The sequence below is a fragment of the Equus caballus genome, chromosome 18 (assembly GCF_041296265.1).
Source record: "Equus caballus isolate H_3958 breed thoroughbred chromosome 18, TB-T2T, whole genome shotgun sequence".
Taxonomy (NCBI): domain Eukaryota; kingdom Metazoa; phylum Chordata; class Mammalia; order Perissodactyla; family Equidae; genus Equus; species Equus caballus.
In genome coordinates, this window is record NC_091701.1 from 631,092 (window position 1) to 745,477 (window position 114,386).

The following is a 114,386-nucleotide window of genomic DNA, read 5'->3' on the forward strand; positions in this document are numbered from 1 at the left end:
AATCTCAAAGCCAGAAGTATTAAGTTCATTTGGTTCCTGAGACTAGAAGGGGAAAAGCAGCAGTGTCTCAGAGGAAAAGGGGCCATGGCAGAAGGAAGAGGTGTGTCTCCTCCTGGGGGAAGGTAAACCACACCCAGCTAGAACATGGGTCTCCTGGGGTCTGTGCTGAGGCTGGGGCCCACTCAGCTTAGTTTCCCGTCAGAAAACATGACTGGGGGGCTGCAGTAGGCAGACCCAGGTAAGATTCTTTAGTGATTAGATTTGAGGCCAAGCTATTTGCAGTTCTTAGCTGTGCATTCCAGTCAGAATGAAGAGAACAGCGCCCCTGTGACTAGCAGGAAGACGCCCAGCAGCACAGAGAAATCCACAGGCTTGCAAGAGCACGCAGGAGAGCACTGGGCCACGCTCTTACATGTTTTATCTCGTTTAATTGGTAAAACAATATTTGTAAGTAGGTACTGACACTGCACCCATTTTACAGATGAAAAAGAGGCTCAGAGAAAACAGCTGTTAGTTTGAGATTCAAACCCAGAGCTAGGTCTCAGTGTTCAGTGGTACAGAATATATGGCTCTGAGCGAGAGGCCCTAAATCATTAAGTGATTACAAGCAGCTATCACTGACCAGGTGCTTGGTGCACACGTGGCCTGAGCCATCAGTCTTCAGAGCAACCCCGCGGTAGAGGTGACTTTGTTGTCCCCACTTTGCAGAGGCCAGTGATAACTGTAATGAGCGCAGCGTCATTTAGTGTTTCTTTGAACTAAGTTGGTCTGTATCATGGTGGGTAACAGCTTGGACTCAGTCGCTTACTAGTTTTGTGATCTTGAGCAAGTTTCTTAATTTCCCTCTGGTTCAGATTCCTAGTCTGTCAAATGGGGACAGTAAAGTTGCCTTTATTATAGGATTGCCACGTATATGGTTATTCAGAGCAAGAGTGAATCTGGATTTTTACAATAGACATAGAAAGGAAGATTTCTCATTTTTTCAGGGATTATCTCCAGAATAACAGATGTCTATTGAGTTGGAATGATAACATCAAAAGCTCTGCCTAAAACATAAATAAATGAAAGTAAGTTTGATTGTCCATTCTGCTGCGTAAAGCCCAATGGCCCTAGTCTTTGATAACGGTTGCATTTTAAATCAATGGACAGAAAAATGATTTGTTCAATATAGGTTATTAGGATAATTAAGTAGTCATTTAGGAAAAAAGAAGTTTGAGCCATACATCAGAGCTTCCAGCAGGATGAATTCCAAATGCATCAAAGATTTAAGTGTAAAATAGTAAACCATAAAAGTATTAGAAGAAGTTATGGGAAAATTTCTTCATAATCTTGGACTACAGCAGTCCTTGCTAACTATGGAAAGACAAGTCGGAAACCCAAAGAAATACTGATTCATTTTAATGCATAAAAATATTTCAACCTCACAAAAATCACTGTAAGCATAGTCAGAAAATTAATGACAAACTTTAAAAAATTTACAACTGAGATCAAACAAAAGGCTAATTTTCTGAGATGTAAAAAGTTCCTTGGAATCAATAAGTAAAGGCCGAAAACTCAAAAAAAAAAAAAAAAGTGCAAAGATGCCCTATCTCATGTGTAATAAAAAACATGAAAATTAGAATTATACTGAGAGCGCCATTTCACTTACATTAGCAAAGATCAAAAAGTTTAATGACAGTGTGTTGGCTAAGATGTGAGGCAACAAATATAAAGAGTCAGTGGGTGTATAAATTCATACAACGTCTGTGGCGAGCAGTTTAACAATATCTATTAAAGTTAAAAAAGTACATATTCGCTGAGCTACAAAGTTCATTTCTAGGCATTTATCATACATGGGTACTCACAGAACTCCAGATGACTCTTCCAACAGGTTATTCATTCACTGTGGCGCTGTCTGTAGTAGCGGAAGAGTGGGAATACTTCAATAAAATGTTCTCAGTAGGGTCCTGAGTAAATAAATGCTGTGGTGGACTATTAGACAGCTATTAAAAAAAAGGGAGGGTGAGGGGAACACCTCTATGCACTGGTGTGGACCAGTCTCCAAATCATGTTGTAAAATGAAAAAAATAAAACAGTATATTAACTTAGGCTAGAAAAAGAAAAATATTTTTATATGAACATACATAAACATGTTTTTTCCTTGGATACCTGTAAAGTATTTTTGAAAAGAAGCACAAGAAATTTGGCAGAGGACGGAAGGTCTGGGGACCCTGTTCTCTGCAGCCCGTGAACTGCTCCAGCCACCCTGCGTTTGTTTCACTTCCTCAGGCCTTCCATGCTCAGGCGTTTGTTTGTTGTCCCATCTCCAGAGCCTCGAGTGACCATCTCTGGCCCTTGTGTGCACCCAGGTCCTTGCCAGCACTGCTGTGGTGCCCTGGGGTCCCACATCCAGCACTGTCCCGCCCTATTCTGAGTGAGGGCTGGCCTTCTGCTTCCACCTGGCCATGGCCACAATCTTCTTCGACTGGAAGTGCCTTGAAGTGAACTGCCCCCACTTCTGCCCTGGGAGCCTTCGGTCAGCAAATGACAGGGTGATCTGTAAATACCTAGCCGCTGCCCCTCAGCAGGACAACTCTGAGGTGTGTATTTCTCACAGGCTCCCAAAGCTTTCCCTGGGGGAGTGAGCTTCAGCTGTCCACAGTGGGGGCTGGCATCTTATCACACCCTTGACTGGCTGTCTTCTTTTCTCTGTCTCACTTCCCCCTGAACCTGCTGGATAAGCAACTTGCACTCAAACCCTTGTCTCAGTCTGCATCTGGGATCCCACCTCCTGTTCTAGCCACTGCCCTGCCCCATTTCTCTGCTCCCTCAAAAGGGCTGACTCTGTTGTGTCCCGCTCTCTCCTCTTTCCCTTCTTCCCACTGCTCCTGTGCAACTGCTGCTAGTAGGGTCCACAATGTCCTCTGCAGTGCTGAATCCCAGGCCTGTCATACTCATCATTCAGCAGCATTTGACTCTCTCCCTCTCGAAACACTTGATCCTTCGCGTGTTTGGACCCCCCAATCACCTCCTTCCTTGCCTCCCCTGTTACGTTTTCTTCATCTCTTGCGGCTTGCTCTCCGCCTCCCTAACTGAGGGCCTGGCCCTTGGCCCTCTTCTCTTTTCTATTCAAACACACACCCTTAGTGTTGGCCCTGCTGTAGGCTCTGAATTCCTTCTGAACACAACTCCAAATTCTTGATCTCTATCGCAGATATAAACCACAGAACTCTAAATCTCAACATCACCACTTGAACATCCCACACTTAATATTTCCAAAACTGAAGTCCTGATTCCTGCTCTAACTGGCTCCACCGAGATGAGAAAGAAGCTCATGGCAGCTGCCTTCATCCACATCCCATCCAAACCTTGGAGCCATTCTCCTTTGATTCTTTTCTCTCGTATAAGCTGTTGGCAGATCCTATCAGTTCTACCTTCACAATATGCCCAGAATCTGACCACCTCTCTTGACCTCCTCTCCTGCCGCCTGCTCTAACCAGCCCCATCTCCTGCCTGGATGATGCAGTCGCCTTCCTGAACTGATTTCCTGCTCCAAGCCGTGCTTCCCTGAAGTCTGTTCTCACACAGAAGCCGCACTGATTCCTTAATAACTGGAGTCAGGTCACGGGGCTCATCTGCTCAGAACCTTTCTGTGGTCCCTCTTCCCTCAAAATCAACACAGAGCTGATGACCGTGGTCTCCACACACAGAAGGGCTCACATCACCTCTCTAGGCTCGCCCTGTGATGCTCTTGCTCCCTGGCATCACTCCACCCACTTTTGGGAGACAATTCTCCTGGCTCTCTTATGTTCCTGCATGTCATGGCAGACGACAGTGGCTAGCTTTCCAAGGCTTACTGAACAGCAAACAGAAGATAATGTCCAGGATGGTAAAGTCCTCTCTCCCTGGAGAGTAGCCTGCATTCCAGCGTAATGTGCCTAGAGACCCTTTTACCTCTCTCCCAGAGATACTGGACTACGAGTAATTTCTCTCTGGAGGAGAGAATGGGCAGGCCATCAGCAGCTCTGATAAAATCTCAAAGCCTCCTAATTTTGAGGTTCCTCTCCTGTGAGGCAAAGCCACTGCATGCACAAGCGACACTCACATCCTTTGTTGTGGTAGGGGCATGGGAAACCAACTCAAGATGCTATTCTGGCTGCTGCTTTCACCCTGGCTCCGTCTCTCTGACTTAGAGGTCTGAGGTTGTGTGTGCCTATTTATATGAAGCTGGGCCAGGCTGACCGTTGGCTTGCTGGGAGGGTCAAACCTCAGAGGCTTCCCAGCTTCTGACTGTACACTGGCCAGCTTCCTTCCTTGTCTAATCACAAGCCCGCTGCTGTCTCAGGCATTGGCACTGGCTATTCTCTTTGCCTGGGAAGCTTTTCTCCCAGATTCCACTTTTAATATGTTAGAAATTTTACCTCTTAATGCTGTTTACTATCTGTCTCTCCTGACTAGAATGTAAGCCCCGTGAGGACAGGAATGTTGTTTTGTTAACACATTCCCAGCACCTAGAACAGTGTCTGGCACTTAGATGTGCAAGGTAATTTATCTCACAATAGTTATTCCTAGGCTCCCTAATTTCTAGTAAAATATGATGCCTTGTCTCAACTGTGCCCTTAACTTTTCCATACTTGTTCTTTGCTCATGTTAATCATTGCCTCAGGCTGACACAACAGCTGTCTTCTTGTTAAGAAGACACTCAGTGTTGGGAGAGCTGTCCTCTATGGATCTTTTCCTTTCCTACACAGTTTGCCAGGTGTAGTGAGCTGAATATTGGCCTCCCCCAAACATATGTCTAAATCCTAACTCTGGGAACCTGTGAAGGTGACCTTATTTGGGAAAACAGTTTTTGCAGATATAATTAAGTTAAGCACCTTGAGATCATCCTGGATTTACGATGCACCCTAAATCCAATGACTGATGTCCTTTGAAGAGAAAGGAGAGGGAGATTCGAGACACAGACACAGAGAGGGGAAGGCCATTGAAGATGGAAGCAGAGATTGGATTGATGTATGTACAAGTCAAGGAACACCAAACATCGCCAGCAAACCACCTGCAGCTAACAGAGGCGAGGAACAGATTCTCCCTCAGAGCCTCTAAAGGAGCCAACGCCAATGGCACCTTGATTTAAGACCTCTGGACCCCAGACCTATTCTTTCAAACCACCCAGTTCATGGGCATTTGTTATGGCAGCCACAGGAAACTCACACACTGGGCATGCCAAGAATGCAAGGCCTGACCACTCCTTACCTGGGCCATTCTCAGAGCTGTGTGTGCAGCAGGAAACTTTCAGGGAGATGATGTCTCCTTCTGGAATGTTCCCTGAGCTCGGTGTTCCTCAGCTGTGATGCAGCTCATTGTGTGAAAGTCCTCCATCTCTCACGTGCTCCTTTGCTTCTGACCTGGGAGCCTTGCATCTTCTGCTAGCATCCATGAAACTGGAACACACTGAGTTGTCAGTTTCTAAACAGAGTGGTATCGGGTGACACCTCCTCCACACAATTCTTGCTCATTTCTGTGAGCAGGAATTACTCCTCCCTCCTTTCTGTTTTCAACATCTTCTGACTTGACTTCTCTTCTATATTTGGTGTTTGTTGTTTTGGATTATGAAGTCTCTGAGAGAAAACTAGCCCCTTTCTGTGTGTAGGTTTGTTCTTTTTAATCCCAGTGGTACAGAGGTGTTTTACACAGTGATGAAAACTTTGTTTCAGTTTCCTAGCTCTTAATTCAATGCTCTTTTCACATACCCCCAAGCATATATACCCCATTAACTTCAGAAACAAAAACTTGGTACTGAAAGATGCTGCTGGATGTGGGGCAGTGGATATCTGATCTTGTGCAGCAGAAGGAAAGAGAGTGAAGAACTTCCATTCCAAGGGCATTCCAAGGGCTGCTTGGATCCTCAAGGATCTTCTCAAATGTTAACATGCATGAAGTCCCTGAGGTCTGGGGCTGCTGAGAGTCTATCAGCCTTTCATAACTGGGTCTGCCTGGCTCCCTTTCCCACCTTCTCTTCCCACCTTCCACCCACTGCCACACACAAAGCCAGGGCTCCCAGAAAAATGCACTGACTCCCAGAGGGCTCCATACCCTTCTCCTTCAGTCACAGTCTCCCTCATCCCACAAGACCCAGCTCCCATCTCACCTGCTCTGTGGTGTGGAGCATTCTCTCACCTGCACTACTACACCTCTCCTCTACTCCCCAGAGCACCTGGTGTCAGCCTTTGTCACACTCCTTCCTAGGCTGGCATGATTTGGGGGCTGGAGGAGAGTTCTGTCGGTCAGGGATGTGTCTTGCTCCTTTTTGCTGCCTGTCTGGAACACACCCTGCACAGAGCAGTGCTTGGTGAAAGTTCATGGATTTCAATTGGAAAGCCTACATAATGCCAATTGCAGCCTCAGTGAAGGTCATAGAACTCACTAAGCAACTATTCTTCAAGAGTCAATGTTTGATAATAGCTAAATTTAGCCAAAACATCAGGTCAATATATGACTAAATTATCCAATAAGTGGGAATTATTTTATTTACATATTTTAAGGCACATTTCTTTTAGAACATACAAATCAGTCCAGAGAACGTGAATCCTTAAGAAAATATGAGATATGCAAGTGTTTGCAAAGCCACATCAGCATTCTAATCAATTTCAGAAGCTTTAAGAGCTGAGAACTGTGTCCAAACATAAACACAGAATGCACTTGAGAAGTGACTTCAATGGGATTCCATAGATCTCAAGCAAATGTATGGCCCTGCAGCCTTCCCTTTGAGGATGACTTCTCCAAGAGGTCTGTCTGTCTGTCTGTCTGGGAATTGATGACTGACAAGGTCAAGAGGCTGACTGTTGTGAAATCTCCAGCCCCCAGCACTTTTTTAAGTACCAGAAATAGAAATTTTCCCATTATCATGTTATCTTGTTGACCTTAAACAAATGGACAGCCGTTCTTTAAGGACAGTTATTTCTCCAGCAAAAATAGGTTTATTTGGGATCAGCAAAGAATTGCAATTCGGAATCTGCAACCACGGTGAACCATGTGCATGTCCCCAGTGCAAAGGGTGGAGAAACTCTTTTAGAGAGTGGAAGAGGAAGTTGTGAGGGCTACTGAAAACAAAGAGTCCATTGGAGGAATTAAGAGTTTGATGTGTGGTGGCTTTTCACTGGCTAAGTTGTGACAGTCACTCATTGGCTGAGATTCTTGACAGTCAAAAAGAGGAAGTCTTTCTTCTTCCTATTGGGCTCTGCTATCCACATAGGGCATGAGAGTTCCCTTCCGCCTCCCAATTACACTTTCAATGAGGTTTCTGTTTACTAATTTTTACATTTTCCTCCTTTGATCAAGATCTTTCTCTGAAAGCATCACTGATAAAGAGTTAGGTTTTTCCAGTTTCATTAGCCTTTTGTTCCTGAATGCCAGGAAGGACCTTTCCTGGGTGTCATGTCCCACGTTGGAGGGAAAGTACAAAGATTGGAAACCTATTGAGGCCACATTTGAGTAACAAGGAAGGGTATGAGGGAGAACTCTAAGGCATTTTTCTTTCCTAAAATCCATATGTTATGAGGATCATAGACATTGGAGATCATCTGAGGCAGTCTGTCATCACTAAAGTTTGGCAGAAAAACTTCCAAGGGGCCTGGTCTGGAGATCTTGGGACAGCTACTTCATCAGATGTCATTGGCTTCAATTCTGGGAAATCTTTACTTTCAGATCACCTGAAGGTGTGCAGGTCCACTCAGAGTTCAGTCCTTTCTTTAAGTGTGTCACATGAATCCAAGAGTCTCTTCCCTGGATTTTGGCAGCACAAGGGTTTGTTAACAGTACCTGATGGGGCCCTTTCCAGCAAGGTTGAAAAGAGCCCTTCAGGAAGAGTCTTTTCCAACAGACGAAACCTCCATATTACAAGGTGTGATGCTTAAGGTCTTTGTCTCCCTGGAGCACACTGTGAAAAGATTGCTCCACCAAAACAAGGTTATTTTTAATAGAAGCAATTAGATATTTCCAATATTGGAGTATATCTTCTTTTATCAGCTGTGGGTCAAAAGAGACAGGAGCCAAGTGCACTGGGCATCTGGTGATTATCTCAAAGTTGAGCATTTATGAGTTACAAGCAGGGTGGATCTGAGATTTAGAAGGGCAAATGGCAATGCATTTGGCCAAGGTATTTGGAAGGTCTCTACAGATTTTGCCAGTCGAGTCTTAATAACGCCATTAGTCCATTTGACTAAACCAGAGGACTGAGGGTGGTAAGCACAGAGAAAGTGTAAAACAGGCCAAACAGCACAGACCTGTTGAAGTCCCTGACCAGTAAAATGGGTTCCTCGATCACTGTGAAGCTCGAGAGGAGTTCCCCAGGGGGGGATAATCTTTTCTGAAAGGACTTTAGCCACAGGAGAGGCAGGAGCCTGTCTGCAAGGGAAGCTTCAGTCCAGTGAGAAAACGTGCAGACCAGGACTAAAGCATATTTATCCCCATGAAATGGGGGAAGCTGTATGAAATCCACTTGCCAAACCTCAGATGGTCCATAGGGCAGTTTAAAATGTCCGGGGGCAGGACGAACAGGCTTCCCTGGATTGTATTTTGGACAAATGGGATAAGTGAGGTGGGCACCTTTTGCTGCCGTGTTAGCATTTCCCCACCACTATTGATTCGTGAATATTTTCATGAATATTATCATTTTATTAGTAGACCAGTGGTTAAATGCATGCACAATGGTTAGAAGTGGGGATTTTGGAGACTCTGGTAGGACTGGGTTGTTATTTGGTTCGAACCAGAGCTTTCTTCTTTTATAAAATGAATAATTGTTGAGTTTCTACTTTTGGTGTTCCTTTTCTGGGGCCAATTGTTAGGCTTCTCTAGTCAGTTTTCTAAGTTATCATTTGGGGAAATATTCCTTTGGACCACAGGGGCTCCCGTACAGGGTTCTTTTGCAACTGTGCCCTACTTTTATGGGCAAAGTTGTGAGCATAAAAAGGACACCAAATGAGCTGGCAAAATGACAGGGAAATGGGCATTTGAAATATGATTATAGTCCCTCATTTATTTACACTATCTGCGTTTCCACCCAAAGACTGTGAGGCTGTTTCCTAGAACACCTGACTTCCCAAAAAATGTGCCCACTGTATATAAACCATCCCCAGTGTTGACATTTGGAAAATGGGGGAAACTCTTGCTCTCTGTCCTGAAGCTGGGACAGGTGTTTGGGACCCTTCTCACTGAGGTTGAGCAGAGCCCACTCCAACCTTGCCATACATAAATGTAGCCCACAGTAGTGAATGAGCAGCGGCAGAGAAATCTGGGTAAGAAGAGTAAGCCTGGCAGCCATCTGTTCAGAAGTGTGTGTGTGTTTTGTGAAGGTGATCCTAACCACATAAGCACAGTCATTCCATCAAATTATATACCTTATACTCAGGCCACACATATCAGCTACAGAATAAGATACCAAGAAATGTTCTCTAGGGGACTCTGAGTCGTCCTGCTTTTCATAGTTTGATGATTGGTGGGGATCTAACCAAGAGTTATTTTACTTGAGGGAGATTTTGATTGCACTAATATAATCACACTTCACGAAGTTTAGAATTAACACCAACTGTGTACACAGCTCTCATCATTAGTATGTCTGTCTTCACATACGAGATTATCGTTAAATTATTTTTTTTCTGGAAAGACAAGTTTAGATGTCTAGAGAATTTCATGTCTGAAAAATGCTTCATTTGAGGGTGCATTACAAAGAAATTTAGATTCCCCCAGACTGAGTGTCCCCTTGGGGATAATGAGTACATTTATAGAATGGCTTCACCATTTATTGGAAGAAGACAAAATACGCTTCACATCTTTCTCTACCAATTTTTGTCTCCTTCCTTCTCCCGTTCCCCCAACCCTTCCCACAGACACTTATTTGCATTGTTCCCAAATCCTAAGTTTCTTGATACATTCAGTTTTTCAGAGACCCACATTACTGTTTTCCTTCAAGCAATTGAGTTCTGTGGTTCCTAAGATGAATAGGTATTTTCAGTTATAATGTAGAAGTGAAGACACAGTGTTTTGGGTAAAGGAGAGAGAAAAATCATGGTATGTTAGAACTAGAAAGCACCATGATTTCTGGATGAGGGAAAACAGAGAGAAGGAGGCAGGTAGAGGTGACAAAGAGATAATTTAGGAGACAGGCATTAGTGGATGTGAATGACGATGAGGCAACAGAAATGGAGGTGCAAATACAAGTGTGTAAAAGAACATGGATCACTTGCCCAGGACTGATCACTTGTAGGCAAGCAGGTTCAAAATTTGAGTTCCTGGAAGCTGACCTTTATGCAGAGCTAGAATGTTTTTATTGCAGTGTCCTCAGCACAGCAAGAACAGGAAGCATTGTAAAGTGGGTCCAGGACTCTAGCAGGAATGACTAATTATGTCTTATTCACACTCCGCAATTCTTCTAAGTTTTGAGGTTGACCAGGGAAGATGTTCCCAGCATGTGAGTAGGAGATAAGCCATATCCTGTATGGCCTCTTGCTATATGCCCAGTGAGGCTGCTCCTGGGTCCTAGCTGTGGGGACCAGAGCCACAGGAGAGCCAGCGGGGCAGGGAGGCTCAAGTGTCAGAGCTGTCAGCCTTGTTTCTGGTTCTACTGGGTGTGCTCTGGTTTAAGAGACAGAATTTATTTCAGTGCCTTTGGCCACTTGAGGTCTTGTTGCCGCATTCATACCCACAGGGGCGACACTTCAAATGTGTGGAAGGAAGAACAAGGGGCACCATGTGATGGTGTGCAGCAGTGGGGGGGCCATCGTGGGCCCAGTGAACATGCAGAGGTGGCACATTGCATTCAGCCTGCCCCTAGTCTGGTCTCCAGTCTGTAAGACAGAATTCTTGCTGCTAAAGGATATAAGGCATCAAGTACTAGGCACACTCCAGGAGCGAGGCCCTCCATGTGTCAGGGAAGAGTGGGACACTGCACAGGGTGGTGGTGGGGAGCACACTTCAACCCACGCACACGGACACCACTGGACAGATTGTGGCTAGAGCACTAACCTGCCGCCCTCTTGGTCAGATCAAATGAAATCCGGTGGTCCAGTCAGGAGTTATTTGAATACTCAGACTTTAAAAACTACAAGTGAAACTTCCTCTGTTTAGGTGTCTAGTCATAGAAATGCCTTGCTGGAAATAAGCATAAAAAATAATATATACATTGTAAATGATGCATGGACACAGACTCGGGGTGGTGCTGCAGCCTGAGCCACTCTGACCACTGCCCTGGAGAACCCAGCAAAGCTACGCCCAGATTCCTGACTCAGGGAAGCTGAAATAAGTGCTATTGTTTAAGCTTCTAAGTTTGAGGATAATTGGTTTTACATTGTAGACATAAAACACAAAATGTGTTATCTGAAAGGACACAGCCTGTTTGGAGTCCCCAACAGTGGGTCCTTTACATCAGGAACCCAGCCAGGGGGCTTCATTTCCCTCCCACTGGGGCCTGGGTGACTCTCTTCCAAGACACTCTTACCTGGCTCCAATTCCAGGTTCAGCCAAGTCTCTCCCATGGCTGAATTGGTCTTTCTGGGACCAGAAAGCTCTTGAAGGATCACTGAGTTCTCCTCTCACTGGAGAAGTCTGTCCTCATTGGCATTTAAGAAAGTGGGATTATAATGGTATGCAAGCCATCTTAGCAATTATTGAATTATTAATTTATTGTCACGATTTGGTCTTCAGAAGCCTCATCAATTTCGATTATCTGGGGAAAAGTCCAGTTTCTGGGCATGAACAGCTGGCAGTGACACGTCATGCAGCCTGGCCCCGGGCTGAGCCAACCTCCCTCTAAGGACATTTTGTGCCATCTTCCTTTAACATTACCGTGAGTCACAGAGAAAAAAGATGGACTAAGAGTGGGTCCCTCCCCCAGTGAGTCAACACTCAAGAAGTAATATTGTTGAATGAATTATTGAACAAATAATTTTTTGCATTATTGCAATGCTATATATATTTGTATATTTATACTTAAGGTTGTATCTCTTACTTCTCATTTATCATTATCCTTGAAGTGTCTCCAGGCCATTTGCAGTCTTTGTAGACATCACTATGAGGGCAGCATCATGCTCTACCTGATGGTGACCACTCACCAGCCTTGTCTGCACATTGCCCTGCCCAGCATGGCTCATGGCATATATTTATTTCACAGAACTTCTTTCCTGTGCCTATGTTTAGAAGATAGTTTCTCTATTAATAATAACGTTGAGATGTACATACATTTTCATTTGCATGTGTATCTATTTGCATATTACTGATTCCCAAAAGTGGACTCTTTGGGTTAAAAGGCAGCAAGAAAGACAACAGTAGCCACGACATGCAGGAGCTGGCCTGGCCTCACAGCTGAGCCCTCGTGTTCTCCTGTGGAAAACGAGCAACATCACAGAACATCACCGTCAGGAAAGGCCATTCTAGGACCACTCTATCTGGGATAGAGCAAGACAAGAACAAGCCCCCTCCATATTCATGGCTGGACAGAGACAGAAACACACACTGTCCAGGCCACAAGGCCAAACAGCCCCATGCTGGTTACTCTGAGCGACAGCAGCTGCTTTACCAATCACAGCTTTAGCCTCAGTTCCTTCCTCCTGCCTTCTAGATAAAGATACATAATTATAGAATTGCCCCCACTTCCTGACAACATCCAAAGCTAAGCCTTAGACCCTCTCCTCCATGTTACCCAACACAAGCCCTAATCTTATTGTAAGTTCTTCCTAATACTCTCTTACTGAGTGAAACACCCATGAATCCCCATGGTGCGCATTCTCCCTCAATGCAATGAGTAATAAACTCAAGTTGTTTACCCACAGATGTTTTCTGGTGGTCTCTGGAGAGAAGGAACATGATTAAGACTACATGTTGTAGATAACTGCATTCCCAAAAGCTTGTACCAATTTGCATTCCCATCAGCAGTTGAACCTGCTTTGTCTTCCTCCCAGAACTGGTGAGAAGATCAAATGAAAGGAAATGATGTGTTGCTGACCAAAGAAAGGCCTTTCTACATCTGGACAGTTGCTCCCACAGTAGAGAGCACCTTTCAAGGATCTCCCACATTGGGGAGAGTCAGCCCTAATTACCAAGGTTGGCATTCAAATGAGGTGGCAAATTTCACATCCCACACACCATCACTCCGAATTCATTCACTCATTCTACAAACATTGAGTGCCTTGGGGATAGAGCTGTGAATAAAACGATGAAGTCTCTGCTCTTTTGAAGTAAGTTTTTATTACAGTGAGAGGGGACAGACAACAATCAATCCAAAATATACATAAATAATGTTGACATATTATTTGGTGTGGATAGGTGCTATGAAGAGAACCAGAGAAGAGAGAGGAGGGCCCCTGGAATGAGAAGAGGGAGGGTGTGCTCTGTCTGAGTGCCCAGACATGTGGTGTGGGTGAGGCGGGTCAAGTGGGAGCAGCTGTTGGTATGGGCAGTGGAGAGGTATGGCTCATTAAGGATAACCTCCACTTGCTGACCATATTGTTTTCCTTGTAGGCTTAGAAAATACTACATAACCAATCAAATTCCTGAAAGCATTTTAAAATTAAACTTGTTAAACTGATTCTAATATTCATCTGAGAGAGAAAATGTACAACAGCTAAGAAGAATATGAAGAATTTTGAAAACTATAGTAATTAAAATGGAAGAGAGAGATGGAGCAATGGAACAAAAATCTTAGATCTAGAAAAAGCCCATGTACATCTGGGAATATGGTAAATGTTAAAGGAGGTGTTTTAAATAGGTGGGAAAAAAGGAATAAATCAGTGTTTGGAGAACTGATTACAAATTTGGAAAAAAATTTGACATCTCTTTTTTTCCACCATTAACAAATATGAATTTCACAAGGATTAAAAAACTAAATATTTAAAACAATATAAAGATACATTACAAAATATATAGGAATATTATATACTCTTAGGATAGAAAATGTCTATCTATATATCTATCTTATGACTATATTTGTAAGTTACAAACCTGACCAAGACGAATGAAAAAGAAGGGATGAATTTTTTAAAGGTTAAAAATATATACATAAACTGAAATTGGCTTACAATTCCAAATTTCTAATAAATTGGAAAAGGCTCAGCTCAAAAGGGGTCCCTAGATGAATTCTCAGGTGTTTTCAAGAGTACTTCCCTTGAAAAGGGTCCCATTCATTGCTCATTTTGGGAAATATTGATGCATACCTCAAACGGCACAGGAACCCCAGAGAGAAATAAGAGCAGATTGGCAGAGTGAGTCACTCCTCTACTGCCCACTATGATTATCACAAACATCATCCCCACTCTACACCAGACTGGACTAACTCATGCTTCATTTTGTGCAAATCCATTCTATGAACATCCAGATTTATAAACCATCATGTAGGAGGTGATGACTCCTTTTACAAAACTATCCGATAACATTTTCAGTTGTATATCTAGGTGCCAGAGAGCATTGGTTAGGTCGATCCTGTTGCAAGGAACAGACACTTTCTCCGGTTCTGATAGGTACTGATGGCTATGCTGAGAGGCTGGCAGTGGCAAAGACCCTTTCCAGTAGCTGCACAGCCAGACTTCACGCAGGCCTAGGGCGCTGTCCAGGGCCATTCAGATACAGCCACAAACCCTGGAGGCCCCGTCATTTTGCTACACTTCAAAAACAGGCACCTTCTCCTTCCTCTCTTCTGTTTCTCCCACTACGTATTTCTTTCTTTTCTACTCTTCCTTCTTGTATTGCACACAAAATTCCCTGAGAAATGATTTACTTGGTCCAGCTAGCCACAATCCAAGATGGTGTGCTCAGAGAGTTCTCAACGCAGACCCCACCAAGGCTGCTAGTCTTTCTTATATTCCACAGGAGCCCTGGACCCAGTGATGGCCTGCATTCTCTTGACTGCAGTCCCCAAGCCTGCAGGCAGTCACTCACACGCTTTGCGCTTCAATTTTTCTCATCCATAAATGATAAGATTTTTGATTTCCCACTTAGCTTCTAGCACAGCATGGAGAAGTCTTACCAGCAACTTGTTCAGTAAGAGCAGCAAAATGATAATTTTCTAATACTAGAAGATTTTGGTCACTAGAGGATTCACTGGGAGAAAAAGAATGTACTCACTGGCAAGTTCTAATGAGAAAGAAAATACTATGGCCCATTTGTCAATAATTTTCTGAGTGACTCCTTCTGAATACATTTTTTAAAAAATGTTATTGATTGTTCTTAAGTAAGAAGTCCTTTTTTTAATGTTTTACATTTCAAAAGTAATGTCTTCTTTTCATACAAAATTCAAATAGCATAAAGGATATTAAGCAAAGAATCACATCCTCCCACTCGGCATGTTAGTACACGGGACTCAAGCATGCTCACATTATGTGCCAGCTGCGTACCCTGGGCGTGAACCTCAGCAGATGTCCATACTGTATGAGCAGACCTACCTCCTCTTGTGGATGACAGTGCTTCAGTGTACATGTATCATCATTTATTCGACCAGGTCTCCCCTGGGTGGAGATTTAAAATCCTTCCAATTTTCACAATATTGATATGAATACAGTTGTTCAGCTATCTTTGTGTACTTTTGTAAGTGAGTCTGCAAGATCTAGTCTTAGAAGCAGAATTGCTGGATCAGAAGGCATATATATTTTAAGTTTGGGCAGCAATTGCTAAATTATCCTCCCCTAAAACCTTATCAATCGACATGTCTGCAAAGATGAAGTTAAAGTGGCTGTTTCCCCCGAACTTACCTCCAGGGAGTGTTACCCAGCTTTTCAGACCTTGCTTGTAAGATAGGTATCTTTTTTTGCTTGAATTTACAAATTTTTAATTATCAGTGAGGTTGAGCATTTATCATATGCTTGTGGCCAAGTGTATTTCTTTTTCTCTGAGATAACATTCATATCCTTTGCCATTTTTCCACTGGGTTTTTCACCCGTTTCTTTAAAAATGTTCTTTGCATATTAAGAACAAAGATGACCATCATTTTTATGGGTTAAGAGCCCTCAAGCGTAATGGGCGTAGACAGTTAAGAAGTGATGAAAATTTATATGCTTTGACCCATTTATCCCACTTATATGAATTTATTCTCCAAAAATAACTAAAAGTTCAGTGGAAGGCAAGAGCTAAGTGTCCAGTGGTGTTCATGTTTTTAAAAGATGAAAACGACACGGAACATGGAAAATGCTTCTGATATAGTATTGAATGAAATAAGCCAAATGCAAACTATCTGTGTGACAACCACCACCATGGAAAATATGCAAAGACCTTATGCAAATAGCCTGTCACTGGAATAGAATGTGGAAAAGGGAAAACTGTGGTGTTTAAGAAATGTGAAGTTACAGGAGACTCTCCAAAGGGCTGCTCTCACGACTAACTGTTGGGAAGAAAACACTTTGGGAACTATTGAGACAGACCCAGGGCACCCCGGCTTTTCAATAAGGCATTTGATAAGGTCCCTTGTGATAGCTTTGTGTATGAGAGGGAGAAACGTTATGGATGATCTTGTCATTAAATGGATTTCTAACTATTTGAGAGCCAGTTAGAGGAATGATATTAACCTGGGGGCAGGGTCTACAGTAGGGTGCTGTGGGGCTCCCTTTTTGTTCAATAGTGGAATGAGGACATCCTCAGTCACTTACATATTTTCAGTTAGTGCAAAGCTGTAGGCTGCGAATGTTCTGGGTAACCAAGATCTTGACAAGTTTGCAAGATGCCAGGGATTGCTCCAGGACAGCAGCTTCACTGAAAATAGTGTAACTCATCTGCCTCCAAAAGCCATTTCCCCTTTGATGGGGCCCTTGCAAGCAGCACTTCCAGCAAGGGGGTTGAACTTGAGCTTGGCTCTATGTGGGTGAATCGACTCCCTCTCTGAGGGCTCAAGTACTGTTGAGAATCCTAAATTTTTGATGCTTTTAAAGCTGTACTGGGGATGGCCCCGTGGCCGAGTGGTTAAGTTCACGTGCTCTGCTTCAGTGGCCCAGGGTTTCACCAGTTCGGATCCTGGGCATGGACCTAATACCACTCATCAGACCATGCTGAGGCGGTGTCCCACATAGCACAACCAGAAGGACCTACAACCAGAATATACAAATATGTACCGGGGAGCTTTGGGGAGAAGAAGAAGAAGAAGAAAAAAAAGAAGATTGGCAACTGATGTTAGCTCAGGTGCCAAGCTTTAAAACAAAAATGAAAACAAAAAACAAAAAAACCCAACTTAAAAAAAAAGCTGTACTATTTAGGGGGGAAATGCTATAAGATGAGCTAAGATCATTTTTAGAATCTCTTCAGTTATAACTAGGATTGTTCTCCAAGCCCAAAATTTCAGTGTTCTCATTTGCATCCTCATTTCCTAACTCCAGTAGTGGACTGAATAGTATCAGCCCAAATGACAATCTCCTACACTGAGGTGGTCATCACTCATTTAACCTATATATAAACTGTATTATTTGCCAGGTATCCTATTGGCACAGAAAGATTGTGAAGATGGGAGATGTAGGGTGCACAGCCTCTACCCAGAACTCGTTACAGTCTCTGGGATCATTGGCTGCCTGCACAGACCCTCCTAATTGTCTCCTCAGCATCCTTCCACCCTCTCCTTTGCTAACATGGCTCCTGTTGTGTCCAGGGCCACAATCATGCCAGCCCTAGTGGTGAGTTATGATGAGGTGCCCAGCAGGGCTGCCCACTCTTCTTGTTTGCTGAGAGTAGTCAAGTGGCTCAGTTCTGGTGTCTCGGGAGTGATTTCTGGCCAAGAACTGCTGGTGCAAATAATCAATAATCAATCTACAGATAAGAAAGATATTTCATGAGCTAATGTGAGGACTAGTCTGGAAGTGCTCCCTTCCCCAGGGAAGAAAGCACTCAAGGGAAGCATAGCGCTTCCTTCCAAACAAGACAGAGTCTTGCAGGGAGAAAGCCTTTGCCCCTGGTCCTTCCTTCTTCATTGGAGGGCAGTCTCAGGACAAAACAGCTTTACACTGCTGATAGCCAGGCAGAAGGACTGAAACACTTAGGTGCTACTGCTTACCTTCTGGCAGCTGCACTCACCCTGGACACAACTGCCTCCAGCTTTCTTGTTCAGGGAGGCTGACAAGCTGAGAGCTCAATGCCCACGTGCTCTGGTTTACTATCACTGCAGCCAACGCACCCTGGCTGGAGTCATGGGTCAGATCCACACCTACCCTCACCACCTGCCTGAAACCTACGAGGCAACCTGCATGCCACAGGTAAAAGCTCCCTGGCAAGGTGGCTAGAGAGAAGCAGCCCTGGGGGGCAGAGGGAAGAGTTGCTGCTCCCACTGTCTCCAGGTCCTGGCCCACTGGCCCTGTCCCTCAGGCCCAGGGTTGGGAGCACACTGAAGCAGCCTGCCTTGCTGACCTGCAGCCTGCCCCTCTGTGCCAACATCCTGTTAGAAACTCTCTTCATCCCCATTTTCTGGTGCACACAGTGTCCCCTCATGCTGACAGAAGACTCCATATGTGTCCCCAGACCTGCTCTGTGAAACCCACACCACTATAGGCACTGATGCTTTCTGAACAGTGGCCGTTGATCCACTAAATACATAAGCATTGTCATATTACCGTCCCCACACCCTGAATGAGACTTCAGGTAATGAGATAGTGGATACAAGGACAGAAGTGACAGCAACGTGAGGACCTAGCTAGCGTGGAGGACAGGGCTGGTGGGGAGAGAAGAAGAGTACAGAGCCTGAGGAGGGCAGGCCCAGGCGGGGCTGGAGGGGCCAGACCGGTCATCTGTGTCCCTTCAGGGTCAGGAGTGTGGCTAGGTGGGGCAGCTCCCGACCTTGCACTTTGCCATCTTACGGGACAGGGTCCCAGCCTGCCCAGTGCCCTCCCCACAGCCCTTGTACTCCTGCACCCACAAGCCCCTCTCCTGGTTCTCCACCCACCTTCCTGGCAGCCCTTCTTTAGTCTCCTCTCTGTGTTGCTCCTCTGCCGGACCCTTGAAGCGTTTATGTCATATGAGTTCCAGGGGCTTCGAAATGATGTGCTCCATTCTCCACACTAAGAAACAGTTTTCAGATCTCAGCTCATTACTACACTTACACACACACACGTACACACAAAGTTAAAATTTCCTCAGAACAGTTCTTCCCCTTAGCTAGAGAAGTGCCGTAACACTTTCTAATACTTTTCTTTTTTTACACTGGTCGCATCCCAATAACTTGATTTCACAGTCCACTTACATGTTGCCAGCAGTTTGGAGAGCACATAAGTATAGCCAAGGGCTGTACCACTTGGCCTGTGGTGGTGAGCTGTCTGCTCTGAGTGCTGTTCAGAAGAGAGCGTGTCCTGCAGTCTGGCAGTGCAGCCTTCCATCAGTGCCTGCTCTGTCGCTGCCTCCACTCATGGGTCCCTCCCTGTGTATCTGTTATCACCCTCAGTGCTTGCAGCTTCTCTGTGCTGTGGATATTCCCTCTCCCATTTTTCAGATTAGGAGATTGAGTCTCAGGCATATAAAGTGCCTTATCCCGAAGTTACCTGGGGATGAAGCCAAGTGGCACAGAGATGCCAGCATCCTCCACACTGAACACCATGTGGGGGTAGGAGGGCAGGATCCAGACCAGCACTGTCCACTAGGAATAAAATTCTACACACATTTTTAGATTTTCTAGTATCCATATTTAAAAAGCAAAAAGAAACACCTGGGATTGCTTTTAATAGTATATTTTATGTAACCCAATGTGTCAAACATATTATTTAGGGGCCAGCCCTGGAGCGTAGTGGTTAAGTTCAGCGCTCTCTGCTTCTGCAGCCCTGTTTCATGGGTTCGGATCCCGGGCATGGACTTACACCATTTGTCAACCATCCTATGGTGGTGACCCACATAAAAAATAGAGGAAGATTGGCACTGATGTTAGCTCAGGGCTAATCTTCCTCAACAACATCAACAATATATCATTTAAACATGTAATCAATATAAAAAATATTAATTATACATTTTACTTATATTTAATACTAAGTCTTCAAAATTTCGTGAGAATTTTACACTTACAGCACATTTCAAAGCCCTCTGTGGGTGGCAGCTGTCTCCAGAGCCACACTCTCTGGGCTCACTCTTGACTATGTGTTATTGGGCATGTTATTTAACATCTCAATGTCTCTGTTTTTCTCATCCAGAAAACATCAATTTCATATAGTTGCAGCGAAGATAAAATGAGAGAACCCATGTAAGGAAGTAAGGGCACACGTGGCGCATCGCTGCCTCACAATTTTTAAGGCTATTTGTGTGATTGTTAGATTCAGGAAGACTTTTGGAGTCAGACCCACTTAGTTTCAACCACTACTCAGCCGCTCACTGGTCATCTGTCCTTAAGCTGGTCACTTCCTCAAGTCTGACCCCCGCCTACACAGCCTCTGACCTATGGATGGTGAGCACCTGGTCTCCTTTTCTCTTTCCTCTCCCAGTCTCCTCCCAGACCCAGGTGCACCCTCTTAGACTATCAGAGACAAGTCAGCCCTGAACATTTCCCAGATTAAAAATGATGTTTGGTCTGCACTACCTCACAAAGGAGTGCCTTCTGATTCAGGGAACCCACTGGGAAGGGAGGGTAGAGGTTGCTTAGCAACAAGACGTCGGCCCTGGCTGCAGATTAAAATGATTTAGAGAGGTTTAAAAAACACCCATGGGAGAGGAGCACCACACACCAATTAATCAAGCTCTCTGGAGGCGGGGCCAGTGCCATACAGGTGATGCTAATGTGAGCCACAGTCGAGAAGCCTAGCTTTACGGCCATTCTCAGGAAGGCATGCAATGTAGTTTTACTTAGAAATTGCTGGATGGTGATGAAAATATGTTTTTAACCAGATATAAACATCCTCTCCAAATAGACACACTTAGTGGCTTTTCAAAATAAGGTTACTGGCCTAAAATCAGCTTTAAAATTAAAGAGACTGGAGTTTCCTTGGCTATCTCCAGCCTCGTCTTGTTATAACTGATCACAGGAAGGGCATCTCCTCTAACCCAGCATCTTCCCGTCCAGCCCCTGTCAGGCCCCTTCTCCATGCTTCCCACGGCAGTTGGATTCTATTTCCCCTTTTACAGGACAGCCAGGTCATGTGACAACCTGGAGCCCTCAGCTGTCCATGGAAGGAGGAAGGGGTGACAGGAGAAAGACCCCTGCTCATCCTAGCTTTCATTCGTCAAATCTTAAACACATGGCCTGAGGTGACACCTTTCTTGGTATTTCTTGCCTCTTAAATCTTTGAGTCTCTTCTGGGGAGAAACTGTCCAGTAAGTGCCCCTTTCTTACCTTCTACTTTCCACCCATAAACTGTGCATATTTGATTCCAGCTTCCTTTGTCACAGCCTACAGAACCATCAAGGCATTGATTCTGCCCATTTGCATCTGGTCGCTGGAAAGATCACAAAAGGATCCTTTGATGGTATTAATGCCAGAAACTCAATTAATTCACTTAAAAAAATGTAGCCCTTTTAAATTAAATGGGAAAAGTCAAGGAGCTACAGCTTCACATTTAAGACTTAAAAAAATGAAGTGATAAGCAAAGACCATTTTAAACACAGAGGGATGCTGTTCTTCCTATTGAAATCACAAAGCAGTTTGCAAATACCGACCACATCATGTTCTGTTTAGCTCAGATAAATAGGAAGGTGACAAAGGTCAGATTCCTTTTTGACAACTAGAGAAGTTTAGACCTAGAACGCCCCATGGGGTCCCCAAATCCTCAACTGTGAATTTGAAACTGAGTGAGAAACCGTGTGTCCCACATCAGCTGTGTGGGGAACTCACAAGTCTTCTTTTCCTGTCTCTGTTCTTCTCACTGCCTCCAAAGTTCTGACAACGGTGCCCCCCAAGGAGAGTCAAGAGGCCTGGGACCTCTAATATAGTGCTGGTCAGTTGTGAAAGAATTTGGCCATTTTTTCAGATTAAAAAACTGGAGTTCAGCTAAACTTAGTAGATTACCTAAAAGAAAACTTAATTTCACATTAGTTTGATTTTATTACGAATCATTAAATTACAAATATTACAAATCGTTAAATAAAATCATTACATTGATTTTATTGTCAGTGACCAGGCTAGGCCCTCCATCCTCCAGGAAGCATCTCGTATGTAAGGTAAGGGGGTTTTCAGAGTCTGTAATGTTCACCTAATGCCCCACATGAGAAGAAGGCCTAATGCTTTTGCAGGACTCCACGATTTACAAAACACCTTTGCCAGAGGCTTTCTCCAATTCAGATCTTCTCAGATTAAGTCACAGGAGCCCCAAATATTGCTGCCATTGTGACCAGCAAGGGTGTCTGAAAGCCCTGGGGTGGACTACAATTCAAGAAGGTGGTTGAACTCCGACTCTCGCTAGTCTGCTCGCCTCTTCCCCCCTCATCCAGGTTTCCTCGTCTGTAAAATGAGGACAGTAAGAGTGGTTCCTCCACAGGACTCTAATGAGGACTGTTGGGGAAGTAAATTCCTACCGAAACAGAATCCCACCCACCAAACAGGAAAGAAAGGAAGCAGTTTTATTAGGGAATAAGCATATCAGAGTACAATGCAGTGCAGGTCACTGCGACGATGTTACCGAAAGTTCCATCTCTGATCCCAAAGCCAATGCAAATAACGAGAACACAATCTTGGGGGGAAAATGGAGAGCTTTCCTTCAGCAGGCAGAGGCAGCAAAGCAAGGGCCAGGGCCCCCCAAATTGCTAGCTCCCCGTTAAGAAATGGGTGGGGCTTTTTATTTGGGGCTTTAGGTAGGGGAGGGTGCCGTGGCCTTCCTGGTCAGTGTTTTCCCATGGGCCTGTGTCTGGGGCTGCTTCCAGCCGAGGAAACAGAGGGTTTCTCAGATGAGCGTCCTCGGCTGTTTGTCTCCACGGGGGAAGGTGCACTCTGACGTCAGGGAGCCGAGGAGCTGGGCCTGGGAAGCCTCGGTTTCTGGATATTGTCTGGACGCTAGTTTCTCTGTAAAAGGACTTCAAGTTCCTGAGATCAGCACGACTTTAGTGGGAGCCCAGCATGAGCCCATCTGGACTTTAACAATTTGTAACTTCTCTTTGGCTCTATAGCTCAGGGGGTCAGAGGTTAAAGAAACAAGCATTTTCCTATGAGTGTAACTAAGGACCCAGGGATCTGGGGATGTGGGCCTTTAGTTTTAGCCCATCTCTGCTGGGTTCTCTAAAGGGGAACCGATATCAGGGCTGATATTAACTAAGAGCCGGTCACAAAGAGATAGGGCAAAGACAGAAATTCCACCACTTATACAGCCAGGCCACCAACCCTTCTACAACACCCTATTTTTAACCACGACATCCCCAAATTCTCAGATTAACACACCTCATCTTCCTGTAGAGGACTTGGCAGCATCTAAACTCACTTGGGAGTTAAGGAGCCATTTGCTCTAGTTAATTGCCTTTATCCAAGGGAGTAATAAAACTTCTCTTATATTCTTGCCTGCTAGCAGACGGTTGCAGCTCTAAGAGAGGCATTGCAGTTAGGCCCCACAGTGACAGGGAGAGTGGGGCTGTGCCTTCTCAGATGTGTGATTTCAAAAGGGCTGAATCCCAGACACTTGGGAAACGTTACTGGGTTGTAGAATTGGCAAGTCACTTCTCCTTACAAAGATTTATACACAAATCAAGAGATTAGAGAAAAGATTCGCAACCACTCAGTTTCTCACCTAAATGGCCTAAGAAGGGTGGGGGAAAGGTCTGTTTCCCTCTTGACAACAGGAATAATTTATTTTTTAAATTTATCCTTACAGTATTAAATGAGATAATATGTGGGAAGTGTCTGGCCCATAGAAAATACTCAGCATGTGCTGAAATCGTTTTCCTTGTATTTGTGTTTATTGTGCAGGATTCCTTGGATGTTGGGAAAGCACAGCCTGATCGCGGAGGCAGAAGTCCCTTGGGCTCTCAGGGGTCTAAGCTGGAACACTCGGGACAGAAGCACCAGCCTTTCCTTTTGGTCTCTGCCCTGGTGTGGTGATTGGTGAGTCTGGGCCAGGAGGCAGAGGACCCTGTGGGAGTTAAGAGGAGACACACCCTGCAGTCCCCAAGGGGCACATGACCTGCGGAGGCCTGCTGTGGGCAGCAGCCCCAGCCTCTCTCCATAGGCCCCTGTCCAGGCAGAGGTACTGAGGCTGGGAGGAGAGGAGCCCCTGACTGCTGAAGCTTGGTCACTCTGCCATCTCGTCCTGAGGAGACACCGGCCCTGGAGATAGGAGGAGGGAGGAAGGGAGGAGGCTTGGAGATGGCTTTGACTAAGGTGCCGAGGCCCTATGTCTAGCATTTTTCTCGTCTCATTTAATCCTGCCAGAAACTCTGAGAGGTAAATATTATCACCTCTGTGTAGAGCAGATGCAACACGAGCCCTTCAAGGAGCAGCTATGTTTCCACTGGGAAGGAAGCGGCTGCACGGCCCCAGACACAGGCTCCCCCACCGAACCTGTGGGCTTCCCTGGCAACTGGGCTGAAGCCTTGGGGGTTCGTGATAAAGATCTGAAAATTACTTCAGACTCTTCCAGAAATTTTACAAAACGCTTCAGTTTAGTAAATACTCATTTTGCACATACAGACTATGTTCTGTCATCAGAGATATAAATGATGATGTTTGGGGGTAAATTCTCAAAACAATTTTGTAATTTTTTATCTTAAAATACTGAACGGTGTTTGTTATTCTGCCTCAGCAACCACACCCTCGGGGATGGAGGGCAGCATCCTTTCCTCTGGGTGGGCTGCGTGCCCTGGGGGCAATGGGCCTCCTCGCTCCTCCAGCAAGAACACTCAGCACTGATGGGGCGGTTTTCTCGTCAGAGAGTTGAGGGCAGGTGCTGCGACCCCATGTTACCTACAAGGCTCACGGGGCAGGAGGCAGATCGGAGGCCAGCACAGGTGTCATCAGAGATGGGGATGCTGGACATTAATTGGGGGATTTTTTTTAAGTGGTAGAATTTTATCACAGTCATCTAATTTTAGAGATCGCTGTCCTGTTTGCTGGATCTTGGGCAGAAGCCCAACCTTCCCGAATAGGGGACGCCTGCTTTGCCTCAGCAGGCATGGGGAGGGCCTCCTCTGCTCCCGGTGGGGATTCTCCCTGGCTGTCTCAGCATGCCGGGAAATGGCTGCACGGCCGTGCCTCCGTTTCTTCCCCAACCTCTAGTGGGCTCCACATCGAGGGCTCAGCACAGTCCCCACTGCCGCAGGGCTCATTCTGGTGATTCATCACTGGTGCTATTATTACAGTTGGTCACTAAGAGAGGGGGGAACAAAAGGATGGTGCTGAGTTCAGACACAGCTGCCCTCTCTCCAGAGGCCCTTGGGTTGAAGCCAGGCTCTACTGCTTTCCAAGAGCAGGGCAGATTATTCTTGTTGGAGCCTCAGGTTTCCTAGGTGCCAAATAAAAATAGTGGCCCACTCCAAAGGCTATGATGGGGATGCCTGGCACTGCGTGAGTCCAGTGACCCGCCTGTGACCCACATGCAGAGACGCTGAACGCAGAGCGCGGTGGGCTCCTCTCACAAGCAAGTCCACACCGGAGCCCTGGCCCCGCGCAGGCCCGGACCGCATCACACATGGAGCAAGGGAAGGTGGAGACGCGGCAGAGGGAGGCTGAGGAAGCCAGGCGGAGCGGGCTGCCGGCCTGCCTCGGCTGTCGTGTGACAGCGTAAGTGGCACAGTGACAGGCTGAGACTTGTCAGCACCTGCAGCCGGTAATCACTCGCCCCAGGCTCCAGGCTGCTCTGAGTGCAGGGCGGCGGCAGCTCACGGGCACTGTTTTCAGCGGTTGCTCATCTTCCCTTGTGTTTCCATTCTTTGACCTTTCTCTCACGTGTTATCTGTGGCATCTTCAGATACAGTAGGTTCCCTCCTACCTCCACTGAAATGAAGAATGAAAGACCCACAGTACCTTTTACTGTCACTTTTCCTTCACCGGTAGGGTTAGGTATTGCCCCTTTCTTCCACCTGAAGAAAGGGGCAATACCTAATCCCTTCTGCCGTGGGCTGCCTGCACTGCACGTGGAGGCAGGCTCCGGGGCAGGCTGGGAGCCGGTGTCTGCATCTCCTGGCTCCTCCCACGCTGGGGACTTCTTTTTTTAATTGCAGTATTAACATACAATATTGTATTAGTTTCAAGTGTATAACATAGTGATATGACGTTTATTTACATTACGAAATAATCATCCTAGTAAGACTAGTCACCATACAAAGTTACGACAATATTGTTGACTATATTCCCCATGCTGTATGTTACACCCCCATGACTTATTTATTTATAACTGGGAGTTTGTACCTTTCAATCCCCTTCTCCTATTTTGCCCTTACCCCCACCCAACTCCCCTCTGGCAACTGTCAATTTGCTCATTTTATCTGAGTCTATTTCTGTTTTGTTCACCCGGAAAACTTCTGACACAAGTAGGCTGAGAAGAGAGAATCCTGGCCGATAGTGGCTTGGGGACATGCTCTAGGGTGCCACCCACAGAGAGCATGGAGGGCAGTCACACCTGATGTGTAAGGATCAATGGCAGCTCTTTTGTGAATGTTCCTTCTAAGGAAAGTCTTCCTGCTTTGTCTCATTGATAAGTTTTCCTAAGACATTGAGGACAACTACCTGAGACAACTGTTAATCAAAATCCACAAGTGATGAACATGAATCCAAATTATGATCCACTTATTTTAAATGTTTTTCAAATACAAGTTTTATGCTTATATAAAGCTGCTGCTTATACACTTCTTTCATGTGCTAATCTTCAGCTATTAAAATAATAAAAACTTAAAAAAATATGTTTTAGGCTTCTGTTAATGATTAGTTTGGCATTATTTGTAGTTTCCTGGTTTTTTATTATATATTCTTATAATATTGTTTCTCAGTCATTATCAGTCTATTTTCAATAATTTTTTAAAGCTATTGAAAGTTGAAATACAAAGTCGATGAGGGAGAAATCAGCAAAGCCTGTGCCAGAGGCCGTGGGAGGGACCTGCGTGGGCCGTGCCTCCCTGGGGGCCCAGCCCTGCACCGTGCTGGGGGCACAAGTCCAGAGCAGCGAGGTCAGCCGCCAGAGGCCCAGCTCACTTTCCAGGTAGGGGAAATTTGGAAATATTTAGGGATTTTGACAGTTTAAAAACTGATTTAAAAAATTAGAAACCATGCAGATGGCATTTTCAAATGGGCATGAACTATAAAGAAAACATTTTCTAATAAATTTGGAAAAATAAGGTTTACATTTTATTTGTTTCTTAATGGATATTTTCTGAGCCCAGTTAGTATGAAGATTAAATGTAGTTAAAACAGAGAGCCAGAATGGAGGTGACAGCGACACCTCCCCCAGGGATCTGGCCCTTTAGGCACACCAGTGGCCTTGCCAGGAGAGCTTTGTCAAAGAGTTGGTGTTGAAATTGACACCACAGCTTGAACTTTAAATAGAAGAAAGAAGAAAAACGTGTTTGAAGATGGAATTTCGGAAACGGCCTGCAGATTCATCATGGCCACTTACTTTTAACCCTAAAGAAACAAGGGAGCTTAACTGAGTCACCACTCCTAACAAGTTGCTGATGGTATTGACCCAGGTGGACATAGATCCTCTCCTGGAGGAGAGGGCTGGCCTGGGAGTGCGGACCTGCTGCCTGTCCTGCTGCCCCAGGGCCCAAGCTTGCACCCCAGGGTGCAGGGCAGGGCTGGTCCTTCTTGGGAACTGGAGGTCCAGGAGCTCCATGACCAGATCATAGGGCCTGCAGACCCTAACCTCCCACCCTGGCCAGACCCACGGCTGCTGTCAGAACGCTCCGGAGCCGCCTCAGGGCGATTTATTTTTTATTCACTCAATACATGTCTATTGAGAATCTGTGAGGCAGCTGGGCTAAGGAATGGTGGCTAAAAAGCAGAGGGAGTCCCTACTACCTGGGACATACATGCCGGAGTGAACTTTTTTCTTCTTTCTTCTTTTCACGGTAGTTGGCGTTGATGTTTCCTAAGTTCAGAGTGCTGGACACATGTAAATGATGGACTACATGTCACTCAGGCAGAAGCAGAGTTCCAAGAGCGCATCCAACCTGTGAAAGCCAAGCAGAGGCCCAGAGAAGGGGCTCTGCCCTGCTCGCCCCCTTGAGCACAGCTTTGGTGGCTAGAGGCTGCCTCAAAGCTGTGGGGAGAGACCCTCAGAGGACATGCTCAGACTCATCCCAGCCCCCAGGGCTGGTGTCTTGAAGGGCTGTTTCACCCTTGGCTTCCGTGACCCTATGGAATGTGTGGCAGCCACAGTGGCAAAGGTAGCCAAGACCCGGAGCAGCCACCTCATCTCATACTAGGCCCCACCCGTTGTCACCCAGAGAAGAAGAGACATTTCTTAAGTTTGGAGACCTCATCCAGGACCAAGAATAAAGTGCAACATGCTGAATGAAGAATGAACTTGAGATGTTTCGCAACAAAAGGCCGGAAAGCGTGCCCTCCCACCCTCGGCCCTTTCCACCTGAATCAGGCAGGAGCAGGGGTAGCAAGGCTGGTCAGTGAAAGAGAAACCAGACCCCAGCACAGTGGTGGCTGCTTGGAAAGCAAACTGGTTTTGTGCATGGAGGCTGGTGGTGTACTTGGGTACGATCCACTGCAAAGCGTGTTGGTGGGTGCATGAGAGCAGTCATGCCCTGTGCCCTTTGACTGAGGGTCTGCTTCAGAGTGCTAACGCTGATGGCCACAAGCATGAGGCTGACTGCACGTCATATGCTGGGTTCAGTTTCACAGGGTATGCAAAGCAGGGAGGCTCTAAATAGCGAAAAATATGCTTATTGGGCTATATTTAAAGCAATTAGACAATAAGAATTTAAGTTTGGTGCCAGTGGGCTTTGGGCTAGTGGTCCTAGTCTACTGTTAAGAAGTAAACAATCTAGGGCCAAGATACGGGGGCCATTTTTCCTCCACTTATATCACACTGCTGAGCCAAGCAGTTTTGAGAAAATTCAGAAGTCTGTTTGACATAAATTCAGAGGTCTGCTTACAAGGTAAATTTTCTTGGGAAAATGTAGGTGACCCACAATGCTCAATCTCTCAACAGTCGGGGAAAAGTGCACCAGAGACCAGATAAACTGAAAGAGAAGCATTAAATATATAAGGGGTGTAGGGGATCAGAATTGGCCACCCCAAAATGTGTCTCTTTGGCTGGATTATTTTTAAGAACAAAAGACTCTGAAAGAAACTTTGACCTTCCCCCAACTGCCTAAAAGAATTTAAGATAGAAGTCTTGTTTCAGGAAGGAGCTAATACCATATGATAACTATAGTATAATATGGACTAGATGTGGCAGACAGGAAGGCACTAATAAGCCCATTTCTATCAAAGTTCTATGTCTCAGAGTCACATTGTCTGTAGATGGCCCAGAAAACTTTTGTTTATCAAACATTTGCTTTTCCATCTCCATGTAAATTGTCTTCCTCCCCTTTGAAGTCCCAAACCACTACCCTCAGCAGCCTCCTTTGTCTTTAACTGAAGATGATATTTAAGGTGGTGGTTTCCATCATTTTGGTGAGTTACTCAGATTTCCTGGGTTTCTCCCATGTATACATGTTGTTAAACTTTGTTCAACTTTCTCTTGTTATTCTGCCTCATGTCAATTTAATTCTTAGACCAGCCAGAGGGACCTAGAGGGTAGAGGAATTGTTTTCCTTCCCTACAGGAGCATAAAGGGAAAAATGGTTAATTCCAGTTAGGGGCAGAGGAATTGCAAAATTATCACTTTCTTGTTTTTGGTATTTGTGATTTGCTATATAAAGATTGTGCTTAATAAGACAGTGAGTTTTAACTTGACAATGTGCTTCACCTCTAGTCCTATATGCTTATAGGGCTGTTTCTACCCCAAAATACTATAAGGTAGGTAAGAGAGAAAGGGGCAGTAAGGGAGGAAATATGACCCTCATATATGGGAAGGAAAAACTAAGACACAGCAATTTGAATACATTGCTTAGCAGTACACTGCTTACTGCCTTCCCAGGAACACAACCTAGCAAAGCCACTTGATCTCCTGTCCTGTATTGGCCACAAATGAAACCCACACTGAACGTGGGGGTTGCCTCTTGGGAGCCAAGACGAGATAAAGAGCAGAGGTATTAGCATAAATGACCCTTCATCCAAGCTCATTATGCAAACCTATTGTAGGTACAAGTTATAGCTACAACTAACACATGCCTCATCTCGTTTCACTCTTACAATCATGCAAGAGAGGCTTTATTATCCCAACTTTAAAGATGAGCCCAGCTCCTCCAGCCAACAAGGCAGAATAGGGGTTGGAAGGCAGTTCTGTCTGTTTCCCCTTCACTGCATCACCCGAGTGCGGAAGCCCGAAACCTTCCTTCTGGGAAGAGCAGAGGTGCTCAGGGAGAGAAGTGGAACCATTCAGACCAGTTAGAAAAACGTGACCCTGCTTCCTTGAAGGGGTTGATGCATTGTGGGATGGTGTCTGCGTGAATACTTCCACTCCTTGAAATGCTGCGTTTACTTTGGAGGGGATTCAATACAATGGTTACCTGTGAAGACACGAGATCAAGTCAAAGCCTTAATTTTTATTTAATGCTAGAATCATGAAATATAGGTGATAAAGGAAAGATTATATGGTCCTAAGGGAAAACATGTAAGCTTAGGCCTAGATGCTCAACAGTCTCACAGTTGTTCAGCCTGAGAATAACTCTACAGGAGGTTTCTCCTTATGAATAAATTTGTGTTGTTTTGAGGTGGATCATTTCGTTCTGTGCTCCATTTTCCCAGTGTGATTCATCTTGAATATTTGTCAGTTTATGACAGCTTATTTTACAAATGCCTTGAGGCTGAAATGAGAAGAAATCTTTCCAACTGCCTAGAGATTGTTTTATGTGCTTTACGGCTTCTGCACCAAACAACAATAATGGTAAAAATAGTAATAATAATAAGTTTTGCTTTCAAAACTCTCCCTTTTCTCACCTCCTTCATCTTCTCTTAATCCTTCACTTTTTATCTGCCTTTGCTTTACTGTTCTTTTTATTTATGATTTATTTATGATTAAGAAGATACAAAAGCCACGAACTTGTTTACAGAGTGGAAAACTATGCAAGGTCTTATTTCATCCAGATAGATTTTAAATAACTATTTCCATATATAGATGCACAGTTTAAGAGAAGAGAGATCAAGGAGAGCACAGGGACAAACACTAAGTCCTCAGAAGCCTGGAAGCTAAAATCTTAGTACAGGAGAGAGCCTATAACCTCTTCACATCTGGAAAGGCCAGCTGTCTTTCTCATCTGTTTCTCTTTCTGTCACCACACACGTCTTCCCCTCTCAGTGGGCTTTTCCATCTTAGGCCTCTGCCCATGTGTGCTGTCAGAATAGTGCCCCCCCACCAAAATATGTCCATGTCCTAAGCCCTACAGCCTGTGAATGTTATCTTATATGGCAAAATGGACTTTGCAGGCGTGATTAAGTTAAGGACCTTGAGATGGGGAGATTATTATGGATTTTCCAGGTGGACCCAATCTGATCATATAAGCCATTAAAAAAGGGAAAGAGGGTCAGAAGTATTGGTCAGAGAGATGAGATGGAAGAAGAAGGAGGAGAGATTCAAAGCATGAGGGACTTCACCTGCTGTTGCTGACTTTGAAGATGGAAGGAGGAGGCCATGAACTGAGGAATGCAGGCTGCCCTAGAAGGTGGGAATGTCAGGCTTCAGCTGACAGCCAGCAAGGAAACGAGGACCTTAGGCCTACAACCACAAGGAACTGAATTCTTCCAACAACCCAATGAGACAGGAAATGGATCCTCCTCCAGAGCCTCCAGAAAGGAACGCAGCCCTGCCGACACCCTGACGTTAGCCCAGGGAGACCGGTGGAACGTAAGACCCACAGAGCTGTAAGAGAAAAAATTTGTGTTATTTTGAGTTGCTAAGTTCGTGGTAGTTTATTACAACAGCAAGAGGGAACTGATATGCTGTGCATTGAAAGGCCAGGCATGCCTAACAGGGTGTCTCCCTAAACATAACTTTCCCATCATTCTTTCATTTTTTTCCTATAATCTTTTGTCCAGCTGATGAAGTGAGTAGGACGCTGATAAAGTCCTCCATGATGCTTACTTTTTTAATATATCAGGTCTACGTTTTTCAGGAGTTAGCTAATGGAACATTTTCAATCAACTGTTAATTTTTGAGATGCTCTGGCTCAACCTTGGCACAAGTTAGCAGGATCCTGTGTTCAGGGTCTCACCAGGGATCAACTGGAACCTCAGGAGGAGAGGTCATTTGTCCAACTTTCCACTCAAATAACTTGGAAAACCAAAGTTTCTGAGAAAATACATATTTAATACATATTAAAAATATATATTGAAATGTACCTTAAACGTAAGTGCAGAGCGTTGATGACAGACAGACTTTGCTTTGAATTCTCTCTCTTCATCTTGTTTCCTTTGTGACCTCCAAGTGGAAAACCATTTTCATGGAGATTCAGTTTCCCCATCAACTATGGGTTGCAAAGTTATCTTGAAGATTAAAGAAAATGAACAAAAAGTCCCTAGAACTGAGACTTGGTAAATGGTGATGAAGTTTTATAAAAAGATAATAGAAAGAGAAGTGCCAAAGCCCTTCAGCCAAATGCCACCGGGACTGCCCCTGTGGTCGAACAAGTTGGTTTATTGCATCTTGCGGTGAGGGAGAGCTCACACCATAAAGAACCACGAGGTTCTCAGTTACAGCCTGTTCAAGCTTATTTACAGGGTTTGGGCTTTGGTTGAGTGATTTGGGGGAAGGTCTAAGAAAGTGAGGCTTTTCTCTAGTTTGGATACCATTAGAAAGTGAGGAAAATTCTGTGATGTAACTCACTGAATCTTATCTATAGGGAGGAGAAACTAGAATGAAGACGAGGTTGTAAACTAGTAAAGAAGTAGCTGACAATCATCTTGGTATTGACAGGGAGAGTTTGGGATTTTGAGGACAGCTCATTGACTTTGTTTTTCTCCGTGCTTGGACAAAATCATGAAGTGGACTTGTTTTGTCTTATCATGATGTCAGAGTAGTCCTGTCTGAGGTTGGTGTTCTGTGAGATTGTTTATAGCCAACAGGAGAATAACATGGAACAGCTATGAGTGTCAGGCCAGCTTCTGAATTCCAGGGGCTGTTCTTTTATTTTCTTTCTCAGAGGTATTAGTCTATTTACATTTTAAAATACTGGTTGACAAAAATGCTGCTTATTGAACCCCACTTCATATTGAACAACCAAATACTGCCAAAGCCAATCAAATTTATAACTATTCTAAAAATTAAAACGTTGTCTTTCCTTTCTGCACACTTCTAGTAAACCTAAACATGTCCTCTAACAAAATTTTGATCAAGACAAAACTGAATAAATGAACCAATAAATATTAACTAATATCAAACACATCGTGGGCATATGCATACAGCGAGCCAATAAATTTGCAAAGTGGTGCATTTGGAGGTGATGTTTGAGAGTGGAATTATGAGGACTGAACATTTAGTCATCGTTTAATTCATTACTCAAGAAAACTGCTGCTGAATCATCTCAGGAAACTGATTTAAAAACAACCACAATAATGTTTTACCAGTGAAAGCATCTGAACTTGGGCACTCAAAGCAAGCAGAGTTGAGTACGAAGAGAAAATAGTCTAATAAACAAGTTGTGCCCAAGTGGTTTTCTCACTGAGTCACAAATGGCAATGAGAAGATTGACAGGAACAAAGTTCAACCCGACATAGGAAGAGTGCTCTCCAGGGTGCTGATTCAAACAGCACTAAGACCCGTGTACAGTCAGCTGTTTTCAGAGTAGGAGGGTCCTTTCTTTTTGTAGCATCTTGTGCCCAGAACAGTGTGGCATTTCCCCTTTGTGTGAATTTCATCATTAGAAAGATATTTACATTTCCACCTCAAGGGTATAAAGTTACACAGCAAAGGGAGCAGGTGAATCAATATAGGTTGGGGGAAATTTCCTGTGAAGCTTGTTTTCCGAATGCAGGTTAGAACTGTGTTGGAGAGAGGTAATTTGGGGATTCAACATTTCAAAGCAAGTATGATTTTTATCTTTGTGACAAAGTTGAATGATAAAATAAGATTCAAAATGTTAGGCTCATTAGGTTTCATGGACATCAAAGAGAATTTAGAAAATTCCTCTTTGGAGAGGAATAAGAATAAGAATGCATAATATGCAAACAACCTAAAAATAAACTGGAGTTTAAAAAATATTAAGTATAAAAACATGATTCATGATTTAGAAGAAGGAAAAGAAAATTTAGATGTTCTGACATTCCTAAATTGCCACTGGAGAAAACTGTCATTGCCTGAAGGAAAACAGACCCATTTCTTGGCATAAAGACAATGGGCTCTTCAGAGACTGAGCCCTGTAGCATTTTTATTTCAGGTTGGAATATTTCTTGATGGACTGATTCACTGGGGAAGAATTAAAGTTCCCTCCCCCATACACACATTCTCTGTGAGATTATGGGGACAGCATCATAAATGGAGCAGCCCTAATCACAAGACATAATCACAGGTAAGTACAAGGTGGTTCCGTGTCTCAGTTGATGAATCTACTGAAGGAAGAAGAAACTCTAGGGAAAAAGCTAATACTTTCACCTGCAGAACATTGAAAGTCATTGCTAAGTCCAAAATATTTAACTCAAGAGAGATGCTTGATTGAAAAGTTAACACGTGGCGGTCTTTCCTGGTTTTGGTGGAGTTTAATCATTCAATATTCACCACAGATTTTAATGCTCATAAATTTAGTTATTTGTTGATAATAATTTCTACAAACCCAGAAAATGAATTGGTTGTAGTGATTATAGGAATATGAAGAAAATGTGGCAAAGTGATAGCTTGAGAGCATGTTCCATGCCTGAGTCTTACTTGGTAAAATCTATATTCTTTAATTCTTAGTGATAGAGAAACATCTTTTGTTGGTAGTAGTGATTCCTAGTTGCAATAGCCCAGTGATGTTCGAGCTTTAGTGGGCGTTAGAGTGACCTAGAGGGCTTGATAAAGTACACATTGCCAGGCTCCACCCCCAGAATTTGTGGTTTAGGTGGTCTAGGGTGGGGCTCGAAACTGTGCTTTTCAAGCAAGTGCCCAGGTGATGCTGATGCTGCCGGTTTGGGGAACAGGATTTGAGAACTATTGCAGAGCCTTTAGGTCAGTGTTTGTAAACTTACCCACACATTGGAACCACCTGGGAAATGTTATAAACTACTGAGGCCTGGGTCCCCCACCCAAAAGATTGTAATTTAGTTGCTCTGGGGTGTACCTAGGATTCAGTGGGTTTTTTTCAAAGTTTGCTAGGTGATCATAGCATGCAACCAAAGTTGAGAACCTCTGTTTAGTAGCTCCCATCTTCTCTGAAATCAGCTAAATTCAGTTAACACGTGTTCCTCTGGCTCACTCAGTCACAAAACCCTTAACAACTCTTTCTGGAGCTCAGGAAGTGTCTCACAGGGCCAGCCCCGGTGGCCTATGGTTAAGTTCAGCACGCTCCACTTCAGCAGCCCAGGTTCAGCTCCCAGGCGCAGACCTATACCACTTGTCTGTCAGTGGCCATGCTGTGGTGGCAGCTCAAGTAGAAAAAAGAGGAAGATTGGCAGCAGATGTTATCTCAAAGCAAATATTCCTCAGCAGAAAAACAAACAAGCAAAAAAATTAAGGAGGTGTCTCACAAATGTGCACAAATTGGTCCCCTCAATTCCCACAGAAGGACAGCCACATCTCACCCCTTGCTTCAGTGGTGTCACTGAAGTCATGTGAAGGTGGTGGGCCAGTGTCACTGGGAGCCCTTTCATCTCCCTCCTGGGGGCAGTTCCCATGGTTCGCATTGCATCCCTTTCCCAAAACCTCGCACCCAAACGGCAGCATACCGAAGCAGTCCATCATTGTGCAAACTGCTCCCACAGACTCTGAGGATCCACAATTACCACTTTGGTTTCAAAGAAGTTATTTGAGTCTTTGGAAACAGTCTGGAATTTAAATATTCAGCAGGAAACTTCATGCCTTCCTCAGCCCATATTGGTGCTATTTCTCCTTAAAACACATCTAATCTAACCCTGATGCCTATGTCTTATTGTGATGTTGCTTTACCTTTACGAGTAATCATTAGTTAATTTTTTTCTCAGCTTCTTGTTTCTCTTTCTTCTTCTCATCTATGCTTTTGCCACTTGTGGGCCACTTGCCTCAATTCTTTTTTTTCAGGATTGTATTGGCTATTTAAGGTCTTTTGTTGTTCCATGTAAATTTTAGGATTGTTTGCTCTGTTTCCATAAAAAATATCATTGAGATTCAGATTGGGATTTCATTGAATCTGTAGATTGATTTAGGTAATATGGCTGTTTTAATTATGTCAATGCTTCCAATCCATGAGCATGAAATATCTTTTCATTTCCTTATGTCTTATTCAATTTCTTTCAACAATGTCTTATAGTTTTCAGTGTACAAGACTTTCTCCTCTTTGGTTAAATTTATTCCTAGATATTTTATTCTTTTTGTCTCAATCGTAAGTTTGATTGTATTCTTGATTTCTCGTTCTGCTATTTTGTTGTTAGGGTATAGAAATGTAACTGATTTTTGATATTGACTTTGTACCCCACAACTTTACTGTATTTGTTAAATCTTTCTACTAGTTTTTTGGTGAGTTCTTTAGGGTTTTCTATATACAGAATCATGTCATTCACAAATAGTGACAATTTTACTTCTTCCCTTTATCATTATGTAATGCCCTTCTTTGTCTCTTGTTACAGTTTTTGTTTTAAAGTCTATTTTGCCTGATAAGTATTGCTACCCCAGCTTTCTTTTCATTTCCTTTTCATGGAATATCTTTTTCCATCCCTTCACTTTCAGCTTGTGAGTGTCTTTTTTCTTCTTTTTAATGATTGGCATCTAAGCTAACATCTGTTACCAATCTTTTTTTTCTTCTTATTCTCTCCAAAGCCCCCAGTACATAGTTGTATATTCTAGTTGTAGGTCCTTCTGGTTGTGCTATGTGGGACACCACCTTAGCATGGCCTGATGAGCAGTAACATGTCCATGCCCAGAATCTGAACTGCCAAAACTCTGGGCTGCCTAAGCAGAGCACACAAATTTAACCATTCAGCTGTGGGGCTGGCCCCTGTGAGTGTCTTTAGGTCTGAAGTGTGTCTCTTGTATGCAACACATATATGGGTCCTGTCTTTTATGCATTCAGTCATGCTATGTCTTTTCATTGGAGCATTTAATCTATTGACATTTAAAGTAGCTATTGATAAGTATGAATTTATTGCCACTTTGTTACTTTTTTCTGAGTGTTTCAGTACTTCTTTGTTCCTTTCTTCTTCTCTTGGTCTCTTCTCTTGTGATTTGATAGCTTTTTTTTAGTATTATGTTTGGGGTCCTTTCTCTTTATTTTTTGTGTATTTTTATTGGGGTTTTTTTGTGGTTACCATGAAGTTCATATGTAATAATCTACGTATATAGCAATCTATATTAAGTTGATGGTCTCTTACGTTTCACCTTATACTAAAAGCCCTAAACTTTTACTCTCCTACTTGTTCTGTTTTTTTTTTTGTCACAAAAAGGTTGTCCCTGAGCTAACATCTGTGCCAATCTTCCTCTATTTTGTACGTGGGGTGCCACCAGAGCGTGGCTTGATGAGCAGTGTGTAGGTTGGCACCCAGTGTCTGATTCCGTGAACCCTAGGCTGCTGAAGTGGAGCATGAGAACTTAACCACTGCCCCACCAGGCTGGCCCCCATGTTTTGTTTTTGACATCGTATTTTATCCTTTTTAATTTTGGGTATCCTTGCCCTCTTATTGTAGATGTGGAGGAGTTCGATATATTTGTCTTTTGACCTTCATTTTGACTTTATAGGTGGTTGATCTACTACCTTTACTATATATTTCAGTGTGCATCGTTCTGGCCATTAGTTTGTATTCTTTATCAGGTAGATTTAATGTCTCTGTTTTATTTAGCACTTTTGATGAGGATTTGTCCTGTTTTTTTATTTGAGCATATTCCTTTGTCTTCTCATTTTCCCTACGTCTTTGTGTTTATTTCTATGTATTAGGTAGATCAGTTATGTCCCCTAATCTTGGAAGTGTGGTCTTATGTGATCCAGCAGTGTTCTCCCCTCTTTCCACCCATACCAAATGCTCCAGGGGTGTCCCCTGTGTGTGCTGAGTGTGGCCTTCTGTTGTGGCAGTCCCACTACCACTGCATGCATGTATGTAGGCTGGGCTGGCCCCTGGGCTGGCTGGTTGTGATGCCTGGTTATCTGTGCCTGCTACACACATGTTACTGGGCAGATCAAGCCCTGGCATGGCTGGCTGAAAAACCTGGTAGAGCACAAACACTCCCTGTTTGCTGGTGGGTGGGACAGGCCCCTGGTGTGGCTGGTTAGTAGGCCCAGGTGCACATGACTGCTGCAGGCCCCCACTGTGGCTGGTTGCAAGACCTGATGGCAGTCAGCTGCCTTGTGTGCACTGGTGGGTGGGGCATGCCCCTGACGAGGCTGGCTGCTAGGTGCACAGATGTTGCTAGCTCACTGGTGGGCAAGGGATGCCCCTGATGCAGCTGGGTGTGCAGCCTGGTGACTTAGCTGTAGCTAGCTTGCTCTTGGGTGGGGCAGACCTTTGGCACAAGCTGGCTGTGTGGCCCAGGGTTGTGTTACTGGCTCATATGTGATGGTGGGCAGGGAAGGCTCCTATGTACCAGCACATGACCATTTTGGGCACTGTTGGTGGGTGGGGCGTATCCCCTGTGTGGCTGGTTGTGAGGCCCGGTGGCACAAATCTGCTGCTGGCTCACTGGTGGGTGGAGCAGGACCTGGTGTGGGCTGCCTGCTCTCAATTGCCTCAAGTGCTCCAGTGGGTGAGGCAGGCCCCTGCACTAACAGGTTAGAGGGAGGATTCCAAAATGGCACCTGCCAGCATCTATGTTAGTTCTGCTGATCTAGGTCACAAAAATGGCTACTGCCAGTGTCTCACTCCCTGGTTGTGGGGAGACCAAGCTGTCTCCTGCCTCTCCAGGATGTGCTCTGAGCTTAGCAAGTGAGTCTCTTTTGCCAATGGACTATGCAGTTTTCTATCTAATGTTTTTGTGCTGGTTTCTAAGTTGAGTGAGTCTGTGCATGGGCCCTTTAAGAGAAGGTTTTCCTTTGCCTGAAGTTCTGTAGTTTTCCTGGGTGTATTCTTGTTGGTTTTCAAAGCCAGATGTTTTGTGGTCTTGTCTCTCTTGTGCTGGGTCTAAGGGCTGGGGTGCCTAATGTGGATCTCGAATACCCCACCACTCTGTGAAAAAGTCTGTACCTTTGAGATCATTCCCAATGATGAAGCGCCTCAGCTAGGGCATGGTTTTCCCTCAGCAGGTTGTAAATCTGCATCTTCCACCCCTCTCTGTGTTGTCCTTTGTTGTGGAGCTTCTTTTCATCCAGTTTCTAGATCTCTTTTCAGAAGAAATTGTTCCACAGGTTTGTTGTGTCTGTGGGAGGAGATGAGCTCAGGATCCCCCTATTCTGCCATCTTCCAAACTTGTCCTCTGCAAAGGAAAAGTTCTTGAAGGAAATTAAAAGTGCTACTCCAGTGAATACACAAATTGTAAGAAAGCAAAACAGCCCTATTGCTGATATCGAGAAAATTTTAGTAGTCTGGACAGAAGATCAAACCAACATTCCTTTAAGCCAAAGCCTAATCCAGAGCAAGGCCCTAATTCTGTTCAATTATATGAAGGCTGAGAAAGGTGAGAAAGCTGCAGAAGAAAAGTTTGAAGCTGGCAGAGGTTGGTTTAAGGAAAGAAGCCATCTCCATAACATAAAAGTGCAGGGTGAAGCAGCAAGTGCTGGTGCAGAAGCTGCAGCAAGTTCTCCAGAAGATCTGGCTAAGACAATTAATGAAGGCGGCCACACTAAACAACAGATTTTCAATGTAGATGAAACAGCCTTCTCTTGAATAAGATGCCATCAAGGACTTTCATAGCTGGAGAGGAGAAGCCAATGCCTGGCCTCAAAGCTTCAAAGGACAGACTGGCTCTCTTATTAGGGGCTAATGTGGCTGGTGACTTTAAGAAATACGCTACATCTACTCTGCCTATGTCCTATAAATGGAACAGCAAAGCCTGGATGACAGTACATCTGTTTCCAACATGGCTCACTGCATATTTTTGGCCCATTGTTGAGACCTACTGCTGAGAAAAAAAAAGATTTCTTCCAAAGTGTCACTGTTCATTGACAATGAACTGGTCGCCCTGGAGCTCTGATGGAGACGTACAGTGAGATTAATGTTGTTTTCATGCTGGCTAACACAACATCCATTCTGCAGCCCATTGATTAAGGAGTAATTCTGACTTTCAAGTCTTGTTATTTAAAAATACACTTCATAAGGCTATAGCTGCCTTATATAGTGAATTCTCTGATGGATCTGGGCAAAGTAAATTGAAAACCTTCTGGAAAGGATTCACCATTCTAGGTACCACTAAGAATATTCACGTTTCATGGGAAGAGTTCAAAATATCCACATTCACAGGAATTTGGAAGAAATTGATTTCAATCCTCATGGATAGTCATATGGATAGTCATCCATGAGGGGTTCGAGACTTCAGTGGAGGAAATAACTGCATATGTGATGGAAACACCATGAGTACTAGAACTAGAAGTGGAGCCTGAAGACATGACTGAATTGCTGCAATCTCATGATAAAACTTTAACAGATGAGGAGTTGCTTCTTATGGATGACCAAGAAAGTGGTTTCTTGAGATGGAATCTACTCCTGATGCAGGTGCTGTGAAGATTGTTGAAATGATAACAAAGGATTTAGAATATTACATAAGCTTAGTTGATAAAACAGAGGCAAGGTTTGAGAGGATTGACTCCAATTTTGAAAAAAGTTCTACTGTAGCTAAAATGCTTTCAAACAGCATCTCATGCTATAGAGAACTTGTTCATGAAAGGAAGAGTCAATCAATGTACCAAACTTCATTGTTGTCTTATTTTAAGAAATTGCCACAACCACACCAATTTTCAGCAAACACAACCCTGATCATTCAGCAGCCATCAACATTGAGGCAAAAGCCTCTACCAGCAAAAAGATCATGACTCGTTGAAAGCTCAGATGATGATTAGAATTTTTTAACAATAAATTTTTTTTTATTTTATTGATATCATCATGGTTTAAAACCTTGTGAAATTTCAGGTATACATTATTATTTATCAGTTTCTGTGTAGACTGCATCGTGCTCACCACCAATAGTCTCATTTTTATCTGTTACCACATATATGTGCCCCTTTACCCCTTTTGTCCATCCCCCCAATCCCCTTCTCCTCTGGTAACCACTAATCTGTTCTCTTTATCCATGTGTTTATCTTCCACATATGAGTGAAATCATGTGGTGTTTGTCTTTCTCTGTCTGGCTTATTTTGCTTAACAGAATACCCTCAGGGTCCATCCATGTTGCAAATGGGATGATTTTCTCTTTTTTGTGACTGAGTAGTATTGCATTGTATATATATACCATATCTTCTTTATCCATTCATCAGTTGATGAACACTTGGGTTGCTTCCATGTCTTGGCTATTGTGAATAATACTGCAACACACATAGGAATGCATGAATCTCTTTGAATTGTTGATTTCAAATTCTTTGGATAAATACCCAGTAGTGGGACAGTTGGTGGTATGGTATTTCTATTTTTAATTTTTTGAGAAATCTCCGTACTGTTTTCCATTGTTGCTGTACCAGTCTGCATTTCCACCAGAAGGATATAAGGGTTAGTTTTTCTCCACATCCTCTCCAACATTTGTTATTTTTTGTCTTGGTGATTATAGCCGTTCTAACAGGTGTGAGGTGATATTTCATTGTCATTTTGATTTGCGTTTCCCTAGTGATTAGTGATGTTGAACATCTTTTCATGTGCCTGTTGGCCATTTATATATCTTCTTTGGAAAAGTGTCTGTTCATATCCTCTGCCCATTTTTTGATTGGGTTGTTTGTTTTTATGTTGCTGAGTTGTATGAGTTCTTTATTTATTTTGGAAATTAAGCCCTTGTCAGATATATGATTTGCAAGTATTTTCTCCCAGTTGGTTGGTTGTCTTTTCATTTTGTTCTTGGTTTCCTTTTCCTTGCAGAAGTCTTTAAGTCTGATGTAGTTCCAATTTTTTAATTTATTCTTTTGTTTTGTTTATTTTTCTTTTGTTTCCTTTGCCTGAGTAAACATGGTATTCAAAAAGATGCTGCTAAAGCCAATGTCAAAGAGTGTACTGCCTGTATTTTCTTCTAGGAGTCTTATGGTTTGAGAACTTACCTTCAAGTCTCTAATCTATTTTGAGTTAAGATAATGGTCTACTTTCATTATTTTGCACGTGGCTGTCCAGTTTTCCCAATATGATTTGTTGAAGAGAATTTCCTTTCTCCATTGTATGTTCTTGGCTCCTTTGTCAAAGACTAGCTGTCCATAAACATATGGTCTTATTTCTGGGCTTTCAATTATGTTCCTGTGATCTATGTGTCTGTTTTTGTGCCAGAACCATGCTGCTTTGATTACTATAGCTTTGTAGTATATTTTGAAGTCAGGGATGAGGCCTCTAGCTTTGTTCTTTTTTCTGAGGATTTCCATGGCTATTTGGCATCTTTTGTTGTTCCATATAAATTTTAGGATTCTCTGTTCTATTTCTGGGAAAAATGTTTTTGGAACTTTAGTAGGGGTTGCATTAAATATGTAGATTGCTTTAGGAAGTATGGACTTGTAAACTACATTAATTCTTCCAAACCAAGAGCATGGAATATCCATTTCTCTGTGCTTTCTTCAATTTCTTTCAACAATGTGTTATAGTTTTCAGTGTACGGGTCTCTCACATCTTTGGTTAAGTTTATTCCTAGGTATTTTATTCTTTGTGTTGCAATTGTAAATGGGTTTGTAGTCTTAATTTCTCTTTCTGCTACTTCATTCCTAGTGTATAGAAATGCAACTGATTTTTTTGGTTTATTTTGTATCCTGCAACTTTGCCATATTCATTTATTATTTCTAAAAGTATTTTGGTGGATTCTTTAGGGTTTTCTATAAATAAAATCAAGTTGTCTGCAAATAGCAACAGTTTCACTTCTTTTCCAATTTGGATCCCTTTTATTTCTGTTTCTTGCCTGATTGCTCTGGCTAGGACTTCCAATACTATGTTAAATAAGGGTGGGAAAATGGGCATTCTTCTCTGGTTCCTGTTCTTAGAGGGATGGCTTTCAGTTTTTCTCCATTGAGAATGATATTAGCTGTGGGTTTGTCATATATGGCCTTTATTATTTTGAGGTACTTTCCTTCAATATGCACTTTATTCAGAGTTTTTATCACAAATGTGTGCCATATCTTGTTAAATGTTTTCTCTGCATCTATTGAGGTGACAATGTGATTTTATTCTTAATTTTGTTAATGTGGTGTATCACGTTGATTGATTTGTGGATGTTCAACCATCCCTGCATCCCTGGAATAAATACCACTTGATCATGGTGTATGATCTTTTTAATGTATTGTGTTCGGTTTGCTAGTATTTTGCCGAGGATTTTTGCATCAATGTTCATTAGTGATATTGGCCTATAATTTTCTTTGTGTTGTCCTTGTCTGTTTTTGGCATTGGGGTAATGTTGTCTTTGTAGAATGAATTAGGAAGGTTCCCCTCCTCTTCAATTTTTTGGAAGAATTTTAGAAGGATATGTATTAAGTCTTCTTCGAATATTTGGTAGAATTCACCAAGGAAGCCATCTGGTCCTGATTTTTATTTTTTGAGATATTTTTGATTACGGTTTTGGTCTTCCTACTGGTGATTGGTATATTCAAATTCTCTTCTTCTTGATTCAGTTTTGGAAGGTTGTATGATTCTAAGAATTTATCTATTTCTTCTAGATTGTCCGATTTGTTGGTATATAGCTTTTCACAGTGTTCTCTTATAAGCTTTTGTATTTCTGAGGTGTCTGTTGTAATTTCTACTCTTTCATTTCTGAGTTTACCTGTTTCGGCCTTCTCTCTTTTTTTTCTTGGTGAGTCTAGTTAAGGTTTGTCAATTTTATCTTTTCAAAGAACTGGCTCTTTGTTTCATTGACTTTTTCTAATTTTTTTTTTTTTAGTCTCTATTTCATTTATTTCTGTTCTGATTTTTATTTCCTTCCTTCCACAGATTTTGGGCTTTGTTTGTTCTCTTTCCAGTTTCTTTAGGTGCATTGTTAGATTGTTTTTTGTTTTGTTTTGTTTTTTTCTGCTTTATCTTCCCAAACCCCCCCCACCCCCCACCCCCCCCCCCGTACACAGTTGTATATCTTAGTTACAGGTCCTTTTAGTTGTGGGATGTGGGACACCGTCTCAACGTGGCCTGAGGAGCAGTGCCATGTCCGTGACCCGGATCCAAACCCTCGGCCTCCACAGCGGAGTGCACGAACTTAACCACTTGGCCACGGAGCCGGCCCCTAGATTGTTTATTTGAGATGTTTCTTGTTTGTTGAGGTAGGCCTGTATTGCTATAAACTTCCCTCTTAGCTTTTGCTGTATCCCATAAATTTTGGCATGTCATATTTTCATTTTCATTCGTCTCCAGGTACTTTTTTTTAATTTATCCTTTGATTTCTTTATTGACCCAATCGTTGTTTAGTAACATTTTGTTTAATCTCCACATATTTGTGGCTTTTCTGATTTTCTTCCTGTAGTTGATTTCTAGTTTCATACTGTTGTAGTCAGAAAAGATGCTCGGTATTATTTCAATCTTCTTCAATTTATTGAGACTTTTTTGTGGCCTAATATGTGATCATTCCTGGAAAATGTTCCATGTGCATTTGAAAAGAATGTGTAGTCTGTGGTTTAATGGACTGTTCTGTATATATCTACTCAGTCCATCTGGTCTAATGTGTCATTTAAGGCCAATATTTCCTTATTGATCATCTGTTTGGATGATCTATCCATTGGTGTAAGTGGAGTGTTAAAGTCCCCTACTATTATTGTGTTACTGTCTATTTCTCCTTTTACATCTGTTAATAATTGATGTATATATTTATGTGCTCCTATGTTTGTTGCACAGATATTTACAAGTGCAACATCCTCTTGTTGGATTGTTCCCTTTATCATCATGTAGTGCCCTTCTTTGTCTCTTGTTACCGTTTTTGTTTTAAAATCTATTTTGTCTGATATGTGTTGCTACCCCAGCTTTCTTTCCTTGGCTTTTTGCATGGAGTATCTTTTTCCATCCCTTCACTTTCAGTTTGTGAGTGTCTTTAGGTCTGAAGTGTGTTTCTTCCACATATGAGTGAAATCATGCAGTATTTGTCTTTCACTGTCTGGCTTATTTCACTTAACATCATACTCTCCAGGTCCATCCATGTTGTTGCAAATGGGACCATTTTATCTTTTTTTATGGCTAAGTAGTATTCCATTATATATATATATATATAGCACATCTTTATCCATGCATCTGTAGAAGGACACTTGGGTTGTTTCCACATCCTGGCTATTGTGAATTTTGCTGCAATAAACATAAGGGTACATAAATCTCTTGGCATCATTGATTTTAAGTTCTTTAGATAAATACCCAGTAGTGGGATAGCTAGATCATATGGTATTTCTATTTTTAAATTTTTGATAAATCTCCATACTGTTCTCCATAGTGGCTGCACCAGTTTGCATTCCCACCAGAAGTGTATGAGCATTCTTTTTTCTCCACATCCTCTCCAACATTTGTTGTTTTTTGTCATGGTAATTATAGCCACTGTGATCAGTGTAAGGTGATATCTCATTGTAGCTTTGATTTGCATTTCCCTAATAATTAGTGATGTTGAGCATCTTTTCATGTTGGCCATCTGTATATCTTCCTTGGAAAACTGTTCATTTCCTCTGTCCAGTTTTTGATTGGGTTATTTGTGTTTTTTGTTGTTGTTGTTGAGTTGTATGAGCTCTTTACACATTTTGGAGATCAATCCCTTGTCTGATAAATGATTTGCAAATATTTTCTCCCTGTTGGTGGGTTGTCTTTCCATTTGTGGTTTTCCTTTGCTTTGCAGAAGCTTTTTAGTCTGAAGTAGTCCCATTTGATAACTTTTTCTTTTGTTTCCCTTGCCTGAGTAGACATGGTACTCAAAAAGATGTTGCTAAGATCAATGTTAAAAAGTGTACTGCCTATATTTTCTTCTAGGTGTTTTATGGTTTCAGATCCTACATTCAAATCTTTAATCCATTTTGATTTAATTTTTCTGTATGGTGAAAGATAATGGTATACTTTCATTCTTTTGCATGTGGCTCTCCAGTTTTCCCAACACCATTTATTGAAGAGACTTTCCTTTCTCCAGTGTATGTTCTTGGCTTCTTTGTCAAAAATTAGCTGTCCATAGATGTATTTCTGGGCTTTCAATTCTTGTACATGGATCTGTTAATCTGTTTTGGTGCCAGTACCATGCTCTTTTGATTACTGTAGCTTTGTAGTATGTTTTGAAGTCAGGGATTGCGATGCCTCCAGCTTTGTTCTTTTCGCTCAGGACTGCTTTGGATATTCGGGGTCTTTTGTTGTTCCATATAAATTTTTGGATTCTTTGTTCTATTTCTGTGAAGAATGTCATTGGAATTTTGATTGGGATAGCGTTGAATCTGTAGATTGCTTTGGGTAGTATGTACATTTTAACTATACTTATTCTTCTGATCCATGAACATGGAATATCTTTCCATTTCTTTATGTCTTCTTCAATTTCTTTCAATAATGTCTTATAGTTTTCAGTGTACAGGTCTTTTACCTCTTTGCTTAAGTTTAGTCCTAGGTATTTTATTCTTTTTCTTGTGATTATAAATGGGATTGTATTCCTGATTTTTCTTTCTGTTAGTTTATTGTTAGGGTATAGGAATGCAAGTGATTTTTTAAATTGATTTTATACCATGAAACTTTGCTGTACTTTTTGACTATTTCTAATAGTTTTCTGGTGGGTCCTTTAGGGTTTTCTGTATATAGAATCATGTCATCTGCAAATAGTGAAAATTTCACTTCTTCCTTTCCAAGTTGGATTCGTTTTATTTCTTTTTCTTGCCTAATTGCTCTGGCCAACACCTCAAGTACTATGTTGAATAAGAGTCGTGAGAATGGGCACACTTGTTCCTGTTCTCAGGGAGATGGCTTTCCATTTTTCACCATTAAGATGTTGGCTGAGGGTTTGTCATATATAGCATTTATTATGTTGAGGTACTTTCCTTCTGCACCTATTTTATTGAGAGTTTTTTTTTATCATAAATAGATGTTGGATTTTGCCAAATGCTTTCTCTGTGTCTATTGAGATGAACATGTGAATAATATTCCTCAATTTGTTAATGTGGTGTATCACATTGATTGATTTGAGGATGTGTCCCTGGAATAAATCCCACTTGATCATGGTGTATGATCCTTTTAATGTATTGCTGTATTCAGTTTGCCAATATTTTGTTAAGGATGTTTGCATTGATGTTCATCAGTGATATTGGTCTGCAGTTTTCCTTCTCTGTGATGTCCTTGTCTGGTTTTGCTATCAAGGTAATGTTGGCCTCATAGAATGTGTTAGGAAGCATTCCATCTTCTTCAATTTTTCAGAATAGTTTGAGAAGATAGGTACTAAATCTTTGAATGTTTGATAGAATTCTCCAGAAAAGCTATCTGGTCCTGGACTTTTGTTTTTTGGGAGGTTTTTGATTACGGTTTTAATCTTTGTACTTGTGATTGGTCTGTTCTGATTCTCTATTTCTTCTGGATTCAGTTTTGGGAGGTTGGATGAGTCAAGGAATTCATCCATTTCTTCCAGGTTATTGAATTTGTGTGCATATAGTTTTTTGTAATATTCTCTTATAATCCTTTATATCTCTGCAGTATCTGCTGTAATTTCTCCTCTTTCATTTCTAATTTTATTTATTTCAGCCTTCTCTCTTTTTTCTTGGTGAGTCTGGCTAAGGGCTTGTCAATTTTGTTTATCTTCTCAAAGAACCAGCTCTTGGTTTCATTAATCCTTTTTACTGTTTTTCTTATTCTCTATTTTATTTATTTCTGCTCTGATTTTTATTATTTCCCTCCTTCTGCTGACTTTTGGGCTTTGTTTGTTCTTCTTTTTCTAGCTCTGTTAGGTGAATTTTAAGATTATTTATTTGTAGATTCTGAATTTCTGGCACAGGAAAACCATTAGTTTCCTGTGCCAGAAATTCAGGATCTATAGTGTTCTCTCTGGGAAGATCATGCTGTAAGGACTTGCAGCTCCTGGAGAGGGGGCCCTGCATTTGGACCTCCAGTGAGGCTGGGCCACGGGCTCGTGGGCAGAGGTGAGGGCAGCAGGCCTTTCCAGAGGCACCACATCACATCTTTGCTTACTTCTTTAACTTGACTTATGAGTAAACTTTCTGATCTCTCTCTCAAGAGTCCAGTCTCTCTGGGGCTGGCCCGGTGGCATAGTGGTTAGGTTTGGGTGCTCTGCTTTGGTGGCCTGGGGTTGGCAGGTTGAGATCCTGGGCTTGGACTTATACACCCCTCATCAAGCCATGCTGTGGCGGTGTCCCATTTATAGAATAGAGGATGTTAGCTAGCAACAATCTTCCTCACACACACACACAAAAGAGTCCAATTTCTCAGTCATATGACTTTGGTCAGCTGGGCAGGTGACCAAAGATCCTGGTCTGTTTGGGGTCCTGGGGACGCAGTCATCTCACCTGCTGTTCAGCTCGCCTTATTGAAACAAAGGTCAGCGGCTCCAAGAAAGTCCTCCAGAACGTGAACTTTTTTGTCAGTAAAAAACCCCTTCATGAAAAATATGCACTTTGGTGGTAAAAGGAGCATTCTTCTGCGAGATGAACAAACATGAGCTTTAGACATTTACAAATGCAGTGTCGGGGAGTCAAGCTGATAACCAGAGCTCTAAATTTTTTTAATGTTTACATTTTCACCTCCAAATAAGAATCTAGGGGCCGGCCCCATGGCGGAGTGGTTAAGTTTGCGCACTCCGCTTCTGTGGCCCAGGGTTTTGCGGGCTCGGATCCAAGGCGCGGACATGGCGCCTCTCATCAGGTCATGCTGAGGCGACGTCCCACTTGCCACACCAGAGGTTCTCACAGCTAGAATATTCAACTGTTTACTGGGGGGCTCTGGGGAGAAGAAGAAGAAAGAAAAGAAGATTGGCAACAGATATTAGCTCAGGTGCTAATCTTAAAGAAAAAAAAAAATCTAAACTCCCTACCAAAATCGCAGCGGTGTTTTCTGCAGAATTAGAAAAATCCGTCCTAAAGTTCACATGGAATCTCAAGGGACCCTGAATAGCCAAAACAGTCTTGAAAGAGAATAAAGCTGGAAGACTCAGTCCCTGATTTTAAACTTGCTACCAAGCTACAGCAATCAAAGTAGTGTGGTCCTGGAGTAAAGACAGATATACAGAGCAACAGAAGAGTAGAGAGAGCCCAGAGATAAACCCTCAAATACATGGTCAAATGATTTTCAACAACGGTGTCAAGACCATTCCATGGGAAAGGACAGTCTTTTCAACAAATAGTGCTGGGAAAACTGGATATCCACATGGAAAAACTGCAGTTAGACCCTATCTTACACCATATACAAAAATTAATTCAAAATGGATCAAAGATCTAAATGTTAGAACTAAAATTATAAAATTTTTAGAAGAAAACATGGGGAAAAACCTTCATGATATTGGAACCAATGTTTGGCATACCAATATCTGTTCGAGTTCCTGCTTTCAATTCTTTGATGTATATACCCAGAAGTGGAATTTCCTTAGGCTGTTGTCTTGGGGTGTATTCTGGGGTGTAGGGAACAGAGTTGATTAAATGAATACACAAAGGGGATTATATATATATATATATATTTACCTTCATTCTTTCATCTTCTTTCAATCAAAGCTTCAAACAATCTTATATTTTATACACATTAAGATTAAACATTTCCACTTTTCAAGTGGACCTCAGCAGGCAGGTCCCTCTCTTCAGAAAGCAAGTTCAGTTTAGATTTTCAAGAAATTTTTATTGTGTTAAAATATACACAACATGAAGAAACTCCACTTCCAGCCTAAAGAAATGTTTCTGCGCAAACATTGTCAAAGGTACCTTCAATGTCTTCTTCAGACATTTCTTCTTGGTTTTGGTGAGAATATATTTCCCTTTTGCTCTCAGACCTCACACGTGCTCCTGGGTGTTGGATAGATTGTCGTACCTCATTGTGTAGCAACACCTGGTGCTGGAAGACAGCAGTGTCTCATTCTGAAAGGGTCTTATATGTGAGCGCTTTGTTGACATTCCTGATCTCTGACAGCTGAGAGCAGCTGCTCCTGTTGCCTCTCAGAAGGGAGGTTAAGATTTCATAATGGTCTGCAGAAAAATACTGAAGAACAAAGATATGGAAGGAGGGTCGCTGTCACTGCCTTACTCACATGCATGCTGGAGCTGTCCTCTGTGGTCCCTCTTCCTGGCAGGGGAAGCTGCCAGGATAACCCTCCACAATAAATCACCTGATAAAACGAGCTAAACCAGAGCTCATTCTCTGAGGCCCTGTAGGTGGCGCCAAACTCCAAGGAACTCATAGAATTCCAGACGGCTTCGTTTCCTCCACTCTTTAAGGAGCCTCTTCATATTGTTCTGGAAGTCCCAGAACCAGCCCTCTGATAACTGGACTGGGAAGCTTTTCACCTTATTGATTTTCAGAAGGACCTTGGTGGAGAGGAGAAGAGGGAGACTCTTCAGCCCAGCCAGATTTAGCTCCAGAGTTCTGAATCCCCCAGACACAGAGGCACCCTATAGCTCCAACCCACGTGGATATTGAAAGCTCACTTCTGACACATCTGCATTCGTCTTTGAGGCTTTTAGATGTGCATATAGGAGGCATTTGATGAATACACGTCCAGTGGGGTGTTGGGTAGACAGCATGTGATCTTTCCTGAAGTCCAAAAGTGAACGGCGGAGCTCTGTCACAGCCCTACAATGCAGGCCCTGTATGAGCTTGCAGCTTCAGTTTTGCTGAAGGTGATGATGTTGCTAAGCTTTCTCCACAGGAAGGCCCCCCTTGGCCTAGCTTCCTGTCACATCATCCTCACTTCCTTCTGAGCCCTGGCAAGTCCCAGTGACTTGAGGCCCAGATTTCTACTAACAGTCTATAGAAGGCAGCTTAGGCTTTCTCTGACATGCTCCTCAGCATTCTTCCAGCCTCCACGACCTGGTTCCAAAGCCACGCCCACGTTTTAGGTATTGTCATGGGAGTACCCTGTCCTTGTAGTTGTCTCCTGCTGAATTACTAATCTCCCAGATTTAGTGGTTTAAAACAACGCCCTCTGTCACCTCAGTTTCTGGGCTCTGGAGCCCAGCACAGTTTAGTTGGGTCCCCTGGCTCAGGCTCTCACTGCTCCTCAGATCACTCACTCAGGTCCTCTGGCTGTCGCCAGAGATATTAGTTCCTTGCCACATGGGCTTTTTTGTTTTGTTTTGTCTGTCTGAGGAAAGTTAGCCCTGAGCTAACACCCGTGTCAAAGTCCTCTATTTTGTATGTGGGTGGGGGCCACAGCATGGCTGACAAGTGGAGCAGGTCCCGGATATGAAACCATAAACCCGGGTACCAAAGTGGAGCTTGCTGAACTTAACCACTACGCCATGGGGCCAGCCCCTACATGGGCTTTTAAAGTGCTAGTTATATAAAAGAAAACATTTAATAAGTGCCTTTCATCAAGAACCACCTAAATCATCTCGTATGCAATGACATTTGGAGCTGCAAAACAAAGCTTTGGTTCAGTCCCTTGACATGCTTATATTCTGGATGGTGCAACCCTCATCCATATGTTTCTTGTGGGAGTATAAATGGGTTAAAACTTGGGAATGACAATTTATAGCAAAAACACTTTATTTATTCATTCCTGTTGATCCAATGACTGCACTGCTGTGAACTAGTCTGGTTTACCAGAAGCATTGGAATCAGCTACACACCTGGTTCCAGGGAATGGTTAACAGACTTGGAGCCTGTGTACCATAAAATATTACTGCATCGTTGAAAAGTCTCCTTTAGGGTGATTTTTAATTACATAGGAGATGCTTATGATACAATATGAAGTGTGAAAAGCATGACACAGTCTTAGACCACTTATGTAAAAGCAGAATTCTGAAAAGGTGGGAAATATATTCCACAAGGATCATTGTGGTTATTTCTGAGTAGTGCAATCATGGGTAAATTTTACTATCTCATCTACATGTTTCCATAATTTATATACTTATATGGAGTAATGTATAATATATATGTGTACATATATGTGTGTGTATGTGTATATGTGTATATCTGTTTGTATATGTGTCTCAATATATTATATAATAAGGAAGGACATTGTAAAAATATAAATGTAAGAACAATTTATAAGTGCTAGATTGTATGATTACATGTGACAAAATTTAGTAAGTCTCATGGAAAAAATGAGGTAAGACCGTGGCATTTATGAAAACTTACCAAGGAAACAACAGGATGACTTCATACCCGCTGGATATGGAACAGGTGTTTATTTCATGGAAGATTATGGCAGAGGTTTATACTGTGATTCCACAGATAAAAATGATGACAATATATTAGGATAGTGGGATTATCATGATTTTTCTTTTCTCCACATCACAAAGGGTAAAATTAAAGCAATTTCATGGTTAAAATTGTTTAATCTTGATAAAGATGTGTTTCTTTTTTCAGCAGATTGCTACTGAGAGAGGTTAGAGGAACTGAAAGGTCGTAATGTCTAATGTTTGGGGGGAAGGGGGAGCTGAGAAGAGGAGAAGTAAAAAGGAAGCTGTGATTTGTTTTAAGCAATGTTGTGGGACTCTGTGACACAATTTAAAGGGTCTAAGGAAGGGAAGTGATGCGACCAAATATGTATTTTAAGCAGATCACTCAAGCAGCACTACACAACATAGAAGAGACGGAATGGAGGGCGGCGAACGGAGGCAGAGGCCCGCAGGAGATGCGTGGTTTTCCAGGCAAGTCTGACGGCGGCTTAGCATAGGACTACAAGGACGGCAAAAAGTAGAGGACTCGCCAAGTATTGAGAAAAGTGACTTAATAAGACATGCTGATTGTAAACAACTCTACACAATATGTGGTGAAAAGTAATACAATGTTTAAAAAATTAGACTTGAAGAGGTTAATGACCTGTGCCTCCTCGCAAAATGGTGATGCTAACAGAAGGCATTTACCATGGTTTCAAAAGACGCTGGGTCTTGATGAGATCTTTGTGGTTGTCTAAACACGTTCTTTGCAATATGAGTACAAGGAAGAAAAATGTTATCCATCCTTTTCTTTTCCTGGAGTTTGGGGGCAGATGTCTCAAAACTATGGACTTGACCAATTTGCTGTATATTCCAAAGTGTTTTGAACGGGAAAGTAGGAAAAGAATCCAGTATGTAATGAGGATCTCCTATGAACCAGGCCCTCCATTTACGCAGGCAGCAAATGTCCATTGAGTGCCCTAATGTTGGTGTCGCGGCATCAAACCGCATAACAGCTTTGTTGGATGTCCTGCTATTTCTATCTTACATGTGACGAATGACACTCAGAGGGGTTGAGCTACTTCTCTATCAATAATAATAATAACGGTAGTGATGATAGTAGTTGCAGTCATAATAATCAGCACATCTATAGCAATACATGAGATAAATGCTATTATTATCTACTTTCAACAATTAAAACTGAGGCAAAGTTTTGCCTCTTGCCCAAGATCACAGAGTCAATAGACACCAGAGCTGAGAGACAGATCTGTTTGGCTCCAGAGTTCATGTTCTCAGCCCTTACAGTGGTGGTTCTCAAAGTGTGTCCCTGGACCAGCAGGGCCAGCATCCCCAGAGAACTTGTCAGGACTGCAAATTCTTGGGCCACACCAGACTCACTGAATCAGGAATTGTATTTTAACAATCCCTGCCAATGATTCTGATGCCACCAGAGCCTGAGAATACCATCATCATACTCTGCTATGGCAGCTCAATAAATAGTGCACGGCAAAATTCAGCCTTTTATCCTGGTCTGTCTGACTCTGAAGTCCATGCTGTTTTTCTACTCTACCCAGTGGAGAAATGGCTAAAATTTAAATCCTTTTAAGATATTTCACAGTCCATGAGAGACATCTTAAGAAAGAGGGAAAAAGAAAACAACAGCATTTTGCTCAGCTGTTACGTTAATTGATGTGGAAACATTTATGAGTGATCGTCATATCCTGGCACTGGGCCGAGGGCAGGGCAAGTCACCTCTCTCCAGTAAGCAGAGCAAGCCAACTCTTTGGTGCTGGGGCCAATATCTGCATAAAGGGCTAATGGGAGCACATAAGAAAGATGAACAGCTAGGGAGGTGAAGCTGGAACTGTGCCTGGAAGAGTGAGTGGGAAGCAGACGAAGGCAGGCAGGTGGAAAGGGGCATTCCAGCTAAAACATGCACATCGGCGAAGTCAAGGAAAGATGAAAGAGCAAAGCCGCCACCAGGCCTGGACAGGCGTGAGGGGGTGCTGGGGGAGGAGAGCAGATGGCTTACCAGGAACAACCTGGACACTAAGACAGGACTGGTGGACTGCCCCGTGGGCCATGGGGAGGAATGAAATGAGTTAAGCAGAAAACAGATTATTGCAAAGCTCCCACCAAGACCACCAGGTGTTGATTTCATAGAGCTGAGTTTATTCAACTTTCTGAGCAAGAGTGAGCACCATCTGGATAGCCTTGACATCGTCGCAAAGCGAGAGTGAGGGCAGGGTGCTGGAAGCGTTCAGATGGCTCTGAGGAGGGTTTAGGCAGGGACACGCCAGGATTTGTAAACAGGTGAGTTGCTGGCACAGTCTTATTTTTTGACCCCTTGAGTCTACATGGAGTCCCTGTACTGAGGGCTTATCTTGAAATATAGAGGTCTGAATGAGCTTGTGTTAGGCCAACTTGAGCTTAGACAGTTTGTCTTACACTTCATGGTTTGGTGCCGTTTATCAGTTTTGAGACTTGTACAGTTAGTTTGACAAATTGTGGTTGCAGATTCATTTCCATTATTTTGCATTTTAGAAAGGTCATCAGGCTGTAGTGTGAGGAAGGGATCAGAGGGGGATAGATGAGAGTCAGGGAGACTCATGGGAGACTTTTAAGTAGTACACAACACCTAAAGGGTGAGTTGGAACTGGGAAATCAACCGTGAGGCTGTGAGCAGGTAACAGATGGGAACAATGCAGAGGAAGCTGCAGCAGGATGCAGAGACTCAGTGATCTTGGAAAGAGGACTAGGGCAGCACATGAGAAAGGGAGGACTGGGGAGCAAAGCCAGCCTTCTAGCTTGGATGAACAGGCAGAAAAAAAACCTTGACAAAAATATAATAAGCTCAAGGGGGAATGGTTGCCTGTGGACATCCAGATGCTGTCCAGAGGACATTCACCTATTCATCTTTCAACAGAAGTTTCCTGAGCACTTGTCATGTGCCAGGCTCTCTTCTAGGTACCGAGAGAAAGGAGTGAATTGCCTCCTCCCACTGCCAAATGCCTGCCCATGTGAAGCTCACACTGGAATGAGAGGAGATCAAAGTAAACAGAACACATGACAAATGAGTGAAGTATCTGGTGTGTTAAAATGCAACGAATGCTATAGGAAAAAAATAGAGCCAGGTAAGGGGGGTGGGAATGGCAGGGAGTGGCATGCTTGTCAGTTTTAAATGGGCACTGAGGGTAGACCTCCCTGAAAAAGAGATGTCCCAGCAAAGACTTGAAGGAGATTAGACACCAAGGCGCCGCGGAGGAGGGTTCCAGGCAGTGCTGTTGGGTAAAACACAGGACATTGGAGAAGGCTGATTTTCGAGTAAGCAATGAGTAGTATTTTCATCTAAGTACAGCCCATGCAATATTGGGACATAGTTATATGAAGATTATTTGTTTATCTAAAACACACATTTAACTGGGCATCCTGTATGTTTATTTGCTAAATCAGGCAACTCAATCCCAGGCAGAGAGAAGAGCTCATGCAAAGACCCTAAGAAGGCAGTGTGCCAAGAAAAACCAAAGGCCAGTGCGGCTGGCACACTTGAGGGTGGGGGTGGGTGAGGGAGGCAGGCTCTCCGAGGCCTGGCCTGTGGCCACCGTGAGGTTGTGGCTTTAACCTTTGGGCAGCTGCTTCAGGGCTTGGGCAGAAGGGATAGGAGCTGCCCTATTTGTCAATAGGATAATTCTGGCTGAGTGAGACTAGACTGATGAACGGAGAACGGAACGCAGGATGACCTCTTGCTGACCTCTGGAAAATGGGCTGTGTGCAGAAAGGTGGGTGGTCAGGATCCTTGGCTTTTCTGTACTTCTGAAGAACATTTTAAAGTTAAGAATAAAGAAAGAAACTCAGAGTGTTTGCAGTTTCATGGGCATTTGTCTTGTCTGTCTCAAATTCAATTGTAAGCTTCTCAAGACAAAGACTGCAGTCTCCCGGCGAGGAGTTAGTAAATTTTCTCTGTAAAGAGCCAGATCGGTAAATATTTTAGGCTTTATAGGCCAAGAGGCAAAATCAATAAAATTAAGTATATACCTACATAACAAGACAGAAAACAAGTTTCCGCAAAATTTTATTAACAACATTTGAGATATAATAATAACAACCAATGTGATGTTTTGTGATACAAGGAATACTACTGAAAAGAATGGAATTATTTTGGGGCAATAACATTTTGTTAGCTGGGATTCAAAGTTAGTGTTTCCTATCACCAAAATTGATTGCAAATATTCATCTGTTACTGCTGACCTGCAATGAGATTTTACATATTTTATCCTTGAAAACGCTCTTTTACATAGATAAGAACTGCCAAATACTGATATCAATCCATAAAGATATGGTTTTAACTGAGAGTATTTATCACTCGGAAGGCACTTACAGAATCTGACTAGATTCTCCTCTTGATATTCTCTTCTTACCCTGTCATCGCTTTGCGGATCGCAGGTTAGTCACGTACAATTGAAGTGACGTGGGAGAGCCTCTATCGCACGGGGAAGTGGATGTGGACATAAGGTGAGCTCCTTTGCACTTTCATTGAGCTCCAAAACTTCTGTTTAGAAGTGTAGTTTCACCTCAGAAAATATAGCCCCAGCTCATGTGTACGGGAATGGGGCTCTTCCTCCTCGCTTTAACGTTTGACAGCACAGGAAGTCTATAAAGCAACTTCCCCTCACTTGTGATTTAAACATTAGCTGTTGTCTAAATGACTTTACTACAGTATGAGTTTCACACGTCAGCTCTAATTTCCCTTATAGTTTGAGGTTGATTTCATTAAGAAACGTTATCAAATCTGCCACCAAAGCTAGTTTCTAAACTCATCCGGTGTTTAATAATAGTGATTGAAGGTGGTGGTTCTTCTCATTCCAGAAAACTCAGTTTTAGCTCTGAGTTAAGAAAATCACAATAAAACTTGACCGCCACGAGGCTGTTAAACTACTGCACGACTGGGCAAGTCGCGATATCCAGCCTCTGTTGTGACAAAAGCTCAAATCCGAACAGAGCCCACTGTTGACACAAGTGGTGCAGTAACGCATGATGGATTCAAATAGTTTCTGCAAAGCATCTGCTGTTGAATAATAAAATAAACAACCATTTACTTTAAAGACTTTACATTTTCAGAAACTTGGTGAATTTGTCCAACCAAGCCCTTTTCTGCTCCACAAGGATGTTTAGCACCAGCAATTGTAACACATCTGAACAGTTTCCACGCCGGTTGTACTGAATCAGCGTTTTCTCAACCTCTTTGAAAATGTTCTTGCTCCACACACACCAGCCATAGCCTAATTCTTCGGGCACGTCAAACTCAGTCTTGGTTTCTCCAGTAAACAGCACCGCGCAGCACCAGCAATGCCGTTGGGCTTATCAAGAGCCAAGGAAAACCACTGGACATCTTGCGCCTTATTTTAATCAACTATTAACGTTGCTCCCAATGTCCTCAACTCTTCAAGGAACTGTGACAGCCAGAAGGCTAACCGTCTTAAATAAGTTCATTTCTCTGGACACATTTCTTCAGCCACTGCAATAAAACGCAATATAATGAACTCCCCATCAGTAAATGACTTTTCTTGTCTCACATTTGGAAACCTACATTGGTTGCAGCATCATTTTTATTTTTGTGAAGAAATCCTGCTGTGATGAGCTATTTTATTTTAAATTTTCTAATTTTTCTTATTGTTGCCTTCCTGTGAATTGGGAGTGTTGTGATGAACACTTAATCTGGTAATGCCAAGACCTATTTTATTCTTTTTAGCACAGTGGCACTGCAGAATAAACACAATGTTTTGCCATCTAATTGGAAAACAAAATAATCCACACTTCAATGTGCCTTAAAAATGAAACATTTGGAAATCCGCTTTTCTTTCTTTGTTTTGATATGATGGGCATGTACTAGTAACAAAAAGTAGATGTAATGTCACAGCACAACAGCATGCATGGCAGTGGAACAGCTGTCACGTTATAACTGAGTCGGTGCAGTTTTGAGTGTACCCAGCAGCTATTCAAAGTGAGAAGGGTGCCACCTCCAGTGTCCGTCTCAAATACTCAATTCTGCTGTCGTGGTGCAACAGCAGCCATAGACAGCAGGTAAACAATTGAGCATGGTTGTGCTCCAATAAAGCTTTATTTATGGACATTGAGACAGGAATTTCATTTAATTTTAATGTGTCATGAAATATTATTGTTAAGAAGAATAATTTTTTCAATCACTTAAAAATGTAAGAACTTGCTTAGCTTGCAGATTTGGCCTATGGCCTGTTGTTTGCTGCACTCCCTTTTCCTCCAGGGCGGAGGATAATCATAAAATGCATATCCAAGATGCTTAATTGTCTGAGTATGTTGCTTATTTGAACTTTGCTATCAGAATTGCTCTGTGGAGAGAAGAAATGGCACTTATTGCTGTGTATACGACACGGACACACAAGAAATTATGAAATAAGTTGACAACAGTGACTCCACTTTGTGCCCTCGACTCCTTTTTGTTGAAAATATGAAACTGTGCTGACCTTGCTGACTTGCCAAAAGAGAGTCATTTGCTGAGAAAGGACTTGCTGAAGGACTGTGCAGAAATACACTTTTTCTGGTAACAACAAGGTGACCTTGAGTAAGTCAATGGACTGTAACATAAATTGGCCCTCCCTAACAAAGAACTGGGGGAATTGTGCTGGGCTGTCCTTTCTGCTAATAAAACCCCTGGCTTGTACTCCTCAGGGGAACACTTTTCTGGCTGCTGCTGGAAGATATGTTCCCCGAATTGTAAATCTAAGACCCCAAATAAATGGTTTCCTTTTGCTTGGCAGTTGCCTCCGTTTTCTAAGTTGACATATTTGGTATCAGAAACATGGAATCTGAAGCTACTTTGCTCTTGTTTCCGGGGCTGCTGTTGGTTTCAAACTAGATACCTGCATGAGCTCCTTCCTGTCATCTCCCTGATGGTCCCAGGCCCAGGTAGTTAGCTTTTCTTGGTCCTGAACCTCCCACCTTTGTTGAGGTTCTGGCTTTTATTCTGGGTGTCTTTTGTAACCAGTTTAAGAGAATTAACTTTCTCTTTTGGTAAGCATGTACTTGTAGTGGGAAGTATGCAGTCAAGGACTGCTATGTGGACAAACCCCCTGTTGGGGCTTCCGCTTTGGGAAGTACTCAGTCTAAGACTGCTACAGGGGCTTAACCCCTGTTTGGGACACCTGCTGGATTTGTGTATAAAAATTATGGGCCCTCTGTGTAAATTTTTAGAGAAATAGCAGTTGTATAGCGGGGTGATTTAAAACTTGCTTAGCCCAAATAGGGCTCATTGGAAATATCGAAATTAGTTTATTTGTGTTCATGTTTGGAGAATAAGAGATCCAAAACTAAACAAGGAGAATGGGAAGCTTATTTTAATAGGTATGCTGAGGTCTCCAAAAGAATTCAAGACTCTAAAATTGCTTCCCTAAGAGATACCTGTCTCTAAATTGACTATAGCTAATAAAAATCTTTCTGAGCACTTATCTTCTCAAGAAAAAGATCTCGAGGCTGCTTTGCTTTTACTTTCAGCCTCAGTTCCTCCCTATTCACATCTCTCCAAGCTGCCTTGCTGTCCACTGGAGACCATGCCCTCTTCTGACTCTTTTGCTCTAACAGCACCTTTCCAAACTAAGTCAGATGATTCTGGAACTTTCTGGACTTCGTACGCTCCTTGGTCAAAAACAGAACTTGGAGACAATACCAATGCTTTCCCAAAGGTTACTGAGGATCCTTACAGCATGCAAAGAAAAAAGAAAAAAGTTTAGTAAAAATCTTTGGCCATTTGAGCAGATAACCTTAACTTAGTCCATCTGTGAGAAACACAATTTGGATCTAACTATTCTTTTGAGTTTTGTACCTGAGACATGGCTAAAATTTTTGAAGCTTTCTGTTTGTGTCTCTCTGTATGTCTATGTATGTGTGTCTATATATATATATTTTTCTACCTCCAGATGGAATTGCCAAAATTAAACATTTATATAAATTAAGTATTCCTAAAACTCTCAGAAATACAGAAACTAACCCAAATGTTTTTCAAGTTCATTTGTTCTGAGAAAAGCTTTGATAAATAAAAGATGGCTTAAATTTGTTGGTTTAATAAAAACAGGCAAGTCTTCAGAGTCATCAGCACTGAATGTAGTACAAACGTACAAATTTTTCTGCCTGAGTTTATTGATTGAGTGGGCTCTTGCTGTTTCTGTATTGGAATTTGTTGGCAGGGGGAATGACTTGTGATGATGGTTAACTACTTAAGGTCTAATCCAAACATAATTGTTAAAAACAAGTGTTTAAATAAATGTAAACAAGATAAAAGCTTATATAAGTTAAGCTAAATAATGGATACTCATTGAAAATCTAAACCATTTCCACATAAGATGGTATACTGAGACATTGATTGTTAAACATAAATTTGTCTGGTTTTGACTTTTTAATGTTTTTACAGAGAGACAAAAGATATTTCGGTCTACCAATAGAGATGTTTTATGCCACGTTGCAAAGTTTGCTGTAAAGAGAAACATGCTTCTAGAAATTACAAAACATGTTTATGAATTTGCTAATCTACTATAGGATGTCGATACATAATAATTCACAATTGCCTGCTTCTAGTTTTTACCGGAAAGAAAGATTACAAATAGTTCAAAAAGTTGGAAGAAGAGTTGAGAATACAAAATGAACCAAAGAGAAAATGTCAGAACTCTTAGAGTAATAAACATAAATTAACTCTGTGCACACTGTGTGTGGATGCTGAGAGAACGCGGCAGAGCAGCATGCACCTTTGACAGAGGAGAGCTTTTCCTACTGTGGGAGGATCGACTGTTGCTCCTTATCTTTCAAACTATGGTCATAGACCATTGATAAATTATGATTAATTTTTATTTAAATAGAAAATGTGCATGGTATCTACACATCAATATAGATAAATGGACAATATGTCTTCAATTTTATCTATAATTCATAAATTTGTTTATTATATATAAATGAAAATAATTTCATAAAGTACAAAATAGAATGCATGTATGGAATATACTAAAAATGGAAATACATGTCTGTTTACTGAATTTTTATTTCAGTTACTTATATGGTTTTACATATGTAGGTATATGCTGGACCATAATATGCACTATGTTTCTCGTTGTGGAATGATCCAACATGTTTGAAAGCCACTGGTTGAGTAATAGAAGTGTCTGTGCAGCCAGATGGAGAGGTCAATACAAGAACCACCACCTTTTCTGTCCTGCACACACACAGCGATGACTCCTCAAGGCCAGGCTGGAATCCTTCTCTGATAGGCTCATACTTTGTTGCCCTGTCTTTTCAGATTTACAGCCCGGCAGTAATCTTTGTTTAGAAGAATTTCCCCCATTTCTTATAACGACTTGCATGACTGAGAATTCTGGGGGGTGGCTTCCGAGATATTTGTAGCTCTGCCATCAGTTTAGAAGTTGTTGTTCCATCTTTCAAATCTTTATTCTGCCTGCTCCTTCTAGAGGAACTCTCTTGGCAATACCGAGGGGATGTTGTTGCCTCTGCCTGTTCTCTCATTCCCAGTCTAGCAATGTCAGGATGAACCTGTGGACACAAGTGAATCTCATACTGTAATTTCCAAAAAACGTACGATTTAACTATATTATATATAAGGAGTTTATATTCATTAATGTAATGCAAAAGCAATCACACTGTCCTCTAAGAGTAAAATCTCTAATTATTCTGTAACAACTGCCTTCCATCATTTCTTTTCTAGATAAGCTTTGTGAGTTTTTAAAATTGAGAAAGTGACTGTATGTGAAAAGAAGACAATACAATATGAATTTTCGGTAAGAGAAGGTATGAAGAATGAAGATGCATTTTTTGTTAAAGGAAAACAGGTAATTCTGCACGAAAACAAAATGACTGTTCCAAAATAAGAAAGAAGAAGATAAGGCAAAACCCAAGTAGATGTAAAAAATTGTAGAAGATTTTTGAAAAAAGAATCTTTATTTTTTTGGAGGGGGAGAAAAAGCAATTTTGTTTTTTAATTTCATGCTTCAAATTCACGTATGTACATTAAGTGCTAATTAAACTAATGTTTAGGATATCATTACTTGACTTGGGCAGTCTTATCTTATCTGAATTTATTTGGAGAAATACAGCTTAGCCACTCTGCTTAAAAATATCTAAAAAAGCTGCCAAATTAGAAAATAGGGTACTTACAATCGGAAATTTTTAATTGCCACACACATACACATTTTCTTTTAATTTACTATTGGGTTAACTGTTAAACTTAGCATTTATCTTTAAGGTAAGTAAAACATGTTTACAATGTAGTATGTAAGAAATTACATCTTTTGCATAAGTGGTCTCTTGCGTTGCACTTGCTGGTGACAAAAATACACTAGCATCATACAGCAAAGTATATTCGTATCATAGGTTACAAAAATTGTCAAAAGCCAAGATGAATCTTTAAGGTTAGAGGGACTCTTTAATAGTTAATCTTTGGGCCTAAGGAAGAAAAATTAAAATAGTCCCATACTGCATTTCACATTTTTAAAAAATAGGAAGTGTTTTAGAAGCATAAAACCTTTTCAGTTATATAAAACTTACTATACTAGAATTTACTTTGAAATATAGCTCACAATCTAATCAATTATAACATACATACACTAGCACAAGGGGAAACTTAAAAACAGATTATTTTGGGCCTTTAATATTAGGCCATAGTATGAAAGAGTCCAGGGTCTTATATTCAGCAACTTCACGCTAAAATATTCTATTTTTGTAGAATAAACGCCAACAAAGCTTTACATATGCTGCAAGTTTATTACATATATTTACATGGCTCTTTATTTCCTAGGTACTTAGAGCTTTCCTATTGCACCGCTGCCCACCTTAAGCAAGCTTCACAGGAGGATCTGAGGCCAGACGGCTGTCCGAGCAGCTTGTGCACGCCCGCACGGCACAGATGGATTTTGAAAGCTACTCAGTGACCACCAAGTACTGCCTCTGTTAAAACGGCTTTGGTGTGTTTGTTGGCGGACGCCTCCCCACTGCAGGTAAGAAACAATGCCATTGGGGTAAACGGCCTCATTCTAGGAAGGTCCACGCGCCCTTTCCACACTCGCCGCCACACAGCTGGCTCCAGCGTAACTATCCTCTGAGAGCAGTCCACTTCTTCGTTCGGCAGCGCACCAGGGTGTTGGCAAATTGCTGGTCTGGGTGCTTCTAGGACATTAAACTTTCAAATACTCAACTAGTTTTCAATCCTTCTATGTCTTAACTAGATGCTTATAATCAGATTCTCTAGCTTTCAACAAGTAAATCTACTGATCCATGAATGATAATATTAAATTAGTATTTTCCTCCAACAAGCAATAGAAAAAGCTGATTTCTTTACCATTCTTCAGATCTAAACTTGGCTGGTTTCACTTGAGTTACCTTCTCGAGAACACTTGGTATCAAGCACAGCTGGCGATATTCAGCCATTTTAAGTTGTCCTGACGCTGCCATTACGTCACGGTGCACACAACACAACACAAGGAAGATGAGGTCTAATTATGTTTTCTACATTAATTAGCAGTTCTACACAAATAGATTAATTCCCTGGTGAACTTGGTCTGAAGCAACTGACAACTACCCTTAAACATAACTAAATTTAAACATTAGTACTTTACCTTATTTTGTACTTGTACTTTAAGTAAGATTTTACGTTGAAATGTCATTACCATATCAGAAGGATTAAAGGAAAGGAACCCAGTGGCTCAGCGGTTTAGGAAGAATACTTGGTGACCACAGCTCACTAAATCTGACTTCAGCGTAGTTCTGACTAGTTTAAGACTTAAAAAGTAAGCTGGGACTTGTAAGCTAGAGTTCAATTTTGATTACTTGAAAAATTTTGGTTCTTGCCTCCATTTGCATGGCCATGCAGCTGATGCTGAGTTATAAGTATGTGCTCTTTCTTTTTTCTTATGAGCGATCTTCATCTGGGAGTTATGATCCTTGGTCTTCTGTCTGTCACACTGTTGTTGGTTCTTCCTAACACTTCCAGATTGAGGGGCTGGAAGGTTACGCTCTCCCCATCACCCATCTTCAGCTTCTTTGTCACCTGTCAGGCTGCTTTTCAGCTTGCAGGATTTCCACCTGCTGTCCTCTCCCTCCCTGCCAAGCCCAGGATATCGGATGTTCCTTTCTCATGGATCCTTGCCTTTATCTCAGTACAGAAGTTTTCACAGGCCAATCTGCTAAGTCCACCCTAGGAGCTGAGGCCAACATCTGAGTCTCCTCAGCACACAAGTTTGAGAGAAGTTCTAGCGACTTCAAGCTCACTCGGGACTATGGTGGCGGCTCCTGCTCCGTGTGGAAGCTCCCTCCCCTTCCAGGGAGAGACAGACACAGAAGGAGCAAAGCCCATGAGCACTCATGAGCTAGCTTCCAACCACCTCAGCTTCCCAACCCGACCTCCGCCTCCTGCCTCTACTGACAAAATGGGGGTGGTGGCAAGCACCGAAGAGAGGCCCAAAAAGAAATCTTTAAAAAGATCTTTTAATACGTAGTCAAGCTGGCTAAGATTAAAATGAATTTACTTAAAAATGAATTTTAATATCGAGGACACGGGTGCAGGGGGCAGCCCAGTGGTGTAGTGGTTAAGTTCAGGATCTGAGCTTCAGTGGCCAGGGTCACTGGTGTGAGTTCGGTTTGGATCCTGGGAACAGACATATACACTGGTCATCAAGCCATGCTGTGGTGGCATCCAACATACAAAATAGAGGAAGATTGGCATAGATGTCAGCTCAGGGCCAATCTTCCTCACCAAGAAAAAGAAGAGTCCACTGGTGAAAATTAGAATTTGGTTTTTCTCTATTGAAAGACAAAGTCGTCTCAGATTACTGATCTGCATTTAACAATAAATTATAATAAAATTTCTTTACCTATAATGTAATCTGTCTAGAAAAAAACATTCTGTGTTTTGTCTTTATCAGATCTTTGATACTTAGAAAAACTGAATTTTCTCAATATTAAAAGAACTCCATTTTGCTTACAACTATGTAATCTGTATTCACCTTAAAATCTCTTTGTCACTTTCGTTAAATGGATAATTAAGTACTATTTCATAAAAAATCATAAAAATCAAATGTTTAAAAACTTTTCTATTTTTTGATAAACTTCCCCAAAATCAAACTCTAAATAAAGTCTTTTTGACCTGAGAGATATTAGAATAATTAGGCTTATTTGATACGTGAAATTGCATGGGAAGTTTGTTAAATAAGGAGTACTACTAAACCTTCTTTACATTGTGTCTGTTTTGGTATATGCCATAAGTATTCCAGAAATTATGTAAAATTCCTGGAAATCTGATATGTTCTAATAAAATGTTATCAATCATAATTCCAATTATTATCTTAAAAAGGTGTATGGCACAAAAATAACCAAACTCTTTGGTCAATTGCGTTATAGTGAACTCTCAGCAGAACTTTAATAATGGACATTTTTTAGTCTTTTGTAGTTTATAAACAGTTATTGTTTTACTCTGATGCTTTGGCAAAAATTGTGCCTGCAAAAGTGTTTCATCTTCAAAGAGATTCATAGAAAAGACTTTGACAAGTACTCTGGAATACAGGTTTTATAACTTCAGGATTATAAGACTGAACTGGGTGAAAATTTCTAAAATCTTAATAGGACACTGATTGCTTTGATGTTTTGTTTTCCAGATTTAAAGGACCCCTTTTTCTCCTCTCCTTTAAGCTATCTATAACTTACGGCAATTTGATAAAGTGTATCTTGGCAACAAAGGTTAAAACATTTATCTTTGTCTCCCTACTCGATCCTTCCAGAGTTCTTTTTTTTTCAATTTTCGGATGTATATCATATTTCGAATTCTGTGTAGATTACATCGTGTTCACCACCCGAAAACTAATTATAGTCCGTCACCTCACATGTGAGCCTCATCACCCCTTTTGCCCTCCCGCCCTTCCCCTATGGTAACCTGCAATCCAATCTCCAATGCTATGTGTTTTTTTGTCATTGTTTTTATCTTCTACTTATGATTGAGATCATATGGTACCTGACTTTCTCCCTGTGACTTATTTCACTCAGCATAATACCCTCAAGGACCATCCACGTTGTCACAAATGGTTGGATTTTGTCATTTCTTATGGCTGAGTAGTAGTCCATCGTGTATAAATACCACATCTTCTTTATCCATTCGTCCCTTGATGGGCACCTAGGTTGCTTCCATGTCTTGGCTATTGTGTATAATGCCGCAATAAACATAGAGGTGCAAGTATCTTTATGCCTTTGTGTTTTCAAGTTCTTTGGATAAATACCCAGCAGTAGGATAGCTGGATCATATGATAGATCTATCCTTAATTTTCTGAGGATACTCCAACCTGCTTTCCATAGTGGCTGCACCAGTTTGCACTCCCACCAGCAGTGAACAAGGGTTCCCTTCCCTTCCAGAGTTCTGAAGCTCTTAATAAACATTATTCTCATAACAATATATGTATTTGCATACACTCAATAAGAATCTGTTCTCTGTATAACAGGATGCCCAGAGCACCTTGCCCCTGCTTGCTTTGACACACAGCAGATAAAAGGGGATACACTTCAAGTTTTTTCAATACTTCAAAGCCCTAACCAAATCCATAGAGAATAATCATGCTTTGGTAGAACGATATCTTCCACAATGTGCTCCTGGGAGACCAGACATTGTAATCTGCTGCCCAGAGCTTTTGTCTAGTGGAAAAGACATCATTAGAAAGAGTCCCTCCAATCTCGCTAGAAGGGACCTGATCAGGTCCTGTTAACCAATGCTTGCATTGCCAAACTTCAGGGAGTAGACTCAGATTCACGTGTCATATCTAAAGAAATCACCAACCCTGACGGGGCCTGCACACCAACTGGTGACCTGGAAGTAAGATTTCCAGGAAATGAAGTGGATGAGAGCTGAGCAGACAGCTTTCCCAAGTTTCTGGACCAGGCCTGTATATTTTCTGTCCTTTCTCATAGAATAATTTGTTCTTCTCTTTGTAATTTTCTCTTAATCATCCTACTGGGGGAACTCTTATCTACTCTTCTGTGTACTAAAAGCGCATGACTCCATTTGTAACTTGTACCTTTGTGCTCCTTCTTGTGGATCTCTTTACACAAAGTGAAGAACTCCAAGTATGGTTTTATGTTTGGCATCTTAACCTAGAAAGCATCCCACAGATCCTTTGGGAGGCTGCACACGAAGGATTGCTGGATTGAAGTATTCGGGCTATTTGTCGGGTATCTTAATGCTTTTTGCTTAATGCACACAGTAGGAATTCTTAGGTGCTGGTAAAACTCTATGAAATCAGAAGAACTCACTGATGTTATGTTGGTTATTGCCTTATGAATTGAATCTCGTGCTTAGTCAACATATCAAACCACCTTTCTTTAAGTTCTTCTTATAATGGCTTTTGCTATTAGGGGTAATTTTGGCTCTCAGGTTGGCCTTTTATCTTTCCTCATAACCTCATTACTGTCATGCCTTATCACACCCTTTTGTTCCTACACTGCAGAAACTTTCTGATTCCACACTCACTGATTGCTGGATCTGTGCTACAGCATGATATGCCTGAATTAGTGGCTTGGCCACTATCCTCACAAGGATGGAGAAGTTTATCTGGTCAAAATGCTGGCTTCTCCTTTGGGCTTTTTGAATCCACCTACAAGCTTCCCTCTAGGAAACAGGCCCTCGATGTTACTACCTTCCACTGTGTACCTCTTACTCGTAAGAGAATACTCCTTACTCAGATTTGGATACTGACCAAAAACCTTGCCCTCTGTTTCAAAAATATTAATGGAACTGGAAGAAGTTTAGGTTATTTTCCATTGAATGTTTGTAACTATACACTCTAATGTGATTTAGATGATTGTTGTTAATAATATGCATCATTATGTTAACCAAGTGTTTACTAAAAAATTGCAACCTCTACTGTAACCCACTCAACCGCACAGCTTGTGTTTATGTGGATGACCGTGTTAGACGTTGTCATCAGGAAGAATTTTATGGATCAGAAGATTTAGAGGAGATTGCTATTGACTCTTTCACAAGACCTCCCGCTGAAGGACTGAGTGGAAGCCGAGCGGGTAATCAAGCCACTCCAGCCTCCAAGGACGAGTGTTGCTCTGTCGATGTTTTTTTCTGGAAAAATCATGAGCAAGATGGGAAATGTGAAACGAGTTGACAACAGTGACTCCACTTTGTACCCTCGACTCCTTCTTGTTCAAAATATGAAACTGTGCTGACCTTGCTGACTTAGCAAAAGGGAGTCATTTGCTGAGAAAGGACTTGCTGAAGGACTGTGCAGAAATACACTTTTTCTGGTAACAACAAGGTGTCCGTGAGTAAGCCAATGAACTGTAACATAAATTGACCCTCCCTAACAAACAGCTGAGGGGATAGTTCTGGGCTGTCCTTTCTGTTAATAAAACTCCTGGCTTGTACTCCTCAGGAGGGACACTTCTGGCTGCTCCTTGAAGGTATCTTCCCCGAGTTGCAATTCTAAGACCCCAAATAAGTGCTCTCCTTTTCCTTTGCAGTGCCTCTTTTTCCTAAGTTGACAAACTGCTAGAAGAGATGGATCCCACAGAGATGGGTGCTTCCATCTGACGGGAGAGGAAGATCCACTTTTTTATCCTCTTGGTATTCTTTGGACTTTTTAACTGTGTGCTTGAATTTGACAATTATTAGAAAAGGAGTGGGAGAAACTAGTATCAAGGGATTATTTCTTGATGTTCCTGACTTTGAATTTTTCAGGCCTCACTATAGATGATTGTTTTAGTTCGTTTACCAAAAAACAATATATCCTTTTGTGTGTATTTTTTCATAAATGGTATCAGTCTCATTGTATTGTTCAGCAACACGATTCTTAGTCCATTTTAAAGAAGACTTCAAGTAAACTAATGTAGATTGAAAATATACATCTTCTTTATTTCAAATCCCCACTAAAATGACAGTCAATGAAAAAGAAAAGTATTGATTACAAGAACACAAAGAATGGAAGAAATTTCTCTAAGAGAAAAGATGAGTCTAAAACATCATCTGATAGTTTTGGAGAACTGTCTGCGGCCGGCATACGTTCGTGGTGGGCACCCACAGGTATGTATGCATGGCTGCAAGACGGTTGTTACCTTGAAGGAGAGTTAAAGATGCACAAGAAGAAAATGAAAGATCAAATATTACATGGCTCCTGTGTAACATAATAAAAATAAAACCCAAGGAATATTGACTTAACCAAAAGAAAAAAGAGTTTACATCAGAAGGATGGAGAGAGAGGAATGTATGTGTGAGTGGAGTAAGAAAACTAAATCTTAATCTTCCTTAGCAAGAAGTCAAGAAATAAATGTAAAACATCAAGCAACAGCAGAATAAACACATTGCATAGAAAGTTGACACTCTAATTGGATTGTTGGGTTTTTTTTGTCGTTGAGCTGTATGAGTTCTTTGTATATTTTGGATATTAACCCCTTATCTGATATGTGGTTTGCAAATATCTTCTCCCAATTGTTAGGTTGTCTTTTCGTTTTGTTGATGGTTTCCTTTGCTGTGCAGAAGCTTTTTAGTTTGATGTAGTCCCATTTGTTCATTTTTCCTTTTGTTTCTCTTGCCCGGTCAGACATGGGACTTGAAAATATGCTGCTCAGACCAATGTCATAGAGCGTACTGCCTATGTTTTCTTCTAGAAGTCTCGTGGTTTCGGGTCTTACATTCAAGTCTTTAATCCATTTTGAGTTGATTTTTGTGCATGGTTTAAGGGAATGGTCTACTTTCATTCTTTTGCATGTGGCAACAATCCAATTAGAAAATGGGCGAAAGATCTGAACAGAGATTTCTCCAAAGAAGATATACAGATGGCCAACAGGCATATGAAAAGATGCTCAACATCATTAGCTATCAGGGAAATGCAAATCAAAACTACAATGAGGGTATCACCTCAGTCCGGTCAGAATGGCTATAATGAACAAGACAGGAAACAACAAATGTTGGAGAGGGTGTGGAGAGAAGGGAACTCTTGTTCACTGCTGGTGGCAGTGCAAACTGGTGCTGCCACTATGGAAAGCAGTATGGAGTATCCTCAGAAAATTAAGGATAGATCTACCCTATGATCCAGCTATCCCACTGCTGGGTATTTATCCAAAGAACTTGAAAACACAAAGGCATACAGATACTTGCACCCCTATGTTCATTGCGGCATTATACACAATAGCCAAGACATGGAAGCAACCCAGGTGCCCATCAAGGGACGAATGGATAACGAAGATGTGGTGTTTATACACGATGGACAACTACTCAGCCATAAGAAATGACAAAATCCAGCCATTTGTGACAACGTGGATGGTCCTTGAGGGTATTATGCTGAGTGAAATAAGTCAGAGGGAGAAAGTCAAATACTGTATGATCTCACTCATAAGTAGAAGATAAAAACGACAAAAAAACCCAAACTACATAGCATTGGAGATTGGACTGGTGGTTACCATTGGGGAAGGGGGGAGGGGGGAGGGCAAAAGGGGTGATTAGGCTCACATGTGAGGGGATGCACTATTATTAGTGTTTGGATGGTGAACATGATGTAATGTATCCAGAATTTGAAATATGATGTACATCCAAAAAAAATAAAAATTAAAAAAAAAAGAAAGTTGACACTCAAGAGTAGTGGGCAAAAGACGAAAAAGCACAACCAGAGGCACTCACAGCTAGAATATACAACTATGTACTGGGGGGCTTTGGGGAGAAGAGGAGGAGAAAAAAAAGCGTAGTGGGCAGTGGGACAAAGGACACAAATAGTACCATCTCACTTTTACATATTTTGTATATATACTGATTCGACACAAACCAAAAATAACTTTCAGACAGTAAATAAAAGAGTATAAGCAGATGGCACCAGACAATTGATCTGATTTCTTTGGTCATCCTCTGTAGCCAGGCCTCCCCAGATGGAAAAAAATAATCATTGAAAATTATAAGTGCATGGTTCAGGCTCTGATGGCACCTGCCAGCCAGCCCAAGCAAGCTCCTGTCCCCTGGATAGTCTTCTGTCTGGACTCTGTGCACACTGCCGGCTCCTGTCTTGGTTTTATGGCAGCTCCTTCTTCATCTCTTCTCTGGACTGCCTTTCCTATTTACCTCTTAGAGGTTCTTTCTCTTGTCTTATAAATGGGCACTTGGGGGGTTTAATCTTTTGTTTCTCCATAGCCTTACCAAAAACATGTATTGTCAAACTTTTGGATTTTTGCCAGTCTAATAGCTCAGATAACGTATGTCAGCATAATTTTCATTAGAATTTCTCTTATTGTGAATGAGGTTAACCACATTTTCATAGATTTAAGGTCATTTAATTTTTTTCCCAATAAAGTGTCTATTCATATCTTTATTTTTCTTTGGCTTTTATTTCTTAACTCTTAGAATCCCTCTCTATGTTAGAGTGATTGACCTTTTTATTTTTCTTTTGACACTACTTAGCATTTTTATTAACCGTGTAGAAGTTTTGTTTTTTATATAGCAAAACTTGTCTTTTATGGATTCCGGATTTTGACTTAGAGTTAGAAAGATCTTTTAATTCTAAGGTTTTAAACCACTCTATGAATGTGGCTGCTACCCTGTGCAAACTATTAGATGTCTGGTATTGGGGTATTGGCTACTCACCTTCACAGTGACCTTAACAGAGCCACACACAGAGATGAAAATACCTCCGCGGAGCCGCTGGCACACACAGTGAGGCCCCGCCCTCCAGCCCCGGGCTCCAGTCTCTCCTCTGCACTGACCACCCACACCATACCCTGTGTTTCAGGGTCTGTTTGCTTCTCTTCCCCTCAAAGCTTGTTGCTTCCTGAGGGCAGGAGCTGGTGTTTTCAGCTGTGCTCTCAGTGCCTATAGCAGTGCTTGACTCACAGCAGACACAGGTAGAAGCTTTGTCAGCAGGTGGACAGACGAATGAGTGTCAGTCCCTCTAAAACTGTTTTTATTTAGGCCCCCTTGAAAATTTTAAATACATTTTCATCAATGAACAAAACTGTGTCTGTATTTTTTCACTCTTTTAATTACTTGGACTGAATAACAAATCACCACAAAGTTTATTGGCATAAAATAACCTTTTATTATGCCCATAGAATTTGGACAGAGCACAGCAGAGATGACTCCACACGCCTGGGGCCTCGCTGGGGACTGGAATCATATGAAGCCATGTTTATTTATGTCTGGTGAAGGTTCTGGCTGGAGGCTAGAGGCCTCAGCTCCTCTTCATGCCATCTCTCTGTAGGACCTAGTCTGGGTTTCTCCAGAGCAATGTCCCAAAACCACAAGCCAGGCAGAATTTATATTCATAACCTACCATCACTTCTACCATACTCTCTTAGTTGGGACAGTCACAAGTCCCCACCCAAATTCAAGGGGAAAGGACTTAAACCCCAGCTTTCCTTGAAAGGAGTGCTGAAGTCACACTGGGAGAGCATGTGAGATGAGCACATTGTTGCAGTCATTTAGAAAATATCACCTGCTACTTTAACTTTCTAAGCCTTTCATTTAATTCTGAATCCCATCCAGGACCATCACAATCTGTGTCCACCTAACACCCTAGTTTTTGGCTGTGATCCAAGAAGAAGGCTCTGGATAACGGCAAGCAAGGGCCTGTTCACGTCTTCAAGGTTCAAACTTGAGTTGCAATGTGGAGCTGTTGACGACAGGCTGGTGACTCTGGTCAAGTTGTTTTGAAAACTTGTTCTTGCTGCTATCTCATAAACTAAAACAAATGAGAAAAATCCTTTTAGCTCCTTGTCACTAAAATATTTTTAGTTCTTCAGCAAAATAGGAACTTGAAAAAAATAAAAGTATATAGGCATGAGGATGGAATCATTTTCCTTCTATGTTCCTTCAATGGCAAACCATTGAGAGCAGACCTGTAAGTCTCCTTTAACAACTGGCAAACTAGCTGTCAGAAAACAAGAGACAAGTGCCACTGGAGTATGGATTTTTAACATGCATCAGGATGATAACACTGAAAAGCATATAAAGCTTCGGTTTAACGTCATATGTGGGCAGTTGTCAATGATGTCCTGAATTACGTTACTATTAACAAATACTATTACCTAGTTCCATTTTCTTAAAATGGGTCACCAAATTTCGGCTCATGTGAAAATTCATTAAACTCTGAACAGAACTATTTCTACATGTGCCCTGATGAGGAGGCTGGAGGTAAACTAGAAGCAAAAACAGACAATGCAGCCCTCCTGGGCGCTCATCAGCAACAGCCTGCTTCCGCATCTTCCCTGCAGTCGCCACTCCACCCAGTCGTCAGGAACATCCTGATTAGTGGACTGGAAGTCAGGACACCTGGCCCTGCCTGGCCCGTGTCCACACACTGCGGGAGTGGCAGTGACTCACAAGTGCACAATTCTCCCCAACCTCAGTTGGTGGAGCTTTCACATGACCTCAGATCCAAGAATGCTGTTCTTTATCTTTTAAAAATAAAATATGAATTAGTAGGTTTCATTTAACTAGACAAAGTTTCATATAATGCTGATAAAAAATGATAAGCTCAGAAAATGACTCATAATACAAATGAGTCCTTTAGACTTCATGAAAAGATTAACGTTGGGTTCTTTCACATGGTGAGCAAGTTGTTCTGGAGCATTTTATTTTGCTTTATTTCATTTTTAACATTTACTGCTATTTATTGACAAAATCCTGAGTGCCGAAGTTAGGTGTGTGTGTCTCATCATTCATTAAGGGGAAGAAACCACAATGCACATCCAGTGCACTACAGGAATATCTGCGGAACCACTGTGTCCCTCAAATCTCTTCAAGCAAAAGCACAAGTTCCACATTTCTGTGAGAACCATCAGCTGATGCTCCACCCTTCAAAACGTGCATCCTATATGCCCCCACCTCTGACCCATGAATTTCTCCAGGAATTTTAGCAAAGCCTCATTATCTGAGTCTAGCTGTGCTTTTCCCAGGCTCTAAGTGTGTTGTAAATAAAGGATCAACGGTAAACGTGGGGGAAATGTCCCAATTAGCACACGTGCAGGAATCTCAATGTGAACCTTTGGAATTGTATGTATTTTTGTTTACAGCAGTATTTGTCTACCTTCGTGTCATCTAAAATCATAGAATTTTAGACTTGGAAAGAACAAAACCTTGAAACCCAGGTCTTCTAAATTTGATTTTATATGCGACCTATTTATATCACATAGCCACTAATTTTTTATTGGTTTGTTTTTATGTATACAGGCTTTTACATATTTTTGGATACAATAATAACTATCTAAAAATGACGATCATAGCAAATAATTGTGCGTTGGAAAATTGCTTGCTTCCATTAAGACAATAATTGATTTTTTGAGCAATTAATATATTTTTTTACGTTATTGATTTAGATCATTTACATTTAGTGTAATTATTGATATGTTAGGGCCTGTCTTCCATATTATTATTTATTTTATGTTTGTTCTTTTTGTTGTTTGTTTCTCTGTTTTCTTTTTCCTGACCTCGTGTAAGTTGCTTGAACTTTTTTAGCATTCCATTTTGATTTGTCTATAGTGGCATTGAGTATATTGTTTTGTATAGCTTTTTTAATGGTTGCTGTAGATGTTGTGTTATAAAAACATAACTTATCATAGTCTGTTGGTGTTGACACTTTACCAGTTCTAGTGTAGTATAGAATCCTTACTTCCTTTCACCATTCCTTGTTTACACTATAATTGTCTTAAATATTTCCTCTACATTTATTAAGAACTACATCAGACAAGGTTCAAATTTTCCTTAACTAACAAACATAATTTAGAACCCTCAATAAGACAAGGAAAGTCTCTTGCATTTACCTATATTTTTACTCTTTGAGTTACTCTTTCTTCCTTCCTGATGTTTCAATATTCCTTCTTTTATTATTTACTTCCTGTTTAGCAAACTTCTGTTGGCCATTCTTTTAGGGTCGGTTTGCTGGCAACAGATTCTCTTAGTTTTCCTTCATTTGAGTAAGTTTTTATTTCCCCTTCATTTCTGAAGGATATTTTCACTATGTAGAATTCTAGGTTCACAGTTCTTTACTTTCAGAGCTTGAAAATTGTTGTGCCCCTTCCTTTTGGCCCCCATCATTTCTGATGAGAAATTCACTGTCATTTGAATTGTTTTATTCTCATACATGTCATTTTTCTCTCACTGCTTTCAAGATTTTTTTTGCCTTTACATTTCAGAAATGTCATTGACATGTCTTGGCATAAATTGTCTTGCATTTATCTTGTTTGGGGTTCACTCAGCTTCTTGAATCTCTAGATTTATGTTTTTTGCCAATTTGGGGGAATTTTCAGCCATTGTTTCTTGGAGTATTTTTTCAGCCCCACCCTTTGTCCTCTCTCTCTAAAAGTCTGATAACACAAGTTTTACATCTTTGGTTATAGTCCCACAGGTTGCCGAGGCTATGCTCATTCTTTTCACTTTGTTTTCTCTCTGTTGTTCAGATTGAGGAATTTTTATTGTCCTGCCTTCAAGTTCTCTGATTCTTTTCTTTGTCATCTCTAGTCTGTTATTAAGCCCATCTGTTAAGGGTTTTTTTGTTGTTGTTGTTGTTGTTGCTGATTGTATTTTTCAGTTCCAGATTTTTCATTTGGTTCTTCTTTATACCTTTATTTATTTGCTGAGATTTTCAGTTTTTTTATTTATGTCAATCATGTTTATAACTGCTTCTTGAAATATTTTTATGATGAGTTCCTTAAAATCCTTGTCAGATCATTCTAATGTCTGTGTAGCCTTGGTGTTTGTAGCTGTTGTCTTTCCTGATTCAGGTTGAGATTTTCCTGTCTTTTGGAATGACTAGAGATTCAGCCAGCCCTGGTGGTCTAGTGGTTAAGAATTGGTGCTCTCACTGCCACAGCCCAAGTTCATTCCCTGGTCAAGGAACCATACCACTCATCTGTCGGTTGTCATACAGCAGTGTCTGTGTGTTGCTTAAAGCTATGCCACCAGTATTTCAAAAACCAACAGGGTCACCCATGGTGGACTTTTCAGAGAGCTTATAGACTAGGATGAAGGACCTGGCCACCCACTTCCAAAAAATTGTCCAAGAGAATCCTATGAATAGCAGCAGAGCATTGTCTGATATAGCACTTGAAGGTGAGAGGATGGTGCGACAAGATCAGGCAGGGTTCAGCTCTGCTTTACACAAGGTGCTAAGAGTCAGAATCGACTCAACAGCACTAACAACAGAGTGATTTTTGTGGAAATCTGAACATTGTGGGTATTATGTTATGAGACTCTGGATCTTATTTACATCTTGAGTTTTAGCTGGCCTCCTCTGATACCATTCCAGTGGTGCCACCAGTTACTGTGAGGTAGGGGTTGAAGTTCATGTTCCCACTGACTTTCTGCCAATGTCAGGACATAGATAAAATTTACACTCAGCATTTTTTCTTTTATTTTTTGAAAATTGATCCACTGGATAGAGGGAAAATATATAATTTTTAAGAAAAATAGGCTAGTTTACCTAGAGTTATTCCAAGATTTAAGAGTAGACTTATTAGAAATCTTTCCAAGCTTCATGAGAATTTCATAGCACTAACTATGCTGCCAGAAACCACATTGAGCCCTGCTGTAGCCAGACAGGAAACATTGTGGCCTCAGGATGAGTCACAATTATCTTTCTGACGGAAAAGGCCTTTGCTTTGATGGCAAGAAGAGAGAGGACTGAGAATTGGCTTATTTTAACAGTTTAAAGAGACACAGAAAGTTAGGACTTCAATATGACTGAAAACTGTTAAAAGAAAAAGACATAAAGTTGGATCTAGATACAAGTGTATGCTCCAACCACATAAAATAAACAAAGACTAGGCAATATAAGCCAAAATAGAAAAAAATGCATAACAGTGTTAGCAGTTCTAGACTTTGTGGAAAGGCAAGACACAGCTCCATCTTTTGACTATTCTCCTCCAACTGCGTTGTGAGGTACATGGATATTTTTATAAGAAAAATACAATAATCTGTGTATTTAGAATCCACAACATGGAAGACAAAAACGTGGAAAAGGAAAGGGAAAAGGACGGAACTGCATAGGCAAGTGGAAAAAAGATGCTATCAGCAGAAAAATGACTATCTCATCGATGAGATCTTTTATACAAAAGTCATGTAGCCACAAAACAAAACTCAGAGCAGAGTCACAAAACATAAAAAAAAAAAAAGAGGAAACTGAGAAACACATCACAGGAAACCACCAAACTGAAAAGGCAGACAGAAATGCAAGGAAAAACAATCAATGGAAATATAGAACAACCAGAAGACAAAAGACAAAATGGCAGTATTAACTCCTCATATACCAATAATCACTCTAAATATAAATGGATTGAATTCACCAACCAAAAGACACAGAGCAGCTAGAAGAATTAAAAAACATTACCCTAAAAACAATACACTGCCTCCAGGAGACTCATCTCAGCTCTAAAGACAAACAGAAGCTCAAAATGAAGGGATGGAAGATGATACTCCAAGAAAATGGCAACCTGAAGACAGCAGGTATAGCTATACTTGTATCAGACAAAATAGACTTCAAACCAAAAAAGATAACAAGAGACAAATATGGACATTATATAATGATAAAGGGAACAATGCACCAAGAAGACATAATACTTGCTAATATATATGCATCTAACACAGGAGTACCAAAGTACATAAAGCAGCTATTAACAGATCTGAAGGGAGAAATTGACAGCAACACAATAAATAATAAGGGACTTTATCACTTACATCAATGGATAGATCATCTAGACAGAAAATCAACAAGAAACATCAGCCTTAAATGAAATACTAAACCAGATGGACTTAATGGGTATATATACAGAGCAATCCATCCAAAAGCAGCAGAATACATATTCTTCTCAAGTGCATATGGAACATTCACAAAGATAGACCACATGTTGGGAAACAAAACAAGTCTTAACAAATTTAAGAAGATTGAAATAATAGCAAGCATTACTTTCTAACTACAATGGCATGAAACTAGACATTAACTACAAGAAGAAAGCTGGAGAAGTCACAAATATGTGGAGACTAAACAACATGCTACTGAATTCAATGGATCAATAAATAAAAGGTGAAATCAAAAAATACCTGGAGACAAATGAAAATGAAAACACAGTATACCTATGAGATGCAGCAAAAGCAATACTAAAAGGGAAGTATATAACAATACAGCCCTACCTCAAATAACAAGAAAAATATCACATAAACAATCTAACACTACACATAAAACAACAAGGAAATGAAGAACACACTAAGCCCAAAGTCAGTAGCAGGAAGAAAATAATAAAAAATCAGAGCAGAAATACATGAAATAGAGACTAAAAACAAAAAATGGAAAAGATAATGAAACTGAAATCTTCTTCTTTGACAAGATAAACAAAATGACAAATAGACTCCCTAAGAAAAAAAGAGGTCTCAATAAATAAAATCAGAAATGAAAGGAGAAATAACAACAGATACCACCGAAATACAAGATTATAAAAACATACTATGAAAAGGGATATGCCAACAAATTGGATAACCTAGAAGAAATGGATAAATTCTTAGAACCATACAACCTCCCCAAACTGAATCAAGAAGGAATAGAGAATCTGAATAGACTAATCACTAGTAACGAGATTGAAACAGTAATCAAAAACCTCCAAAAATCAAAAAAACCCAAACCAGATGGCTTCCCCAGAGAATTCTACCAAACATTCAAGAAGATTTAATACCTATCCTTCTCAAACTCTTCCAAAAATTGAATAGGCAGGAACACTTCCTAACTCATTTTACAAGGCCAACCTTACCTTGATACCAAAACCAGACAAGGACAACACAAAAAGGAAAGTTATAGGCCAATATCACTGATGAACATAGATGCAAAATTCCTCAACAAAATATTAGTATATTGAATATGACAAAACAGAAAAAGGATTGTATACCACAATTCAGTGGGATTTATTCCAGGGACACAGGGTTGGTTCAACATCCATGAATCAATTGATGTGATATACCACATTAACAAAATGAAGAATAAAAACCACATGATCATCTCAATAGACACAGAGAAAACATTTGACAAGGTTCAGCATCCATTTGTGATTAAAAAAAGCTCTTAATAAAATGGTTATAGAAGGAAAGAACCTCAATATAATAAAGGTCATATATGAAAGACCCATTGCTAACATCATTCTCAACAGTGAAAAACTGAAACTCATCCTTTTAAGAACAGGAGGAAGACAAGGATGTCAACTCTCACCATTCTTATTCAATATAGTATTAGAAGTCTTAGCCAGAGAACTTAGGCAAGAAAAAGAAATTAAATTGTAAAAGAAAAGGAAAATTATCACTATTTGTGAATGACATGATTCTATATATAGAAAACCCTTAAGAATCCACCCAAATACTAGTAGAAATAATTAACAAATGCAGTAAAGTTGCAGGGCACAAAATCAACATACAAAAATCAGTTGCATTTCTATACACTAACAATGAACTAGCAGAAAGAGATATCAAGAATACCATCCCACTTACAATCACAATAGAAAGAATAAAATACCAAGGAATAAATTTAATCAAGGTGAAAGATCTGTACACTGAAAACTTTAAGACATTGTTGAAAAAAATTGAAGAAGACATAAAGAAATGGAAAGATATTCCATGCTCATAGATGGGAAGGATTAACATAGTTAAAATGTCCATATTACCTAAAGCAATCTACAGATTCAGTGCCATCCCAGTGAGAATCCCAATGACATTTTTTATGAAAATAGAACAAAGAATCCTAAAATTTATATAGAACAACAAAAGACCACAAATAGCCAAAGCAATCCTGAGGAAAAAGAACAAACCTGTAGGCAACATACTCCCTGATTTCAAAATACACCTCAAAGCTATAGTAATTAAAACAGCATGATATTGGCAGAAAAAGAAACACACAAATCAGTAGAACTGAATTGAGAGCCCAGAAATAAACCCACACATGGACAACTAATTTATGACAAAGGAGCCAAAAACATACAATGGAGAAAAGAAAGTCTTTCAATAAATGGTACTAGGAAAACTGGACATCCACATGCAAAAGAATGAAAGTAGACCATTGTCTCACACCATGCACAAAAGTTAACTCAAAATGGATTAAAGACTTGAATGTAAGACCCCAAACCATTAAACTCCTAGAAGAAAACACAGGCAGTACATTCTTTGACATCAATCTTAGCAGTATCTTTTTTGAATATGTGTCCTCAGGCAAGGGAAACCAAATAAAAAATGAACAAATTGGCCTACATCAAACTAAAAAGCTTCTCCTTAGCAAAAGAAACCATCAGCAAAATGACAAGACAACCTACCAATTAGAAGAAGATATTTGCAAATCATATATCCAATAAAGGGTTAATATCCAAAATATATAAAGAACACATACAACTCAACAACAAAAAACAAAACAACCTGATCAAAAGATGAACGAAGGATCTAAATAGACATTTTCTCAAAGAAGATATACACATGGCCAACAAGCACATGAAAAGATGTTCAACATCACTAATTATTAGGGAGATGCAAATCAAAACTACAATGAGATTATCACCTTACACCTGTCAGAATGGCTATTATTAAAAAGACAAGTAATAACAAGTATTGGAGAGGATGTGGCAAAAAGGGAACACTCATACACTGCTGGTAGAAATGTAAATTGCTGCAGCCACAGTGGAAAACAGTATGGAGATTCCTCAAAAAATTAAGAATAGAATTATCATATGATCTACCTATTCTACTGTTGGGTATTTATCCAAAGAACACAAAAACAGTAATTTGAAAAGATGTATGCTAATTTCACAAGAGTAGCAAGCATTCCCCAATGCAAAAGCATCTCAAGTCTCTGAAAAGATATATGTACCCCCATGTTCATTGCAGCATTATTTACAACAGCCAAGACTTGGAAAGAACATAAATTTCCATTGATGGATGAATAGGTAAAGAAAATGTTATTATATATATGAGTGTGTATATGCACACACACAGATATATATATATATGTATATATATATATACACACACAATGGAATATTATAGCTATGAAAAGGAAGGAAATTCTGCCATTTGTGACAAAATGGATAGACCTTGAGTGCATTATGCTAAGCAAAATTAGTCAGACAAACACAAATACTGTATGATCTCACTTCTATGTGGAATCTGAAAATAAACCCCAAACTCATAGATACAGAGAACAGACTGATGGTTACCAGGGGTGGGGAGGTGGGAGGCAGGTGAAATGGGTGAAGATGGTCGAAAGGTATAAACTTCCAGTTATAAAATAAATAAGTCATGGAGATGTAATGTATAGCATGGTGACTATAGTTAATAATACTGTATTGTATATTTGAAAGTTGCTAAGAGAGAACATCTTAAAGGTTCTCAACACAAGAAAAAAGAAAAAAAAAATTTGTAACTATGTGTGGTGATGGCTGTTTACCAGACTTATTGTAGTGATCACTTTGCAGTATATACATATATTGAATCATTATATTGTATACCTGAAAGTAATATAACGTTATATGTCAATTATATCTCCATAAAAAAATTGTTTGAAATCAGGAAACATAATATCTCCAGCTTTGCTCTTTTTTCTCACGATTGCTTTGGCTATTTGGAGCCTGAACCAATAATTTTATTTCTAGAAAATCATCCTAAATAATTCATGTCCACAGAAATTTATATATAAGAATGTTCAGTATATTATGTTCAAAAGAGAAAAAAAACAACCCAGAAATAATCAAAATGTCTAGTTTGTGATATTTTTAAAAATGTGGGTAGATTTATAGAAAAAGTACTTTGTAGCCATTAAAAATATTATTTTAAACTCTCCAATTAAAAGACAGATATTGGCAGAATGAATTAAAATTTAAAAAAAAATGATCCCCCTACAAGAAACTGACTTTAGATACAAAGACAACAAAAGTTAAAATTTAAAGGCTGGAAAAAAATATTTTATTCAAATAGTAACCAAAAAGAGCTGGGGTGGCTATATCATTATCACACAAAATAGATTTTAAGTCAAAAAAGTTTATAAGAATCAAAGAAGGATATTATATATTAATGAAAGTTCCAGTCTGGGAACAAGATATGGCAATTTATAAACATAAATACACCTAACAACAGAGTTCCACAAAGTGAAATTTGTCAGAATCAAAGGGAGAAATAGATGGTTCTACAATAATAGTTGAAGAATGCAATATCCTATTTTCAATAATGGATAGAACAACCAGGCAGATGATCAATAAGGAAATAGAGCACTTGAACAACTATAAATTATTAGACCTAAAAGACATGCACAGAGCACTCTACTCAACAACAGCAGGATGTGTGATTCTTCTCGAGTACATACGGCCCATTCTCCAGGATAGACCATACATTAGCCCACAAAAAAGTCTTAATACATTTAAATACATTTTAAAGATTGAAATTATACAAATTATCTTTCTGACCACAGTGGAATGAAACTAGAAATCACTAATAGAAGGAAAACTCACAAATATGTGGCAATTAACAAAACACTCTTAACTGATGGATCAAAGAAGAAATCCCAGGGAACTTTGAAAATACCTGATACAAATGAAAATGGAAACACAACATACCAAAACACATGGGAGGCATCAAAAGCAGTTCTAAGAGGAAAATTCATGTGTGAATGCTTACATTACAAAGAAGAAAAATACCAATCCTCAAACTCTTCCAAAAGATTGAAGAAGTAGGAACATGTCTTAACTCATTCTGTGAAGCAACTGTTACCCTGATACCAAAGCCAGATGAAGACACTAGAAGAGGAAACTACAGAAAATTGTCCCTTATGAAAATGCAGAAACCGTCAACAAAGTACTAGCAAACCAAACTCAATACCTAATATGCTATTTAATGTAATAAAAGAATTAAACACCATGCCCAAATAGAACTTATTCCTGGAATGAAAGGATTTTTCAATGTACAAAAATCAATTAATGTAATATACCACATTAACAGAATGAAGGAAAAAAATCATACGATCATCTCAATCAAGGCAGAAAAAGCATTTCACAAAATTCAACACCCTTTCATGATAAAAAAAAAAAAAAAACAAAAAAAAACTCACTAAACTAGGAGTAGAAAGAAACTACCTCAACACAATAAAAGCCATACATGCAAAACCCAGAACTACCATCACACTCAATGATGAAAGAACAGAAGCTATTCTTCTAAGATCAGGAACAAGACAAGGATGCCCACTTTCACGACTTCTATATAGTACTGGAAATTCCAGCCAGAGCAATTTAGCAAGAAAAAAAAAGAAAAAGAGAAAGGCATCCAAACAGAAAAGGAAAGGAAAACTATTTTTATTTGCAGACAACATGATCTTATATGTAGAAAACCCTAAAGATTCTACAAAAACCTTTTATAGCTAATAAATGAATTCAACAAAGTTGCAGGATACAAAATCAACACACAAAAATAAGTTTATTTCTATACAGTAGCAATGAACAATTCAAAAAGGAAATTAAGAAAGCTATTTCATTTACAATAGCATCAAAAAGAATAAAATACTTAGAGGTAAATTTATCCAAGGAGGAATAAGACTTGCTAAGATTCGGCACTCTCACCACCACGGCCTGGGTTCATTTCCCGGTCAGGGAACTACACCACCTGTCTGACAGTTGTCGTACTACGGTGGCTGTGTGTTGCAGTGATGTTGAAAGCTATGCCACCAGTATTTCACATACCAGCAGGCTCACTCATGATGGACAAATTTCAAGCAGAGCTTCTAGATTAAGATAGAGTAGGAAGAAAGATTTGGCCACCCACTTCTGAAAAAAATTGTCCATGAAAACCCTATTAATGGCAGTGAAGCACTGTCTGATATAGTGCCAGAAGGTGAGAAGATGACACAAAAAGACCATGCAGGGTTGTGTTCTGCTGTACACAGAGTTGTTAGGAGTTGGAATGGACTCAACAGGTGCTAACAACAAATAGGACTTGTACACTGAAAACTATAAAACACTGCTGAAAGAGACTTTACAAGACCTAAATAAATGGGAAGATATTCCATGTTTATGGATTGAAAGACTTAACATTGTTAAGATGACAATACTACTCAAAGTGATGCTCAGTGCAATCCATATCAAAATCCTAACAGAGTTTCTTGCCGAAATAGTAAAACCCATCCTAAAATTCAAAGGACTTGAATAGCCAAAACAACCTTAAAAAAGAATAAAGTTGGAGGACGTACACTTTCCAATTTCAACTCTTAACACTAAGCTAGAATAATCAAAACATGTGGTACTTGCATAAGGACAGACAGACTGATGGAATAAGATTGAAAGTCCAGAAATAAACCCTTTAACCTATGGGCAATTGATTTGTCACAAGGGTGCCAAAACCATTTGATGAAGAAAATCAGTCTCTTCAACAAATAATGCCAGGAAAACTACACAACCACATGTAAAACAATGAAGTTGGGCCCTTAATTAAGTGGATCAAAGACATAAATTTAAGAGCCCAAACCATAAAACTCAGAAAAAAAACACAGGGGAAACTCTTCATAGCCTTGGATTGGGTAATAGTTTCTTAAGTATGACACCGAAAGCACAGGCAACCAAAGAAAAAAAAATAGATAAACTGGATGTCATCAAAATGAAAGGACATTAAGAAGAAAGTGAAAAGATATTCTACAGGATGGGAGAAAATATCTGCAAATCATATATCTTATAAGGGGTTCATATCCAGAATACAGAAAGAACTACAATTCAACAACTAAACAAAAACAATTGAACTCAAAAATAGAAAAAGACTTGAACAGACATTTCCCAGAAAAATATATACAAATGCAAATAAGCACATGAAATGATGCTCCACATCACAAGCTATTAGGGAAATGCAAATCAAAGCCATAACAAGTAATCAGTTCACATCCATTAGGATGGCTATTACTGAAAAAACAGAAAATAAATGTTGGTGAAGATGTTAAGAAATTCGAACATTGCTGGTGGGAATGTAAAATTGTGCAGCTGCTGGGACACATAGGCAGTTCCTCAAAACTGAAACAGAGAATTACCATATGACCCAACAATTTCACTCCTAGGTATATATTGAAAATAATTAAAAACAAGGACTCAGATATTTATACACCAATGTTTATTGCAGCATTATTCACAATAGTCAAAAGGTGGAACCAATCCAAGTGTCCATCAAAAGAAGAATGGAAAAAAAAATTGTGGTAAATATACATACAATGGAATATTATTCAGCCATAAAAAGGAATGAAGTTCTGATACACACTGTGACATGGATGAATCTGAATATATTATGCTAAGTGAAATGAGATAGAAGCAAAAGTACAAATATTGTATGATTCCATTCACATGAAATATCTAGAATTGACAAATTCATAGTGACAGAAAGTACATTAGAGGTTACCTGGGGCTGGGTAGGCAAGAAATGGGGAGTTCTTGCTTAATGGGCGCAGAGTTTCTTTTTGGGTAATGAAGATGTTTTGAATTAGTGGTGATGGCCCCACAACACTGTGGAAGTAACTAATACCACTGAATTGTACACTTAAATATGGTAAAATGGCAAATATTGCTATGGATTGAATTGTGTCCTTCAAAATTCATATGTTGAAGCCATAACCCCCCAGTGTGATGGTGTTTTGGAGGTGGGCCTTTGGGAGGGTTAGATCAGGTCCCAAGGGTGGTGCCCTCAAGGCAGGATTAGTGCCGTTATAAGAGGAGACCAGAGAGCTTGCTTCCTGCTCCCCTTTTCCGCCAGGTGAGGACACAGTGAGAAGGCGGCTGACTGCAAACCAGGAAGAGAGACATCACCAGGAACTGATTCTGCCGGCACCCTGACCTTGGACTTCCAGCCTCCAGAACTGTGAGAAACAAATGTCTGTTGTTTAATCCAGCCAGTCTGAGGTCTTTTGTTACAGCAGCCTGAGCTGACTAAAGCATTTGTGTTATATACATTTTAGCACAATAAGAAAAAAACAATTGTATTCGTAAATACAAGTAGCAAAGAGAAAAACTAAATAAAATAATACCAGTTACAATGAAATAAAAATATATAAATCGCCGAGGATTAATCTATAGAAAAGACACAATGGCAGGTGGCAATTACTCCTGCGCTCAGTGGTCCTCAGATACTGTGCAGACACCCTGCAGGCTTCTTCTCATCATACCCGTGCATTTCATGTTGTCCAAAGATCTAACCGCCACGAGGGACTAAAACGCTAAGCCTCGGTTCCCTCACTTTTTACCTAGGGCCAATAACAGACTTGGATGAAAAAGCCAGTAGTCATTATTACTGAGCAATGACAGCAGGAATGATGTTTATCTTCTCTTTCATGTTTTTCTGTTCTCCCCAAATTGACTAACATCAGAATGTATTATATTTTTCATAATTAGAGAAAAATGACATTAGTTGTTAAATATATGTTTAGAATTTTCTCTGAACCCTATTCGAGTCTGCATGACTTCCTGCACGACTTCCTGCACGAGCAGCCAGGGGGTCCCCATCCTCCGGCCTTTCTATGCTACAGTTCCTCCTGCGTCACCCGCCTCTCCACCCATACCTCCTCGCCTTCCCACCCTCCTTTGAACCATTCCCGCCGGCCCCCTCCCTCCACCAGTCGGCGCTCTCAAGACCGCCCCTGGGGCCCACCTTCTGGAACTGCCCTGTCGCTGTCCCGTCTCCGGAGATGCCGGATGCCTTCTGCTCTCCGAATCTCTCCGGTACCGCAGGGCTGGGCAGCGCCCTCCGCTGCGTCCTCTCCACCTCGCCCCGCGGAAGCCCTCGGCTGCCTCCGGCGGCGGCAACGCACGGTCACGGTTCGGGGCCGTGGGTCAGCTTCCAGCTGCCGGGGTCACTCTGAGGGCCCTGCAAGTCCTCAACTCTTAAACCTCACTTTTCTCATCGGTAAAATGGAGAAATGAGTATCTATGTCATAAGGATGTGATGATAAAACAATCTGTGTAACTCAGTGATACGGTAGTAAATACTCAATAATTTTAAAGCGACTTGAATCAAACACAAATTTTAGATTAGAAGAACCTGGGTTCGGGTCTCCACACAGACGTTTTGAGTCCTATATCCCCACGCCGATTTCTCACCTTCTTAGCCCTCAATTTCCTCACTGAAAAGTGGGTAAAAGCATGATAATCCGTTTATTCTTTTGTTCATACAAACAACCTTTCTTGTGGACTACCGTGCCTCGGGCACTGTACTGAAAGGGATGCACAGACGTGAAGGAAGCATTTCCATCCTCAGGAGCGCACAGCCACGTAGGACATGGACCCAGAGTCGGTCTCAGCTGCACCTGGAATCACCTGGGCTGGTGAAAAACCCTGATGCTGGCTCCACCCTGCCCAGGGGCTCTGAGCAGAGTGCCTGAGTGTGGCTGAAGTGCCCTTTAAGAGCTCCCCAGAGACCCCAGTGAGCAGCACACATTGACAACCACTGCTGTAAAGTCACTGAGAGAATTCCTTCACACCTAACTTGTTGCAGAACATTTTCCTCAGTGGTTATCTGATGCACTGAGAACACAGAGGTGGGACAGTCTCCAATCTTGAGGCAGGGTGTCCCAATTCTCACCCACTTTATGTCAGCTCAAAATGAGCCAGAAGTTTCACTAGAGGTCTGATGAGGGGTTGGCTCCAGTCTTATCTGTTTACAAGTGATAACAAGAAAGAGGACCTTCCCCAGAGCAGGGGGTCTGCCTCCAGCAACCCCTTCCAGCTGGGCCTTGTTAACCAAGCAAACCTGGGCTCCTCTGCAGGGAAATGCAAAACTCTTTTTATAAGACCTTTAAGTAAATGAAAGCAAGTGACAGGATGCTGAAAAATAGGTCAGAGCAGCTTTATCACCCCAGGCCATTAGCCCCTTCCCGCCTCAGAGCTGACTTAGATCCTAAGCAAACAGCCGGAGATGGGACATGCCATCCCTATTTCTAGCCTCTCAATCCTGTCTTGCTGGCAAGACATTTCCTTTTCTACAGTTTCCATTTATAAAGTGCATATTTTCAAAACCTTATTTGACATAGGAAATATCATGATGTCTGAGATTTGTTCTAAAATACTCCCAGAAAAAAAGAGTGGGGGAAAATAAATGCGATGAGATTGGCAAAGGTTGATACTGAATTGTTGAACCTGAGTTTATGAGTCCATTGTCCTAGCTTTCATGTATGTTTGAAAATGTCCACAATACAAAATTTAACAAAAGAAACTGTGGAGAAAAGTTAGATTTTAGATGCTACTTTTAAAACTTTAATATTATCAGAAAGGTTTAGATTCAACATCATCCTCTGAACTGAATACTGCTAAAACTTCTTATTCAAAGAAATCTAATCCTTTAGCTTATACATGGTTTTATTTTAGTGTACACACCATTTTGCTCATATAGAAGTTTCTGTTGATTGAAAGTCATAAAATATACTTACTCTTATATATAACTAAATTATGAAACTAACAATAACCAAACACTTTCAGGTTTAAAAGTGTAGCTGTCATGACTTCAGTCACAGACACTCCCTGGAGACATGAGGTGGCCCCCCTCCGCAGTTCTGCCCACTTGGTCCCGACCTGGCCCTGGCAGCTCACAGAACTAGTCCTTGGGAGGCCACAAGACCACCAAGCTCACTCCCTATGGGCTTATTTAACAGCCTCTCTAACTAATCTCACATTTAAAGGTTTAAAAATTTAGGGCCAGCCCCGACACATTGTCATCAGACAATGGTGAGGGGCAGTCACCCTGTGCTCAGTGATTCTCAGATGCTGTGTGCGCACGCTGCAGGCTGCTTCTCATCATATCTGTGCATTTCATGTTGTCCAAAGATCTAACTGCCACAGGGACTTAAACTCTAAACCTCGGTTCCCTCACTTTTTCCATGGGGAATAAATAACAGTGCCTCCCAAAAGCAGTGCTGTACTCAGTGGGTCATGTCTGTGACACATGCACCAACATGCTGGGCACAGAGAAGAGCCTTAGTTTGTGGGAATATTGATACATCCTCAGAAAGCAGGTGTTGAAATGTCTCACTTCATATCCATGCTCCCCACTCAAGACTTTTGGGACGCAAGCCTGCTGCTTATGTCACACACAGCACTCCCTTCTTCAGCTGGTCCCCGGCACCATCTCTCAGGACAAGGAGGACACAATATAAAATCTCCATTTTCCTCAAAAACTTTTTGTTCATGTTGGGGTTTTCATTCTTTTGTTAGTCTGTTTGTTTTCAGCGAGGGAAAGGCCTGTCACTTTGGCCACCAGTGTTTTACATCAGGGGTTGACCACTCCTGCTGCAGGCAGCACTGTAAACACCATTGGGAGAGAATCAGCCCAGGGCTCCGCCCCCAGCCAGGTCTCACTGAGGGGACAGCGCTTGAGGCTCTGCCCCGGCCCTGCCCGTCACAGCAGGCCACTGCCTAATGGGCTTCCACAGCAGAACTTGGAGCTCTCGTTGTTGTTTCTTGTGGCTGAGGCAGAGGGTAGGAAATACCTGCGGCTTCTGTCATCCGTCTTGTGTCCTGACACAGTTATTCCAGGACCTGGAGTAAAGATACCCGAAAATTCAGAAACTGGTCAGACAACTTCCTTGGAAATTGATCTTCATTGTACTGACAGAGAAGGAGACTCTCACACCAGTGGGAAAATGCCCTGGAGCCGCCCTGTTAGGTAAGGACAGAGACCATCCAGATCTTAGAACCAAGAGGGTGTTTAACAGCCTCCAGAATAAACTGCGATGCCTGCATGCTTGTTCCTTCTCAGTAACGGTTGTGTACACTTTCTTGGTTGCAAAATCTTTCTAATCGATAACATGAATTAAAATCTACAAGTTACAAACTGATTGCATAATATTTATTATACAAGAGTGTATATACTTATATACTTATATGTGATTGCATACACATTTTATACATATGTAAATTTCTGCTTATACTTTTTTATATCTCAAACTTCAATAATTTTCTTTAAATATTCTAGGCTCCTGTTTATGATCACTTTGGCATTACAGGTCATCCATTTGGGAAACAGTAAGAAGCATTTTATTTATAGTCTCTTAGTTTTTATTGTACATTTGTTTCTCAATCATTATCAGTCTCATATTTTCAATGTTTTTAAAAGGCTATCAAAGAGAGAAACATAAAGGCAGTAGAGAAGAAATCAACAACGCTACAGCTCAGAAGCTCCAGGAGAAAACACTCAATTCGACCTCGAACAACTTTAGGAAGGTGACCGGGAGCGCAGAGGGCTGGGGGCCGCAGGATTCACTTCCCTCCTCCCCAGCTGTCCAAGAGCGTAAGTCACCCTGCCGCCCACAACGCCTTTGCGGTCGTCTCAGTCAGTGGACTCCGAGTTCTGGATCTGAAAAAAAACCTATGATAAGTAACGAGAAACCCAACAAGACAATATTTTATCATCTTCAAATGATGATACACTATAAAATAAAAAATATTTCCTAGTGAGACGTTCTTTTACTCCGAAAAACATTTTACTATTTCATTGGTAAAACGTTGCATTTACTCTTAAATGGGTATTTTTCTGCAGGGCCAGAGAACTGTGATTTAAAGGTATTTAAAACAAATATCCCAACCCAAGATAATAGAAGACCCTTGCTGGGCTTATTTCAGACTCTCAGGCTCCAGACTCCACGTCCTCCCGCGGCGTCATGGCAGCCATGGGTGGTCCCCGGCCGGGAGGCCTGTCTTTAATCACTGTCACGGGAAATCACAGCCTGACTTTAACATGTGAAAGGAAGGAAAAAAGAAAACCCTACTCACAGGAGGCAGGGTTTCCCGTCGCGTTTTCGGGCTTGTTCCTGACCCGCCCGCATCCCTTGTAGTTTGGTTTTAATTCTTAAATTAACAAGCAGGGTTTTCCCGAACAAACACACTTAGCAGGGAGCTAATTTTATTGCCTCCTCGGGGAAATTTCGTTCGGCCTTCTTTGGGCGGGTGTAACGCAGACGGCTGCGCCCGGGTCGCGGAGCTGACGCCCAGGCGACCTTGCAGGGGCGCCCCCGCGGCCACGCTGCTGCAGGAACGGTGGCACCTGCGTGCTGGGCAGCTTCTGCGTGTGCCCCGCCCACTTCACCGGCCGCTACTGCGAGCACGACCAGAGGCACAGGTGGGCTGGGGGTGAGCCGGCTGGGACCGGGGGCACGGGGAGGGGCGCAGGCGGGCGGGAGTGAGAGCTGGGCGCGGCGGGTCGGCTCGGGGCTCAGAGCGCGGGGCTGGGGGTTGCGAGGCAAGGCGGGGCCAGGGGACGCTGGGTGGGGGGTCGCGGGGGCGGGGGGCACGGCGGGGCTGCAGACTGCGGGGCACAGCTGGAGATTGCGGGACGCAGCGCGGGGCGTGGCGAGAGGCTTGGGGGCGGGGCGCGGGGCGTGGCGGGAGGCTGCGGGGCTCGGGGCACAGGGCGGGGCGGGAGGGGGTGGGGTGGGGCGGGGCGGGGCGCCGGGTGGGGCGGGAGATTGCGGGGCGCGGCAGGAGGCTGCGGGGCGGGGCATGGGGCGTGGGGCGGGGCGTGGGGCGGCCGCAGTATCGTAAGGCAGGGTGTTGGTGTCTTCAGCGAATGCGGCGCCCTAGTGCACGGAGCCTGGACCTTCCGCGGCTGCCGCCTCTGCAGGTGCGTCTTCGTGGCCCTGCACTGCCTCCCCAGCCAGACACCCGGCCGCTGTGGTAAGAGGACCTGTGATCGCAATCCACGGAGGCAGGCGGTTGCTGCTTTATACAGACCGATCCGTGGAGATCTACGGAATCTCTGTGACACCGAAATGAGCAAACTGGGTCGATCCATCACCCAAGAAAGTCACATTCCTTGTTAATCACATAGTGTATTATCATTATTATCATCATTTTAAATTTTATTCCTAAGTTTCCCATATCCCAATTGCAGGGTTTAAAGGTGATTTCCAGCGTCCTTAAGTGTCCTTGACAATGAGCAGAATTTGGGGAGCACACAAGCTGTTAAATAGAAGCAAGCCTGGCAGACAGGTTACTTGACGAAGTCTCCAGTCATTTCCCTGCACGGCGCCCCCACCCTCTCAGCTGTGAAGTGAGGAGGAACTGGAGCAGGACAGGCACAGGCGTGCTCGGCCAGGCACTGCCTTCCAGGGCCAACGGTCAACGTTCCCAGGGAAGAAAGGTGCCTTGTAACCACAGCTCAGGCCTGCCACACATATTAAGGGCCAGCTGGGTGTAGAGAGCACACAGGAGTGAACACTCATTTGTGAAACTTCTGAGCAGTCACCCACTCAAGGCTACTGTTTCACTTGTAAAACTCAGTGAGGAACAGGAATTTCCTGGGTCGGAAAACATGTTCTGCTCTGCTGCTGGATCATCACCTTGGGCAGGGTCCAGAGGCACACGCAGAGAAGGCACAGCATTTCAATCCCACGGCCTGCACCTTCTCCCCTCTTGAGCACGTCCTGGCTGGGACTCCAGCGAGGGGCAGTTAATGAAGGCACAGCCCTGGGTGGGGTTGCTGTGCAATGTGAAGTCAAAGCCCCTAAGTCCACTTTCCCGTCCCTCTCTCCACCTCAGTCAACCGTGGGCAAAACTCACAGTCGATGAGCACACTTAATGGTAGCACAGCCCTGAAACCCCGCTTGCCACCCTCCTGTCGGCTCTCAGGACTGCAGTGGTGGGGCAGCACCAGTGGGGTGCAGCTCTGCAAGCCCACTTCCTGCTGGTGGGGAGGGTAGTGGAAGAGGATACTGTGAATGCTCAGCTTTAAACTCGCCTTCCTGCACCTGCCTCCCTCCTCTGCACTCTTGGGTAGGATGAGCAGTCAAGGGGCATTCTTAATGAAGGTGCAGCCCTTCAGCCCACTTCCTGCCCCGCCCTTCTGCTCAGCCAGCTCTGCGGGGTGCCAGCAGTGCCAGTAGGGGGAAGTATGACTACAGTATAATGTGTGTCACCTTTCCGGTGCTCCCTCATGTGGACCACATTTCCCAAAGCCCACCCTCTTCTGCTGGGCAGTGCGTTTGCTGGGCCTAGGCCCCTGATTCACTAGCTGCTCCTCCTATGCCTCAGAGAAGAGGACAAAATTAGGGAACAGGCATGAGAACTGCAGGTGGTCCCTGTGTAGTCCTACCGTTGAGCGCATTTCCCATCTGCCATTGTATCTCCCAGTGGCTGTGTGGGGAAGGGGCCAGCTGTGATCCTTTACAGTCTCTTGTGCAAGGCCAGCTTGGACTCCGAAGTAGCAGGTCAGGAACTAGGTTCCAGGATGTCTGTTCGTTATTTTACATCCTTGGAAACATCAAAGGCTGGGACTGTTGTCTGCCAAAGACAGTGACAGTGGCTGGAAAATGTGGCTTCTGCTCATCAAAGTTGACCAAAACAGTGCAGTCATCTTCCAGAGTAATTTGTCAGGTGCAGAAAGGGCAATAACACCTTTGTGCTCTTTGACCCGTTGATCCTGCTTCAGGGCACATGACGACAGTAGTGGCTGTGCTGACGTGGTTATGATGAGGTAAGGGTGATGATGATGATGATGATGGTAGTGGCAGCTGTGCTGATGCAGGTGTATGATGATGTGAGGATGACAAGGGGATGATGATGGCAGCTGTGCTGATGCAGGTGTATGATGATGTGAGGATGACGATGGTTATGATGATAACTGTCTTCGTTAGCTCTTAGTATACTTCAGGCACTTTAGACACTTTATCCCATTCAATTCTGATAACAAGCCTATGAAATAGGTGTTATTGTACCTTTGAGATCTGAGAAAACAGACTTAGAGTAGTTCACTACTACAGCTAGTAAACAAGGTCCAATTCTTTTTTTCTCAAGAGATAATCTAAATTGCTAATTTAGAAACAAGATGATATTTTATAATAACATTTAATATTTAAAAATATTTCAAATTAATATGCTATAGCATATTGATGTAAACATTGATATAATGATAATAGATAGTAGTATTAATCTGTGACTACCATTTACAGAGTACATAAGCGCATCTCTCAACTGTGTCAAACACTTTTTTTAATTGAGATATAGTTGACATATAACATATTCGTTTGAAGTGTACAACATAATGATTTGATATATGTATATATTGCAAAATGATCACCACAATAAATGTACTTAACCACCACCACACATAGTTATAAATTTTTTTTCTTGTGATGAGAACTTTTAAGATCTACTCTCTTAGCAACTTTCAAATATTCAGTACAGTACTATTAACTATGTTACCACCTACCATCGTAGGTTCTTTACCCGCCACACAAGAGGGGTCAAATAAAAACTGGAACACCAGGCTTATCGCAAGGAACGGGTTTTTATTTCAGATCATATCAGCCAAGAGACGAGAGTGAGCCCTCAAATTTGTCTCGTTTCATCTCATCTCCCCAAAAGAAGGGAGGTAGGGTTTTAAAGGTTGCAAGGAATGCAGCCGTTTGTAGGGAGGAGGGGAGCCTGTCGCCTTGCTGGTCCCTGCTTTCCCACTAGCCTTTGGCTGCTTGCAGGAAAGGGAGGAGTCTGTGACCTTGCAGGTTGCTGTACTTGGTTGTCTGCCTCCATGGTAGATGGTGGATTCTGGTGCCAGGAAGCGGAGGAGTAAGCAGGGAAAGGGGAGGAGTGTCTTAATTTTAACCCTATGTATGCTGGGTTTAATGCAGGGGAACTGATATCAGGGCCAGCATCATTAGGACTGCTTTGGGGAAAAGTTGGACCTTCTTTGCAAGATAGATGCAAGCAGTTTTGTTCTTTTGTATTTTAAGTCAAATCTTTTTGCCCCTGATTGCTAAATGACTTGGAATGGAACTCCCAGAAAGATCACCTTGGTCAGCTCATGGGCTAAATGAGAAAGCTGATGGGCTGTTTCTTTGTTAGGTTTAAAAACAATAAACCAGTTCTACATCTCTCCAAGTTCCAGATAAATCCCCTTGCTTCTGGCCTCATCGAAAGGAATATAAAAGCTAAAGGAGAGCACCTCTTCCTTGAGCTGAGTGCCCCGCAGCGGGGCTTGCTCTGTGCTCTGTGCAGCCCCTCCCGGGCGGTTGTTGCAGGTGCCGCAGAGCCCCACGGGCAAAGTCGAGTGAGGAGGCCAGGCAGAAAAGGTCCTTTATGGGAGCCGTTGCAGATATCTCTGTTTCACGCTCTTAAAGCAGGCTGGCGACAGTGTGCCTTATGTACTCTTGGGATTCTTTTTCCAGACCTGAAAGACTTTCTCGCCTCACGCTCTAATGGACGCAGCGCGCAGCACATGCTGAGTCTTCTCATCCTCCTGCTCGGCTTCTTCCTGCTGCGCATGCTCAGTGAGGGGGGAGACTGACCGCTAGCTGGGCCTGCGGGGTCCGCTGTTCCACGCCAGCACAGCCAGGCATCCCCAGCGCAGCTGGGCGAGGGTGGCACTCCGTGGGAAAGCCAGGACTGTGCATCCTCTTGATTTTCTATGTTGTCAGTCATAGATTTGTTTCCTTTCCTGTAATCTGAAGCATTAGATGAATATTTTTATTGTTTAATAAACATTTTCATGAAAGAGCTTTCCTCGCTTCCCTGGGCCTTATTTCCAAGGATGAGACAGACACGCAGGAATCAACACTGGAGGGTGGGGCGTCTTCAGCTCTAGGTCAGCTGGGATGGTTTCGGACTAGACTGAGAACGTGTCCCTACCTGGATAACAGCTCCTCTTTGAGTACCCCTTGGCCCCAGCACATAGATGCACCACAGATGTGGGGACACTTGATGTCATTCATTTGTTCCCTGTCAGTCTCCCCCACTGGCCTCTAAGGCCTTGGGAGGCAGGGACAGCGCCACACGTGTGTCCCTAGTACTGCTGCATTCTGGGTCTGGCAAAGATCAGCTGCCTGAAAATGCTCCATAGACAGAGAAGGAGAAGCAAGAGGGGGAGGGAGCCAAGACTGGAGCAGACAGCCTGGCACCTACCTCTTTTTCTCCAGCTTCCTCTACTAACTGTGCCTTTGTGATACCCTTTTCAGGGAATTAGCACTTCTTGGGATTATCACCAACATCTCCTTAAAAGGGGAAGATTCCACACAGCAGAACTGCTTGTAAAGGCTAGGCAGGGAGAGAATTCAGCCAGAACAGGTTACAACCTCAGGCCCCTTCTCATAGGATCCATCTTCTCTGACAGCCAGCCAGGCAGGCACAACTTACCCGTAGCAGGCCAGCTGCCAGATCTGAACCCTGATTGCAACCAAATATATATAAAGAACTTGGGAAAATTAAAGGGGTCTAAAGGGGCTGTCTTCCCACCAATCGCACAGCAGGTCCTGGAGAGGTGCTTGGGAGTCAGACGTTTCTAAGCTGGGTCTGTCAACTGTATTAGCTCTCTGCCGATTAATCACAGCCCTAGTGGACAGATGCCACAACTAGAAATCAGACTGGTGAAAACAAGAAGAATATTACAAATTATTCAGATAAACAAATAAATAAGAAAATATGACAGCCAAAAGGACTCTGGAATAGACAATACAGCTTGAATTAATAAATTGATCAAAATGTTATTTTATAAACCTTGCAGAATTTCATTTAAAATATGCAAAGTTGAATTCAATGGAAAAGCCCTCACAGGATTTATTGTCCATGTGCCGTAAAGCTGCATATAATGGAGTGCTTTTGTGGACAGAAAAGTGCCTTTCAATCAACACTGACATCTCCCTGCCCCCGGCAGTCACCTGGTGCCCGGCTGTGGACGTCCTGCAGTGGGGGGTGGTTTGAGGATCCTGGCTGCTAGAACACCACCCACATAGTGACTGGAGTTCTCAGTCTGAGCACTGGAATGGGCATTTTCAACTTTTTCAGCCATTTGCTATGAAAATATGAATTCAATGTAATATTCAAATGAGTGTTAAAGTAAAAGGAAGTAGAATTAAGTAAAGGGTTGACTTGGACTGTGGTTCATGAAAAAATAATTATTCAAGTTTTGAGGCAAACATTTCTAGGCAATAATGATTTTTTTATAGCAAAGTTGTCTGAATGGTTTCAAGTGCATTCTGAGCAGTGCCTTGTATTGCAGCTTAATTAGAGAAACAAACAAATGATGAACTTTGCAAATTTATCCTAAGAACTTGAATATGTTTATACTATGTGTAGCATGCTTACAAACTGCTGTCTTCTACACCTTTATACTAATGTGCAGTGTGCTGACAAACACAGGCAGATGAAATGACACCTGATCTTCTTTTCAGTAGCTGCATCCAGGAGATTGAACTGCAGGGACTGCTCCACATTTGAGAGGCTATGGCTGTGGCAAAAGGGAAAACAAGTCGTGTTCATGATGAGAAATATCTAGGATATAAACATGCATTTACATTTCAGGTAGAAAATTAGGAACCAGGATTATGGATCCTCCTAATAGAATAATTCCTGACTATAAGCAAGAAAACCAAATTAGCCATTTAATCTATTTACTTATCTATCTATCTATCTCTCCATCCATCCACATCCACCTACCTACCTACCTACCTACCTACCTAATTGAGGAAATGATGTGGGGTCGGTGAGGCGAGGAGTCGAAAGAAAGATTTCTTGGACTCTCAAGGTCTGGCAGTGGTGCTCTTTTATTTAGAGAATAGTACAGAATAGCATGGGGACAGGACCCATGGGCAGTGAAGAGCTATTGCTGCTGCTGCATGGGGACAGGACCCGTGGGCAGTCAGAGCTCCTGCTGCTGCCCCGACTTGAGAGTTAGGGCTAATTTTATAAGGCATGAGTATGCGACTTATTTTTACTGGAAAAAGAAAAGATGATGTAAAAAGTCATTAAATGATTTCAGTGCAGATGGGGTCTGGTTATTGTGCGGTCATATAACTTTAGATATGAATCTGGTCATATAGATCGGCATGTAGGTGAGGATGCCCTGGGCTTCTCTCCCTGGGGCAGCCCTAATTCATACCATAAAAATCCACCGGGTCATATAGTTTGGCATGTAGGCCAGGTCACCTTGGGCTTCTCTACCTGGGGCAGCCTTAATCCACATCAAAACCTTTACCTACCTAGTTCTGAGAAGAACATAAAATGTCATCCAGGAATTGTGAAAAGTGACCTGACAGCTTTTTCAGTAATGCTTGGAGAATTCAAGAGAAAAAGGTATTTTCCCTGTAAATGGCACCCAGGTGTCCAGAGAGAGCATTACAAAGTAGAAAATTCCCAGGAGACAAAAGAGGACCCTGGGCTCCTGGTTGGAGCCTTCACATAAATGTGTTACGTATCTAATCTGTCTCCTGCTATCAAGGAGAGCAGATGGAGACGGCTGTCCTATGTCACTCTCAGAGCTGGCCTGTCCCATGTCCCACGGAGGAGCCTGTTCACAGTTCTGGCTTTGCTCACCCTGACAGAGGGAGGGACCTCTCTGTGGAGAAAGCAATTAGAAACTGTCTCCATTCTGGATTGCTTTTAGAAGCCACTCTTTCCTTGCCAGTTTGTGTTCTCACTCAGTCTACCTTCACATATCCAGAAAAGTAGGATCTGTCACCAGAAGCTTTGTGTGCTCTCATAAGGGAGCCACTCAAGGGCACTGAAAGCAGGGACAGGGAAAGCCATAAGGGTTTGTACACATGGCTTCAACTTCCTGCCTGTTTGGCCCTTTCAACCCACTCCTGCATTAAGGTTTACTTCAGAGCTGGAGCAAATGTCTACGGGGAGGAGCCCTCTGGTGCCTTTTCAGCCAAATCACAGTTTCCTCCTGGCCTGAAGCTGAAAAGCAGCTGACTTTTCTTGGCTGGGAGCTTTCAAAAGCAGCCTGTGAATGTATTTCCAATTTCTGCTGTCTGCAAAAGCCACTATGGCACATGTAGCTTTATATCACACAGGCAATAGGTCTGTGACTGACCTTCCTATTCAATTTAGCTTTGAATATTTAAAATTAAGTTCTGTAAAAGCTTTATAGAACTCATTTCTCATTTCACCTGGGCTGTCTGCTACTGGGAAAAAAAATGAGGGGTGGGGTATGCTCCAGATAGAGCTGCTGGACGTGCCACTGACCTCTTGACTAGCAGCTGGACCCCTACAGGACCCCAGCTGATGCGGGCTCGGTGAGTCGAGGAGTCGAAAGAAAGATTTCTTGGACTCTCAAGGTCTGGCAGTAGTGCTCTCTTATTCAGAGAATAGTACAGAATAGCTTGGGGACAGGACCCATGGTCAGTAAGAACTGCAAAAATGGGTTGAGGGTAGGGCTAAATTTATAAGGCATAGGTATGTGAGTTATTTCTTTACAAGACAAAGGAAAGAATATGTAAAAAAAAAAAAGTCGTTAAAATGGTATCAGTGCAGGTGGGGTCTGGTTATTGGGTGGTACTATAACTTTAGATAAGAATCAGATCAGATTAAGTAAATGGCTGAAGCCACCACCTTAAATATTATCTTCAGCTAAAGACAAAGGAGGATGTTGGTGGTGGGGGAGTCAGTTACATGAGGTTACCAGACAAGCACAGTAAACAAGAGTAAGATTATTATGCAGACTTAAGTCCTTGCCTTCCCCATTAAGAGTTTCTAGAGATAAGTTCATCCCCCCTTCCTCCTGGTGCAGAGAGGGAGACACCCCCACAGATGGAGACTTCCTTCACAAATGCAAATGTCTCTCAACAAAGGGCAAGCAAATTCCACCCTTCAGAGTTTCCTTCCCATCTGCAGTTTTTAAAAGTAATCAGCCCAAAATAATCCTCATCATAAACCCCCCCGAACCCATTTGGCCCCAAAATCTTTTGGGGATATGGACGATGGTCAGTCTTCTGTAACTGCTTCTGGCTGTACAAGGTCATAGAGCTGTCCCTAAATGGGGCCATAGGTACAGGTAGGAGGTTCAGTGGACCAGAAGTTTCATCTGTGGAGTCCAAGGCTGACAAGGTATACAGATCCTCTGGAGATGAGAGAATCATTTGATGAGAGGTGTGCAGGAGGTGAAACTTTGTTGACACACAGAAGACAAACAACAAAATAGACAACAAATTATAATAAGAAATACAAGCAATATGATTAACCCAATGAATTAAGTTTTGATAATAGTCCAGAAACCTGGTCCTGACCAAGAGTTCAGCCAATCATTTAGAGATAGGGTAGGTCAGATGTGGATTTAATTTGGTGGCTCATATCAGATAGGAAGCCAGAGATATTTTGATGGTAGTCAGGAATATAGACACAACATTTGGTTTTTATAATGGCACAAGTGCCCACTGTGCTGCTGTCAAGATATCCATTGCCATTCGGTTTGGAGGACTGCCTTGTGTATTTGGGATACTTCTAAATCAAGCAGCGAATGGCTATGTTGTGTATCATTTAATGCCTTCATAGTAAATTTGTTTAGAGCTTCTGTGTGCCAGATGACACTTTCAATTCCTAAGTGGTGAAGGAAATTGGGTCAAGGTGATCATACCAGTGGAAGACAGAGCAAGTCCAACATTGTCTTAGGTTGGGTAGGTTAGCAGGGGAAGATATGGTAAATGTGGTTTTACCTTATATTCAGACAAAGCCTAGGGTGCATCGTCCAAGCCATCCAGTGGCAGCCAAGGCCATAAGTTGCAGCCACATAGCCACTGAGTGCCATTAGGGGCTAACCAATGTGTGCTGGGCCGTCTATCCCAGTCAGTCCCAAACCAATCAGTATTTTTTAAGGCTATGATAAGAGACTTTACCTTAGAAACTCATTGTTTATGATCCACCTGTGACAAGGCAAATCTAGTTAGTATTTGGGCAGTAGAGTTGAAGGAAAAGGTTTGATTGTGGACAGGGAACTCCCAGGTATTAGAGATGGATGGCCACAAGGAGACATTATGATTAGTAATAGATGAATCTCGTAGAAGAGAAGAGCTGGAATCTAATATCCATGCATGCGTACTATAGCTTCTACTGAAACATCATCTTTCTGTCTAAAATCAGCTCATTTTTACAAAAGATAGCCAAATTAAGATTAACTGGTTTCAAAATAAGTGTAGTTTCAATACAGCTTGGTCCAGTTATTTACATAAGTGCAGCAAGAATAGCGATTGATTATACAGGCTCTTTTAAATCTGCTTTGCTGGAATTTTTTAATGAGGAATCTCAGATTGAACTGTAAAGGCCTCTTGAGGCCAGAAAAGCCAAGTCAAGGACTTGCCGTCAGATTTTGTCTGCAGTACTTACAGATTTGGGTAGATTCCTCTCTTCTAGAGGTCCCCCCAAAATATTGGTTCCTTGCACCTGCCAGATAAGTGAGCTTCCTTACTTACCAGGTAAGATTGCCAGAATCGCTGTAAACAAGGTACCAGGCCAATATTTCCAAGTGGCTTTATTCTAGAAAGTCCAGTCTTCCCTTCATGAGATATGGTCATCATTTAAAGCTATTATTTTGGTGATGAATTTCTAACAAACATGAGCTTATTTGACTAGTAAACCCAGGCTCCATGCCTGCATTATATGCAAATACCAACAACTCTGACAAGACTGGTTTAATCAAACCAACAAACTTAAACAAGCTTTCATTTACCAAAGGTTAATTCACATCACGTTAACTTGAAAGACATTGGGTTAATTTCTACTACATTTAGAATTTACGTAAGTGCTTACTTCAAGCCAATTAAACAGAGCTCTTGATTTTGGCCATACTATCCAGAGGTGAAATACCACACACATATAACATACATATAGACACACATAGACAGAATCTCCACAGCTATTGTTTTAAAAATTACTGCCATGAATAAGGTAGCGTAATACAAAGCTCACCAGTTATGAATCCAAACTTTGTTTTGAGACTTTTTACCAATATTTGTGGAGAAGACACTCAAGATGCTAGATTTTTTTTGGCAAGGGCACGCTTATGGCCATTTTTTCCTTTGTCCCTCTTTTTTTTTTAAATTTAGTCTTAGGAATTAGTGATGGGCTAGGTAGTCCCCAGAGGATTTGCAAGCTCTTTGAGATAAGGGAAATGGGTGAAACCTGAACACTTCTAGAGATAATTTTCCAGCTTTGCAAAGATTTTCCAAGGACAGTTGCTCTTGATTTCTCAGAAACTGGGTTGTAACTCTAACTCAAATGACATTATAGGTTGATCTACCTATCCAACTGCATCATAAAGGCACAGAGAAACCCTTCAAGTTTTCTCCCAGCTGGAGTTTCTGGGGCATAACCCATCCAATTGAAAGTGTTTCTAATTAGTTAGAATGCACCCAAGCAGTGAGTCTCCAGGGATGCTTTGGGCGTTCCCCATGGCAGTAAAGCTGGTGTCCAACTGACAGTGGACTGGAGAAGGGTGCAGAGTCCGATTGTGGGTGTCACCATAGTTAGAAGATTTAGCCAAGTCCCACTCAGCCTGGGCACTTAGTCCCTGAGCCAGCACAAGGGGAGCCAGGGAAGCATGAAGCAAAGGCTGACTGGGGGCCGGGGCTCCTTGTGCCCGGGGTTGATAGTTAAGTCCCTGGCAAAAGCATTTCAAGCTTTCAATTTTACAGATGGTCCAGGTTCTGCTTAGGTCCAGCCTGAACTTAACTTCCACTTGGTGACAACAGAGGAGGTGATGAGCAAAACAGACAAAGAAAGGAAAAGAAGAGATCATACCTCACCCTCATGGCCTCTTCCAGAGGGTTATCAAGATAAGAGTCACACAACAGTTCCCATGCCAAGGCAGGCAACCCCAGCAGGACAGTTCACAGAATGAATCACAGGTTTCCTATCCTCATAACTGACTCAGTAGGTGACTAAAATGCTCAATGAGTCAACTGCCAAGAGAGGGCATCCCACTTGGGGTCACCGGGGTGATCAGGCCTGGAAACCCAAAGTTGGGGCTCCCAGGGGTGGAGCCTTTTACTCATTTAAAGATTTCTTTGTTTTTCAGTTGCAAAGCTCGAAAGAAGACCAAAATGGTCAATGTAACTCTAAGAGAGATGAAAGAAAAGGGTCCATTACCTTGAAAATCCCACCTGAACCTAGGGCAGTGTCCTACCCATTGTTCCTCCTGTGGGGTTCCTATAGCAAGGGGTGATGGGGGCGTCCCTCAGCATTGCATCCCTTGTATACCCTCTGTATTTTGCCTAGCAGTAATAGGTGCCTGGTGAATGGTCCCTAAGATAAGAGAAGAACATTAAAAGAGACGAAAGAAAAGGATCCATTACCTTGAAATCCCCCCAGTGGGATTCCTATAGCAAGAGATGATGAGGGCATCCCCCTGCATCACATCCCTTGTATATCTTCCCTATTATGCCTGGCAGTAATAGGTGCCTGGTGAATGGTCCCAGAGATAAAAGAATAGAGAAAAACAGGGAGGAATTTTCCACCAGTCTGGGGGACATTCTACCTAATTGCATCCTGGAGCCATTCTCTCAAGAAGGGGTTCCCATACTCAACCAAAGGTTAGAGTTTGGTACTTTCCTTGAACTGGAGTCCCGATTGGGACTTTCCCACGGTTTGGAGTATGGTCAGGAGCCATAGGGAGGGATACCAATCCAGCCTTAGGAAAAGAAACCTGCCACAGGAGTCTTGGAGATTGGCGACCGTCCTAATGACTTAAGCAGTTGACCCATGCTCATATAAAATCTATATGTTAGAGATAGGATTAGGAAGGAATGGATTGATTCATTCTTCATCACCCTGAGGCTTAAGGTACTGATTCTCTTCAAGCTGAATGCCATGATTTGCCCCATAGCGTAGCCATGGGCAGCAAATGTGGATCCAAACAGCTGTCCGAGAAAGTTCCCAATGGAGAAGTGAATTTAGATCCATCCTTGAAAAGAGAAAGGGACAAGGAAGAAAAGGGCACTTACCAGAACTTAAGCTCACAAGCCGATGAAGCAAGATACCTGGTAGGGCCACCGGAAGAAGCAATGTGGGCTCAGCAAGCCAAGGAGTGGAAAGAAAGATTTCTTGGACTCTCAAGGTCTGCAGTAGTGCTCTCTTATTCAGAGAATAGTATGGAATAGCATGGGGACAGGACCCATGGGCAGTAAGAGCTACAAACATGGGTTGTGGGTAGGGCTAAATTTAAGGCATAGGTATGTGAGTTATCTCTTTACAAGGCAAAGGAAAGAATATGTAAAAAAGTTGTTAAAATGCTATCAGTGCAGGTGGGGTCTGGTTATTGGGTGGTACTATAACTTTAGATAAGAATCAGACCGGATTAAGTCAGGATGTCCTATGCTTCCCGGAGGATGTTGGTGGTGGGGGAGTCAGTTACATGAGGTTACCAGACAAGCACAGTAAACAAGGGCAAGATCACTATGCAGACTTAAGTCCTTGCTGTCCCTATTAAGAATTTCTAGAGATAAGTTCATCCCCCCTTCCTCCTGGTACAGAGAGGGAGACACCCCCACAGATGGAGATCTCCCTTACAAATGTAAATGTCTCCCAACAAAGGGCAAGCAAATTCCACTACTCAGAGCCTCCTTCCAGTTTTTAAAAGTAACCAACCCTTGGGGCCAGCTTGGTGGCCCAGCGATTAAGTGCGCACATCGCTTCTTGGTGGCCCGGGGCTTGCTAGCTCGGATCCCCGGTGCAGGCAAGGGACCACGTGGCAAAAGCCATGCTGTGGTAGGTGTCCCACGTATAAAGTGGAGAAAGATGATCATGGATGTTAGCTCAGGGCCAGTCTTCCTAAGCAAAAAGAGGAGGATTGGTGGTAGTTAGCTCAGGGCTAATCTTCCAACCAAAAAAAAAGTAACCAGCCCAAAATAATCTTCATCACAGCTAGACCCTGTGGAAGTTCGTAGCCACAGAGATGTCTGAATTTCCAGCAGCTGAACACCTCCATGCTGAGTGAGAGATGTCTGCAGCACTTCCACTGGGGTTTATACACTGATGTGCAAGCAAATGTTTAACAACCAACACTCCAGAAAAAAATTATATATATAATTACTATAAATATATTTATAATTATATATAATATATATCAGTTTATTATAAGTATATATAGTTTATTATATATAAAGTAATATAGCAGAATTTGCAACTGATAGTAAACTATGTAATACTCTGTTGTAAATTCCATGTAGTCAATATGCTTTTGCTGAGTTTTACTAAATTTTACATCCATACCCAACCTATGGTTGTGATTCGATTATAATTTTTTTTCGTCTTCCCAAAGCACCCCCAGTACATAGCTGTTTATTCTAGTTGTATGTCCTTCTAGTTCTGCTATGTGATACGCCACCTCAGCATGGCTTAATGAGCGGTGGTAGGGCCACACCCAGGATCTGAACTGGTGAAACCCTGGCCCTGAAGCAGAGCACATGAATGTAACCACTTGGTCATGAGGCAGCCCCTTGATTATAATTTGACAAATGGTGCTATATCCTAATTCACTGACTCTTTCTCCAAAAAATTTATTGTCATTAAATCTGATATGTGACTTACTATGAAACTATTTCCAATCCTCTTATGTTAATTCACTGAAATCTCTTTGAACTTTGGCACTACATATGTGAAAACTTCACTTGTTTGTTGACATGAGTGACTTCTTTGCTGTTTTGAAATGTACCCAGGATTTGTTTTAATCAGGAATGGTAAGATACAGACACAGAAATGACTGCTATGAAGGAAGAAGTTTATACTTACAGATCCCTAGAAACAGGAGGCATGTAATGCCATATGAGACCACAGGGGAAGCCCCAGGCCAGTCAGAGGAGAGCAGAGTGAGGTGAAAATGTAGGCAAAGCCTTTACTGTGGTTTCCATGGGAAGGAATGGGCAAGGCAAGGGGAGAAGGCTCAGGTAGCTAGTTTGAAGAATTTCAGCAGGCTCTGGGCAGAGAAGCTGTCCTTAATTGTCTGGTACATGCTCCCCTCACTCCTCTGCCTTCTAACCACCCCTGGTGCTTCCCCATGTGGCCCTGCATGGCATGGTGTGCCTGGCCTCTTGAAATCTGTGAGTATAATAAGCTATCTTTTCAATGGCCTTGCCATACCTAAATAGTACAACCTACATCTTAAAACAAATAGGCAAGAGCTCTTCATACATTGGAACTATAATGGACTAAAGAACTGGTTAAGCATTGGTACTGGGTCATCATCGCTAAAGCTCCTACCAATGCTGGCATGATAACTTTATATCCTGCGTTGACTGAGCTTCCACAAAGGCCAGTCCTACTATGCGTGGCCCAGAGGTCTAGACAAGGATGGTGAATAACAAGCATCTACTTGGACTCCAAACATCGTCTCGAGGGAGGCCTTTTGCTGCTTGGGCCTCTGGAGTTTATCATATGCCAAGGGATAGCTCAATGAACCTGGAGGAAAAAATCCCATCACCACTCAAGAAAATGTTCACAGGGTTATAAATGGAAAAAAACCATATTTCAGAACTACTATTATTAAGCCAATAACTTTGTCTAATAATAAACTCACCTCTGCACAGACTTTTACATTTCCCTCATGGCATTTGATTGATCACAATAAATGAAGAGCTGCCATAACTGTTTTTGTTTGACCTATGAGGAAACATAGGCTTGAGGAGGCAGATGAACTGGGCAGGTCATACAGCAAACAAATGAGAAACTGGGTACTGTCATTTCCGTGTCTTGATGGCAAAGCCTAAATACCTTCTCTCAACATCTCTACTGCCTGGAAGAGACTGTAAATTTGTACTACGAGTTTGGCCTTAATTATGATTTTAATCCTTGTTCCAGAGCCTCCTCGTGTGGGGTGCTTGAGAGCCCTGAGACTGCAGTAACCCCAGTCCTTGCTCCCTCAAATCCTTTTAGCATCAAATGGCTATTTCCCCTACTGATGCTTCATTCCTGCCCCTTCCCTCATTCCCAAACCCTTTTGATTACAGACAGCTTCAGAGTTAATCGTTCACAGTCCTGAAAGCTCGGAGCATGGAGCAGGGCCCCTCCCTTCACAGTCGGCCTCTCAGGTTGCTGGCGGTGGGCCGCAAGGTCTGGATCTGCCCTGGGCACTCCTCACAAGGCAGCTTCCCGCCTCAGCTGGCTCTGGACACGAATCATCGTTTTCTTCCTTCCAGCTGTCAACTCTGATCCAGCAGAAGTCTGGTTCCAGAAATTCTCTTGTCATGGAGCTGAGAGAAAGGGTTGAAAAGAACAAGGAGACGACGAATCAGAGGGCGTGTGCTTGCAGAACAGCAAGAGGGAGAGGGGAAGGCAAATAAGTTACTTCCTAATGATCTTTTGGCATTTCAGGAAAACCAACAAAACCAAGAAGAGCACTGGGCTGGCCACTATTGTTTGTGACCACACAAGGGAAGACAGTAAGAGGATGGTAAAATCAGTGCTGGCAAGTGACGGATGCCCTGAGAACATCCTCCCAGGGAACAGGCCTGTTTCACAGAAGGCCCTAAGGTTGCTTGGCCTGGCCTGCCAGTGACTCTGTCACCCAGCAGAGGCCTGCTGCCTGGTGTGCGTGGAAGCCAATTCCATAGCACCGGCTTTGGAGAAAAGAAAATGTTTTATTGCAAAGTTGACCAACGAGGAGACAGGAATCTCCCTGTCTGTCTCTCTGATCCAAGGTTTGGGGCAAAACTTAAGGAATTAGGGGCTACTAAGCTCAGCCGGGCCTGTGTAAGCTGATTGGCTAGTCTCAAATCAGTCCGTACATGGTAATCAATCTGCTGGAAGCCAGATTTTCCTTATTGAAGGACTTCACGCTTCATAAAGGGCTCAGGTGGAACATTTCTGAAGATTCTTGGTTCTGGGGTCCTCCTGGGGCTATGGGTCCCCACCTGGCACATGTGCAGTGCTGCTTTGGTTATTGAGCAAGGTTTGATTAACCAACAACCTGTTTTAAGGAAGCAAAACTAGTTTAAGCTGGTCAATGTTTGATGTGCTGTTTCAGCTCCTTAATTAGGAGGAGAAGGTCGCAGGGTTCCTGCAGGACCACCATCACATGACTTCATGTTCACTGTATTGCTTGTGAAGAGTGCTGATTGCCCTGCAGGACCCAACCTTACCCTCCCAAACCATTAAGGTCAATGGGGAGCATCCCCAGTTAAGTACCAGGTGTAGGGAGACAGTGTGGGGTGGCCCAGACCTCCCTTGCTGCAGGCCTCCTGGGAAAAGGGTGAGGAGCAGAAGCACCCCAGAATCCCTCCCAGGCAACAGGACAGCCCACCCGGTCCAGCTTTGTAGGATGCAAGGCTTGGGAGTGGCCCAAACCGTGGGGTCCCACAGCCCTGTGGACCACATGACATCATTTCCCCAAAGCTGAGGTTCTATAGATTTTTTCATAGGTATATAAAAATCAAACAAAACGCAGAAACCTGATGGAAAGTCAGTGCAATGCTAACTTGAGATATGTTTAAAGGGTAGGAGTACAAGTTGCTTATGTTGCTTTCATTTATTTTCCAATTTTATAAATAAAATAAATATAACTGGATATTTTACATTTTAAAAAGCAGCATTTTCTCTAACCTTTCCACATCGAAATATACTTACGCCATAGAATATATGTTTTTATTACCACAGCATAATAGTTTTTTAAAATTGAAAGGCATGGGCAAGGTTGGGTAGTTGTGCTAAAAAGAAAAATGCTTATGAGGGAAAAGGGAAACCCTACAGGAGCCTGCCCATCGTCCAGCACGGATCTCATAACAGCATTGTATTGAGTGGAGGGTGCAGGGGAGACAGGGTTGTCCTTCCACTCCTGTCCCAGGAGACCTGAGGCCACTTGCTCCTCACTCAGCCCAGGTGTGCAGGACTCGGACTTTTCATCCCTGGAGACCTGAGGTCTTCCCCTTTCCTCTGCGTCGTTTCACTCTCCCGGGCGCTTGTGCCCTGAGGCTGCCCTGCCGATCATCCAGATCACTCTGTGTCCCGCCGGATGACACCCTCAGCACAGAGCAGTAAACAGGCCTCAGTACCCTGTGAATCCGACCCGTGGGGATGCCAGGGGTCAAGGTCATCTCCTCAGGGCCTGCAGACCCTTCTGGATCCCACATACCCACCCCGGTGAGCCCCTCTTCCATCCCTTGCTGTGCCTTCCTATGGATTTCAGCACCTGCGTTTGGGTTGCAAATTGTGGAACTGCCACTTGTGAGGGTGACCAAAGGCCTCAGCCTGGGCCTCAGCGGGGCTGCAGCTTGTCCAGTCCTGGAGGGTTCCCTCAGCCAAGAGGCCAGCAGGAGCTGTGCACACGCCTCCCTGAAGGCCTCTCTCCCAAGTCAGCAAACGTGGCTCCAGGTGTTCAGTCTCTGAACTGTATGGATTTAGACTTGGTTTTGGTGATATTCTTCACATTTAATGTTGGAAGTGTGTACATTAAACAACCTTTATTACCAATTGCTTTAAAAATATTTTTAAATAAAAGAAGAAGAGTCCAAAACAAAGATAGCTCTTAATAAGTTATGATGAGGCAATTACCCTAGTGACCACCACTGAGGTGTGGACGTAAATAATCCATAACCAATCTACAAGAGAAATTTCACGTGAGTTTATTCTGAGCCAAATGTGAGGACTAGCTTAGCCTGGGGCCTTCCTTCCCCAAGGAAGGAAGGGCACCAAAGAAGTGGGGTGCACAGGGTGATTATATCCCCTCAAAGAACATGTGTCACATATGATTGAGATGTCCCTTTTGCAATAGTCAGGAGACTGCTCTGTCGGCACAGCGATTGATGGACTCAGCAAGTAGCTGGTCTGCTGTCTTGAGTTGGGTGGTCACAGGCGAGCATAGCAACCAATCCTTAACCTAGGGAGAGGTGCTCATCCTTAAGGAAATGCCAATGTAAGGGAGGTTGTGCCTTTATCTTGAGGCCATTTGTTCTTGTCTTTGGGACACAGCAAAAGTTTAAAGCAGATATACGTTGCATGCTGAACGGCCATGGCAGGCCCTTTTGGAAAAACAAAGTCAGGCCGAATGAAGTTTACATCAAATGGCTTCCTCATATACTCCAATACATCCTATTGCTTGCCATTTTTATTTGCCAGAGAGCATCCTGTCTCACACACACTTCGTTGGACAAAGTTGTTGCAGATTTAGTGTATGCCACCTGTCTTATGTCCTTTCTGGGCATGTCATGGTCTTCAGTGCGATCGTTCCTCTTTGAGGGATCCTGGGAACAATATCACCTGAGGTTCTGCAGGATGATTTGCATGTCAATATTTCTCTGTCTGTAAATCAGTGTTTCTACCTATGAAATCCATGGCTCACAGCTTATTTCCCTAGGTGTCTTTAAATATGTTACTCTGTTTTCTTCTGACGCAGAATATTGCCCTCAGAAATGTTCACAAGATCCTGACGTTTTTTCCTTTAGGTATCATTTGCTCTTATTTTCCTAGATGCCCAAGGACTTCTCCTTTTCTTGAAAGTCTAATAATTCCGTAATCTTATAGAATGTGTCTTGCCACTGGTCACTCTGAGTCAGTGCTCAGAGCGCTCTGTGGATATCAGCTTGAGAGCATTTCCCTATTTCCAGGAAAGTTTTCTGAATTATAACTTTTAATCTTCATTTTGTGTCTCTGCTTTGGTTTTCTCTTTCAGGCATTCCAATTATTCATCTTCTATGCTTATCTTCCAATTTTGACACTTTTCTCAAATCTCTGTAAGCTCTTGTTAGCTTCCTCCTCAGCGCCCCTTCTCCTCGGCGCTGTCTGCTGCTCCACTTCTGCTTCTTCACACTTCATTAGGAAGGAATTTCTCAATTTTTTTCATATCCTTTCCTAAGGTCTGTTCTTTTATTTCTGAGTTTTTCTAATTCTAGTTTGTGATATCATTTAATATGTTATAGCATTTCCTAATGCCTTTTGCTTCATTTTCGGAAAAAGGACATTTTGGAAAAAGGTTCATGAAATACATCAAAAAGTAGTCCTTTCATTTTCTGGAGTGGCATCATTCTGAAATTACTCCCCTCTTCCCCCTTTAGAACTGTTGAAGCCAGGCGCCTGAGGGTTCCCATAGACGCGCTGTAAGCGCAGGATGGCCTTTGACCTTGTTCCCAGCACAGACGTAGATGAATCTTGTTAGTTTGCTGTTTTCTTGTTTAACTTGAGGGGTGACCTGGGTCAGAGGATTTGTGAGCTTGTTTTGCAGGAGAAAGAGAATGCCTTCAGGGAGGTTGCCTTCACAGATGGCTGGCCCCAAGCAGCCTTTGCAGATTGCCCAGGGGCTTACAGGGAGTGACCCCTTTGTTTCTCTGAACCTCCTCCTGCCAAGCCCCTTAGCCCTAGAAAATTCCCTTGCGTTTTTGCTCTGGTGAAGGCAGACATGAGTGAACCCACGCTCCCGCCTTCTTGTCTTGGCCAACTCGAATGGGGCGTTTCTCTGTCTCAGCACCTGTGTCTCAGTGTTGGGCTCGCTGTGCTTCAGGCACAAGAACTTGAGATTAAGAGGTTCGGTATCACTATTGCCTGGGATTCAACATCAATATTTTGCTGTGACTAAATTTTATATGAGATTTGTTTTCTTGAATTCGTAGAAAGCAGTATGACTTAAATAGCTTTTCCAACCTCAGAGCTCTCCCCTGTTGTTGCTGAAATGCTCAGACGTGTGGTGGCTCTCTGTGGGCCTTTCCTTAGCTCTGCTCTCTGTCCTCTGTCTCAGGCTCTGGTCTCAGTGCCTCTGCTGCACTGCCCTTCTCTCCTCGATGCTGTTCTCTAACACAGGGAGCAACTTGTGCAGCTTAGAAGGAACAGCTGCCGCCGTCTTCCTAAAATCTGCAGTTATATATTTTCAGATTCATTTAGCTTCAAAGTTATTTTCGATTACATACATATTTGAAAATTATTTCATTTCTGAATTACTTTTTTAACTTTTTTAATAAGAATTCTTTTGTTTTATTGAGGTCACATTAGTTTATAACATTATATAAATTTCAGGTGTACATCATCATATTTCGACTTCTGTATAGACTGCATCATGTTCACCACCAGAAGTCTAGTTGCCATGGTATTTTATTCTTATAATTATTGATTTTTAGTTTTTATTATTTATTTTAGTCATGGATTTTCTTTGACTTTTGTTTTTTATATTTGAGTCATTTGATTTTTGAGTTGTTAATTTTCATCTCATTTCTTTCTTTATTTACTTTTTAATTATGATAGATTATTTAGCAAACACAATCTTCTCTGTGTTAGGTTTTTGGAAAAAGTAAATAAGATGAGGATCCCAGCCCAAAGAAGTTCACAGTCTTGGGCAAACTCAAATATATTACAGTGTCATAAGTGTTGTTAAAAAAGTATACAAAGGACATTCTCTGGGGTGACCAGCTCTTCCTAGGGTAGCTGATGAAGACTTCCTGTAAGAGGTGGCGTTGGGCTCTCCAAACAAAGAATAAGGGAAGGACATTTTGTGCAAGTGCAACGTCTGAAGGTTATCATTGTGTTTATTTTAGGTTCATCTATTTTCAGAGGGATTTGGTTTTTATCATGGAAATTTATTTTTAGTTTTTAGGTGGTTCTTTTTCATTTCTTGCTCTTTAGATTCCTAGTCGTGTAGGTTTAGAATCATGTCTAACTGGGCCCACAGCTTTATCAGCAAATGGCTTTTGCTATTATCAGACACAGACACCAGGCTCCCCCAGGGGAACTTGTGTATGTCACAGGGCCCCCAAGTGCTTGTCCCCGCTACATGTAAAAGCACTGCTTTGGTAATATCCTCGAAAAAGGAAGAACTCTTTAAATTTTCTTTACTTATTTTTTTTAACAATTAAGTGCACATAAAAAACATGTCTGCCACATTATACCATGAATCCGATGACTGAGCATCTAGAAAACACACACCTAAGCTAAGAATAATGTGACTCAAAACACAAAAATGTTAATCTCCTACGAATGCATGGGCTCTTGCTCCAGGACTTCAGAAATGTGCTCCTAGGCTTGCTGTGCCCGGGGAGGCCCTGCGGCTCACTGGAGTGGGCTGTCAGTGCGGGAAGTCACTGAATCAGGTCACAGCTGCCCCCAAAGCACCTTCTCGTGACATCTCTCTTCACCAAAAGAAAAGAACTGCTGCATGCGAGGGCCTTCAAGACCTGGCCCCTGCAGCCCTGCCCAGAATCTTCCAGTAAAGGCTGGCTTAATTCATGGATGATGGAGTGTGTGCCATGGTAGATGAGCACTGAGCCAGTGTGACTGTGTCCCTTGGGCAACTGTGAGCATATTCTTCACCATTCTGGGCCTAGGCAGAGCTCGCTGGTAAAACTCTTGGTCTGAGTCACTTAGTGACTGATCAGCATTTACAAGCTTTGTGCTTGTCCTACACTTGCTTTCCTAATGGTGAGCAGAAGGCCCTGATTGCCCCAAGGGCAGGCAGAACCAGAAACAAGAATATCAAGTCAGAATATTGGAGAAGCGCTATGAGCAGGGGATGTGTAGCCAAGGGCTCAGGCGGTGTATACTGGGGGAGAGGCGGTGATGGCCAAGGTTCCCACCCAGGCGGAGTCCTGAGAAGTGGCAAGAGGAGGGCTGCGGCACAGACTACCTTCAAATGTGCACTCCAGTGGCTGTGGGATCAGAGTCTTTCCCTGGTTATTGAGGAAGGCAGCAAGTAGGACAGGAAGGCAGGCCCAGCTTTGCAGGCATGTGGCACAGCAATGCTTATCTTTGAGCTTGTGTTCTTTGACCAAGCCTCTGTGTGAGGACAGGAGTGGACACGCTCCAGGTGGGCACGTGCACCTGGGGGCTCAGGCCTGCAGGCACAGCAGGCCGTGGGAAATGTGCAGTGGAGCAGTTGGCCTGATCCAGTTAGATTCGGGCTCCTCTGCAGGGATGGTTTTTGAAGTGAACGTTTCAGATTTATCCTGACCCCAGGAGGGCCCTTCTTAGCTGTCTCTCTCCCTGGTTCTCTCTGGTTAACCAGCTGGCCTGATAAAAGTTATTTTTTATTTCTAATGAATCTACAAGTCTCCTCTTAATTGCTTTTTACCACAAGCTTCTTTACTTTTGAGGAGCTCTTCAGCTTTAACTTCTCCACATTCTGTTGTGCGTAAAGTCAGCTCCTTTGGGAAGAGCTTCAGATCTCTGTTGTATGCCCTGCTTCTCTCCCCGGAGAGAATCTCTGAGCAAGAGCTCTGGAGCTGAGGGTAGGGACAGGCACACTTCTCTGTCACCCTGCGTTAGGAGCTCAGCGCTCCATGATGTAGGCGGTAGAGCCGGTGGGAGCCTCAGGTCCTCCTGACCTGCCAATCCTGGCAGGGATGCTTTGCTTCACA

General features: G+C 42.2%; 1 protein-coding gene, 3 long non-coding RNA genes and 1 pseudogene across 8 annotated transcripts; 2 read left to right on the forward strand and 3 right to left on the reverse strand.

Moving 5' to 3' along the window:
* Window positions 1-23,789: 23,789 nt before the first annotated feature.
* Window positions 23,790-86,815, forward strand: LOC138918830 (uncharacterized). Of its 3 annotated transcripts, none has more exons than XR_011428644.1 (4): window positions 23,790-23,926; window positions 62,099-62,222; window positions 63,188-63,386; window positions 86,135-86,815. It is a non-coding gene; the product is annotated as an uncharacterized lncRNA (long non-coding RNA). The 3 variants fall into 3 exon arrangements; XR_011428646.1 differs by lacking the exon at window positions 86,135-86,815 and adding an exon at window positions 72,896-77,358; XR_011428645.1 differs by lacking the exon at window positions 86,135-86,815 and adding an exon at window positions 67,872-69,753.
* Window positions 63,993-67,512, reverse strand: LOC138918711 (proline-rich nuclear receptor coactivator 2-like; annotated as a pseudogene).
* Window positions 85,487-87,157, reverse strand: LOC138918831 (uncharacterized). The gene is made up of 2 exons (XR_011428647.1): window positions 87,026-87,157; window positions 85,487-86,237 (listed from the first exon to the last, which is right to left on the reverse strand). It is a non-coding gene; the product is annotated as an uncharacterized lncRNA (long non-coding RNA).
* A 2,384-nt stretch (window positions 87,158-89,541) lies between these two features.
* On the forward strand, window positions 89,542-95,855 carry CFC1 (cryptic, EGF-CFC family member 1). 3 transcript variants are annotated; one of them, XR_011428642.1, is made up of 6 exons: window positions 89,542-90,031; window positions 90,341-90,390; window positions 90,482-90,655; window positions 91,369-91,483; window positions 91,928-93,886; window positions 93,943-95,855. XR_011428642.1 is itself a non-coding variant. In XM_023622615.2 (6 exons), exons 1-6 carry the CDS (start codon window positions 90,009-90,011, stop codon window positions 95,554-95,556), a joined length of 450 nt encoding a protein of 149 aa, XP_023478383.1. In that variant the 5' UTR covers window positions 89,712-90,008; the 3' UTR covers window positions 95,557-95,855. The 3 variants fall into 3 exon arrangements, 2 of the variants coding, with proteins under 2 accessions (XP_023478383.1, XP_005601453.1); XM_023622615.2 differs by having other exon boundaries at window positions 89,712-90,031; window positions 91,928-91,984; window positions 95,526-95,855; XM_005601396.4 differs by having other exon boundaries at window positions 89,732-90,031; window positions 91,928-92,037; window positions 95,526-95,855.
* LOC138918829 (uncharacterized) lies at window positions 90,199-91,372 on the reverse strand. Its single transcript, XR_011428643.1, has 2 exons — window positions 91,138-91,372; window positions 90,199-90,721 (listed from the first exon to the last, which is right to left on the reverse strand). It is a non-coding gene; the product is annotated as an uncharacterized lncRNA (long non-coding RNA).
* Window positions 95,856-114,386: the final 18,531 nt, after the last annotated feature.

Coding starts and splice junctions, on each gene's coding strand:
- CFC1 (XM_005601396.4), top strand. CDS start 90,009: ATGCCCTGGAGCCGCCCTGTTAG. Junction 90,656..91,368: donor CTCCCCAGCTGTCCAAGAGC/GTAAGTCACCCT, acceptor GCGACCTTGCAG/GGGCGCCCCCGCGGCCACGC. Junction 92,038..95,525: donor CCAGACACCCGGCCGCTGTG/GTAAGAGGACCT, acceptor TTCTTTTTCCAG/ACCTGAAAGACTTTCTCGCC.